The following is a 144,179-nucleotide window of genomic DNA, read 5'->3' on the forward strand; positions in this document are numbered from 1 at the left end:
ACCACGAGGTCCTGTTCATCCACCCCCACCGGGAACTGTTCATCCACCCCCCCCCCCAACACTCACTGTTCATCCAGAGGTAGCATCGATCGGCTTCAGTTAGCAGCAGTAGCGAAGGAATTGCTCGATCGGGTTCACTTAACAGCCATCGATCGATCGCCGGGTTCAGTAACGCGTAGCCAGCAGTGTAATCGCTCGGGTTCAGTTAGAGCCCAACGCCTCACTCGGGTTCAGTTAGAGCCCAATGCCTCGCACCCACGCGCGTGCGTCTACAAGAGAAATGTGCATAGCTCGGCCCCGACCACCCACCGTAACTGGGAACACCCTGATATTTTCCTCGCCCTCGCTTCTACCACGGTTTTTTCTGTCATGGATGGCCCAAAGAATGTCATGCAGCTGCGTCTTCGGCCCGCCCATGACAAAAAGCCCATTTTTTGTCATGATTTTTTGTCATAGAAGTAGGACCCCACCAAATCTATGATGATACCGGGTTTTGTCACAATTATCGTCATAGAAGTGTCATAAGTATGACAGGAAAAATTTCGTTCGGCCCAAAATGTCACGGATGTGTCTTTTTTTGTAGTGTCCTTCGCTGTCCAAGAAGAGACTAATATTTTGCAGGAGTCTATGGAATAAGAAATTAATGACATTGTGAGCTCATTGGATGAAAAAGATGATGAGGAGAGCGAAGAACAAAAGGAGGAAGAGTGGATTAGCTACCCGTGCCCACCTTCTAATGAGAGTAACTCTTCAACTCATACAATGTTTAATTTCCCTTCGTGCTTACCGAAGGATGATTGCTATGATGAATGATCCCGTTGATTCTTTTGAAATATCCCTTTTTGATGATGCTTGTTATGCTTGTGGCCAAGATGCCAATATGAATTATGCTTATAGATCTGCTATAGTTCCTTATGTTAAACATGAAATTGTTGCTATTGCACTCACGCATGATAGTCCTATTATCTTTTTGAATTCTCCTGACTACACTGTATTGGAGAAGTTTGCCCTTATTAAGGATTATATTGATGGGTTGCATTTTAATACTACACATGATGATTTTGATAGATATAATATGCATTTTCTTGCTTCTCCTACTTGCAATTATTATGAGAGAGGAACTACATCGCCGCCTCTCCATGTTTCCAATATGATAAAATTGCAAGAAACTGTTTATACTATGCATTGGCCTTTACTATGTGTGCATGAATTGCTCTTTTATGACATGCTAATGCATAGGAAGAGAGTTAGACTTCGTTATTACATGATATATGTTACTTTGTGCTCACTACTAAATCACAAATCATTGTTAATTAAAATTGGCTTTGATATACCTTGGGATCAGGGTGGATCCATTACTTGAGCACTATATGCCTAGCTTAATGGCTTTAAAGAAAGCGCTGCCAGGGAGATAACCCGGAAGTTTTAGAGAGTCATTTATTTCTGTTGTGTGCTTTTATAAAGTTTAAAAACAAGAATAATGTGCCAAGATTTGCCTTTAGGATATTTACATTGCTTGTTGGTTTGTGCGGTGCAAAACAGAAACTTTGGTTGTAGTGCGTGATTTGACATTTTTTTACTGGAACGTCAAACGGTTCTGGAACTTTTTGCATTGTCTTCATATACAAATTGTTTATTTTTCCTAATTGTTTCAGAATTTTTGGACTACCAGAAGTATGGTGAATATTCAGATTACTACAGACTGTACTATTTAAGACACATTCTGTTTTTGATGCATAGTTTGCTTATTTTGATGAAACTATCGATTTCTATCAGTGGATTAAGCCATGGAAAAGTTATAATACATTAGCTACAATGCAAAAACAAAATATGAATTGGTTTGCAACAGTACTTAGAGTAGTTATTTGCTTTATTATACTAACGGATCTTACTGAGCTTTCTGTTGAGTTTTGTGTGGATAAAGTGTTCGAAGATCGAGGATGTCTCGATGTGAGGAGAAGGAGGAGAGACAAGAGCTCAAGCTTGGGGATTCCCAAGGGACCCCAAGTAAATATTCAAGGATACTCAAGCGTCTAAGCTTGGGGATGCCCCGGAAGGCATCCCATCTTTCTTCAACAAGTATTGGTATGTTTTCGGATTCGTTTCGTTCATGATATGTGCAAATTTTGGAGCGTCTTTTGCATTTAGTTTTCACTTTTCTTTGATGCACCATGCTGGTATGAGATAGTCCATGGTTGATCTATAGAATGCTCTTTGCACTTCACTTATACCTATTGTGTATGGCTTTATAGAATGGTTCATGTGCTTCACTTATATCATTTGAAGTTTGGATTGTTTGTTTCTCTTCACATAGAAAACTGCCATTTGTAGAATGCTCTTTTGCTTCACTTATATTTATTAGAGAGTGGGCATATCTTTTGTAGAGAGAATTAAAACTCTCTTGCTTCACTTATATCTATTTATAGAGTTGACAGGAACTGTTCATTCACATGGTTAGTCATAAAATCCTACATAAAACTTGTAGATCACTAAATATGATATGTTTGATTCCTTGCAATAGTTTTGTTTTATAAAGGTGGTGATATTAGAGTCGTGCTAGTGAGTAGTTGTGGATTTTAGAAATACTTGTGTTGAAGTTTGTGATTCCCGTAGCATGCACATATGGTGAACCGTTATGTAACGAAGTTGGAGCATGAAGTATTTATTGATTGTCTTCCTTATGAGTGGCGGTCGGGGACGAGCTATGGTCTTTTCCTACCAATCTATCCCCCTAGGAGCATGCGCGTAGTACTTTGTTTCGATGACTAATAGATTTTTGCAATAATTATGTGATTTCTTTATGACTAATGTTGAGTCCATGGATTATACGCACTCTCACCCTTCCATCATTGCTAGCCTCTTCGGTACCGTGCATTGCCCTTTCTCACCTTGAGAGTCGGTGCAAACTTCGCCGGTGCATCCAAACCCCGTGATATGATACGCTCTATCACACATAAGCCTCCTTATATCTTCCTCAAAACAGCCACCATACCTACCTATCATGTCATTTCCATAGCCATTCCGAGATATATTGCCATGCAACTTCCATCATATTCATATACATGACTTGAGCATCATTGTCATATTGTTTTGCATGATCGTAAGATAGCTAGCATGATGTTTTCATGGCTTGTCCGTTTTTTGATGTCATTGCTACGCTAGATCATTGCACATCCCGGTACACCGCCGGAGGCATTCATATAGTCATATTTTGTTCTAGTATCGAGTTGTAATATTGAGTTGTAAGTAAATAGAAGTGTGATGATCATCATTATTAGAACATTGTCCCATGTGAGGTTATCAAAATAAAAGTGGCCAAAGAAGCCCCCCCCCCCAAAAAAAATAGAGAGGCCAAAGAAGCCTAAAAAAGAGAAAAAGAGAAAAAAAATAAAAAATGAGAGAAAAGAGAGAAGCGACAATGTTACTATCCTTTTACCACACTTGTGCTTCAGAGTAGCACCATGTTCTTCATATAGAGAGTCTATTGAGTTATCACTTTCATATACTAGTGGAAATTTTCATTATAGAACTTTGCTTGTATATTCCAACGATGGGTTTCCTCAAATGCCCTAGGTCTTCATGAGCAAGCAAGTTGGATGCACACCCACTTAGTTTTCGTTTGAGCTTTCATACACTTGTAGCTCTTAGTGCATTCGTTGCATGGAAATCCCTACTCCTCGCATTGACATCAATTGATGGGCATCTCCATAGCCCGTTGGTTAGCCACGTAGATGTGAGACTTTCTCCTTTTTGTCTTCTCCACACAACCTCCACCATCATATTCTATTCCACCTATAGTGCTATATCCATGGCTCACGCTCATGTATTGCATGAAAGTTGAAAAGGTTTGAGAACATCAAAAGTATGAAACAATTGCTTGGCTTGTCATCGGGGTTGTGCATGATTTGAATGCTTTGTGTGGTGAAGATGGAGCATAGCCAGACCATATGATTTTGTAGGGATAACTTTCTTTGGCCATGTTATTTTGAAAAGACATGATTTCTTTATTAGTATGCTTGAAGTATTATTGTCTTAATGTCAAATGATAGACTATTTCTTTGAATCACTCGTGTCTTAATATTCATGCCATGATTAGATTACATGATCAAGATTATGCTAGGTAGCATTCCACATCAAAAATTGTCTTTTTATCATTTACCTACTCGAGGACGAGCAGGAATTAAGCTTGGGGATGCTGATACGTCTCCATCGTATCTATAATTTTTGATAGTTCCATGCCAATATTATAAAACTTTCATATACTTTTGGCAACCTTCTATACTATTTTGGGGGACTAACATATTGATCCAGTGCCTAGTACTAGTTCTTGTTTGTTGCGTGTTTTTTGTTTCGCAGAAAATCCATATCAAATGGAGTCCAAACGGGGTAAAAACCGACAGAGATTTTTTTGGAATATATGTGATTTTGGGAAGAAGATTCAATGCGAGACGATGCCCGATGGGGCCACGAGGCAGGGGGCGCGCCCCAGGGGGTCAGGCACGCCCTGGGCCCTCGTGACCACCCCGTAAGGTGGTTGGTGCCCTTCTTTCGCCGCAAGAAAGCCAATATCTGGATAGAAATCGTGTTAAAGTTCAGCCCAATCGGAGTTACGGATCTTCGGGAATATAAGAAACGGTGAAAGGCCAGAATCTAAAATGCAGAAACAGAGAGAAATAGAGAGGCAGATCCAATATCAGAGGGGCTCTCGCCCCTCCTCTGCCATGGAGGCCATGGACCAGAGGGGAAACCCTTCTCCCATCTAGGGAGAAGGTCAAGGAAGAAGAAGAAGAAGAAGAAGAAGAAGAAGGGGGGCTCTCTCCCCCTCTCTTTTGGTGGCGCCGGAACGCCGCCTGGGCCATCATCATCACCGCAATCTACACCAACACCTCCATCATCTTCACCAACATCTTCATCACCTTCCCCCATCTATCTACAGCGGTCCACTCTCCCGCAACCCGCTGTACCCTCTACTTGAACATGGTGCTTTATGCTTCATATTATTATCCAATGATGTTTTGCCATCCTATGATGTCTGAGTAGATTTTTGTTGTCCTATCGGTAATTGGTAGATTGCTATGATTGGTTTAATTTGCTTTTGGTTATGTTGCTGTCCTTTGGTGCCCATCATATGAGCGTGCGCGTGGATCACACCATAGGTTAATTGTATGTTGATAGGACTATGTATTGGAGGGCAAGAGTGACATAAGCTTCAACCTAGCATAGAAATTGATGCATACGGGATTGAAGGGGGACCAATATATCTTACTGCTATGGTTGGGTTTTACCTTAATGAACGTTAGTAGTTGCGGATGGTTGCTAATAGTTCCAATCATAAGTGCATAGAATTCCAAGTCAGGGATGACATGCTAGCAGTGGCCTCTCCCACATAAAACTTGCTATCAGTCTAGTAAAGTAGTCAATTGCTTAGGGACAATTTCGCAACTCCTACCACCACTTTTCCACACTCGCTATACTAACTTTATTGATTCTTTACCTAAAACAGCCCCTATTTTTTATTTGTGTGCTCTTTATATTCTTGCAAACCTATCCTGTTACACCTACAAAGTACTTCTAGTTTTATACTTGTTCTAGGTAAAGCGAATGTTAAGCGTGCGTAGAGTTGTATCGGTGGTCGAGAGAACTTGAGGGAATATTTGTTCTACCTTTAGATCCTCGTTGGGTTCGACACTCTTACTTATCGAAAGAGGCTACAATTGATCCCCTATACTTGTGGGTTATCACACCCCCAAACCAAGTGAAGAAAGACCTCAGCCAAAGGATGGTGAGGTCATTGTTTTTACTGATCACATGAATCGGGGCTTCTCACCGCCCGGTTCCAAATTTTTCCAAGACGTTCTGCACTTCTTTTAACTCCATCCTCAAGACATCGGACCCAATTCCGTGTCAAGCATCTGCAATTTTCAAGTTTTCTGTGAAGTGTACCTTCAAGAAGAACCTAGTGTTGAACTCTTCATGGAATATTTTTATCTGAACCGGCAAAACGAGTTTACTAACGGACCCGACTTAGAACTTGGCAGGGTCTCAATTCAACAAAGAACAGATGATGTCGCCCCCTATGATCGCCTACCGAGTCACCCCAAAGATTGGAACCAAACATGGTTCTATTGTAAAGATACATCTCCGGCTGATGAAAATCCACTACGGGGTTATCATGTCCAGCGGCTCGACCCAAAGCATCATCTTCCCGAAAAGCTTACCACTGCTGAACATGCCAAGCTTGCTCCCACTATTGCAAAGGTCAAGGCCCTGCTGGGAAATGGGTTAACCGGTATTGACTTGGTTCGGTGCTAGGTTTCTTGGCAAATCATACCCTTGAGCCGCCGATCCGGCTTAATGTGCACTTACACTGGTGGTGCAAAAGATCCACTGCGCCATAGCTCCGTGTGCCTCACTAATGATGCAGTCAATGAAATGACCAAGACCCTTCTGAACGAGAGCCTGGGGAGCTGCAACAAAGTGGGGCTGAAGCCTTTCTGCAAACTTAACCCGCCACCAGATGTGAGTCTCTAAATCACTTACTTCACCTTATTACTCCAATGTTCCATTAACTCAACTTTGATGATTTTCACAGGTTGAATCCGATTTTTGGAACAAGGAGTATGACCATGAAGCTGCCAAGAAAGCCAGGGCCAAGACGAAAGCCACCAAGAAGAATACGAAGAAATTAACTGCTTCTAAGATGCTTGGACTGGACGACAGTTCTGAGTCGGAGGTAGCCCATGATTCCCTTGGCTCCTTTTTCAACAATCTTATTGACACTAATTATCATCAGGATGACACAGGGGCCAGTCAAGTGGTCGAAGAATAGGTAACTATTATTTCCTCCGACTCGGAGCCTTTGCCAAGACAGAAAATTCGATGGGTAACCCGGAAAGTAAGCTTTTCACACCCCTTAGCTCATTTGGATCGTCACTTTCTTTTGAAGCAACAGTAGCACAAGAACCGGCGACAAACTCAGACAACCGAAAGTGAAGAGTTATCCTCCGGCTTACCATATACTCCAGCTCTGCGTAAACGTCGAAACAAGGTCCTTGCAAATTTAAACTCTTTTTATCCACTGGCTGGTCTCATTCGCCAGCCACTTAATTCTTCCGATTCAAACTATCAAGAGGCTTCTCGCTCTTCCTCCGGCAACTCATCACAGACACAGCTGTCGGCTTTCAAAACCGCCCCTGGGTAACAACAATTACTTTTTATTCTCTACCTCCTTATGCTCTTATACTTTTACTGACCTCTCATAACCCGTGTAGTGGACAAGCAAAGCCTAGCAAGAAGGCAAAGGTGATCAAGCCAGCTGAAGACCCCAAGGTCAATGAACCGGAACAGCAAATTCTAGCATCTGACACCTCCGTGCCGCAAGCCCAAGAGCTTGTCCATGATGATCCACCAGAAATTCCTGACCTCTCCAGTGACCATACAAACCTCAATCCTTTGAACACTGAATCATCAAGCCCAATTAAACCTTCAGGAACACATGCCGACGATGTTGTGACCACTGGCACTGGCTTCAAAGAACCGGGACAACCTACTGTCTTGGCCAAGCACTCCACCAAAGAGGAGTTCATTGAAAGGAGGAAAGTGAGATTTGACATTGTTGATTACTCTCAACTAAGCGTTAGTGAAGTACTCTCTGGTTATCTCAACCAAGTTCATACCAGCCACGATCTTGAGATTAACATGGTGAAACAGATGCACCAGAAATATGAGGTATGAATTTTGGCTTAATAAATTACGCATATCCTGTTAGCTCCCAAGTCTACTGTGTATAATAGAATAGAAAATGCTGTAGACTTAGAATAGTGATGAGTAAAAAGCATCATTGATAAAAAATCCTTCAAAAGCCCGTCTTTCACCTTCAGAGTTAAACCGGATCTTAATGATCAACATTGCATTCGTAGCCCCCAAGGGCCGGTTTAATCAGCATGAATGAATCGGTACTTGTTCATCATTGTTTATAAATCAAAACTTACTTGTGTAGCCCCCATGAGCCGGCTGTAATCGTTTGTGGTACAACCGGGTCATCATAAAGTAGTAATGAAACACGAGAAATATGCATTAGCCCCCAAGTGCCAAGTACTTTTGCTTGCAAAGTGCTTGGGACTTATTCATTATAAGCCGTTGTATGAAGAATTTTTCGATACACATTAGCCTCCAAGTGCCAAGTGTTGTTGCTTGCAAAAGGCTTGGGACTTTTATTACTGTAACCTGAATATGAAATATAGTTACAAATCTTTGAATATACAAGACGCCACTACTCAACTTCAATCGCACTTGGCTGACACAAAAACCCGGCTGGAGCATTAAGAATCTGAGACCCGAAAGGCCGACTCAAAATTCCAATTCAGTTTGGCTAAAACAGAAAAACTGAACCAACTTTAATACTGAAAGAACCGCCTGAGCTGAGGAGAGAACTGCTCTGATACAGCGGGCTGAAAAGGCGGAATCTGCTCTTCAAGAGGTGACCACTGAGCTTACCGGTTTAAAACACCCTATACCCCAGATTGTTTCTGCTATCTTTGGTGAGTAGCTTTGCCAGCGTCAAAATTGAGTCTTATCTTGAATGTTACAAACCGTCTCTGATTAATCCATAATTATTACACAGGTCCCAGGAGTAGCAATCTTGGTCAAGAAATGGTGGTGAAGCTTAAAGCCGTATATACGCTTGTTGAACAGCTATATACCGGAACTCAGTGCACAATGGCCACGATATCTCCAACCAATCAGGCCCCCACTCTATTGAGTGGCGTCTTGAAAAAACTATCTGTTCTGCCCGCGAGAATTGAAGAGATAAGGCGGTCATCTGCAAGAGCCAGTGCCATGACAGCCTTAAGCCGGGCTAAAGCATGGGTACCAGAATTAGACATGGCCGAGGTAGCTATGGGATATCCAATCTTGAAAGAAGATGGCACTCCGTTTGACCAAAAAGACTTTGCTACCTGTGTGAAGGAAATACGTCCTCTGGCGACTCTGATTGCTGATGAAACGAATCTATCAAAATATCAGTCGGCTTATGATACGGAGAATGAGAAGATGCCCACGCCGGCTTATAAAGTGATGGATCTGATTCCCCTAATCCGCAAGCATATTTCGCCCCTGAAGTTGATCCGTCCGACCTTATAGATGATGAAGCTGAATTCCAAGCCTTGTGTGGCATTGATTGGTCATCACCAAACTTCCAGACGACAGAGGAGGACGAAGAACCGGAGAAGGATGATCCAGAAGCTTCAAGTCGTCAAGGCCAAGAAGATTGATCCGTTGGGCGGTTCAAATATTTGATCTTCTGAAAAACACTTGATCTTTTTGGCTCACTGAGTCATGTAATAGGCTAGTGAAACTTTGATCTCCGTGCCATCGTGCACGTTTTGTTTTGTGCAAACTGATGATCTGCCAGTTGAAAAACCACCACTTTATGCTTATGATAGCATCGATTTATACAGATCAGATTTAGCAATACCCTGCACACAAACAGATCACAAGTGCCCTGGTGGTTTACCACGGGGCGGGTCACAATACCCCGTATTAAACCACTGGGGACAAATAGTCCATAACCAGGGCTGGTAGAACCGCAATCTTTATATAATTGTTAATAAAATATCGTACATGTGGAACTTGATCACACTGCCGGCTTATCATACCAATGCAGTAAGGGTGACAACCAAAAAATTGAACATATAATGCCCTGTTTAATTGTCATATACTACCGGCTTACAACGCCGGATGTAGAAAGGGGTAATATCCAAAGACTTAGAATACAATGCTTCCCAGCATTTAATATCATTATATACTGGCGACTTATGTCTGCCATCATGGCGGGTTAATAAACTCCGGACATGCTCAAATACGAGCCATAGAGATGAAGGCTACATAGCCTGAATTGTCTCAAGCCATATTTAATATGGCGTAAATATATGAATCCTAAAAATGCTCTGAAAAAGATAATGAATCAAAATTGAGAAAACAAGGCTTTCATAGGTGTGATGCCCCCGATTCAATCATACACTAATCATACATGCAAACGTGTACGATCAAGATTAGGGACTCACGGGAAGATATCACAACACAACTCTAAACACAAATAAGTCATACAAGCATCATATTACAAGCCAGTGGCCTCGAGGGCTCGAATACAAGTTCTCGATCACAGACGAGTCAGCGGAAGCAACAATATCTAAGTACAGACATAAGGTTAAACAAGATGCCATAAGATGGCTAGCACAAACTGGGATACAGATCGAAAGAGGTGCATGCCTCCTGCCTGGGATCCTCCTAACTACTCCTGGTCGTCAGCGGACTGCACGTAGAAGTAGGCACCCTCGGTGTAGAAGGGGTCGTCGAAGGTGGCGTCTGACTCCTGGGCTCCAACATCTGGTTGTGACAACCGAGAAGAATGGAAAGGGGGAAAAGAGGGAGCAAAGCAACCATCAGTACTCATCCAAAGTACTTGCAAGCAAGGATCTACACTACATATGCAATGATTTCAATGAAATGGATAGTATCTGTGGACTGAACTGCTGAATGCCAAAATAAGAGGGGGATAGCAAGTCCTATCAAAGACTACACTTCTGGCAGCCTCCATCTTGAAGCATCTAGAAGAGAGTAGATGGTAAGTTCAACAAGTATCATCGCATAGCATAATCCTACCCGGCGATCCTCCCCTCGTCGCCATGTGAAAGAGCGATCACCCGGTTGTAGGCACTTGAAAGGGTGTGTTTTATTAAGTATTCGGTTCTAGTTGTCATAAGGTCAAGGTACAACTCTGGGTCATCCTTTCATCGAGGGACACGGCTATTCGAATAGATAAACTTCCCTGCAGGGGTGCACCACATTTCCCAACACGCTCGATCCCCTTTGGCCGGACACACTTTCCTAGGTCATGCCCGGCCTTGAAAGATCAACACGTCGCAACCTAGGCACAACAAAGAGGTCAGCACGCTGGTCTAAATCCTATGCGTGCAGGGGTCTGGGCCCATCGCCCATTGCACACCTGCACGTTGCATATGCGGCCGGTGAGCAGACCTAGCAACCTCCATTATAAAGGAAGTTGCGTTACGCAGTCCAACCCAGCGTGCGCCGCTCAGTCGCTGATGTCAAGAAGGCTTCGGCTGATACCACGACGTCGAGTGCCCATAACTGTTCCCACGTAGTTGGTTAGTGTGTATAGGCTAGTGGACAGACTCAGATCAAATACCAAGATCCCGTTAAGCGTGTTAATTGATGTAACCATGGACGCCGACCAGGGCCAGGCCCACCTCTCTCCTAGGCGGTCTCAGCCTGCCCTGTTGCTCGGTCGCAAAGTAATAGTCGGGGGCCGTCGGGAACCCAGGCCTACCACTACCTGGATGGAACCACCTGCCCCTTCAGCCCCCACATCGGAATCACTTGCGGGTACTCTATGAGCCGACCCGACTCTAGCAGGATCATGCCCACCCTGGCCACCTTTGGGCCCTGGGCACATGGTTATGGTATTAAACCTAGAAGTCTGAATATTGAATTAGTGGTGACCAATACTGAAGATGGACAGTTAGATGCTTCTGCTACTGTCACCTCCTTTGATGCTGCAGTTACTTACAACACTTCCACGCATCTTTGGTCTCTTGCTGATACTGAAGCACCAAATGTTCAAGCCAGCACTATCACTATTACTGAGCTCAATGATGATCTGGTGGCACCTTCTGATGAATTAGCGCTGATTGGTTCAGATTCTGTGCCTGGGGCCTCCTCTGCTGGAATGTCTAAGGGCAAGCGTGGTAAAAACAAAGCCCCAATCTCTGTCATGCAGGTTCGCCACAGCAATCGCTCGAATAAGTACGACGGCTTCAAGGTGCCTCTCATCTCTGACAGCAAGGCCAAGACCTCTAAAGTTAAACCAAGAGTGATCCCAAATATGGCCTCTGCAGTTGTCATAACTGAATTATCTAACGACCACGATGCTGAAGTGCCCCCACCACTGTCAATCCATGAGATACATCAGATTGGATCCACACGGTGTGCCATTCCTCCTGAAGAACTCACTGAAGAGGTGCTTCTCGCTGATCAGGAGGGTGGCCCATCCAATGCTTAATTTCGTATTGTTTCTTATCTAGCTTTCAAATGGTACTTCTCTCGAACTGGAACGTGCTTTGTTGGAACGTCAGGGGCCTGAAATCAGACCCTAAGCTTTTGGCTTTATCGAATGTTGTTTCCTCTAGTGGCTGTGCCGTGATTTGCTTGCAAGAAACCAAAAAGCCCTCTTTTGATAATGTGTTCATTAAGTCTTGCTGTCCTAAAAGATTTGATAAATATGCCTATATGCCCTCTCAAGGAGCCTCTGGAGGTATTGCAACCATTTGGAACAGCTCTATTTTCACAGGTACGTACTTATGGAGGAAGAATTCGCTTTAGTAATTAAATTCAAATCCACACAATCGGCCCAAGAATGGACCCTAGTAAACATTTATGGACCCTGTCAAGGCGATCTCAGAGTGGATTACACAAATTGGCTTTTGAACTTAAACATTCCTGCTACTGAAGATTGGTTACTAATTGGTGATTTTAATTACATCTGAAGTCCTTCTAATCGCAATAAACCAGGTGGCAACATTAATGACATGATCACATTCAATGACTTTATCCGATCTCAGGGGCTCACTGAACTACCAATTAAGGGCAGGGCATATACATGGAGTAACATGCAACAACAACCTTTACTTGAACAATTGGATTGGTTTCTAACTTCCACTAATTGGACTATCACATATCCAAAGACTTTGGTAAAACCCCTTGGGAAGCCAGTCTCTGATCACATTCCCTGTGTAGTGACCATTGAAACTACTATTCCAAAAAGTAACATATTCAGGTTCGAATCCTTCTGGGTGCAACACCCAGGGTTTATGGAGCTGGTCTCAAAGGTGTGGAATAGACCAGTTAATTATACAAATAATGCCACTGTGCTTTGCCGCAAATTTAAAATGCTAAGATATGAACTCAAGCACTGGAGTAAAAGGATATCTAAACTTCGCATTGCAATTGAAAATTCAAACTCCACTCTGGCAGATCTAGATGCTCGAGAAAATAAAAGGGTTTTGACACTTCCAGAATGAAACTTTAGGACAATCCTTAAAAAACACATTCTTCGTCTGTTAAATTATCAGCAGTAGTACTGGAAAAAAAGATGCACAATTCGATGGGTTCAATTTGGAGATGAGGACCCTAAATTTCTTAAAGCCCTTGCTTCTGAAAGATATAGAAGGAATAATATAACCAATCTTCGCCTCGATGATGGCACATCTGTGGAAGACCATGCTGGAAAAGAGGCTCTTATTTACCATACATACAAGAACAGGCTGGGCTCCTCTCGTGGCTACTCTATGAAATTTGATCTTCCTAATATCATCAAAAGATCAGATGACTTGGACCTACTTACTGCTACTTTCTCCAAACAAGAAATCGATGATGTTGTCAAAGAAATGCCGGCTGATAGAGCTCCAGGCCCCGATGGATTCACGGGTCACTTCATTAAATCTTGCTGGCACATAATCAAAGAAGATTTCTACAAACTTTGTGAGCAGTTTCATGAAGGGACCATAAACCTGGAAAGTATAAATGAGGGTTTCATCACACTAATTCCAAAAGTCCCTTCGCCTGAGACCCTCAATGACTTTCGGCCTATCACACTACTAAATTGTTGTCTCAAAATAATCACTAAGCTTTTGGCCAATCGCCTGCAGAAGATCATCCTCAAGCTGGTTCATCGCAATCAATACGGTTTCATCAAACGAAGAACTATACAAGACTGCCTTGCGTGGGCCTTCGAGTGCATCCATCAATGCCAAGTGTCCAAGAAGAAAATAGTTCTACTCAAACTTGATTTCGCAAGGCATTCGACACAATTGAACATGGTGCTGTGCTTGAGATTATGAAGCATATGGGATTCAATGACAAGTGGCTTTCATGGATCAATTCTATCTTTTCTTCTGGTAATTCTTCTGTGCTTCTAAACGGTGTTCCAGGCAGACAATTCCACTGCAAAAGTGGTGTTCGGCAAGGAGACCCCTTGTCCCCCCTCCTATTTGTTATCACAGCCGATCTCCTTCAAGCTGCCATTAATGACGCCTTCTGACAAGGGAAGATCCGCCTGCCCTTTGAAAGACATCGACAGTTTGATTACCCTGTTATTCAATATGCGGATGACACAATAATTATCATGCCAGCATGTCCAGCTCAAGCACATACTATGAAAGGGATCCTTAATGACTTCGCCACTTCCATTGGTCTTAAGATAAATTTCCATAAGTCCACACTCATACCGATGAATTGTGATGATGCCCTTACAAATGAACTTGCTGACATCTTTGAATGGAAAGTTGGCACTATGCCCTTCACTTAACTAAGCCTTCCCTTGGGGACTGGTAAACCCTCTGTCCAAGACCTAATGCCGATGGTATGCTCTGTGGAAAGAAGGTTATCCTCTACTCTATCTATGACGTCGTATGGGGCCAAACTTTCACTGCTAAACACTGTCATCACCTCGCTCATCATCTTTGCTCTATGCACACTCAAATTTCCTCCAAAAATCTTGGAATTACTGGATAAGCTTCGGCGGAAATGTCTTTGGACAAAAAAGACGGAGCAGGGGGAGAAATGCAACTCTTTGGTTGCCTGGGATAGGATTTGTCGCCCAAAAGAAAGTGGAGGCCTCGGGATCATCAATTTAAAAATTCAAAGTGATGCTCTTCTCCTTAAATATTTGCACAAATTCTATAATCAGCATGACCTCCCCTGGGTTGATCTCATTTGGTCTACATACTACACAGACAAGATTCCGCATGCTTCTGATCCATGTGGCTCTTTTTGGTGGAGGGATGTCCTCAAACTAACTCCAATCTATCGTGGCATCTCCAAAGTTGAGGTTAACTGTGGTGATAAAGTGCTCATGTGGAAAGACCTCTGGCTTGATTAGCCCCTAGCAGACTCACACCCGCGGGCCTTTTCGTTTGCCAAGAATGAGGATGTCTCAATTCAAAAATTTCTGCGTATCTCTTCCTTAGATGAGGCGTTTCAACTACCCCTCTCCATTGAGGCCCATGCAGAAGTTCGCGACATCCAGCGCCTTGTGGCACATATTGTCTTAAATGATGACCCGACCACTAGAGACTTCTGGTCTTATTCCTGGGGCTCTACAGAATATACTGCACGAAGGTTTTATAAGTTCTGCTTCAGGGATGTCAAAGCACACAAGACATACCATTGGCTGTGGAAATCCAAGGTTACAATCAAGATAAAAGTTTTCGGTTGGCTTCTCCTCTCAGATCGCCTCAATACAAGAGAAATGCTCAAGACAAGACACTATAATGTGGGAGATGATCTAACCTGCCTCCTTTGCGGGCAAACAGAAGAAGATGTGGACCACATGATCCTGAACTGCCCGTTCAGCAGGTACTGTTGGTCAAAACTTGGGATGAACCCTGAACATCATCCCACACGGCTGACTTGGTTGGAAACATCCAAACGCAATTGGCACAAACCCATGTTCATGGAGGCCTTTCTACAAGCATCTTGGAGTATATGGAAGGAGAGGAATGACAAGCTTTTCAGAAATATCAGCCCCTCCTACAATTCCTGGCTAGCTAGATTCAAAACAGATTTTGGCTTACTTCAGTATAGAGTGAAAGATAACATGAAGGATTTCATCTTCCTACTCCTAGACTCCCTACCTTCTAATTAGTCTTGCTTTCTAGTCTTTTCTCCCCCCAAAACCACAAAGTGGTAAGGGGTGCCCTATGTATACCTCTTGTACAATGTACTATGTAAATTTTGAAAAGTAATATATCACAGTGGGAGCCTCTCCCACTGTCACAGGTTTCAAAAAAATAGTGTAATATGTATATACCCATGATCACTTCCCGAAGTGACCATGACCCGATAATATAGCATAGCAGACGAACAAGAATGTAGGGCCACTGATGGAATACTAGCATCCTATACTAAGCATTTAGGATTGCAGGTAAAGGTAACAACAGTAATAGCAAAGACAGGTTATGCAGCAGAATAGGATTAACCGAAAGCAGTAACATGTTACACTACTCTAATGCAAGCAGTAGAGAGAAGGAATAGGTGATATCGGGTTGATCAAAGGGGGCTTGCCTGGAAGCTCTGTAGATGAAAACGGATCTTCAACGAAGTAGACGATCACCAGATCATTAGCGGTCCCGGGGTTTACCGGAAAGAAGTAACGGAGGGGGAACACAATAAATAATAGAGCAATCAAAGCATCACAAAGCATAACATGGCAATACGCGGTGCTAGCGATGACCTAACGCGGTACTAGGCGATGCCAGCAAAGGGGGGAAACATCCGGGAAAGTATTCCCGGTGTTTGATGTTTTTGGACAGATGAACTAAAGGGGGATTGTTGCATGTTCTCTATGCTAGGGACGTGTGGCGGATGAATGGACTGCGTATTCGGATTCGTCTCACCGTTCTGAGCAACTTTCATATATAAATTATTTTCATTTGACTTACGATTTATTTTATATAAATTTCTCAAAGTTTAGTGCATTTTTTAATTTTCAGGAATATTATTAATCCGAATTTAAAAGGCATAATTGCTATGGGTACACAGGGGTTGCCTAGCCTAGTGTATGACAGTGGGGTCAGGGGGTTTGGTTGAATGTTGACGAAGTCAATGGTTAATCAGTCAACAGGGTCAGTGGACCGACATGTAAGCGTAACCTGTGTTAAAATTATTTTAGTTAAACAATTTACCTAGTGGGGGCCACATGTAATAGACTCAAAGTGTGTTAGTACTACTAGAGGGAATTAGTCCCTAATCTAGTTAGGGTCGGCCACCATTGGCAATTGGCCAGCCGGCCACCCACACATAGCACGCACATGGTGCACTTGGCCATGGCCATGTCCATGGCATGCAAAGCCGTGAGCAACAGCAACTAGCAACCAGAGCTACAGTACCTAACGGCAATAGCAAAGAGCAGTAGCTGCGGCAAAAGTAGCAGCAGCAAAGACCAAGGCAGCAGCGGCACCAGAACAACAAAGCAGCAGCGGCAGGTAGCAGGCAGTACTAAGCGCAGCTAGCAGAGCAACATCAACAACTAGAGCAGCTATGGGCAGCGCGGCAACCATGCAACATCAGGCGGCAGGGCAGGGGGTGTGGGTTGAGGCGTGGCGGGGTGTGTACGGGTCGGGCGGCAGCGAGGCGACGAAGGGCTGCAGTAGCATAGCAGCAGGAAGCAAGCAACAGCAGCAGCCAAGCAAGTGCACGTACAGCCCGACACGCCCATGGACGAGCTCGAGGGTGGCGGCTACAACAATGGATCGAGGTGGTGAAAAGGGGGAATCGGCAAAGGATCTCACTGCGAGCTCGATGGCGCTGTCGGGGAGGCCGGAGGTTGAACAGAGCTGCGGCATCGACGACGGACACCGGCGATGTACACGATGAAGACGGGCTTGATGGCGAGCGTACGGGCCGTCCCGGCTCACTTAACATAGGCGAAGGAGGCGACGAAAGCGAAGCTCCTAAATGTGATCTCAGGCGACGGGGAGGCCGTTGGCCGCGATGACGGCGATGGTCATGGCGGCTACATTTACAGGTGGATGCGAGGAAGAAGAAAGCGACGCGAGGGAGAAGGGGGGATGGCTAGGGTTGTCGGGGGCGTCGCGGGCGACGTCTAACACCCAGGGAGGGCCGCGGGATGGCCGACACGCATCCAACGGCGACCATGGCGGCCGGATGCACGCCACGCCCTCCCTGCTCCTGTAGAGGGACGAAGGGGGGAGATACGTGGGCTGGCCTGGTGGTTGGGCCGGGGCACTGTGCAACTGGAGCCCAGTTGCACAGTAGCTTCAGGACTTTTCCTTTTTTATTTTTTTGTTTTAACCTTTGTTTCTTTTTATTAGCCAAAGCAAATGAATTTAGTTAGACTTGAAGTTTGGCACATAATTCAAGCACAATATTTTGGAGTGGCACATAAAGTTTGGAGGCAATTGGAGTTAAATAAATAACTAATTATTTTTGCAAAGGTCATTTTATTTATTGTTGCAGCACTTATTAATTTCCTAGGGTTTTATCTGTGACTCAAATGACGTTGGTTTCTACATGGTAATTCCATAGTGAATATTTGAAACCTAATGAACATTTTTAATTCACTGTTTTATGAAACTATACTTTGACTTGTTATTTGAATTTGTATTTGAACTAATTTTGAAACGAGTGAGGTTTAGCCAAATTTTAATTACGATGACCTGGCATCATTAATAGGGGTTTACCGTAGCTTAACTATTGGGGTGTCACAAGTCTCCTCCACTACAAGATAACTTGTCCTGAGATTTAAAATGTGGAGTAAGGGGGAAAGTTCTGGTTACGAAATTCTAATGGATCTTCTTGTACTTACGAAAAGGATAAGGGGTAGCTTCGAAGGATGGACCTCTACAAGGTTGCTTATCTGGTAGATAATATCGGGGAAGGTGGCGGAAAGTAACTCTCGAATTGAAACTTAAGAAATTATCGAGAGCAAAGTTAGAAGGTGAAAAATAGAAGTTTCAACCGCATAGGCAATCGTTTGACGCATGTAACAGGGCATGAAAAGGGGTTCAAAGCAGCGGGAATAAGTATTGTGTCTGATATTAGAATAGGTCATCTCTAGGAAGGTGACCCGTGTATTACATACGGTGTCAAACACGAGGAATAACTTTGGAAAACAGGGGTGTACAGGAGAGTCGGGTTTCGATCCTGTGGAATTGTGGGTTATGGGCCCACCAGGTGGGTTAAAAGAAGGAAGGGCGTTGACATCTTGCCCGGTCATAATAGCAAGGTATGTTAGAGAATAACCGGTCAGATATGTTGGCAGCATCGTTGGTACCAAGGGCGAGGGACGAAGAGAACCATTTTCCTACTCGTTGAACGAGGCGGACCAATAGGCAAAGTTCTCATCCATCGGTGGTTACCGGAATGCCATCAACAAATGCAACAGGGTCTTACTGACACGGTTGTACACCAAGGTGTTTACTTAAGCAGAAGAATATTACTACTTAGATCATATAGATCACAAGAAAGGTTATGCAAATCAATGGAAAGGAAAATGTGTTTAAACTCTTATTTCAAGGGGTATATCATTCCAAAGGACAAGCAAAGCATATCCATGACATGATATAAAGCAGAAAACCCTTTAGGTAAGGAGAGAGAAATTTCATGACATTACCTATACAACAGTGTTTGGATAATTGATAAGGAAAATTTAGCATTGCTTGAAATGCTCCTATTGAAAAATCAGAGTAGCACAGACATGCTTTGATATAGCATTTACATGGTCACTGTGTAAAGATCTGACTTTGGATACACAAACGATACATCAGGAACAACTTATAGAATAAGTCTTCCAATTTTCTCATGGAAGAATGGATAACCTTGCAGAAAAGGAAACTATAACAATAGGTCCTCCGGCCAGGTGTGCTAGGCATGACATCACCTTACCGGCTCATGTAAAGATGTTATAACTCCTGGAAATATGTTTCAACCATCATATCTGACCGAGATTCAGATCTCATTGGTGTCAGGATACCTCAGACTCAGGATGTCTGAGAAGAAAAAGTGCAACAAAAATTGATGGGATGACATTGTAAGATTCTCGGGAAATGTACTATGGAAGCGAGTTCTGAAACAAGAGTTCATCATTATACCAAAGAGAGGATGAGGAGGTGGCTGATGGACTCAGCAACAATTCATCGAGATTAAAAAAAGATGGATTTCCATAATTATGTGAACAAGGAGGTAACACTTGTCAGATCAAATGATATAATGATGTATGCTTGAGGAAAACATACACAATTAAACATTGGTTGAAAGGTGCACCCAAAATATGGGCTTATGTAGCATGATCAATGTTAGAATGGTGATTCAAGAACCAAAAGACGTAGAATTAAACCATCGACCATTCACTTCAAGGCAATAGGGTTGCTAGAAGTTTTGAATTCACACATTGTAGTCTAATTGTCGATATTCCGGTTAGAAACAACATGGGGACCAAGATAAGAATGGGGATGGCGAGAAGTAATACTATATCAAGAATTCTTAAGAGGTGGAGCAATACCCACAACATCCTTGACATAAAAGATAGTAATACTCCAAGGTAGAACATAACATAAGTTGGATAGCAAGGAACTCAAGTTACTCCACAAAACAAGAACAAGTTTTGTGTTGGGGGGGAGAAAGAATGTTGTCGATGTTAACACAAATCATCGAGGGGGAAAGGATGGTGTTTCTCATCATGATTTTGATTGATATCCTGGAAGAGCTCGGAATGTTGATGATGATCACAACACATCTGTCAAGAGATTTCATGAAGATGTAATCGATCGATGATGACATCTAGTCAAAGGAATGATGAAGCGAAAGGTTATTGGAACCACAGGTACGACACAAACTCGAAATCAAGCTTGTTGTTCAAGGCGAAATGATATGACGAGGAAGAGCGACGTAAGCTTAGCTCATCATTGAAAATTGCACTCCGGGAAGAAGGACCGGGTAGCCCAGTTAAAATTTAGCACGATAATGATATAGCCGATCAGGCTAGGAATGACTTAAAGGATTATTAAACTCGTAAGCAACAAAAATTACTTAGAGTTATTGAATCAGATTGCGGAATTGATTCACTTATCAGAGTCCTCGAGTGTTAATAACTCAGAACCCGGGGGAAATCTGAAATCGATGACAAGGAATACTAGATGAAGACTCATTAGGAAGCAACACAATTCTTTGGTATTCTCGAGATACTAGAGGGTAATACTCGAAGGAAGATCAAAATAGGGGTTGCAGAGATGTATTGATTTGCAGAAGACAAGTGCTTTAACTTGTCTGAGAAATGGAATCAAGGAGAAAATATGGTCAAAACCATGATGGAAAATGATCAATTCACAGATACCAGATGATATTATATCAAGAAAATAGTTATTATTACAAGAAGCTTCCATGATAGGATCTACATCGTGTCCATGGGCATGAACACAAAGTTCAAGGTCGACTCCCACTCCAATGCATAACCTTTCATTCACTTCTCACTTTCGATGAAGCTGTAGTGTTGAAATTTTATCTGGCATAACACCAGTAAATTATGACCCATAGAAGTTTTCGGGTTCACACAGATTAGAAAAAGGCTTAGGTTCAACCCATCGGGGCATCTTAGGAACATATACCACAAGCTTGAAGAGTAAATATCACCAGCTCGAAAGCAGAGCATGGTTGGCCAAATCAAAGAATAGGATTTACCAATGGCATTATGTATCATGGAAAGAACTTCCAAAGTGATTGAATATGAAGGACGTTGTCGGATAAAATCCAACAAATGATATGATGGTCCTCAAGGGATCTGATGTGAGCATCAGTACTCAACCAGAGGAAGAAAGAATGTAAGGATATCATATTGTAGAAACAACTAACTCACTCAAAGCTCAAATGCAAAAAGAATTATGATTTCCAAATCAAGGGATCAGAGGCAATCACTCTGATTAAGGATGGATAAGATGAGTAGGCTTAGGGGTACAATCGACGACAACTTGATTGGTCGAGAAGCAGCTCATGTTTAAAATGACGTCTGAGTCGGAAGGATGAATTATAGCATCCAATTGAGGATTGCGAGCATTCGCAACTTATTGAATCAACGGACTCAAAATGATAGTGACAAAGGATGCCAATAAGGTTGATGTACGTATGGCATTAACCAAAATGCAAACAAGCAAGAATTTCAAGAACGATAAGCTGTTGAGGATTTTCGGGAGATCGAATAGTATTTTTTTGAAGATCCTTGTGAAACACCTGAATAACTAGTGATGAGCGGATACTAGTTATGTGCGAGGAACTATCTGTAACGCCCTCGATGCGGCTATAGCTCCCACGTGTCGAGGCACGACTTAGAGACATAACCGCATTGAAAGCAATGTCGCAAGTTAGGCGATCTTCACAACATCCCATGTAATATAAATAATAAAGGGGAGATACATAGTTGGCTTACACTCGCCACGTCAATCAAGAACATAAATAGCATTACAACATTCAAACACTCATGGCCCAACTACGGCGCCAAAATAAAAGATAACCCAACATGCGACACGGTCCCGATCACCCCAACTGGGCATCACTACTGATCATCAGGGAAAGACACGTAGTATCGTTGAGAGTCCTCGTCGAACTCCCACTTGAGCTCAAGCGCGTCATCTAGAGCGGAATCATCAGGCCCTGCATCTGGTTTGGAAGTAATCTGTGAGCCACAGGGACTCAGCAATCTCGCACCCTCGCGATCAAGACTATTTAAGCTGATTAGGTAAGGCAAGGTAATATGTGGAGCTGCAGCAAGCGACTAGCATATATGGTGGCTATCCTGTTCGCAAAAGAGAGCGAGAAGAGGAGGCAAAGCGCGAGCGGGTAACTAGAGGACAAGCTGCGCAAGCATTACTCCAACACCGCGTTCACTTCCCGGATTCCGCCGAGAAGAGACCATCACGGTAACTCACACTGTTGATTCATTTTAATTAAGTTAAGGTTCAAGTTATCTACAACCGGACATTAACAAATTCCCATCTGCCCATAACCGCGGGCACGGCTTTCGAAAGTTCAAATCCCTGTAGGGGAGTCCCAACTTAGCCCACGACAAGCTCTCACGGTCAACGAAGGAATAGACCTCCTCCCGAGACGTTCCGATCAGACTCGGTATCTCGGTTCTTCAAGACACTTCGACAGGTTAAAACAAATCCAGCAACACCACCCAGATGTGCCGACAAATCCCGATAGGAGCTGCACATATCTCGTTCTCAGGGCACACCGGATGAGCAAGACGTCGGCTAGGCCAGCCCAGAGTTGCCCCTGGTAGCCCCGGATATCGCTCGGTTGGACCAACACTCAGAGGAGCACTGGCCCGGGGGGCTTAAATAAGATGACCCTCGGGCTCCGGAAACCTAAGGGAAAAAGAGGCTAGGTGGCAAATGGTAAAACCAAGGTTGGGCATTGCTGGAAAAGCTTTAATCAAGGCGAACTATCAAGGGGTTCCCATTATCACCCAACCGCGTAAGGAACGCAAAATCCGGGAACATAACACCGATATGACGGAAACTAGGGCGGCAAGAGTGGAACAAAACACTAGGCGAGAGGCCGAGCCTTCCACCCTTTACCAAGTATATAGATGCATTAAGATAACATGGCAATATAATGTTATCCCAACAAGTAAATAGTGTTCCAACAAGGAACGGTCTCCAATCTTCACCTGCAACTAGCAACGCTATAAGAGGGGCTGAGCAAAGCGGTAACATAGCCAATCAAGGGTTTGCTAGGACATGGTGGGTTAGAGGTTTGACATGGCAATTTGGGAGGCATGATAAGCAAGTGGTAGGTATCGTAGCATCGGCATAGCAAAAGAGCGAGCATCTAGCATAGCAAAGATAGTAGTGATTTCGAGGGTATGATCATCTTGCCTGCAAAGTTGTCAGAGTTGACTGGATCCTCGAAAGCAAACTCAACGGGCTCCTCGTTAGCGAACTCGTCTCCCGGCTCTACCCAAACAAGACAAACAAGCAACAAGGACACAATCAACCACGTGCAAAGCTCAAACAATATGATGCAAAGATGGTATGCTATGCGGGATGCAAAATGTGATGCATATGCAAGATTTGACAAGGAATGCATGAACTTGGCCTCAACTTGGAAATCCAAGTGTTCCACTAGAAAGATGAGATGAAATCGCTTGAAAATGATATAAAGAACGCCGGAATCGGAGTTACGGTTTGGAAATGGCAAGCAATTCAAATATGACCACGTTCTGCGATTTACAGCAAGTAGCCATCTAAATGCAATACGATGAACATGCTACAGCACTCAAACATGGCATCAAAATACATGGCAGGGATCCATTCATGATGCTTAACAAAAGACTAGCACTGAGCTACGGCCAATTCATCCATTAACAGGTTCAAACAAGCATGACAAAAATGCATTTGGTAAACAGATCTCAGACTTAGTGAAATTAACACTTGTCTGGAATTTCAGATCAGATAGCACACTTTGGAGCAACAAAACTACATGCTACAGGACCTGAACATGGCAAAGTAAAGCATGGCATGGAGCTACTCAAAGATCTTAACAAAAGTCCCTTAGTGACCTTGAGCCAAAAGGGATCAGAAAATACATTTGCAAGCATGTGAACATGACAAAAACATAATCAGTCCTCAGACTTAGTGAAAACTGGAGCATGCTGAAACAGATATCAAGTAGGCATGTTTACGAGCTCGATGCACTCGCTACAGAGCAAGTCATGACAAACTAAGCATACACCCGTCAAGAATACACAAAATACAAGCTAGACATGGCAAGAAAAATGACATAGCATGCACGGATCAACTACAACATCCTCGGCAAAATTGCTAACAAGTAGACAATCTGCCCAGATTCACGAAATGACAAAAGTAGAGCTCGATTGACTCAAGCTAGGGTGCTCCATAATTGCAAACAAAGACATGGATGGATAGAGCACTACAAGATTAACAAAACATCCTTACTGATCATCCTCAAAAGAGGCACGGATCACTAGGAAACAACATGAACATATGACCATATGAGATAAACAGTCCAAGGACTTAGTGGAAATGCTAAGTCCCTGAAATCAGCATTAACGAATGCTCCACTTTGCAAGCTTGTGCTAGTCACCACACACATCACAAAAGTACATGGGTTGCACCTCTGGATAGATGGAAAAACATATAACAAAACACATGAAGAGCTCAGGGGCATATCATGCACACAATAATCATGGCAAAAATGACAAATATCTAATTGGAGCAGCAGATCTGACAATTATCTCAAATAGCATTCTTCTAACAGCATTTCGGGCATCAAGATGAACTCAAATGAAAATGATGCAATGAGATGAAATGATGTGCTCTCTGAGACGAACATTTCGATATGCTATATGCCCAAAACGGACCTACGGATGCAAAGTTATAGCACGATGAACATGGGCATATGGATCTGAGAATTTGAGGACTTAGAAGAAAATTCCACCTCGCGGGTTAGGGTTTACTGTAGCTGGCGTACACCCGACCCGATGCGGCGGCGGATCTCGCCAGAGGAGCTGCGCGAGGTCACCGGATGGGTTGTGATGGCCGGATCCGGGCAGGGGAAGGCGAGGGCGAGGCGGCGGAGATTGGCGCCGGCGACGGCGTGGCTTGGCTGCGGCATGCGGCGCGGGATCCGGTGCGGCGGGCGGTGGCTTGAGCTGGTGGTGCGGCGGCCGGAGGTGGCCGGAGCCGAGCAAGGCGGCGACGGGAGGTTCCGGGCGGCGGCACGCGGCGCGCGGGCCTCGGGGGCCAGAGTAGGGCCCGGCGGGCCTCGGCGAAGTGGGGCGGCGGGGCGCCACATGGCGGGTGGCGACTGGTCGGAGGCGGTGGGCGGACGTGTCCGGCCCGATTCGGACACGTCCGGCGGCGAGGGGAGCTGATTTTAGGGTTTCGGGGGAGAAGGAGATCCGGATTCGAAGGGGGTCTTTATATAGGCATAGGAGGAGCTAGGAGAGTCCAAATGAGGTGCGGTTTTCGGCCACGCGATCGTGATCGAACGCTCTAGATGATGGAGAAGGTTTTGGTGGGTTTTGGGCCAAAATGGAGGGGTGTTGGGATGCAACACACACGAGGCCTTTTCGGTCCCTCGGTTAACCGTTGGAGCATCAAACGAAGTCCAAATGGTACGAAACTGGACAGGCGGTCTACCGGTAGTAAACCAAGGATGCTTGGCAAGTCTCGGTCCAATCCGAAAATGTTTAATCCCCACACACGAAAGAAAAGTAGAAATGACCACCGGAGGAGAACGAAGCGCCGGAATGCAAAACGGACAACGGGGAAAATGCTCGAATGCATGAGATGAACACGTATGCAAATGCAATGCACATGATGACATGATATGAGATGCATGACAACGACAACAACACACGGAGGCAAAGACCCGAACCCGAGAAAATAAAATAACTCAAGGCCGGAAACGGCAAGAGTTGGAGTACATATTGGGTAAATCATATCCGGGGTGTTACACTATCCGTAGTGGTATTAATGCGGAAAAGAGCTGCAAAGCGGTGGGCACAAAGGATTCTCGAAATATCAGAGAATTTTTCAGTGTATCAAGTAATAATAGGGGCAACTAGGAACGAAGGTATGGCGACAAGTGTAAGTAGTTATCCATAAGGATTTATCAGTGGTCAAGAATAGCAAAAGTGGTGGGCACAAAGTCTCGAGAGAATATCGGAGAGTATCTTCGGAATCTTCTGGTGAAGCAGGCCATCATCTGGAATGAAGGGGCTCTCCGGGAGAAAGTATTTATGAGAACGTAGAGTTAGAGTTAGCAAAACCATTTAACCCGAATAGAAGAGAGATCAAAATCCCAGAGTATAGACGAGGAGTAAAAGATCCTAATACCACCCAAAGGCGACGTGGGCCCGTAAGCCACACATCCATGTTAGTAAAAGTTTTGTAATGTCTAGACTCGACTTCGGCCAATGAGTGTGGAAGGGGGATTCCTACAGGCAGTCGGCTCTGATACCAACTTGTGACGCCCCCGATTCAATTGTACACTAATCATACACGCAAACGTGTATGATCAAGATCGGTGACTCACGGGAAGATATCACAACGCAACTCTAAACACAAATAAGTCATACAAGCATCATATTACAAGCCTGTGGCCTCGAGGGCTCGGATACAAGTGCTCAATCACACATGAGTCGGCGGAAGCAACAATATCTAAGTACAGACATAAGGCTAAACAAGTTGCCATAAGATGGCTAGCACAAACTGGGATACAGATCGAAAGAGGCGCATGCCTCCTGTCTGGGAGCCTCCTAACTACTCCTCGTCGTCAGCGGACTGCACGTAGAAGTAGGCACCCTCGGTCTAGAAGGGGTCGCCGAAGGTGGCATCTGACTCCTCGACTCCAACATATGGTTGCGACAACCGAGAAGAATGGAAAGGGGGGAAAGACGGAGCAAAGCAACCGTGAGTACTCATCCAAAGTACTCGCAAGCAAGGATCTACACTACATATGCAATGGTATCAATGAAATGGATAGTATCTGTGGACTGAACTGCAGAATGCTAGAATAAGAGGGGGATAGCTAGTCCTATCGAAGACTACGCTTCTAGCAGCCTCCATCTTGAAGCATATAGAAGAGAGTAGATGGTAAGTTCAACAAGTATCATCGCATAGCATAATCCTACCCGGCAATCCTCCCCTCGTCGCCCTGTGAGAGAGCGATCACCCGGTTGTATCTGGCACTTGAAAGGGTGTGTTTTATTAAGTATCCGGTTCTAGTTGTCATAAGGTCAAGGTACAACCCTGGGTCGTCCTTTTACCGAGGAACATGGCTATTCGAATAGATAAACTTCCCTCCAAGGGTGCATCACATTTCCCAACACACTCGATCCCCTTTGGCCGGACACACTTTTCTGGGTCATGCCCGACCTCGGAAGATCAACACGTTGCAGCCCTACCTGGGCACAACAGAGAGGTCAGCACACCAGTCTAAATCCTATGCGCACAGGGGTCTGGGCCCATTGCCCATTGCACACCTGCACATTGTGTACGCGGCTGGTGAGCAGACCTAGCAACCTCCATTACAAGGGAAGTTGCGTTATGCGGTCCAACCCGGCGCGCGCCGCTCAGTCGCTGACGTCAAGAAGGCTTCGACTGATACCACGATGTCGAGTGCCCATAACTGTTCCCGCATAGTTGGTTAGTGCATATAGGCCAGTGGCCAGACTCAAATCAAATACCAAGATCTCGTTAAGCGTGTTAATTGATGTAACCGCGGACGCCGACCAGGGCCAGGCCCACCTCTCTCCTAGGCGGTCTCAACCTGCCCTGTTGCTCCGTCGCAAAGTAACAGTCGGGGGACGTCGGGAACCCAGGCCCACCACTACCTAGATGGAACCACATGCCCCTTCAGCCCCACACCAGAATCACTTGCGGGTACTCTATGAGCCGACCCAACAATAGTCACCACCATGTATCATGTATAATAGTGTATTATGTATATACCCGTGATCATTTCCCGAAGTGACCATGGCCCGATAATATAGCATAGCAGACGGACAAGAATCTAGGGCCACTGATGGAATACTAGCATCCTATACTAAGCATTTAGGATTGCAGGTAAAGATAACAACAGTAATAGCAAAGACAGGCTATGCAGCAGAATAGGATTAACCGAAAGCAGTAACATGCTACACTACTATAATGCAAGCAGTAGAGAGAAGGAATAGGCGATATCGGGTTGATCAAAGGGGGGCTTGCCTGGAAGCTCTGCAGATGAAAACGGATCTTCAACGAAGTAGACGATCACCAGATCTGTCGAAGTAAATAGCCATGGGTAGCCTAGCCGGCTTCCCCTGGCCCTTCTGAAAAAATTACGAGCCCGTCCGGCTCTCAAGAATCCAAGACATGGGGCCGCCTTCCCCTTGCTGGCTGTCACCCAGGCCGGCTTTCGGAAGGCGGCCTGACTTTAGCCCTCGCAAAAGAAGCCACGGGAGGGCCGGCTTCGAGAAGCCGGCCGCGAGAAGGCCGACTCCAAGAAGCCGGCTCCCACAAAGCGGTCGAGACCGTACCCTCAAAGTTTGCATCCACCTAGCGGCAATGTGACGGGGCGTGGCTACAGTGAGGCCTGCCACCCCCGAATCCCGGAGCACGCCTGGCACAGTGCGCCGTACGGAGTGGGCATGACCCGTCCGGCGCGGCACTGTTGCCATGTTGACCCTGATGTCACCCACGACGGGCCGCCAGCGCGGCCCACGGGCGGTGGGCCCCTTCGGGCAGAGAGACGCCCGAAGGCGGCCAGGCCTCCCCCAGTCGGCCCGAGACGGGGCCGGCTCCCCGCAGCCGGCTCGCTTCCCCCCTCGAAGGAGACGCCCCATTAAGGAGACAAGACGCGGTAAGGCTACAGCGATCGCCCGCCGGACGGCGGCACTGTAGCCACGCTTACCTCGACGAAGCCCTCGTCATCAGGTTGAGGCAACAGTAACCAGCCACCGACAAGACCCTCGGCAGTGGGGCCTGCCTATTGCCAAGGAGTTGGCAGCCGGCGGGACCCACCAGCCGGCGGGCCCCAGCAATCGGCGCAGAAGCCGGCGAGCGTAGTCACAGACGGCTGGGCCCCGCGCCCAGTCGGATTACCATTGTACCCCGGGGGGTAGGCCTATATAAACCCCCCAGGGCGCCCATGCAAAGGGTTGGACCCCCAGCTAGTTTTAGATACCACACAAGGAGAAGAAGCAAGCTAGCCGTGCCCTTCTTCCTCCTCCCACCGAACAGCTCAAGGAGCATTGTGTAGCTACTCGTCCATTTAGTGATCATGCGGAGACCCCGCAGAGCAGCAGTAGGGGTGTTATCTCCACGGAGAGCCCCAAAGCTGGGTAAGATTCGCCGGCGTGCATGTCTTCGCCTCATCCCGTTTCCAGGCACCGGCGACGTCTTACTGGCTCCCACAATGATAAGCCACCCGTTGGCATATGTCGCACCTACCACCCGACATTTGGCGCCCACCGTGGGGCCAGGTGCACCATCGTCCGGAGACATGTTCTGGACGGGAACCCTCTTCCTCCCCAGCGAGCGTCGCCAGCCCGGCACGCCCGATAGCGCTTGCCACGACGCGCTGCAAGGCGTCACCAGCATCTGCGCGGCGAGCAGCCTCGCCGATCTCCTCGATGAAACCCTCATCCTCGACGAGCTCGCCTCCGATGCGGGCACCGACCACCTCGCCAACCTCCTCGGCCAGCTACATGTCTCCAGCGAGCCCGCTGTGGATCTGGAGTCGGTTGGCTCCACCGACCCGATGCCTGTCGACTCCGACGCGGCCTCCTTCGACACCTTCCCCACCAACGTCGCGATCTACAACGACCCGCTTCCTCGGGCCGACGGCCGCGATACTGTCACCACCGAAGTGATGGTCGTCGGCGACGGCGGCCCGGCCGACGAGAGCGCCCACGACGCCCCGCACGCGGCGGCCCACGACTTGTCCACCCCCCTCCCGGCTGATGCCGACGACGAAGCACTGGAGGCGCGCCGCCTCACCCTCCTCGCAAAGGGCCGGAGGCTGGCTTCCGTGAGACGCCTCACTGAGGCCTACCAGCGCGAAGCTGACCGCGCCGCCTTCGGCACGCCGGCCCCGGGCGGGCCAAGCCGGGCCGGCATTGTCAAGCAACGCGGCGCCGTCATCGCCGACATGCTGGGAGTCGACCGCCCGGTCTATGCCACTCCGCTCGAGAACTTGCGTGCCGCCCAGGCGGCCGTGGACGAGTTGGACGGCTTGGAGGCCGAAGAACTCCCCCACATGACCCGACACATCCAGCAACTGATTGACGCGGCCGCGCGGCGGCACGAAGCCGACGCCCGCGCGGGAAGCCCTCCCCCGCGCCAAGATCACGGTGCGACGTCCAGGACACCGACTACGAGCAACGCCCGCGCACGGCGCGAGAAAGAGCCGGCGGCCAGCCGAAGCCGGACCCGAATCTCCATCGAGCGAGACGCGGACGGCCGTCCCCGAGCCATGGAATGGCGGGGCAACCCGCCTCCGCCTCGACCCCGTGGAGAGAGATATCCCACCCCGCCGCCAGTGGCGCACCCGACTCTCAGCGGCCGGCTAGGTCGCCACGAAGGAGTCGGCGAGAACGACGCCCGCCATCGGATCGACCGCCTGGCGCGATCCCTGGCGCTGGAAGAAGAAGACGATGTCGGCCCGCCTTGTTTCGGCCCCGCATCCATGACGAGCCTTTCCCCAAAGGGTTCTCGCTCCCAAGAGACACGCCCAAGTACAACGGCTCCGTGAAGCCGGAAGATTGGTTGATCGACTACTCCACGGTGGTCAGCATAGCCAACGGCAACCGGCGCGTTGCCGTGAAGTACGTGCCCCTCATGCTGCAAGGCATGGCGCGGACCTGGCTCAACAGCCTCAAGCCTCTCAGCATCAACAGCTGGCTAGATTTCACCGAAGCTTTCATCCGCAACTTCACCAGCACCTACAAGCGGGCCCCCAAGCCCAGGCAGCTCTCCCTGTGCGTACAGGGCCCAGCCGAGTCCACTCGCGACTACCTCATGCGTTGGGCCGAGCTCCGCAATTCTTGCGAGGGGGTGCACGAGGTGCAAGCCATCGAATACTTCACTACCGGGTGCAGAGAAGGTACCCTCCTCAAGCACAAGCTCCTCTGCGACGAGCCGACTACCCTCGACGAGCTTCTGGACATAGCAGACAAATACGCCACCGCCGACTCTTCGATGAAGACCGAGCTCCGGGTAGACGCGTCCGGGAAAGTACTCAACCCGGCGCCCAAGACGCCGGCAGGGGATTCCGGCCGACGCCCACACCCGAACGACCACAAGCGCAAGGGCCCTGCGCCGCCTCCCGCCAGTCGGCAGGTGGCCACGGTCGAAGATGCGCCGCCTGAAGGGCGACCCACGCCCAAGAAGCCCAAGGGCGGCCGGCCGGCTTGGCAGCCGGCTTTCTCCTACGAGCAAACTCTCGACGCCCCGTGCAAATTCCATAGCGGCGCGAAGCCGTCCAACCACACAACCCGGAAGTGCCATTGGCTCACCCGAATCTCTAAAGGCGAGGGGCTCGCGCCACCTCCGCCTGCCGGCCCGCCGCCTCCGGCCGCCGGGCCCGCAGTCGGAGCCGTGCACGACGAATTCCCGATGAGCAAGCAACCTACATCGTCTTTACAAGCCAGCTCGAAGACCGGCGGCACAAACGCCAAGAGCACCAGGAAGTCAGCATGGTCGCTGCCAACCCCGCCGGACACATGCATTGGTTAGAAAAACCCATCAGCTGGAGCCGGGCCGACCATCCAGAGGTGATGCCGTCTCCCGGCTCTTATGCGTTGGTCCTGGAAGCCACCCTCGCGACGGACAGACGCGCTGCCTGCTTCTCCCGCGTGCTGATAGACGGCGGGAGCAGCATCAACATCCTGTACCGTGACATCTTGGAGAAGCTAAATGTCAAGATGAAGCAGCTCATGCCTACTCGGACAGTGTTTCATGGCATCGTACCCGGCTTGTCCTGCGCCCCCATTGGCAAGATCAAGATTGATGTACTCTTTGGGGACAAGGAGCATTTTCGCCGGGAAGCAATCTGGTTTGAAGTGGTGGACCTGGAGAGCCCCTACCACGCATTGCTTGGCCGACCTGCCTTGGCCAGGTTCATGGTAGTTCCCCACTATGCATACCTCAAGATGAAGATACCAAGTTCCAAGGGCGTCATCACCGTAGCCGGCGATTACAAGAAGTCTTCCGAGTGCGTTGCCGCCAGCAACCGGCTGGCCGAGTCCCTTGTGATTGCCGAAGAGAAAAAGATGTTGGACCGGGTCGTGGCCATGGCCAGCAAGCAGCCGAACCAGTCCCCCGACCCCAAGGAGTATGATGCCCAAGGATCTTTCCAGCCGGCCAAAGAAACCAAGAAGATACCCCTTGACCCCGAGCACCCCGAGAGGTTTGCCGTCATCGGGGCAAGCCTGAACAGCAAATAGGAAGGCGAGCTCGCCGATTTCCTCCGTGAGAATCGGGACATCTTTGCATGGTCCCCCAAGGACATGCCGGGTGTTCCGAAGGAATTCGCCGAGCACAAACTACACGTCCGAAAAGACGCGAAACCAGTCAAGAAGCCCCTCCGCCAACTATCAGAGGAAAAGAGAAGGATTGTAGGGGAGGAGATAGCCCGGCTTCTGGCAGCCGGCTTCATTATGGAAGTCTTCTTTCCAGAGTGGCTTGCCAACCCGGTCCTCGTGTTAAAGAAGAACAACAAGTGGCGCATGTGTATAGACTACACAAGCCTCAACAAGGCCTGCCCTAAAGATCCCTTTGCCTTGCCGAGGATTGACCAAGTGATAGACTCCACGGCCGGATGCGAGCTGTTGAGTTTCTTGGATGCTTACTCAGGATATCACCAGATAAAGCTAGATCCGGACGACCGCCTGAAGACCGCCTTCATCACGCCATTTGGAGCCTTCTGCTACCTGACTATGACATTCGGCTTAAGAAATGCCGGTGCCACTTTTCAGCGTTGCATGCAGAAGTGCCTCCTCAAGCAACTCGGCAGAAACGCTCACGTCTACGTGGACGACATTGTGGTGAAGACGGAGAAGCGCGGCACCTTGCTGGAAGACCTCAAAGAAACATTTGAGAACCTACGCCGGTTCCAAATCAAGCTCAACCCCGAGAAATGCGTGTTCGGAGTGCCAGCCGGCCAGCTCCTAGGCTTCCTGGTCTCCAAATGCGACATCAAATGCAACCCGGTGAAGATCAAGGCCATCGAGAGAATGGCGATCCCCACCAAGCTTCGAGACATCCAAAAGTTCACCGGATGCTTGGCCTCCCTGAACCGCTTCATCAGCCGGCTCGGAGAGAAAGCTCTCCCCCTCTACCGCCTCATGAAGAAGAGCACTCACTTCGAGTGGAATGACCAGGCCGACCAAGCTTTTCACGAGCTGAAGAAGATGCTGGCCACGCCGCCCGTCCTAGCGGCACCGACTGAAAAAGAGCCCATGCTCCTTTACATTGCCGCAACCAGCCGGGTGGTCAGCACCGTCATCGTAGTACAATGCCCAGAAGAAGGCCGAGCCCAGCCGGTCCAGAGGCCGGTGTATTATTTAAGCGAGGTGCTGTCCGCTTCAAAGCAGAACTACCCGCACTACCAGAAGATGTGTTACGGCGTGTACTTCACCGCCAAGAAGCTGAAGCCCTAATTTCAAGAGCATCCCGTCACGGTCGTATGCACAGCCCCGCTGGCCGAGATCATAGGCAGCCGGGACGCATCCGGCTGGGTGGCGAAATGGGCCATCGAGCTAGCCTCTTACACAATCTTCTACCAGCCCCGCACCGCCATCAAGTCCCAAGCACTGGCCGACTTCCTCGTCGATTGGGCCGAGACCCAGTACCTGCCGCCGGCTCCCGACTCCACCCAGTGGCGCATGCACTTTGACGGGTCCAAGATGCGCACCGGCTTGGGAGCCGGCGTCGTCCTTACCTCTCCCAAAGGCGACAAGCTCAGATACACGCTGCAGATTCACTTTGCCGCCTCCAACAATGTAGCTGAGTACGAGGCACTCATACACGGGCTCTGGCTTGCCAAGGAACTCGGCATCCGCCGGATCCTATGTTATGGCGACTCAAACTTGGTGGTTCAGCAATCATCCGGCGACTGGGACACCAAGGACGCAAATATGGCAAGCTACCGCTTCCTGGTTCAACAACTCAGTGGATACTTTGAAGGATGCGAGTTCCTCCACGTACCGCGAGCCGACAACGAGCTAGCCGATGCCCTGGCTCGAATAGGCTCCACTCGGCAAGCAATACCAACCGGCGTCGCTCTACAACGCCTCCTCAAGCCGTCCATCAAGCCGTCTCCAGAGTCCGATTCCATCTTCGTACCGCCTGACCCCGACGCGGTCGGTTCCGGCTCAAAGAACCAAGCAGGCAACCCCGGGACTTCAGTAGTCGGCCCGGGGACTTCGGCAACCGGCTCGGGGACTGCCACACCCGGCTCGGGGACTGCAGTAACCGGCCCGGGGACTGCACCAACACAACAGCTGGCGGCCGACTCCAGCATTTCACCACCCAGCCTGCCCACCCTGGTGGTAGTAGCCACATTGGCAGTAGGAGAAGTCGCGGCTCCGTCATGGGCTCAGTCCATCCTCAACTTCCTAGTAAACCAAGATCTGCCGGCTGACGAAACAGAGGCAAGACAAGTCCAACGTCGAGCCGGAGCATACACAATCGTCAACAGAGAACTCGTCAAGCGCAGTGTCACTGGAGTCCTCCAACAGTGCGTCGAGCAAGAGAAGGGCATTGCAATCCTCAGAGATATTCACCAAGGAGAATGCGGCCACCATGCGGTTTCAAGATCACTCGTCGCCAAAGCTTTCCGCCATGGTTTCTTCTGGCCGACTGCTTTGGATGACGCCAAAGAATTAGTTAAATATTGCAAAGGGTGCCAACTCTTCAGCTCCAAGCAACACATGCCGGCTTCGGCACTCAAGACCATTCCCCTCACCTGGCCCTTCACCGTTTGGGGACTAGACATGGTGGGCCCATTCAAGACGGCGCGCGGCGGCATGACGCATTTGCTCGTCGCCGTGGACAAATTCACCAAGTGGATTGAGGCAAAGCCGATCAAGAAGCTGAATGGGCCGACTGCTGTGACATTCATCGCAGACATAACAATTCGGTACGGCATGCCACACAGCATCATCACCGACAATGGCACGAATTTTGCCAAAGGAGCCTTGGCACGTTTCTGCGCAGCCCAAGGTATCCGGCTGGACTTAGCGTCCGTCGCCCACCCGCAGTCAAACAGCCAGGTCGAGCGAGCCAACGGCCTCATCCTCTCCGGCATCAAGCCCCGACTGGTCGTACCACTAGAGCGTTCAGCCGGCTGTTGGCTCGATGAGCTGCCGGCTGTCCTCTGGAGTCTGCGCACTACCCCAAACAAGTCAACCGGCTTCACTCCTTTCTTCCTCGTGTACGGTGCCGAGGCGATCATCCCAACCGACATCGAGTTCGACTCGCCCCGGGTAACCATGTACACGGAGGCGGAGGCCAAGGAAGCACGAGAAGACGACGTCGACCTGCTGGAAGAAGGCCGGCTGTTAGCCCTCAGCCGGTCTGCCATCTACCAGCAGGGTTTGCGCCGCTACCACAGTCGGAAGGTCAAGCCAAGATCCTTCCAAGAGGGCGATCTTGTGCTCCGGCTGATCCAACGAACAGCCGGCCAGCACAAGCTCTCGGCCCCTTGGGAGGGCCCCTTCGTCATCAGCAGAGCCTTAGGCAACGACTCCTACTACCTAATTGACGCGCAGAAGCCGAAGGCACGAAAGAGAGACGACTCCGGCAAGGAGTCGGAACGACCATGGAACGCCAACCTCCTTCGAAGAATTTACAGTTGAAATGCAGTATGTATCACGCTAACTTTTGTACTAAATACGAGACAATAGGCCCCCCGAGGAGGGCTCGGGGACTGCCATCTTTTATCTATGAATGAAAAGTATCATGCTTATGACCTTGTCATTTCATTCACTTGTTCCGTCCGGCACCGGGTTCGACTAGTCGGCCCGGGGACTGGCCGACTGGAGTTATATTAGAAGTCCTACCCGCGGTCAGACAAGTAGTGTGCCGACACCCAGGCTTAGCTCTTGCCAAAGTCGCAGTTCGAAGAACCGGCTGTCCGGCTGGCAAGAGTCAAAAGCAGGAAAGGATGCCCACACAAAAAATGGCCAGGGACCAACGGACTAATATAACGAAAGCCGGTTTGCCGCCTACCACCGACCGACTACCAGAGTAGCCGGCCGGCCGGTTTCCATTCACTTCACTTCAATCCAAGAAAGCTCGAGTACTTGCCTCCCCAAAGAGGGAAGGCGGCAAAGGAAAAAGCCTAAGGATAAAAAGCATACGCGAATGGAAACCAAACATGCACATAATAATATTTACATAAAAGACCTCCAAGAGGCCAGCATTCAACATAGTTTGGATACATCCCCGGTGGGTGGAACTGCGAAAGCTTAATAAAGATTGTTCAAAAGGCAACAAGCAGGAAAAATAAGGACGGCAGGTCAAGCTGGCGGAGCGACCGACGAGCCGGGCTGGTCGGTGGAGACGGTTGTGCCGGCTGAAGGAGTTGCCGGCTGGCGAACCTCGGCTTGATCACCGCCTCCCACAGAGGGCGCGCTTCCACGCGCCTCGTTGCTGGAGGCACAGTCAGCCTGAGGCCGGCCGGTTGTTCCACTAACCGGCTCGACGTCTTCACCGTCCTCTTCTTCGTCATCCTCGCCCTCGTCGCTGGAGGCGATCTCCTCTGCCGAGTCCTCGCCCACCGCCGGGTTCAGCCCGAACCACTCCTTCGGCTGGGCAACGCCGTCATCATTGATTTCAGGTGCAAAAACGCTGATGTCGGTGCAGTCGGCGATCATCGAAGCACGCTGGGCGATAGCCGGCCGCACCTCCTCCAGCTCCGCGTCGGCCTCCAGCCGCCAAGTGCGCAGCTGGTCCAGGTTCAGCCCTGGGTACCAAGCTCGAACGAACTCCAACGCCCGCCCGGCTCCAAGACGGGCCGCCGACGCCTTCCAAGCTTCAAAGCGACCGACTGCGACCTCCAGCCAGTCGGCGGTCCGGCTTGGGGTGCGGGGGATCGTCTCGCCGGGCCAGAGGGCGGCCAACACCTGCGCCCCGGCACGTTGGAGCCGGCGAAGCATCCGGTGAGCCGGCTGCAGCCGCGCTTGGACAGCCAAGAGCTGCTCCTCAAGCGTCCGATTCGCGTCCGGCGCGATGTTGACCCCTGCCTGACGGCGCGCCTCGCGATGGGCCTCGATGGTTTGGGCGGCGAAGGCGGAGTAGCCAGGAAAGTAGTCTGCACAAGAAAATAGGCATCAGCACAAGTCAAGCCAAAAACCAGGCGGCAAGGGGCAGGAGAGGAGCGAGGAAGGCAGCTTACCATCGATCAAGTCCTCGATGCGGCCGAAGCCTTCATCCAGCGCTCGCCGGGTCTCAGCCCAGCTCGCCGCCTCGGTCTCAAACTCTGCCTTCAGGGCGGCCTCGCTATCCTGCGCTTTCTGCAGGGCCACCTTGTGGCTCTCCTCCTGGTCAGCCAGCTTCTTGGCCAGGCGGTCATGCTCCTGGACCAAGGCGGCGTGCTCAGCATCCTTGGTACGAAGGGCGGCCTGCGCTTCGCTGAGCTCCCTCCTCAAGTCGGCGTTGGCCCCTGAAAGCACGAAGGAAAAAAGTCGTCAAGGAAGATCCGACCCGACCGCTCAGCAGTCAGCCCGAATCTCGGGGACTACACCCAGTGGGTGCGCTGACGCGCCCCCACAGGAGACAGACAAGATCAAGCACTTACTTCGGCTGTTGACCAGGTCGTCGGTCTTCCGACCCAACTCCTGAGCCTGGGAGTTGAAGGCGGCAGCACGGGAGTTATGATATTCCTGAAAGTTCAGATAGGAAGCAAAAATAAGGTAGTCGTCAAGAAAGATCCGACCCGACTGCTCAGCAGTCGGCCCGAATCTCGGGGACTACACCCAGTGGGTGCGCTGACGCGCCCCCACGGAAGAAATCAAGAGACCAAAGCGGCCAAGAATGAAAGACTCACCCGGATGGCGGCCCGCGTCAACAGAAACTCCTGGGTGTACTGCTGCAGCAGGGCGGCCTGAGCTTGAAGCCGGCTCCGGACCTCTTGAGCCGCCACATTCAGCTCGCCAGTCCCCCTGCTGGGAGTCCACTCGGACGTGGCGGTGCTGGCCGCCTCTAGAGCCTCCGCCGACTGGCCGGCGCCCGCAACTCGGCGCAACTCCGGCGGAGCGGCGCCTCCCCCTGCGCGCCGACGCGTCACCGGCTGCACCTCGAAGCCGGCTCCGTCCTCCGGCTCACCCCCTGCCGGCTCCTCTGGCGCCGCTGACGATTGGCCGCCTTGGCCCGCTCCGGTTGGCGCTGCCGGCGGCGCTCTTCTCGCGAAGTCCACGAGGTCCTCCCTCCTCTCCATCAGCGACGGGTCTTGGACGATTTCCTCCGCCAGGGGCAATGGGGTGTCGGGGGCAACGGCTCGGAGGGGAATGGCGAGCAGCGGAGGCTGGTTACGCAAACCCTCCGCCTCCGTTTTCGCAGTCGCCGCCTCCGCCTGGGCCTTGGCTGCCGCGTCGGCCTGCTCCCTCGCCGCCTGGGCGGCCGCTTTTTCCGCCGCCTCACGCTCCTCCCGCGCCTCACGGGCGTTCCGCTCCGTGGCCTCCCTGAGGTCGGCGCGGGGGTCCACGCGGCGGGAGCCCGAAGACCCTCCAGTCGGCCCAACTACGGAGCCGCCCGGACCCCGCTCAAGGGAAAGCGGCGCCCTGTCCAACGAGCGGGAAAAGGTTAGGAAGAATGTTCGAACAGGAGAGAATGATGAAAAGCATGCGACCAGGCAATCGACGACTTACGCTGAGACCGCCTGAGGCTGCTTCACCGCCTTGCGGAAGCGGGCCGCTTTCGCGGCCGCCTCATCTCGTTTGGTCACCGCGGTGGAAGCTTTGGACTTTTTCGGCCGACTGCCGAAGAGGATCGACGCGGCCCGGCGCTTCTGTACGCCGCCGCTGGCAGCCGGCGCGGTGGACAAGCCCGCGCCCTGATGGTCGGCTGCCGGCTGGCGACGCGGGGCGACTTCGGCTTCGGCATCATCCGGCCAGTCCTCGAAGCTGGCGGTAAGCCCTGTGCCTCCGGGCTCGGCGTCATCCCCCAAGACGGCGTCTTCCATGGCGGCCGCCCCCAAATCCGGGTCGTCGACGTCGTCCACCGCGCGGTCGGGGACGTACTGGCGTTCTATCCCTGCTGCCCCGGTCGTCGGTGGAAGAAGGGGGCTCTGCTAAGAAGAACCGACCGATCAGAAGCCGGCCATCATAAAGCCGGCTACCAACCAAAAGAAGAAAGGGAGGAAAGCTTACCACGGGCGGAGGGTTAGCGCGAGAATACGGCACCTTGCCGTATCGCCAGTCCTCGGCGAGCTTGCAATTGGAGATATGATTTACCATGTACGACACCTCCGCATGAGGCATCTCCCTGGTGCTCAGCCGGTTTGGGTCGAAGCGGCTGCTCATCTGACACATCATGTGGGGCCAGCTTTGGAGAGGAAGTATCCGGCGCTCCACGAAGGCGGCCACCAAGTCGTCCCCGCACAGGCCTTCCGACTGGATCATCACCCGAAGCCGGGAGACGGCAGCGTTCCCGGCCTGAGACAGCGACCTGGACTGGAAACTCCACGAGGGCTGCCTCCCAGCCGGCGGGCCGTCTACATAAGCCGGCAGGTTGACATGGTCTCCTTGCTGGGCGACGTTCTTCACGTAGAAGTACGACTTCTGCCGGGTCTTCACCGACTGGATCAGGGGGATTGACGGGAACGGGTTGTTCTCGCCCGACCTCCTCATGGCGATGAAGGCCCCACAGGGGGCGGGCACGCCTGCGACGACGGTGCCAAGTTTGCTCTGCAAGAATTCCCCCCAGAGCTCCAGCATGGGGAGCAGCCCCAAGAAACCTTCACAGAGAGAGACGAAGGCCGACAGCAGCATCACCGCGTTGGGCGTGAGGTGATGCGGCTGAAGATTGTAGAACTCGAGGAAGGAGCGCAGGAATCCGCTCGCCGGAAGGCCGAAGCCGCGCAGGAAGTGCGAGCGGAAGATGACCCGCTCGCCCTCCTTCGGTGCCGGCGAGATCTCCGTCTCTGGCGCCAGGCGGACCCGCACGAGGTTGGCGTCAGGCAGGCGCCGACTCTGGCGGAGGAACTCAACATGGTCCTCATGGACGTTGGAGCCATCCCACGAGCTCGACAGCGCCATGGGAGCAAGACGATGTGGCGGCGCGGCGGCACTGAGACGGGAGGCTGCGGCGGCAATGAGAGGAAGAAAGGAGGACGAGAAGGGGCGGAGCGAGAGAGAGCGTGCGAACCTCTGTCTCTCCCCCTCCTCCCCCTACTTATAGGGTCGCGTGGCGGAGCCGAGGAGGCGCGGCGTGGGGAAACGTGGGGATCGATCGTGCCCACTCCCCCACGTCCCGCGTTTATTGTGCCCTAACGGCGAAATAAAATCGCCACGGGAAGGCGAGCGGTCCACCTGGGCCGCAGAAGATCAGCGTTCGGGCCGAGGCCTAGGAGTGGCGGGCCCGGGCCTGCGGCGGCGTCCTGTCGCTCTCGTGCGCTGGCAGGGTCTCGCTGCCACGTGGCCCGCGGGAGGGCCCGCGGTCAGCACGCGGGTCGACCACTTTCCCGCCTGCAAGACGCAGGGCTCCCCGAGCTCGGCATACACCAGCAAAGCCGGCTCTTCAGGGTAGGAAGCTGACCAAGCTTCTCGTCCCTTTGTCCTCCTCGAAGCTCGATCAGCTTCGGGGACTACTGTCGGAGTAAATAGCCATGGGTAGCCTAGCCGGCTTTCCCTAGCCCTTCTGAAAAAATTACGAGCCCGTCCGGCTCTCAAGAATCCAAGACATGGGGCCGCCTTCTCCTTGCTGGCTGTCACCCAGGCCGGCTTTCGGAAGGCGGCCCGACTTTAGCCCTCGCAAAAGAAGCCACGGGAGGGCCGGCTTCGAGAAGCCGGCCGCGAGAAGGCCGACTCCAAGAAGCCGGCTCCCACAAAGCGGTCGAGACCGTACCCTCAAAGTTTGCATCCACCTAGCGGCGATGTGACGGGGCGTGGCTACAGTGAAGCCTGCCACCCCCGAATCCCGGAGCACGCCTGGCATAATGCGCCGTACGGAGTGGGCATGACCCGTCCGGCGCGGCACTGTTGCCGTGTTGACCCTGATGACACCCACGACGGGCCGCCAGCGCGGCCCACGGGCGGTGGGCCCCTTCGGGCAGAGAGACGCCCGAAGGCGGCCAGGCCTCCCCCAGTCGGCCCGAGACGGGGCCGGCTCCCCGCAGCCGGCTCGCTTCCCCCCTCGAAGGAGACGCCCCATTAAGGAGACAAGACGCGGTAAGGCTACAGCGATCGCCCGCCGGACGGCGGCACTGTAGCCACGCTTACCTCGACGAAGCCCTCGTCATCAGGTTGAGGCAACAGTAACCAGCCACCGACAAGACCCTTGGCAGTGGGGCCTGCCTGTTGCCAAGGAGTTGGCAGCCGGCGGGCCCCAGCAATCGGCGCAGAAGCCGGCGAGCGTAGTCACAGACGGCTGGGCCCCGCGCCCAGTCGGATTACCATTGTACCCCCGGGGGGTAGGCCTATATAAACCCCCCGGGGCGCCCATGCAAAGGGTTGGACCCCCAGCTAGTTTTAGATACCACACAAGGAGAAGAAGCAAGCTAGCCGTGCCCTTCTTCCTCCTCCCACCGAACAGCTCAAGGAGCATTGTGTAGCTACTCGTCCATCTAGTGATCATGCGGAGACCCCGTAGAGCAGCAGTAGGGGTGTTATCTCCACGGAGAGCCCCGAAGCTGGGTAAGATTCGCCGGCGTGCATGTCTTCGCCTCATCCCGTTTCCAGGCACCGGCGACGTCTTACTGGCTGCCACAATGATAAGCCACCCGTTGGCATATGTCGCACCTACCACCCACAAGATTATTAGCGGTCTCGGGGTCTACCGGAAAGAAGTAACGGAGGGGGAACATAATAAATAATAGAGCAATCAAAGCATCACAAAGCATAACATGGTAATACGCGCTACTAGGGGTGAACTAACGCGGTACTAGGCGATGCCGGCGAAGGGGGGAAACATCCGGGAAAGTATTCCCGGTGTTTGACGTTTTTGGACAAATGAACTAGAGGGGGATTGTTGCATATTCGCTATGCTAGGGACGTGTGGTGGATGAACGTCCTGCGTATTCGAATTCGTCTCGCCGTTCTGAGCAACTTTCATATATAAATTATTTTCATCTGACTTACGGTTTATTTTATATGAATTTCTCAAAGTTTAGTGCATTTTTTAATTTTCAGGAATATTATTAATCCGAATTTAAAAGGCATAATTACTATGTGTACACAGGGGTTGACTAGCCTAGTGTATGACAGTGGGGTCAAGGGGTTTGGTTGACTGTTGACGAGGTCAATGGTTGACCAGTCAACAGGGTCAGTGGACTCACATGTAAGCGTAACATGTGTTAAAATTATTTTAGTTAAACAATTTACCTAGTGGGGGCCACATGTAACAGACTCAAAGTGTGTTAGTACTACTAGAGGGGGATTAGTCCCTAATCTAATTAGGGCCGGCCACCATTGGCAATTGGCCAGCCGGCCACCCACACATAGCACGCACATGGTGCACTTGGCCATGGCCATGGCCATGGCATGCAAAGCCGTGAGCAACGGCAGCTAGCAACCGAATCTATACCTAGCGGCAATAGCAAAGAGCAGTAGCTGCGGCAAAAGTAGCAGTAGCAAAGAGCAAGGCAGCAACGGCAGCAGAACAACAAAGCAGTAGCGGCAGGTAGCAGGCAGTAGTAAGCGCAGCTAGCAGAGCAACAGCAATGACTAGAGCAGCTGTGGGCAGCGCGGCAACAGTGCAACATCAGGCGGCAGGGCAGGGGGCGTGGGTTGAGGCTTGGCGGGGCGTGCACGGGTCGGGCGGCAGCAAGGCGACGAAGGGCTGCAGTAGCATAGCAGCAGGAAGCAAGCAACAACAATAGCCGAGCAGGTGCTCGTATAGCCCGGCGCGGCCATGGACGAGCTCGGGGGTGGCGGCTACAACAATGGATCGAGGTGGTGAAAAGGGGGAATCGGCAAAGGATCTCACTTCGAGCTCGATGGCGCTGTCGGGGAGGCCGGAGATTGAACGGAGCTGCGGCATCAACGACGGACACCGGCGATATACACGATGAAGACGGGCATGATGGCGAGCGTACGGGCCGTACCGGCTCACTTCAGAGAACGTAGGCGAAGGAGACGACGAAGGCGAAGCTCCTGAACGTGATCTCAGGCGACGGGGAGGCTGGTGCCTGCGACGACGGCGATGGTCATGGCGGCTGCATTTACGGGTGGGTGCGGGGAAGAAGAAAGCGACGCGAGGGAGAAGGTGGGAAATGGCTAGGGTTGCTGGGGGCATCGTGGGAGGGCGGCGGGATGGCCGACACGCGTCCAACGGCGACCATGGCGGCCGGATGCACGCCACGCCCTCCCTGCTCCTGTAGCGGGAGGAAGGGGGGAGATACGTGGGCTGGCCTGGTGGTTGGGCCGGGGCACTGTGTAACTAGAGCCCAGTTGCACAGTAGCTTCAGGACTTTTCCTTTTCTATTTTTTTATTTTAACCTTTGTTTTTTTATTAGCCAAAGCAAATGAATTTAGTTAAACTTCAAATTTGGCACATAATTCAAGCCCAATATTTTGGAGTGGCACATAAAGTTTGGAGGCAATTGTAGTTAAATAAATAATTAATTATTTTGCAAAGGCCATTTTATTTATTGTTGCAGCACTTATTAATTTCCTGGGGTTTTATCTGTGACTCAAAAGACGTTGGTTTCTACATGGTAATTCCATAGTGAATATTTGAAACCTAATGAACATTTTTAATTCACTATTTTATGAAACTGTACTTTGACTTGTTATTTGAATTTGTATTTGAACTAATTTTGAAACGAGTGAGGTTTAGCAAAATTTTAATTACAATGACCTGGCGTCATTAACAGGGGTTTACTGTAGCTTAACTATCGGGGTGTCACAATAGGCCCCCAAGCCTAAAGCTCCAAGGCTTTCATGGGCCGCCAAGCCACTGAGTTAACCTTTTACACTTTGTGAATCCGGCCTCACATGACCGCCGGTTTAACGTTGACAAGTTCAGGGTCTATGTAAGATTGACTGTCAAGAGTTCGGCTTGTCATTCAGGGATTACCCGGGCGGAGTGGCAGATTCTACAAAGCAGGATAACCCTGAAGGTGTTGGTGAATACACCTGGTGTTCCAAGCTAGTTCACGAGGGTAGTAACGCTATGTTCTGTTTGTTGAATACACCTATGTTTGAACAGGAAGCCCCCAAGTGCTTTGTAAGCATGGCATATAAGCCGGACCAAGAGGGATATTCACAGCTATGCTCAATGAGCAGGAAGCCCCCAAGTAGTTTGTAAGTGTGGCGTATTGGCCGGATCAAGAGGGATATTCACAACTATGCTCAATAAGCAGGAAGCCCCCAAGTGACCATCTATAAGAGTGGCGTATAAGCCGGATCAATAGGGATATTCACAGTTATGCTCCATGAGCAGGAAGCCCCCAAATGACCATCTGCAGTGATAAAGACTCATTATTCTTAGAAATGAAACGACAGAAGCCCTGATTTATCAGGGATGCCGACTTTATTATACTACTTATAATATATACATCGTCAAAATATGTACATTACAAGAGCCAATGGCTTCAGGTGTAGTAAGGCCGAAGATGAGCAATATTCCATGGCCGGCGGGTCTCCTCATCCGACATGCGTGAGTCCTTGTGGTCTCGAACGTCGATAAGGTAGTATGATCCGTTGTTCAGATTTTTGCTGACCACAAATGGTCCTTCTCAAGGTGGGGATAACTTGTGCATATCAGTTTGATCCTGGATAAGCCGGAGCACCAAGTCGCCTTCTTGAAAGGTCCTGGTTTTGACCCGACAGTTGTGATAACGGCGCAGATCTTGTTGGTAAATCGCCGAACGAGCCGCCGCAAGGTCACGCTCCACATCCAACAAGTCAAGTGCATCCTGATGTGCTCTTTCATTATCAGCTTTAACATAAGCCGCCAAACGAGGCAATTCATGACGGATGTCACTGGGGAGAACCACCTCTGCTCCATAAACCATGAAGAAAAGCGTGTAACCCATAGATCTGTTGGGGGTAGTATTGATACTCCATAACACTGAGGGTAACTCTTCCACCCAACAACCCTGCGTCCTCTGCAAAGGAACCATAAGACGGGGCTTGATGCCCCTCAGGATCTCTTGATTGGCTCTCTCAGCTTGACCATTAGACTGGCGGTGAGCCACTGATTATACGTCAAGCCGGATATGCTCACGTTGACAAAATTCTTTCATAGCACCTTTGGATAAATTAGTGCTATTATCAGTGATAATGCTACGATGATGTAGGGTAGAACCCTAGACGCCCGATCTTTCACGATTGGAGGGGATCCTACGAAGAACACGAAGAACACGAGGGGAGACACGAGGGAAATCACGAGGGGAAACGAGAGGAAACACTCAAATAGACAAGAAGCGATCACACATGTGCTAGATCCTCGAAACACAAAGAGATACATGATCCAAATCCAACAAAGGACGATACATAGGGTAACTAGTTCATCTCCGTGAGGAGGTCTTGAATCCACGAGGGGATCTTCCCGTGAGGGGTCTTGAATCCAAGGTGGATCTTCTCAGTAGAGGCTGCGGTCTCTCTCGTGGAGTAGATCCGTATGGATGAGCAAAGCTCTATCTCTAAATGAGCTAATTCTTTGCTAACCCTAACTAGGAGGAGGGGGAGTAGTATATATAGTCTAAGCCGCAAAGGGGTAAGTGGGAAAGGGATACCTGGGCCTCTAGCCCGACTCTGCATGTAGGCAGGCGCCGGAAGTCCGGGCTGGGGGCCGGATGTCCGGCTGTTCGCGGGAGGCCGGATGTCCGGGGCACGGGCCGGATGTCCGGGTTGAAGTGGCAGTTCCAGTCCTTCTCTGGATAGGGGATGCAGGATTTCCAGGAGGGATGCCGGATGTCCAGGCGTTGCCGAGGCACCGGATGTCCGGGCACATGGGCCAGATGTCCGGCCGCTGTAGCTTCAGCAGCTCCGTCTTCTTCCGTCGTCGCTTCCAGGCTTCCCTCGCAGATGGTGTAGCTATTCCTTGGCGCTTGCACTCCTCCTCAACATCCGTGAAGCTCCGACAATATCTATGCATGCACATGGGAGAAGTTTCAAGTAGTATACCATCCTTGAAGGGGTCAAGTGAGCACGTGTAAAGGAGATGATTCACCTTTGTGTATGTGAAGTAGATGTCACACGTGTCACTTGCCGAACGGACTCTTGACATGGTGATGTCCATAGGATGCTCTGCATCATCTCCCCCCCGGAAAGATCCGACCTCGGATCTAAAACCAAATCACCATGGGAAAGAGATGGCTTTGCCGTGTAGAAGTGGACGTTCACCAGGTACTTGTCATCTTGAAGCTCGAAATGGGCACTCTCCAATGTCGCATCGTCTTGTGGTTCCTTCAAAAGGAGTAAGGACAACAAACACTTGGAAAAACAAATGTGGTTAGCGTTAGTGCAAAACCAAGCATTCAAGAGGTGAGTCACCAAACAAGTGTCGTCATCATGCAAAGCATATGGTGTGACAAAGGATTGTGACATGACATGTAAGCATATCAATCGAGCACAAGCAAAGATATCATGGGGACAAGCATGCAATTGTGAGGTAGAGATGTAAATATGTGTAACAAGAGAATAAGCATCTACCTCAAAGTCATAGCAAGCATGGGCAAAGCGCTCACTGAAAGGTCTATGGTAGGCATAAGAAGCATTCACAACACCAAATAAGATGAGATGTCTAAACACATGGGTCAAGTGCAAGACAATCCAAGCATAACATGCATAGGGTGTAGTGAATATCGTGTGGCATTCAACACAATGGAAAGAGGAATAGTTCATCATGTGTGAGGCAATCAAGGCAAGCATGTAGCAATCAATGGGACTTGGCATATGTGAAGTGATGACATTGTTGCAACCAAACATATGAGAGGAGCAAGTAATCCAAGAATTGTATGCAACACACAAGGCATATATATCATGATGCATGGAGTGGTGAAAATGACATGTCAAAGCAAGATCTCTAACATGTGTGCAATCAAGTGATCCAAGATGAACAATAAGTCTCATGGTGCAAGCAACACAAGTAGTATGATCTGTCATATCCATGCTCAAGAAAGATGTCACCTTGAAGGCGTGTCCTTGTGCGTCCTTCACAATGCCGAAGTACAAGAAAGTGCGATGTAGAATCGTCGTGGTAGAAGGTGGTTCACTCTCAAGAGCTCGAATGGTCAACTCACGTGAAGTGGAAGTCGACACAAAGTCCAAGTATCCTACACATGCACACAACAAAAGAAAGAACGTATGCGCATGGTAGATAAACACATCATCTATCATGATGGTTCTCTTCTCTTGCACATAACCATTAGAAGCACAAGTGCATGAATAATATGATGCAACAATGGCAATATTCATGGCACTAGGCATATGGTGCAAAGAGGTAAGACAAGCATGCTTCACAAGAAATATGTCAAAATCTTCAACTTTATGCGAGAATGCTATGGGGGCAAACTCATTATCAAGACTAAAGGCATAGTTGCACTCAATACATGGCAAATCATCTAGCATGAGAGAGGCAACACATGGAGATATATGACAATAAACAATAACAATCATGTGCAAAGCATGTAGGTGGTTGTCATCAACCGCATGAAAGGAGCAAGTGTGAATCATCGATGATGCAACAAGGCAAGCAATCATAGTAATCAAGTCGTGCAAGCTAGTAGTGAGAAGATGCAACATACTAGAGGAAATCATGGCAATCACGTCATGTGAGCAAATAATAGGCATAGGCAATGCACATGACATATCGCAAGCACGAACACAAAGCAAGATCATAGTATCATCATAGGCATGGGGCACAAAGCAAACATGGCAATAACAAGCAATATCTCCACCAAGCTTGCAAATACACATACAAGTACTAGAATAAATCATCATGTGTAATGCAAAGCATGGGTCACAAATGCATGGTAAAGGCATATGAATGAGCATATCATGCAAAGTGAACATGGCAAGATGGGCATAGAGTATGTAATGGACAATAACCCATAGCCAAGTTAGGGCCATGTATAAGAAATGCACGAAGTCTTTGCGCGAAGAGAGCGGTGGGAAAGACAATCCATGGGATCCCAAGTCATCGTTGCTCTCTAGAGCTCGTTTTGTCAACTCATGGGATTGTGAGGTTGACAAGTGTTCATGGGTACCTACACAACAAATACACAAGCGAAAGAAATTGTGTGTGTGGTAAATGTACACATCATCCATCATGATGTGTATGTGCACGTGAGAGTTAGCACAAGATAAGCATCGCTCAAAGAAATTTGATGCATGGTATAGGAACATGTCATCCATCATGAAAGAATAGTTGTCATGTATAACACGATGGGGACACAAATTGAGAATGCAAGTATATGGCACATCAATAGCATGTTTATTCATGGGGAGCATATCATGAACACAAGTATTGGGATCATGCAATGGATGGGATGGATCAAAATATCCTAAAATGCATGAGGAAACTATGGGGGTCTCCTCGTGAGCAATAGCAGAAACATCATATGGAGAAAATGGACAACATCCAAAACAATGCATATCCGAAGCTAGGTGGTCATGGCATGGCATATGAGATAAATGATGCAAAGGGAGCATATCAATATCATCACAAGAAAAACAAATTCCAATAACCATGGGCTTGTCATCTATGCCATATGTGCAAATTGGGTTTATTTTAATGGCATATGCATAGTCGCTATGAAGAGATTGCAAATATGACATATGGTTGATTGTCATGCTCGTTCTCATGGAGCTTGGTCGTCGCGAAGTGAGCTTGGGGTGGAGAAGCCTTGGCCTTCATGAGTTCTTGTTCCGCCTTGAGAGCACCAATGTAGTTGTCATCGAGGGACTTGTAGTTCTCAAGGAAGATCGTCTTAGAGATGTCGTTGTGTAATCCCATCATGAAGTGGAACTTCATCGAAATGGGGTCGTCCACGCCGGCTCGTCACAAGGCTTTCTTCATCTCCTTGAAGTACTCGTTGATGGACTTGGATCCTTGGGTGGTGTTCTCCAATTGGCGTAGAAGTTGTTCCGTGTAGGTTGGAGGCACGAACTCTTGCCGCAAAGCTCTCTTCGTCTTGGGCCAACTCATGTCATAGGTCTCCGAAGGTGCGTGGAGCCACCATGTGGATGCGTAGTTGTGGAAGTTTCTTGTGGCGCACTTCACTTGATCTTTGGGAGGAACTTGATGTAGCTTGAGGTAGTCGTCCATCAAACGCTCCCACTCGAGATACTCCTTGGGTTCTAGAGTCCCATAGAAAGGAATCTCATGGTCGGTGACGAGGTCATAGTAGCTCATGGAAGTCGCGGACTTGAGCTTGGGGAGCTTCTCTTGAGCGTAGTCTTGAGGTGCTTGTTGGCGAAGATGCCGTATATCCGAAGGGAAGATGCCTTGAAGTCGCTTGGCAAAGATGCCAAGTGTCAGTGTCAAAACCGGTGGATCTCGGGTAGGGGGTCCCGAACTGTGCATCTAAGGTCGATGGTAATAGGAGACAGGGGACACGATGTTTACCCAGGTTCGGGCCCTCTCTATGGAGGTAATATGCTACGTCATGCTTGATTGATCTTGATGAACATGAGTATTACAAGAGTTGATCTACCACGAGATCGTAATGGCTAAACCCTAGAAGTCTAGCCTGTATGACTATAATAATGAGGATTCGATCTATCTATGGACCTTGCCCTCCGGTTTATATAGACATGGGAGGGATCTAGGGTTACACAAGGTCGGTTACAGAGAAAGAAATATACATAGTTGGCCGCCAAGCTTGCTTTCCACGTCAAGGAAAGTCCCATCCAGACACGGGTGCAGTCTACGGTCTTCGTATCTTCACAGCCCATCAGTCCGGCCCATGGCTAACAGGCCGGACGCCCGGAGACCCCTTAGTCCAGGACTCCCTCAGTAGCCCCCGAACCAGTCTTCAATGACGAGGTGTTCAGCACATAGATTATCTCCGGCATTGCAAGGTGGGTTCCTCAACCGATGACTTCCGAGTAGTGTGTTCGGCCTTCCATTTAATGTTGTACCCCTCGGCTTCTGGGCATCAACAACTTCAGTTTCCACGGGTCGAGCGAATGCGAGAGGTCAGGGTATTTTTTGCATATACCACCTCGACCGTACCACAAAGGTGCCTATTTAAAGAGAATAGATCTCAGATCCATTCCACACCCCGCGAAAAATCCTCAGAGCTTGCTAAGAAAAAACCACCCCAACATGACTAGCGCTCCCAGCTCTTCCTCTCGTCCCCACGGCTCCAAAAAGGGTGATTGGGAGAGATGTTCTGTATCCCACAGTCAGCTGGCGAAGCTGCAAACACAGGGCTTTCTTCCCCCCGCGGACTTGGTCCCCGTATGAGCAGGGATGACGTCCTTCAAGGGCGGGGCTCAAACGGAGAACTTCCCCAATCCGTCCAGGGGAGAACGAGTATGCTTCGTCCTCTTCTTGTTAAGAGGTGTCGGATTTCCGATCCATCCCTTCCTCCGAGGTCTGCTGGAGTATTACGGCCTCCAACTGCACAGTCTCACTCCCGCCTCTATCCTTCATATTGCGGGTTGCGAGCTATTCCTGGGCTGTGAGGCCCATTTCGATTTATGGAGAAGACTGTTCTGCCTCGTCCCTCGTAATCAAGGTGGGTCAATTTTTAAAGTGGGAGGAGCCGAAGTGTAGCGCATCGCCGGGACCAGATACCTGTCCGGCACGCCGAAGAAAGCTTCCGAAGAGTGGCCTTCTGAATGGTTCTTCATCGACGACATCGCTCTACCCGACCACGTCTGTATGGGCCTCCCCGAGTTTTCAAGTGCTCCGCTGAAGAAACGCCATAGCTGGCGTCCTCGGAGCCTCGAGGAAGAGGATAGTGCAGAGATCAGCCTGCTGCTGGGCAAGATTAAGAGCTTGCCCAGTCCGGATTGTCAATAGCCGAGGTTATGGCGATCTCTATAGCGCGGGGGGTCCAGCCACTCCAATACAGAGGGCTACCCATGTGGCATTATAACGAGGAAGATGACGCCTCACGCTATGGTCGGAAGGGCCCGAAGACCCCCACCGCCCTGGCCAAAATACTGGCCGAGCTGTATAAAGGGGAGAAGGAGGAGTTCACCCGTTTCCAATATCGAGACAGATTTTCCATGTATAATCCTCCCAGCTGGGTAAGCTTCAGCTCCACTATTTTACTCCTGTCCCTGAATCATTCTTGACAGGGAGTATCTTATCCTCTTATAACAGGAATGGCGAAAGGCTATCGAGGGGATCCATGACCCTGCTCCTCAGCCCGAGAATCGCAACCGGGATCTTGACCCCGGATATGAAGAGGATCCGGACATATTTGTGGAGCTCGAGGATGGAATATTCTATCAGATGAGCTATGACGGTACAGATGTACCCATCATCTCCGATTACCCCGGTCTCCTTCCTGCTTCACATGTAAGTAATCCGGAGATACCTTGTCCAAGAGAGTTTTCTCATTCCTCCTCACCCACCGCACTGTCATGTGCTCAAAAGGGGAGGCGTTCGGCACGCCATGCTACCCCGGGGGCATCTCCGAAGAGAGCATCCCCCACACCCGGCAAGCCTTCGAAGAGGAAGGCAAACGAAGATACAACCGAGCCTTCATCAAAGAGGTATGAATTTGTAAATATGCACCTTGGCAGTCACATCCAACTGTGACCTTTCCGTTTACCATGTATCAGGAAAAAGGTGTGCTGGACTATATCCGGTGGTCCGGTCGGTCATACTTCCCGCAGCCAGGATCCAGATCCTGCCGTGAAGACAGGGGCTGATGCAGGGTGACGCCGGACTGTCCTCCAGCCGAGGATTCAGATGATGTATCCGTCACCAACTCATAAGTGGAGAGCGCTATGAATCATCGGCGCCGTAGGGCCGTTTTTACAAGACCCTGGTTTTTCAGAAGAGGAATTTAACGTCTTCAGCTTGGCTGATGTATATATCCGAGCTACTCGAGATGGGCTTAACAGAGCCACAAAGCAGCATTTAAAAGATGTGCAGGTAAGTTTACTTTGTCTGACTATGATAACCATATGCTAGTAGCCCCCGAGACTTGAAGCAGTTGGTACAACTGATTTAAGTATCGTTGTATAACCAGGTTCTTACGAAGAAGAACGACCTGTTAGCCCAAGAGGTAGAAAAGTGCTAGACGCAGCTAACTGCTGCCCGTGCCGAACTGGAGAAATCCAAGAAGGCGTCTCCTGGTAATATTCCCCTCCATCGAGAAAATAGAATGGTATACCAATAATGTTAAACACGGTTGCTTACCTCCTATCAGGATCACTAAGTCAACTACAAGAACAGCAGAAAGCTGCCCAGGATGGAGAACGAGAAGCCAAGAAGCTGCTAGCCACGGGCGAGCGTGTGCTCACAAAAGTCGTACTAGAGAAGAACAAGCTCCAGGATTCGAATACCCGATTGGGCGAGGATCTGAAAGATGTACGGGCCCAACTGGCCGACTCCGTGAAGGAGAATAAAAGGCTGCGTGGTGGCATGTTCAGTATGTGGCCGACTTTACTTTATAATATTTCGGAGATATCAGGAATTGACAGAGTTATATCTGTAGGTATGCTGACCGGCCATCCCGAAGAAGAGATGTCCGGATTCTCAGGAGATCTGCTACAAGAGCTGTCGCGTATTCATGAGCAAGTTCAGCAGGTGATGCGAAGCATTGCCAAAGCTTTGTGGCCAGCTGCCTCCCCTCCAGGAAAGATGGAGGAGCTCCTAGAGCTATTCAAGGGGGCGTGGCGGCGCTTTCGATTGTGGAAAATATCGGCCTGCCGGGAAGGGGCTCGAGAAGCCTGGGCCATGGTGAAGACACGGTACACCAAGCTTGACCCGAATCATATGGCTCGGGTCGGACCTCTAGGGTCAGACGGGAAGGAAGTTCCCGTTAATTTGGTGTATGACCAAGTAGCAGTAGCTGCCAAATATTCCCAGCAGGATTGTAAGTTAGATAGCCTGCTGGAGGGTATAGAGGAGGAAATTTTTGAGTTGAAATGACTGTGTATTTTCCGTCTAGCTGAATTGTAAAATAATTGTCATGGCATACCTTTTCGCTTTGCCCTCTGGATCCGAAGGCGCGGAGTGTTTCCGAATACCCGTGCGTAGGGGTCATAGGGGTCATAGTTGCTTGAACAGACAAGTTGTATCCGGCTAGTTATGTTATATTACATTGTGTAAGAAACATCTTCTAGAGAGAATAGTTCCGTTAAGGTTCCTTTCCCTGGGTGTGCATGCGTTAGAGCGCATGTCCGAACTATGATTGAAAAAAATGCAGTATATATCTTCTGGGGGTTTGCAAATGGAGCGAATGCAAAAAACATCTTTAATTCACCGACCGAATATTCCCTTAAGAACGCTAGCTTTCGGCTTCACCTAGTTTGAGGTACACATCCGGATGACCTGGCAGTAACAATCGCAGAGGTGCTCTCTTTATGCCCTAGGTGAACTAACGGGAACATAGGGCACAAGCACAGGAGCCAGGCAACCCAGCTTGGCCAAAACTTAAGTCATATCGATGGATATAATGGCGAAGAAAAAGGTACATATGGGGAAAAACGCATATGTGATGAGCTTGATGCCCGGAGAATAATAGCAAGCTTCTGTACAAGAAGCCCCCAGGTATAATGGACGTACATATTTGAAGGCATATGTGTGCGTCTGAGGTGCGCGTGTTGGGGAACGTAGTAATTTCAAAAAAATTCCTACGCACACACAAGATCATGGTGATGCATAGCAACAAGAGGGGAGAGTGTAATCTACGTACTCTCGTAGACCAACAGCGGAAGCGTTATGATAACGCGGTTGATGTAGTCGTACGTCTTCACAGCCCGATCGATCAAGCACCGAAACTATGGCACCTCCGAGTTCTAGCACACGTTCAACTCGATGACGATCCCCGGACTCCGATCCAGCAAAGTGTCGGGGAAGAGTTCTGTCAGCACAACGGCGTGGTGACGATCTTGATGTTCTACTGTCGCAGGGCTTCGCCTAAGCACCACTACAATATATCAAGGACTATGGTGGAAGGGGGCACCGCACACGGCTAAGAGAACGATCTTGGAGATCAACTTGTGTGTCTAGGGGTGCCCCCTGCCCCGTATATAAAGGAGCAAGGGGGGGTGTGGCCGGCCCTAGGAGGAGGCGCGCCGGAGGAGTCCTACTCCTACCGGGAGTAGGACTCCCCCCCCCTTTCCCTAGTTGGATTAGGACTTGGGGGGAAGGAGGAGAGGGAAGAAAGGAAAGGGGGCGGGGCCCGCCCCCCTCCTTGTCCAATTCGGACTTGGGGGGGAGGGGCGCACGGCAGCCCCTAGGCCTCCTCTCCTCTTCCTCCACTAGGCCCATTAGGTTACCGGGGGGTTCCGGTAACCTCCCGGTACTCCGGTAAAATGCCGATTTCATCCTGAACACTTCCGATGTCCAAACATAGGCTTCCAATATATCAATCTTTATGTCTCAAACATTTTGAGACTCCTCGTCATGTCCGTGATCACATCCGGGACTCCGAACAAACTTCGGTACATCAAAATATATAAACTCATAATGAAACTATCATCGTAACGTTAAGCGTGCGGACCCTACGGGTTCGAGAACAATGTAGACATGACCGAGACATGTCTTCGGTCAATAATCAATAGAAGAACCTGGATGCTCATATTGGCTCCCACATATTCTACGAAGATCTTTTATCGGTCAGACCGCATAACAACATACTTTGTTCCCTTTGTCATCGGAATGTTACTTGCCCGAGATTCGATCATCGGTATCTCAATACCTAGTTCAATCTCATTACCGGCAAGTCTCTTTACTCGTTTCGTAATACATCATCTCGCAACTAACTCATTAGTTGCAATGCTTGCAAGCCTTATGTGATGTGCATTATCGAGAGGGCCCAGAGATACATCTCCGACAATCGGACTGACAAATCCTAATCTCGAAATACGCCAACCCAACATGTAGCTTTGGAGACACCTTTAGAGCTCCTTTATAATCACCCAGTTACGTTGTGACGTTTGGTAGCACACAAAGTGTTCCTCCGGCAAACGGGAGTTGCATAATCTCATAGTCATAGGAACATGTATAAGTCATGAAGAAAGCAATAGCAACATACTAAACGATCGGGTGCTAAGCTAATGGAATGGGTCATGTCAATCACATCATTCTCCTAATGATGTGATCCCGTTAATCAAATGACAATACATGTCTATCATTAGGAAACATAACCATCTTTGATTAACGAGCTAGTCAAGTAGAGGCACACTAGTGACGTTTTAGTTTGTCCATGTATTCACACAAGTATTATGTTTCCGGATAATACAATTCTAGCATGAATAATAAATATTTATCATGATATAAGGAAATAAAATAATAACTTTATTATTGCCTCTAGGGCATATTTCCTTCAGTCTCCCACTTGCACTAGAGTCAATAATCTAGATTACACAGTAATGATTCTAACACCCATGGAGCTTTGGTGCTGATCATGTTTTGCTCGTGGAAGAGGCTTAGTCAACGGGTCTGCAACATTCAGATCCGTATGTATCTTGCAAATCTCTATGTCTCCCACCTGGACTAGATCCCCAATGGAATTGAAGCGTCTCTTGATGTGCTTGGTTCTCTTGTGAAATCTGGATTCCTTTGCCAAGGCAATTGCACCAGTATTGTCACAAAAGATTTTCATTGGACCCGATGCACTAGGTATGACACCTAGATCGGATATGAACTCCTTCATCCAGACTTCTTCGTTTGCTGCTTCCGAAGTAGCTATGTACTCCGCTTCACATGTAGATCCCGCCACAACACTTTGTTTAGAACTGCACCAACTAACAGCTCCACCATTTAATGTAAACACGTATCCGGTTTGCGATTTAGAATCGTCCGGATCAGTGTCAAAGCTTGCATCAACTTAACCATTTACGATGAGCTCTTTGTCACCTCCATATACGAGAAACATATCCTTAGTCCTTTTCAGGTATTTCAGGATGTTTTTGACCGCTGTCCAGTGATCCATTCCTGGATTACTTTGGTACCTCCTTGCTAGACTTATAGCAAGACACACATCAGGTCTGGTACACAGCATTGCATACATGATAGAGCCTATGGCTAAAGCATAGGGAACATCTTTCATTTTCTCTCTATCTTCTGCATTGGTCAGGCATTGAGTCGTACTCAATTTCACACCTTGTAACACAGGCAAGAATCCTTTCTTTGCTTGATCCATTTTGAACTTCTTCAAAATTTTGTCAAGGTATGTGCTTTGTGAAAGTCCAATTAAGCGTCTTGATCTATCTCTATAGATCTTAATGCCCAATATGTAAGCAGCTTCACCGAGGTCTTTCATTGAAAAACTCTTATTCAAGTATCCCTTTATGCTATCCAGAAATTCTATATCATTTCCGATTAGTAATATGTCATCTACATATAATATCAAAAATGCTATAGAGCTCTCACTCACTTTCTTGTAAATACAGGCTTCTCCAAAAGTCTGTACAAAACCAAATGCTTTGATCACACTATCAAAGCGTTTATTCCAACTCCAAGAGGCTTGCACCAGTCCATAAATGGATCGCTGGAGCTTGCACACTTTGTTAGCTCCCTTTGGATCGAAAAAACCTTCCGGCTGCATCATACACAACTCTTCTTCCAGAAATCCATCAGGAATGCAGTTTTGACATCCATCTGCCAAATTTCATAATCATAAAACGCGGCAATTGCTAACATGATTCGGACAGACTTAAGCATCGCTACGAGTGAGAAGGTCTCATCGTAGTCAATCCCTTGAACTTGTCGAAAACCTTTTGCGACAAGTCGAGCTTTGTAGACAGTAACATTACCGTCAGCGTCAGTCTTCTTCTTGAAGATCCATTTATTTTCAGTTGCTTGCCAATCATTGGGCAAGTCAACCAAAGTCCACACTTTGTTCTCATACATGGATCCCATCTCAGATTTCATGGCTTCAAGCCATTTTGCGGAATCTGGGCTCACCATCGCTTCTTCATAGTTCGTAGGTTCATCATGATCTAGTAGCGTGACTTCCAGAACAGGATTACCGTACCACTCTGGTGCGGCTCTTACTCTGGTTGATGTAGGAGGTTCAGTAGTATCTTGTTCTGAAGTTTCATGATCATCATCATTAGCTTCCTCACTAATTGGTGTAGGTGTCACAGAAACTGGTTTCTGTGATGTACTACTTTCCAATAAGGGAGCAAGTACAGTTACCTCATCAAGTTCTACTTTCCTCCCACTCACTTCTTTCGAGAGAAACTCCTTCTCTAGAAAGTTTCCGAGTTTAGCAACAAAAGTCTTGCCTTCGGATCTGTGATAGAAGGTGTATCCAATAGTTTCCTTTGGATATCCTATGAAGACACATTTCTCCGATTTGGGTTCGAGCTTATCAGGTTGAAGCTTTTTCACATAAGCATCGCAGCCCCAAACTTTCAGAAACAACAACTTTGGTTTCTTGCCAAACCACAGTTCATAAGGCGTCGTCTCAACAGATTTTGATGGTGCCCTATTTAACGTGAATGCGGCCGTCTCTAAAGCATAACCCCAAAACGATAGCGGTAAATCAGTAAGAGACATCATAGATCGCACCATATCTAGTAAAGTACAATTACGACGTTCGGACACACCATTACGCTATGGTGTTCCGGGTGGCGAGAGTTGCGAAACTATTCCGCATTGTTTCAAATGTACACCAAACTCATAACTCAAATATTCTCCTCCATGATCATATCGTAGGAATTTTATTTTCTTGTTATGATGATTTTCAACTTCACTCTGAAATTCTTTGAACTTTTCAAATGTTTCAGACTTATGTTTCATTAAGTAGATATACCCATATCTGCTTAAGTCATCTGTGAAGGTGAGAAAATAACGATATCCGCCACGAGCCTCAACATTCATCGGACCACATACATCTGTATGTATGATTTCCAACAAATCTGTTGCTCTCTCCATAGTACCGGAGAATGGTGTTTTTGTCATCTTGCCCATAAGGCACGGTTCGCAAGTACCAAGTGATTCATAATCAAGTGGTTCCAAAAGTCCATCAGTATGGAGTTTCTTCATGCGCTTTACACCGATATGACCTAAACGGCAGTACCACAAATAAGTTGCACTATCATTATCAACTCTGCATCTTTTGGCTTCAACATTATGAATATGTGTGTCACTACTATCGAGATTTAATAAGAATAGACCACTCTTCAAGGATGCATGACCATAAAAGATATTACTCATATAAATAGAACAACCATTATACTCTGATTTAAATGAATAACCGTCTCGCATCAAACGAGATCCAGATATAATGTTCATGCTCAACGCTGGCACCAAATAACAATTATTTAGGTCTAATACTAATCCCGAAGGTAGATGTAGAGGTAGCGTGCCGACCGCGATCACATCGACTTTGGAACCATTTCCCACGCGCATCGTCACCTCGTCCTTAGCCAATCTTCGCTTAATCCGTAGTCCCTATTTCAAGTTGCAAATATTAGCAACAGAACCAGTATCAAATACCCAGGTGCTACTGCGAGCATTAGTAAGGTACACATCAATAACATGTATATCGTATATACCTTTGCTCACCTCGCCATCCTTCTTATCCGCCAAATACTTGGGGCAGTTCCGCTTCCAGTGACCAGTCTGCTTGCAGTAGAAGCACTCAGTTTCAGGCTTAGGTCCAGATTTGGGTTTCTTCTCCTGAGTAGCAACTTGTTTGCTGTTCTTTTTGAAGTTCCCCTTCTTCTTCCCTTTGCCCTTTTTCTTGAAACTAGTGGTCTTGTTGACCATCAACACTTGATGCTCCTTCTTGATTTCTACCTCCGCAGCTTTCAGCATTGCGAAGAGCTCGGGAATTGTCTTATTCATCCCTTGCATATTATAGTTCATCACGAAGCTCTTGTAGCTAGGTGGAAGTGATTGGAGAAATCTGTCAATGACGCAATCATCTGGAAGATTAACTCCCAATTGAATCAAGTGATTATTATACCCAGACATTTTGAGAATATGCTCACTGACAGAACTGTTCTCCTCCATCTTGCAGCTATAGAACTTATTGGAGACTTCATATCTCTCAATACGGGCATTTGCTTGAAATATTAACTTCAACCCTGGAACATCTCATATGCTCCATGACGTTCAAAACGTCGTTGAAGTCCCGATTCTAAGCCGTAAAGCATGGCACACTGAACTATCGATATTCATCAGCTTTGCTCTACCAGACGTTCATAACATCTGGTGTTGCTCCAACAGCAGGCCTGGCACCCAGCGGTGCTTCCAGGACGTAATTCTTCTGTGCAGCAATGAGGATAATCCTCAAGTTACGGACCCAGTCCGTGTAATTGCTACCATCATCTTTCAACTTTGCTTTCTCAAGGAACACATTAAAATTCAACGGAACAACAACATGGGCCATCTATCTACAATCAAACATAAACAAGCAAGATACTATCAGGTACTAAGTTCATGATAAATTTAAGTTCAATTAATCATATTACTAAAGAACTCCCACTTAGATAGACATCCCTCTAATCCTCTAAGTGATCATGTGATCCAAATCAACTAAACCATGTCCGATCATCACGTGAGATGGAGTAGTTTCATTGGTGAACATCACTATGTTGATCATATCTACTATATGATTCACGCTCGACCTTTCGGTCTCTGTGTTCCGAGGCCATATCTGTATATGCTTGGCTCATCAAGTATAACCTGAGTATTCCGCGTGTGCAATTGTTTTGCACCCGTTGTATTTGAACATAGAGCCTATCACACCCGATCATCACGTGGTGTCTCAGCACGAAGAACTTTCGCAACGGTGCATACTCAGGGAGAACACTTCTTGATAATTAGCGAGAGATCATCTTAGAATGCTACCGTCAATCAAAGAAAGATAAGATGTATAAAAGATAAACATCACATGCAATCAATATAAGTGATATGATATGGCCATCATCATCTTGTGCTTGTGATCTCCATCTTTGAAGCACCGTCATGATCACCATCATCATCGGCGCGACACCTTGATCATCATCGTAGCATCGTTGTCGTCTCGCCAATCTTATGCTTCCACGACTATCGCTATCGCTTAGTGATAAAGTAAAGCATTACAGCGCAATTGCATTGCATACAATAAAGCGACAACCATATGGCTCCTGCCAGTTGCCGATAACTTGGTTACAAAACATGATCATCTCATACAATAAAATTTAGCATCATGTCTTGACCATATCACATCACAACATACCCTGCAAAAACAAGTTAGACGTCATCTACTTTGTTGTTGCAAGTTTTACGTGGCTGCTACGGGCTTAAGCAAGAACCAATCTTACCTACGCATCAAAACCACAACGATAGTTTGTCAAGTTGGTGCTGTTTTAACCTTCGCAAGGACCGGGCGTAGCCATACTCGGTTCAACTAAAGTTGGAGAAACTGACACCCGCCAGCCACCTATGTGCAAAGCACGTCGGTAGAACCAGTCTTGCGTAAGCGTACGCGTAATGTCGGTCCGGGGCGCTTCATCCAACAATACCACCGAACCAAAGTATGACATGCTGGTAAGCAGTATGACTTATATCGCCCACAACTCGCTTGTGTTCTACTCGTGCATATAACATCAACACATAAAACCTGGCTCGGATGCCACTATTGGGGAACGTAGTAATTTCAAAAAAATTCCTACGCACACGCAAGATCATGGTGATGCATAGCAACGAGAGGGGAGAGTGTAATCTACGTACTCTCGTAGACCGACAACGGAAGCATTATGATAACGCGGTTGATGTAGTCGTATGTCTTCACGGCCCAATCGATCAAGCACCGAAACTACGGCACCTCCGAGTTCTAGCACACGTTTAGCTCGATGACGATCCCCGGACTCCGATCCAGCAAAGTGTCGGGGAAGAGTTCTATCAACACGACGGCGTGGTGACGATCTTGATGTTCTACTGTCGCAGGGCTTCACCTAAGCACCACTACAATATTATCGAGGACTATGGTGGAAGGGGGCACCGCACACAGCTAAGAGAATGATCTTGGAGATCAACTTGTGTGTCTAGGGGTGCCCCCTGCCCCCGTATATAAAGGAGCAAGGGGGGGTGCGGCCGGCCCTAGGAGGAGGCGCGCTGGAGGAGTCCTACTCCTACCGGGAGTAGGACCCCCCCTTTCCCTAGTTGGATTAGGACTTGGGGGGAAGGAGGAGAGGGAAGAAAGGAAAGGGGGGGCGCCGCCCCCCTCCTTGTCCAATTCGGACTTGGGGGGGGGGGGGGCGGAGGGGCGCGCGGCAGCCCCTAGGCCTCCTCTCCTCTTCCTCCACTAGGCCCATTAAGGCCCATTAGGTTACCGGGGGGTTCCGGTAACCTCCCGGTACTCCAGTAAAATGCCGATTTCACTCGGAACACTTCCGATGTCCAAACATAGGCTACCAATATATCAATCTTTATGTCTCGAACATTTCGAGACTCCTCTTCATGTCCGTGATCACATCCGGGACTCCGAACAAACTTCGGTACATCAAAATATATAAACTCATAATGAAACTATCATCGTAACGTTAAGCATGCGGACCCTACAGGTTCGAGAACAATGTAGACATGACCGAGACATGTCTTCGGTCAATAACCAATAGCAGAACCTGGATGCTCATATTGGCTCCCACATATTCTACGAAGATCTTTTATCGGTCAGACCGCATAACAACATACTTTGTTCCCTTTGTCATCGGTATGTTACTTGCCCGAGATTCGATCGTCGGTATCTCAACACCTAGTTCAATCTCGTTACCGGCAAGTCTCTTTACTCGTTTCGTAATACATCATCTCGCAACTAACTCATTAGTTGCAGTGCTTGCAAGGCTTATGTGATGTGCATTACGGAGAGGGCCCAGAGATACCTCTCAGACAATCAGAGTGACAAATCCTAATCTCGAAATACGCCAACCCAACATGTACCTTTGGAGACACCTGTAGAGCTCCTTTATAATCACCCAGTTACGTTGTGATGTTTGGTAGCACACAAAGTGTTCCTCCGGCAAACGGGAGTTGCATAATCTCATAGTCATAGGAACATGTATAAGTCATGAAGAAAGCAATAGCAACATACTAAACGATCGGGTGCTAAGCTAATGGAATGGGTCATGTCAATCACATCATTCTCCTAATGATGTGATCCCGTTAATCAAATGACAACACATGTCTATGGTTAGGAAACATAACCATCTTTGATTAATGAGCTAGTCAAGTAGAGGCACACTAGTGACGTTTTAGTTTGTCTATGTATTCACACAAGTATTATGTTTCCGGATAATACAATTCTAGCATGAATAATAAACATTTATCATGATATAAGGAAATAAAATAATAACTTTATTATTGCCTCTAGGGCATATTTCCTTCAGTCTCCCACTTGCACTAGAGTCAATAATCTAGATTACACGGCAGTAACAATCACAGAGGTGCTCTCTTTATTCCCTAGCTGAACTAACGGGAACATAGGGCATAAGCACAGGAGCCAGGCAACCCAGCTTGGCCAAAACTTAAGTCATATCGATGGATATAATGGCGAAGAAAAGGTACATATGGGGAAAATGCATATGTGATGAGCTTGATGCCCGGAGAATAATAGCAAGCTTCTATACAAGAAGCCCCCAGGTATAATGGACGTACATATTTGAAGGCATATGTGTGCGTCTGAGGTGCGCGGTCTAACCGCACGAAAGCTTTAAGGCTAAAGAGAAAAACTAAAAGAGAGAGAAGAAAAGAAAAAAAGTATTATGGAAACAGCAGGGAGAAGGAGACGAACAAAGAGTTCGGCGCTTAGGCATAGAATCTTCGGAGTCTGGCCGCGTTCCAGGGGTTCGGCTCGAGGTGATTGTCTGAGGCATCACGCGGGTGGTACGCTCCTCCGGTGAGGACTTCGTCAATGATGAAGGGACCCTCCCATTTGGGCTTGAGTTTATCCTTTTTATTCTCCGACAAGCATAGAACGAGTTCGCTAACGTTATAAGTCTTGGCCCGTACTTATCTGCTTTGATATCTGCGGACTTGTTGTTGATAAAATGCAGAACGGGCTTTTGCGACGTCACGCTCCTCCTCCAGGGCATCTAGGTTGTCCTACTGATCGAGCTCAGCCTCTCTCTCTTCGTACATGCGCACCCGAGGTGAGTCATGTATAATGTCGCAGGGTAGCACAACCTCTGCGCCGTACACCATGAAAAAATGTGTGTATCCGGTAGTTCGGTTGGGCGTGGTCCGTAGCCCCCAGAGTACGGATTCAAGCTCCTAGACCCAGTGTGCATCTGATTCCTTCAAAGACCGCACTAGCCTGGGTTTGATGCCGCTCATTATAAGACCGTTGGCCCGTTCGACTTGACCGTTTGTCTGCGGATGATAGACATAGGCGTAATTGAGCTTGATGCCCAGATTAGCGCACCAGGTTTTCACTTTGTTGGCTGTGAAATTAGAGCCGTTATCATTGATGATGATGTGTGGGACACCATAACAGTGTACGTGTCGGCCTTCTGGGAGCGGGGGTCCCCAGACTTACCTGCCTGCGGCCCACGGCGTGGCTAAGCCAGCGGGCTATACAACCCATCTTCATCAACAAGGCATCCCAGACCCTCGCGAGGGTCCAAGCCTCGCGAGGCGTACGACGCAAGGCCTCCTCTGGAGCGCCCTATCTAGGCAGGCTCACGAGGAGCGGAGATATCAAGGAGGGGCAAACCTCACAAGGCCATCGTGACGTGAGCCATGACGCACGACACCAGGCGGGCACCAGCGCGCATAGCGTCCTTATTTCCTCTTTGGTGCTAAGGAGGCTAGCGCAGACGAAGAGTACCGAGGCATCAGGAAAAGGTTGCTATATTGGTGCAACGAGACCAAGACCAGGAGGGCGGCAAGATGGAGGTCATCCTGGAGCCCAAGACGGCATCACCACCAGAGCTTTTCGCAGGCGAAGACCACTTTTGTCAGGATAGCTTGTAGTAGTTGTCCCCCTTCAAATTTGCCCGCCGTTGTTGGCTCCCTTCCCGCTCGATATTTGGGAAGAGGACCAGGGCCTATATAAGTAGAGCTAGCCACCATAGTAGAGGCATCTCATCTTAGCTTGATCCAACCCGATCAAGAGCCTACTCACAAGAACACCTCAACCTTAGGAGGTTGTTCTTCCCTTGTATTGTTCATCATCAGCCCTAGAGGCAATCCACCACCACCACACTAGAGTAGGGTATTACACCACGACGATGGCCCGAACCAGTATAAACCTCGTGTATTTCCACGTTGCGAGTTCGTCGAGTTCGTTCGCGAGATCTTAGCGAGCTTGGGCGTAGATTGGTTTGAAGGAAAGACTTCGCGTGCACCCCAGTGTTTGAACCTTAAGGGTTTGCCGGAACCCCACATCCCACATTTGGTGCGCCAGGTAGGGGTGCGTCGTAGCTTCCCTTCCATCAGTTCGTCACTCCGTCGCTCCGTCGTCTCCATGGCGGATGCTCGCCGTGCTCGAGCTAAGCATCGGGCGGCCCTCACCGCCCGCGTCGCTCAGACGGCTCCCGTCGGTGGGCCACATCGCCGTTCTCCATCTCCCGCCGCCAACGCTGCCACCGGCCCGACGGGGAATGATACATCTCCAACGTATCTATAATTTTTGATTGATCAATGCTATATTATCTACTGTTCTGAATGTTTATGGGCTTTATTATACATTTTTATATCATTTTTGGGACTAACCTATTAACCCACTGCCCAGTGCCAGTTTCTGTTTTTACCCTGTTTTAGGGTTTCGAAGAAAAGGAGAACCAAACGGAGTCCAATTGACCTGAAACTTCACGGAACTCATTTTTGGAAGGAAAGAAGCCCAGAAGACTTGGAGTGCATGTCGGGGGATCTGCGAGGAGGTCACGAGGTAGGGGGGCGCGCCCTCCACCCTCGTGAGCCCCTCGTGGCCCCCCTGACGTACTTCTTCCGCCTATATATCTCCATATACCCTAAAAACATCCGTGAGCAAGATAGATTGGGAGTTCCGCTGCCAAAAGCCTCCGTAGACACCAAAAACCAACCTAGACCCGTTCCAGCACCCTGCCGAAGGGGGCAATCCTTCTCCGGTGGCCATCTTCACCATCTCGGTGCTCTCCATGACGAGGAGGGAGTAGTTCTCCCTCGGGGCTGAGGGTATGTACCAGTAGCTATGTGTTTGATCTCTCTCTCTCTCGTGTTCTTGAGATGATATGATCTTGATGTATCGCGAGCTTTGCTATTATATTTGGATCCTATGATGTTTCTTTCCCCCTCTTCTCTCTTGTAATGAATCGAGTTTCCCCTTTGAAGTAATCTTATCGGATTGAGTCTTTAAAGACTTGAGAACACTTGATGTATGTCTTGCCATGGATATCTGTGGTGACAATGGGATACCACGTGCCACTTGATGTATGTTAAGGTGACCAACTTGCGGGTTCCGCCCATGAACCTATGCATAGGGGTTGGCACACGTTTTCGTCATGATTCTCCGGTAGAACTTTGGGGCACTCTTTGAGGTCCTTTGTGTTGGTTGAATAGATGAATCTGAGATTGTGTGACGCATATCGTATAATCATACCCACGGATACTTGAGGTGACATTGGAGTATCTAGGTGACATTAAGATTTTGGTTGATTTGTGTCTTAAGGTGTTATTCTAGTACGAACTCTAGGGCTGTTTGTGACACTTATAGGAATAGCCCAACGGATTGATTGGAAAGAATAACTTTGAGGTGGTTTCGTACCCTACCATAATCTCTTCGTTTGTTCTCCGCTACTAGTGACTTTAGAGTGACTCTTTGTTGCATGTTGAGGGATAGTTATGTGATCCAATTATGTTATCATTGTTGAGGGAACTTACACTAGTGAAAGTATGAACCCTAGGCCTTGTTTCAACACATTGCAATACTGTTTACGCTCACTTTTATCACTTGCTACCTTGCTGTTTTTATTATTTCAGATTACAAAAACTATTATCTACTATCCATATTGCACTTGTATCACCATCTCTTCGCCGAACTAGTGCACCTATACAATTTACCATTGTATTGGGTGTGTTGGGGACACAAGAGACTCTTTGTTATTTGGTTGAAGGGTTGCTTGAGAGAGGCCATCTTCATCCTACGCCTCCTATGGATTGATAAACCTTAGGTCATCCACTTGAGGGAAATTTGCTACTGTCCTACAAACCTTTGCACTTGGAGGCCCAACAACGTCTACAAGAAGAAGGTTGTGTAGTAGACATCAAGCTCTTTTCTGGTGCTGTTGCCGGGGTGGTTAGCGCTTGAAGGTATATCTTTAGATCTTGCAATCTAGTCTTTTAGTTTCTTGTTTTATCACTAGTTTAGTTTATAAAAGAAAAGTACAAAAAATGGAATTGAGTTTGTCTCATACGCTTCACCTTTTTAATATCTTTCGTGAGTATGATGGAAAGGATAATTGTGCTCAAGTGCTAGAAGAAGAAATCTATAAAATGTTTGGCACTAAGTATTTGAATGATGAGCATGATTGCAATGTTGTTAGTATGAATTCCTTGAACATCGATGATGCTAATGATATGCAAAGCCACAAGCTTGGGGAAGCTATGTATGATGAAGATGATATTTTTTGTCCCCCAAGTTTTGATGAGCAAATTTATTATGATGAAAGCATGCCTCCTATCTATGATGATTATTGTGATGACACGTATGCTTTAAAGAATAATGATAACAATGAAACTTGTCATCTTGATTTCAATTTTCAATCCCATGATAGTTATTTCGTTGAGTTTGCTCCCACTACTATTGATGAGAAGAATTTTGCTTATGTGGAGAGTAGTAAATTTTCTATGCTTGTAGACCATGAAAAGAATGCTTTAGGTGCTGGTTATATTGTAGAATTTATTCATGATACTACTGAAAATTATTATGGGGGAGGAATATATGCTTGTAGGAATTGCAATAATATCGAGTTTCCTCTCTATATGCTTAAAATTTTGAAGTTATGCTTGTTTTACCTTCCTATGCAAGTAGATTCTTGTTCCCATAAGTTGTTTTCTCATAAAATCCCTATGCATAGGAAGTGGGTTAGACTTAAATGTGTTAGTCATATTCTTCATGATGCTCTCTTTATGTTTCAATTCTTATCTTGTATGTGAGCATCGTTGAAATCATCATGCCTAGCTAGGGGCGTTAAACGATAGCGCTTGTTGGGAGGAAACCCAATTTTATTTTAGTTCCTTGCTTTTTGCTCCTGTTTAGTAATAAATAATTCATCTAGCATCTGTTTAGATGTAGTTTTATGCTTTTAATTAGTGTTTGTGCCAAGTAGAACCTTTGTGAAGACTTGGGGGAAGTCTTGTTGATCATGCTGTCAAAAACAGAAACTTTAGCGCTCACGAGAACTGCTGTCATTTTTATTTGAAGAGTGATATTTAGTTAATTATTTTTGAAGATGATTAATATATAAATTCCTCAGGTCCAGCAATTTATTTGAGAATTTTATGAGTTCCAGAAGTATATGTTTGATCCAGATTACTACAGACTGTTCTGTTTTTGACAGATTCTGTTTTTCGTGTGTTGTTTGCTTATTTTGATGAATCTATGGCTAGTAAAATAGTTTATAAACCATAGAGAAGTTGGAATACAATAGGTTTAACACAAATATAAATAAAGAATGAGTTCATTATAGTACCTTGAAGTGGTGATTTATTTTCTTATACTAACGGAGCATACGAGTTTTCTTTTAAGTTTTGTGTTGTGAAGTTTTCAAGTTTTGGGTAAGGATTCGATGTACTATGGAATAAGGAGTGGCAAGAGACTAAGCTTGGGGATGCCCAAGGCACCCCAAGGTAATATTCAAGGATAGCCAAGAGCCTAATCTTGGGGATGCCCCAGAAGGCATCCCCTCTTTCGTCTTCGTTCATCGGTAACTTTACTTGGAGCTATATTTTTATTCGCCACATGATATGTGTTTTGCTTGGAGCGTCAATTTATTTTTTTAGGATTTGCTTTCTGTTATTTAGAATAATGTTTTGCATCTTTCATTTCAATAAAAGTGGCATTGATAGCCTTTACTATGCCTATGTTACAAGTGTACATGTTGCTGTTTGAAAACAGAAAGTTTACCGCTGTTGCAATAATTCCCTAGAAAAGTCAGAATGTGAGAAAATGTTGAAACCTTTTGCATATTAATCTCTGATAAATTTACTACAGTGGGAATTTTATTTCATAATTTTTGGAGCTAGGGAAGTATGGATGTTGCAGCATTCTTTACAGACTATCCTGTTTAGGCAGATTGCTGTTATGTTTGCATTGTTTGCATATGTTTGCTTCTTTAATGATTCTATTTGAGGATGGGACTATTAAATTTGAAGAGACATTTAGTATTCAATGTTGAATAATAATTTTAGTGATTTGCTACAGTAGAGTATGATAAGGTTTTGCAATGGTTTATACTAACTTATCTCACGAGTCCTTGTTGAGTTTTGTGTGGATGAAGCTTTTGAGATTTAGGGAGACCGTGATATGAGAGGAATTAAGGAGACACAAAATCTCAAGCTTGGGGATGCCCAAGGCACCCCAAGATAATATTTCAAGAAGTCTCAAGCATCTAAGCTAGGGGATGCCCCGGTTGGCATCCCACCTTTCTTCTTCAACAACTATCGGTTAGTATCGGTTGATCCTAAGTTTTTGCTTCTTCACATGATGTTTTCTATTCTTAGAATGTCATTTTCTTTTGCTTTGCTTGCTGTTTGAATAAAATACCAAGATCTGAAATTATTAAATGTTAGAGAGTCTTCATGTAGTTGCATAATTATTCGACTACGCATTGATCTTCACTTATATCTTTCAGAGTAGTTTGTCATCTGCTCTAGTGCTTCACTTATATCTTTTAGAGCATGGTGGTAGTTTTATTTTGAAGAAATAGATGAACTCTCATGCTTCACTTAGATTATTTTGAGAGTCTTAAACAGCATGGTAATTTTCTTAAAATCCTAATATGCTAGGTATTCAAGAATAATAAAATTCTCTTATGAGTGTGTTGAATACTATGAGAAGTTTAATGCTTGATGATTGTTTTGAGATATGGAGATGGTGATATTAGAGTCGTGCTAGTTGAGTAGTTGTGAATTTGAGAGATACTTGTGTTGAAGTTTGTGATTCCCGTAGCATGCACGTATGGTGAACCGTTATGTAATGAAGTCGGAGCATCAGGTGTTTATTGATTGTCTTCCTTATGAATGGCGGTCGGGGATGAGCGATGGTCTTTTCCTACCAATCTATCCCCCTAGGAGCGTGCGCGTAGTACTTTGTTTCGATAACTAATAGATTTTTGCAATAAGTATGTGAGTTCTTTATGACTAATGTTGAGTCCATGGATTATACGCACTCTCACCCTTCCACCATTGCTAGCCTCTCTAGTACCGCGCAACTTTCGCCGGTACCACAAACCCACCATATACCTTCCTCAAAACAGCCACCATACCTACCTATTATGGCATTTCCATAGCCATTCCGAGATATACTGCCATGCAACTTTCCACCGTTCCGGTTATTATGACACACTCCATCATTGTCATATTTCTTAGCATGATCATGTAGTTGACATTGTATTTGTGGCAAAGCCACCGTTCATAATTCTTTCATACTTGTCACTCTTGATTCATTGCACATCCCGGTACACCGTCGGAGGCATTCATATAGAGTCATATCTTTGTTCTAGCATCGAGTTGTATCATTGAGTTGTAAATAAATAGAAGTGTGATGATCATCATTCAATAGAGCATTGTCCCAAAAAAAGAAAAAAAAAAGAGAAAGGCCATAAAAAGAAAGGCCAAATAAAAAATAAAGGCCAAATAAAAAAAGAAAGGCCAAAAAAGGGACAATGCTACCATCCTTTTCCACACTTGTGCTTCAAAGTAGCACCATGATATAGCGAGTCTCATATATTGTGCTTCAAAGTAGCACCATGTTCTTCATATAGAGAGTCTCATATGTTGTCACTTTCATATACTAGTGGGAATTTTTCCTTATAGAACTTGCCTTGTATATTCCAATGATGGGCTTCCTCAAAATGCCCTAGGTCTTCGTGAGCAAGTGAGTTGGATGCACACCCACTAGTTTCTTTTGTTGAGCTTTCATATACTTATAGCTCTAGTGCATCCGTTGCATGGCAATCCCTACTCACTCACATTGATATCTATTGATGGGCATCTCCATAGCCCGTTGATACGCCTAGTTGATGTGAGACTATCTTCTCCCTTTTTGTCTTCTCCACAACCACCATTCTATTCCACCTATAGTGCTATGTCCATGGCTCACGCTCATGTATTGCGTGAAGATTGAAAAAGTTTGAGAACATCAAAAGTATGAAACAATTGCTTGGCTTGTCATCGGGGTTGTGCATGATTTAAATATTTTGTGTGGTGAAGATGGAGCATAGCCAGACTATATGATTTTGTAGGGATAGCTCTCTTTGGCCATGTTATTTTGAGAAGACATAATTGCTTAGTTAGTATGCTTGAAGTATTATTATTTCTATGTCAATATGAACTTTTGTCTTGAATCTTATGGATCTGAATATTCTTGCCACAATTAAGAAGAATCACATTGAAATTATGCCAACTAGCATTCCACATCAAAAATTATCTTTTTATCATTTACCTACTCGAGGTCGAGCAGGAATTAAGGTGGGGGATGCTGATACGTCTCCAACATATCTATAAATTTTTATTGCTCCATGCTATATTATCTACTGTTTTGAATGTTTATGGGCTTTATTATACATTTTTATATCATTTTTGGGACTAACCTATTAACCCAGAGCCCAGTGCCAGTTTCTGTTTTTACCCTGTTTTAGGGTTTCGAAGAAAAGGAGAACCAAACGGAGTCCAATTGACCTGAAACTTCACGGAACTCATTTTTGGAAGGAAAGAAGCCCAGAAGACTTGGAGTGCACGTCGGGGGATCTGCGAGGAGGTCACGAGGCAGGGGACGTGCCCACCCCCCTGGGCGCGCCCTCCACCCTCGTGAGCCCCTCGTGGCCCCCCTGACGTACTTCTTCCGCCTATATATTTCCATATACCCTAAAAACATCCGTGAGCAAGATAGATCAGGAGTTCCGCCGCCAAAAGCCTCCGTAGCCACCAAAAACCAATCTAGACCCGTTCCGGCACCCTGCCGGAGGGGGCAATCCTTCTCTGGTGGCCATCTTCATCATCCCGGTGCTCTCCATGACGAGGAGGGAGTAGTTCTCCCTCGGGGCTGAGGGTATGTACCAGTAGCTATGTGTTTGCTCTCTCTCTCTCTCTCGTGTTCTTGAGATGGTACGATCTTGATGTATCGCGAGCTTTGCTATTATATTTGAATCCTATGATGTTTCTTCCCCCCTCTTCTCTCTTGTAATGAATCGAGTTTCCCCTTTGAAGTAATCTTATCAGATTGAGTCTTTAAAGACTTGAGAACACTTGATGTATGTCTTGTCGTGGATATCTGTGGTGACAATGGGATACCACGTGCCACTTGATGTATGTTAAGGTGACCAACTTGCGGCTTCCTCCCATGAACCTATGCATAGGGGTTGGCACACGTTTTCGTCGTGATTCTCCGGTAGAACTTTGGGGCACTCTTTGAGGTCCTTTGTGTTGGTTGAATAGATGAATCTGAGATTGTGTGACGCATATCGTATAATCATACCCACGGATACTTGAGGTGACATTGGAGTATCTAGGTGACATTAGGGTTTTGGTTGATTTGTGTCTTAAGGTGTTATTCTAGTACGAACTCTAGGGCTGTTTGTGACACTTATAGGAATAGCCCAACGGATTGATTGGAAAGAATAACTTTGAGGTGGTTTCGTACCCTACCATAATCTCTTCGTTCGTTCTCTGCTATTAGTGACTTTAGAGTGACTCTTTGTTGCATGTTGAGGGATAGTTATGTGATCCAATTATGTTATCATTGTTGAGGGAACTTACACTAGTGAAAGTATGAACCCTAGGCCTTGTTTCAACACATTGCAATACTGTTTACGCTCACTTTTATCACTTGCTACCTTGCTGTTTTTATTATTTCAGATTACAAAAACTATTATCTACTATCCATATTGCACTTGTATCACCATCTCTTCGCCGAACTAGTGCACCTATACAATTTACCATTGTATTGGGTGTGTTGGGGACACAAGAGACTCTTTGTTATTTGGTTGCAGGGTTGCTTGAGAGAGACCATCTTCATCCTACGCCTCCTACGGATTGATAAACCTTAGGTCATCCACTTGAGGGAAATTTGCTACTGTCCTACAAACCTCTGCACTTGGAGGCCCAATAACGTCTACAAGAAGAAGGTTGTGTAGTAGACATTAGGGAACGAGCAGCAGGCGTCCTCACTGCATACTTCGGTGCAGTAGGACGACCGCACCACCACTCCATCGCTGACCCCTGCCGGTTTTTCGTCTCACGCGCACCACGCTCCCATGGAGGCACGGGCCGTGCTCCTCATGGCAAACGAGCTCCTGCGCTACCGCACCATCGACGACCTCTACAAGGAGTGGCTCGACCGCGTTGTCGAGCTCGTCCGCACCGCAGGGGGCTCTCCGGCGCCGTCCCACTCTCTGCCTCCCCCTCAACCAGCCGCGGGCGACGGGGCTCATGGCGTGCCTCCACCACCTCAGACCCAAGACAGCGCCTTGGCACCAAGGCGCGCGGCTCCGTGGCGTGATCCGCCGCGCCCGGCGCCCGCACGCGAAGAGAGAAGCTGCCAAGAAATTCCTCGGCCGCGAGAAGCTGCACCTGCGCTCCCCGCGCCACCTTGTCAAGACCGCGCACTGCCCGTAGTGTGCAGTGCGGACCTCGTCAAGACCAAGCTCCACCTCTGAAGCGGGCCCTGGAAACCATGGCTGGCTGTAGCGCCTTCACCCCTGAGCTGCGTAGCATCGCTTGGCCGGGCAAGTTCAAGCCGGATCTGCCTCCTCGCTATGACGGTACCGCTGATCCCGCAGAGTTCCTACAGCTCTATGAGCTGAGCATCGAAGCGGCCAACGGCGACGAAAAGGTCATGGCGAACTGGTTTCCCATGGCTCTCAAGGATGGAGCTCGCTCTTGGCTCCTAAATCTGCAGCACAGCTCGATCTCCTCCTGGGACGAGATGCACGACCGCTTCGTCGCCAACTTCCAGGGCACTCGCGACCGCCCACCGGCCACGGGTGATCTACGCCGCATCAAGCAACAACCAGGAGAGACCCTCCAGAAGTACATCCAGCGCTTCAACAACACCCGCCTCAAGATCCCCAAGGTCACTGACGAGGCCATCATCTTCGTGTTTTCCGACGGCGTCTGTGACGTCAAGATGAAGGAAGAGCTCACCATCCACGAGGAGCTCTGCACATCTCAGGAGCTGTTCACCATGGTGACCAAGTGCGCAAGAGCTGAGGAGGGGCGCCTCCCTCTCCTTGAGCTGCCAGCCATGGGCGCGGAGGAGAAGAATGCCAAGGCCAAGGACGTGAAGCGCAAGGAGGCAGCTGTGCTCACAGCGGAGCCCGACATCAAGCGGGGCAGAGATCAGCCCGAGTCATCCAAGAACGGCCGACCGTTCTGCGCCTTCCACAACCTGAACAACCACAACACCAGCGACTGTCAAGAGCTCAGAGCCATACGGGAAGGGCGCTATGGTCGACGCCCCGAGCGCAACGACCAGGGCTATGGCCGCAGAGGAGGACGTGGAGGCGGACACTGGGACGACCATGGCCTGTGCCAGGAGTGGCGCGACCAGCCTCGTGAGGACCGCTGGCAGGACCAACCTCACGAGGGCGCCTGGAGGGACCCGCCGCATGAAGATCGCCCCCAGGGCAACACCAGTCTTCCCCCGCTGCCGCCAACAAGAAGGAACAACGACCACCACCAGGATGAGGGGGTTGGGGGCTTCTAGGAGCCGCGTGCGATCGCCTGCATCTTGGGCGGCACCCAGGCCCCAGCCTCTCAGTGCATCTTCAAACAGTTCGCTTGCGAGGTGAACGCGGTGCTCCCCAAACTCGAGGACACACACCCGCTCAGGTGGTCCCAATGCGCCATCACTTTCAACTCGGTGGATCAGCTCAAGTGCGCAGCTGCCGTCGGCGTCCTCCTGATGTTGTATTCCCTAGTCATCAGCAATGTGCAGGTTACCAAGAGTCTCATCGACGGCGGTGCAGGGCTCAACGTCCTGTCCGTCAACACGTTCGACAACCCCCAAGTGCCATATGAACAGCTCCAGCCCACCAAGCCTTTCTCAGGAGTGACCAACGGCTCCACCACACCGATAGGGCAGGTCCGCCTGCCCATCACCTTCGGGGAGCGCAAGAACTACCGCACCGAGCTCATCGACTTCGACGTCTGATACGTCTCCGTCGTATCTACTTTTCCAAACACTTTTGCCCTTGTTTTGGACTCTAACTTGTATGATTTGAATGGAACTAACCCGGACTGACGCTGTTTTCAGCAGAATTGCCATGGTGTTGGTTTATGTGCAGAAAACAAATATTCTCGGAATGACCTGAAACTCCACGGAACATCTTAGAAAAAATAATAAAAAATCCTCACCAAAGATGAAGACCAGGGGCCCACACCCTTCTCACGAGGGTGGGGGGCGCCCCCCCTAGGGCGCGCCCCTACCTCGTGGGCCCCCTGGAAACCCTCCGATGCCAACTCCAACTCTATATATTTGCTTTCGGAGAGAAAAATCAGAGATAAGAAATCATCACGTTTTACGATACGGAGCCGCCACCAAGCCCTAAAACCTCTCGGGAGGGCTGATCTGGAGTCCGTTCGGGGCTCCGGAGAGGGGGATTCATCGCCGTCGTCATCATCAACCATCCTCCATCACCAATTTCATGATGCTCACCGCCATGCGTGAGTAATTCCATCGTAGGTTTGCTGGACGGTGATGGGTTGGACGAGATTTATCATGTAATCAAGTTAGTTTTGTTAGGGTTTGATCCCTAGTATCCATTATGTTCTGAGATTGATGTTGCTATGACTTTGCTATGCTTAATGCTTGTCACTAGGGCCCGAGTGCCATGATTTCAGATCTGAACCTGTTATGTTTTCATGAATATATGTGAGTTCTTGTTCCTATCTTGCAAGTCTATAGTCACCTACTATGTGTTATGATCCGGCAACCCCGAAGTGACAATAATCGGGACCACTCCCGGTGATGACCATAGTTTGAGGAGTTCATGTATTCACTATGTGCTAATGCTTTGTTCTGGTTCTCTATTAAAAGGAGGCCTTAATATCCCTTAGTTTCCAATAGGACCCCGCTGCCACGGGAGGGTAGGACGAAAGATGTCATGCAAGTTCTTTTCCACAAGCACGTATGACTATATACGGAATACATGCCTACATTACATTGATGAATTGGAGCTAGTTCTGTGTCACCCTATGTTATGACTGTTACATGATGAACCGCATCCGGCATAATTATCCATCACTGATCCGGTGCCTACGAGTTTTCCATATACTAGTTTATGCTTATTTACTTTCCCGCTGCTACTATTACAATCACTACAAAATACCAAAAACATTACTTTTGCTGTCTTTACTTTTGTTGCCACTACCACCACTATCATATTACTTGGCTACTAAACACTTTGCTGCAGATACTAAGTTTCCAGGTGTGGTTGAATTGACAACTCAGCTGCTAATACTTGAGAATATTCTTTGGCTCCCCTTGTGTCGAATCAATAAATTTGGGTTGAATACTCTACCCTCGAAAGCTGTTGCGATCCCCTATACTTGTGGGTTATCAACGTCGTGCACATCCGCCTGCCGTACAATGCCATCCTCGGGTATCCAGCCCTAGCCAAGTTCATGGCAGTCACTCATCATGGCTACAATGTTCTCAAGATTCTAGGAAGCGGAGGAATCATCACGGTCCCGTGTGAAGAGAGGGATGCGGTGTGCTCCCTCAAGCGCGCCTTTCAAGCCACAGCAATCGACGACCCCGACAGCAGAAATGAAGGCCTTCTGGAGGCCATCCCCAAGAAGAAGCAGCCGCGCTGTGCAGGACCTCAGGAGGATGGCGTTGCGGCAGGAGCCACGTCAAGACCAGCGCCTGCTCCAGGGGCGCCTCCCTCCATCGCATAGGAAGGCGCGCCTGGCACCCTCCTCAGGCAGGGCTCGGGGGCTCTCTTCTGGAGGGCCTCAGACCTTGCCAACCTCATGAGGGAGGCACTTGGGCACCACTTGGAGGCGTGCTTTTGCGGCACGTGACCCTCAGGAGAGCACAGGGCAAGGAGTGCCCACCATTCAGGAGTTCATCACCAAGACCACCCAGGAACTGCAAGAAGCAAGAGCCATGCGCGGCGACAGCCGCCCATGAGGCGCAGCTCCGCATCCTAGCGAGGATGCTGGGCTGTGTGTTTGCATCAACGTCCCAGGGCTCAACAGGGTCGCATCTCAGGAGCGTTTCTGGCCTTCGCGTGTGGGCCGCTGTGAGGGCCCGTCGCACAGCTACGTTCGTATGCCCTTTGGCTTGCCTAGCGCGATGTCGGCCTATCAGCGCAACATGCCACGTGTCCTGGCGGCTCAGGAAGCCAGGTACCACGACGTTCTGGAGGAGATGGAGACGGTCTTCAGGGAACCTCCCGAGCCCCCATAGCCTCCCGAGGCTCAGGGTTCTGGCGGCTCGTGAGGAGTCATTTCTTCAACGCACGCCTTCAGCTGCATCAACTCTACTTCGTCTACAGAACTAGGTGACATCTTCCAAGCTCGTTTAGCTGGGAGCGCCCCTCGGGCTGCATTATTCCCAGGTCGCGTGGGTCCGTCCCTGTGGCATGTATCCCTTTTGCTTATGTCCTTAGCTTACCTTGTTGGGGGCGCCCCTCGGGCTGCATCATCCCCAAGCCGCTCGGGCCGGACCCGGTGGCACGCATCTTCCTGCATTTATCCAAGTTGATCTGCTCTCCATGCTTAACCTGCCAACTGCTATCACCTGCTCGATCATCGCCTCCCCCGGGGCCTCCACACAGGCACGTCGTAGGTGCATGGGTCCGTCCCTGCCATGCCGACAAATCTGAGCGGTCGAGCTCTGGCTCGCGGCACGCCCTGCGCACGTCACCTCACCAGGCCCTCAGTGCCTTCACCTCATCCAGAGCAACCAACGGTAGGCTGACAGCTGTAACGGAAAACCGTGTTTCTTCTTGTGCCTGTTCACAGGGATCCTGTGGGAAGGATAGCAGGCAGCGTCGCGAGTCTCCTTTTCTCTCGTGCAATTCGCTTGCGCGTTAAAAGGGGGGCTCCTGAGCATCGCGACTCAGGAGCTCTTGCTGGCTCTCCAGCCCTCACCCCCTGGCCTTGACCATGGCATCGTGACCTGGCATACCAGCGGCGGCTGAGCTCACTCAAGGGCCGGGACCTGAGGACGTAGAGCACTAAGGAGAACATGAGGGGAGAGAAACTCGTATGGGCCAGCCTAGCTATGCCACACGAGTAGGCGCGCAACCCTAGCGCAACGTCAGGAGTCGCCACGAGATCAACAAGATAAGTCCCGCACTCGGATCGGCTAAATGTTTGGGCCTAATGGTCACTCACGCCTTGCCGCAACCCCGTTGCGGCCACGTCAACTCCCTTTCTCGCCTTACCATGGCTGCTTGAGCGCTAAGGGGGACCTCCTGAGCATCGCGCCTCAGGGGCTCTTACTGGACCTCGGGCCGCACACCTCCTGGCCTTGACCACGGCACGCGACCTGGCATACCAGCGACGGCTGTAGCCTGCTTGGGGACCGGGACCTGTCAGTATAGAGCAACAAGCTATCGCAAGGAAAGAAAGGGGGACCGAGCCTTAACGGAACATGCGTTCACCAAATTCTCATAATAGGGAAGATAAGCACAAAAGACATTACAGGCCCTTACATGCCCCCACGGGGTAATTCATGATCCTTCGCAGGAAACAAAAGCTGATACTAAGGGGAATCCTATCTACATCCTTCCGCGGTGGACACCATCATCAACAGTGGGCCACGGGACGTCGGCGCCAACCCCATCCAGATCAGCGGCAGCGACGGCCAGACGCCGCAGCTCTGCTCCGAGCGCGGCGAGAGCTGGGGGGCACGTAGCTGTCATCGCTCGTCTCTGGAGTCTCATGGAGCTCAGGAGAGTTGCTGGACTCCCAAGGGCTGCTGCTGCTGGAGTGGCCGCGAGCGGGATGCGCGTCAGCCTCACGCTCCTCTCTAGAGAAGCACTCCAGGCGGTGTCCCTCATCATCGAAGACCTTGAAGAAGAGCATGGAGACACTGTCGTACTCAAAGTGGATCACGAGGGTGCCCCTCGCACGGCAGACCCGCGCGATCTCGCCCTAGCCGCGAGTCATGAAGATCTTGCCGGTGGGGACCGCTTCGATCTTCGCTCCGGTCGCCGGAGCGCTGCAGTCGGCATGTTGTAGCCAGAGCTCGAGAGGCCCCCTCGGCGGCATCATGTTGGAGAAGAACCGCGGGAAGCGGATCTAGGAGCTTGGAGGCATCGGCACCCACAGCACCAACTCGCGTGATGAGTCCGCGGCTTGAACCCCAGGGGCGAAGGTATGCGTCACCGTGGCGCGGCGACCCGTACCAAGGCCTCAACAGCACCTGCATCGCCGCTTCATCACAGTGATGGATCAACCTTTTCTTCGGCGGAAGAGGCCCCGGATCATCACGGGGAGCCTTTCCTTTCTCTTCAGTAGAAAACTTTCTGATGGGCGCCATTATTGTCAGAAGTGGAGCAAGGAGGAAGGAGCAAGAAAGCAAGGAAGAGATGGGCAATGGGGGCTCTGCCCCCTCCCCATTTATAGCAAGAGAAGGCCAACCGGTGTCTCCCACGATCACAGGTAATGATGGTTTTCCTTGCATGTCGCAGGGACTTGTCAAGTCGTGCAGTTGCTGAGGCAACATGGGGAAGCGGAGACGCCCACGTCCAATCAACCGCCACACGTCAACCGAGGCTGCAGGCTTTTGGGGGCCCATGGTGCTCTGAACTTGACCCTTGGCTTTGCCGTGAAGCCAAGCCCGGGCGCACCTTGGGCCTGGGGGCTACTGTCAGCGTTCTGGGAATGGGGGTCCCCAGACTTGTCTGCCTGCGGCCCACAGCGTGGCTAAGCCAGTGGGCCCTATGGCCCATCTTCATCAACAAGGCATCCAAGACCCTCGCGAGGGTCCAAGCCTCGCGAGGCGGACGACGCAAGGCCTCCTCTGGAGCGACCTAGCTAGGCAGGCTCACGAGGAGTGGAGATGTCAAGGCGGGGCAAACCTCACGAGGCCCTCGTGACGTGAGCCATGACGCACGACACCAGGCGGGTTCCAGGCAGGCGCCAGCGCGCACAGCGTCCTTATTTCCTCTTTGGTTCTAAGGAGGCTAGCGCAGACGAAGAGTACCGAGGCATCAGGCAAAGGTTGCTATATTGGTGCAACAAGACCAAGACCAGGAGGACGTCAAGACGGAGGTCATCGTGGAGCCCAAGATGGCGTCACCGCCAGAGCTTTTCGCAGGCGAAGACCACTTTTGTCAGGATAGCTTGTACTAGCTGTCCCCCTTCAAATTTGCCCGCCGTTGTTGGCTCCCTTCACGCTCGATATTTGGGAAGAGGACCAGGGCCTATATCAGAAGAGCTAGCCACCATAGTAGAGGCATCTCATCTTAGCTTGATCCAACCCGATCGAGAGCCTACTCACAAGAACACCTCAACCTCAGGAGGCCGTTCTTCCCTTGTACTGTTCATCATCAGCCCTAGAGGCAATCCACCACCACAACACTGGAGTAGGGTATTACACCACAACGGTGGCCCGAACTAGTATAAACCTCATGTATTTCCGTGTTGCGAGTTCGTCAAGTTCGTCCGCGAGATCTTAGCGAGCCAGGGCATAGATTGGTGAGAAGGAAAGACTTCGCGCGCACCCCAGTGTTCGAACCTTAAGGGTTTGCCAGAACCCCACATCCGACAGTACGAGGCCGGATATAAATTCCATCACTGGCCCGGACTCGGCCGTTAACTGGTTTGGCCTCTATCCACTTAGTGAATTTATCCACCATGACCAGCAGATATTTTTTCTTATGGCTTCCTCCTTTAAGGGGTCCAACCATGTCCAATCCCCAGACCGCAAAAGGCCAAGTGATGGGGATTGTTTGTAGGGCAGTGGGGGGCATGTGGCTTTGATTGGCGAAGAGTTGGCATTCGACGCAACGTCGGACAAGGTCTTGTGCATCTGCTCGGGCCGTCGGCCAATAAAACCCTGTACAGAAGGCCTTGCTAACAAGGGTCCGAGCTGCGGCGTGGTGCCCGCCGAGACCGTCATGAATCTCAGCCAGGAGCTGCCGCCCCTCCTCCTCGAAGATGCATCTTTGAAGGAATCCGGTAGCGCTTTTCTTATAGAGTTCTCCGTCGTGAACCTTGTAGGCCTTCGAACGCCGGACAATGCGGCAGGCCTCATTCTGATCCTCAGGAAGTTCCTTCCTATTAAGGTAGGCCAAGAAGGGTTCGGTCCATGGGGCAATGACACCATAATGAGATGGGTCGACGGTGTTATTTTGGTGGCTGAGCCTCCGATGATATCGGTGTGTTCGGAATCTGGGGTTGTGTTCGAATCCAGACTAGTGTTGCCGCTTTCCCCCTGCCACACCACGGATGGCTTGAAAAGCCTTTCCAGAAAGATGTTAGGTGGGACTGGGTCGTGCTTGGCGCCGATACGAGCAAGAACGTCCGCCGCTTGATTACTTTCTCGGGCCACGTGATGAAACTCGAGTCCCTCGAACCGAGCCGACATTTTTAGGATGGCATTACGATAAGTCACCATCTTTGGATCTTTGGCATCGAAGTCTCCATTTATTTGAGATATTGCAAGGTTTGAGTCCCCACGCACTTCGAGGCGCTGCATACCCATGGAGACAGCCATCCGGAGACCATGCAATAAGGCCTTGTATTCGGCTACATTATTGGAGTCTGTGCATAGTATTTGGAGTGCATACTGAACGACGTCTCCCGTGGGGGACGTCAAAACGACGCCTGCTGATACGTCTCCAACGTATCTATAATTTTTGATTGCTCCATGCTATATTATCTACTGTTTTGGACTATATTGGGCTTTATTTTCCACTTTTATATTATTTTTGGGACTAACCTATTAACCGGAGGCCCAGCCCAGAATTGTTGTTTTTTTGCCTATTTTAGTGTTTCGGAGAAACAGAATATCAAACGGAATAAAATCTTCGGGAACGTGATTTTCTCATCGAACGTGATCCAGGAGACTTGGACCCTACTCCAAGGAGTCAAAGAGGAGGTCACGAGGGCGGGGGGCGCGCCCCCTGCCTCGTGGGACCCTCGGTGCTCCACCGATGTACTTCTTCCTCCTATATATACCTACGTACCCCCAAACGATCAGAACAGGAGCCAAAAACCTAATTCCACCGCTGCAACTTTCTGTATCCACGAGATCCCATCTTGGGGCCTGTTCTGGAGCTCCGCCGGAAGAGGGCCGTCATCACGGAGGGCTTCTACATCATCCTAGCCCCTCCGATGAAGTGTGAGTAGTTTACCTTAGACCTTCGGGTCCATAGTTAGTAGCTAGATGGCTTCTTCTCTCTTTTTGGATCTCAATACAAAGTTCCCCCCTCTCTTGTGGAGATCTATTCGATGTAATCTTCTTTTTGCGGTGTGTTTGTTGAGACCGATGAATTGTGGGTTTATGATCAAGTCTATCTATGAATAATATTTGAATCTTCTCTGAATTCTTTTATGTATGATTGGTTATATTTGCAAGTCTCTTCGAATTATCTGTTTGGTTTGGACAACTAGATTGGTAGTTCTTGCCATTGGAGAAGTGCTTAGCTTTGGGTTCGATCTTGCGGTGTCCTTTCCCAGTGACAGAAGGGGCAGCAAGGCACGTATTGCATCGTTGCCATCGAGGATAACAAGATGGGGTTTATTTCATATTGCATGAATTTATCTCTCTACATCATGTCATCTTGCTTAAGGCATTACTCTGTTTTTAACTTAATACTCTAGATGCATGCTGGATAGCGGTCGATGAGTGGAGTAATAGTAGTAGATGCAGAATCATTTCGGTCTACTTGTCACGGATGTGATGCCTATATACATGATCATGCCTACATATTCTCATAACTACGCTCAATTCTGTCAATTGCTGAACAATAATTTGTTCACCCACCATAGAATACTTATGCTCTTGAGAGAAGCCACTAGTGAAACCTATGGCCCCCGGGTCTATTCTCATCATATCAATCTCCATCACTTTAATATTGCTTTGCTTTTTACTTTGCCTTTACTTTTTACTTTGCGTCTTTATAGCAAAAATACCAATAATATTATATCTATCAGATCTCACTCTCGTAAGTGACCGTGAAGGTATTGACAACCCCTAATCGTGTTGGTTGCGAGTAGCTATCGTTTTGTGCAGGTACGAGGGACTTGAGCGTGGCCTCCTACTGGATTGATACCTTGGTTCTCAAAAACTGAGGGAAATACTTACGCTACTCTGCTCCATCATCCCTTCCTCTTCGGGGAAAACCAACGCAAGCTCCAGACGTAGCAAGAAGGATTTCTGGCGCCGTTGCCGGGGAGTCTACACAAAAAGTCAACATACCAAGTACCCATCACAATCCCTATCTCTCGCATTACATTATTTGCCATTTGCTCTCGTTTTCCTCTCCCCCACTTCACCCTTGCCGTTTTATTCGCCCTATCTCTCTCTATCCTCCCTCTCTATTTGCCTCTTTTGCCCGTTTGCTCTTGTTTGCTGGTGTTCTAGTTTGCTTGTTTGTCGCGATGGCTCAACCGAGATTTGGTGATCTTCACCTTAAAAGGTTAGAGGAGATCGAAACCAACGTTAGGAAGTTTATGGTTTTGCAATTTGAGCATAATAATTTCTTTAGAAACGAGCTTAAGGAACAAAAAGTTTTATGAGTTATATGAATAAAGAGCTTGATGATATGTCTAAAGAATTTGAGGGTATAAGATCCCAAATTGCTCGTCTAGAAAAGATGACTGCTAAAATTTCGGATATGCAAGCCACCTTAGTCAATAAGATGGCCGCTAAAATGAATTCCTATGAAAATCAAGATGAAGATCTAAAAGTTATTGATGTGTCACCTATTAAATCTTTATTTTGCAATATGAATCTTGATGAAACTGAATATGATCTTCCTTTACCTAGAAGGCGTTCTAAAAATTCGGAGTATTTAGATCTTAATGATGAAATTGATGAAAGTGGGATTGAAAGAAATAAAAATCTAGATGTTGCTAAACCCACTATATTGGATTTCAAGGAATTTAATTATGAAAGTTGCTCTTTAATTGATTGTATTTCCTTGTTGCAATCCGTGCTAAATTCTCCACATGCTTATAGTCAAAATAAAGCCTTCACCGAACATATTGTTGATGCCTTGATGCAATCTTTTGAAGAAAAACTTGAGTTGAAAGTTTCTATCGCTAGAAAACTCTATGATGAGTGGGAACCAACTATTAAAATTAAAATTAAATATCATGAGTTTTATGCTTTGTGTGATTTGGGTGCTAGTGTCTCCACTATTCCCAAAACTTTGTGTGATTTGCTAGATTTCCGCAATTTTGATGATTGCTCTCTAAACTTGCATCTCGTGGATTCTACTATTAAGAGACCTATGGGAAGGATTAATTATGTTCTTATTATTGCAAATAGGAATTATGTGCCCGTAGATTTCATTGTTCTTGATATAGATTGCAATCCTTCTTGCCCTATTATTTTTGGTAGACCTTTCCTTAGAACGGTTGGTGCGACTATTGATATGAAGGAAGGGAATATTAGATTTCAATTTCCATTAAAAAAGGGCATGGAACACTTTCCAAGAAAGAACATAAAATTTCCATATGAAACTATCATGAGAGCCACTTATGGATTGCCTACCAAAGATGGCAATACCTAGATCTATCCTCGCTTTTATGCCTAGCTAGGGGCGTTAAACGATAGCGCTTGTTGGGAGGCAACCCAATTTTATTTTATTCCTTGCTTTTTGCTCCTGTTTAGTAATAAATAAATTATTTAGCCTCTGTTTTGGTTGTGTTTTTTGTGTTTACTTAGTGTTTGTGCCAAGTAGAACCGTTGGGAAGACTTGGGGAAAGTCTTGTTGAACTTGCTGTAAAAAACAGAAAATTTAGCTATCACAAGAACTGCTGTCATTTTTATTTGGAGAGCGCTATTTAGTTAATTATTTTTTCAGATGATTAATAGATAAATTACTCACTTCCATCAATTTATTTTAGAATTTTTGGGGTTCCAGATCTTGCGCTAGCTACAGATTACTACAGACTGTTCTGTTTTTGACAGATTCTGTTTTTCGTGTGTTGTTTGCTTATTTTGATGAATCTATGGCTAGTAAAATAGTTTATAATCCATAGAGAATTTGGAATACAGTAGGTTTAACACCAATATAAATAAATAATGAGTTCATTACAGTACCTTGAAGTGGTCTTTTGTTTTCTTTCGCTAACGGAGCTCACGAGTTTTCTATTTTGAGTTTTGTGTTGTGAAGTTTTCAAGTTTTGGGTGAATTCTTTTGATGGATTATGGAACAAGGAGTGGTAAGAGCCTAAGATTGGGGATGCCCATGGAACCCCCAAGATAATCCAAGGACACCAAAAAGTCAAAGCTTGGGGATGCCCCGGAAGGCATCCCCTCTTTCGTCCACTTCCATCGGTAATTTACTTGGAGCTATATTTTTATTCACCAACATGATATGTGTTTTGCTTGGAGCATCTTGTATTATTTGTGTCTTTGTGTCTTAGTATGCCACAATCATCCTTGCTGTACACACCTTTTGAGAGAGCCATACATGAATTAAAATTTGATAGAATACTCTATGTGCTTCACTTATATCTTTTGAGCGTTATAATTTTGCTCTATGTGCTTCACTTATATCTTTTGAGCTATGTAGTTTTGCTCTATGTGCTTCACTTAGATCTTTTAGAGCACGGTGGTGGATTTGTTTTAAAGAAACTATTGATCTCTCATGCTTCACTTAAATTATTTTGAGACTCTTAATAGCATGGTAATTTGCTTAATAATAATATGCTTGGTATTCAAGATTTGTGAAACTTTCTTTTGAGTGTGTTGAATACTAAGAAAAGATTGAAGCATGATAATTGTTTTGAGATATGGAGGTGATAATATTAAAGTCATGCTAGTTGAGTAGTTGTGAATTTAAAGAATACTTGTGTTAAAGTTTGCGATTCTTGTAGCATGCATGTATGGTGAACCGTTATGTGATGAAGTCGGAGCATGATTTATTTATTGATTGTCTTCCTTATGAGTGGCGGTCGGGGACGAGCGATGGTATTTTCCTACCAATCTATCCCCCTAGGAGCATGCGCGTAATACTTTGCTTTGATAACTTCTAGATTTTTGCAATAAGTATATGAGTTCTTTATGACTAATGTTGAGTCCATGGATCATATGCACTCTCACCCTTCCACCTTTGCTAGCCTCTCTAATACCGCGCACCTTTCGTCGGTATCATACACCTACCATATACCTTCCTAAAAACAGCCACCATACCTACCTATTATGGCATTTCCATAACCATTCCGAGATATATTGCCATGCAACTTTCCACCGTTCCGTTTATTATGACACACTCCATCATTGTCATATTGCATATTCTGGTACACCGCCGGAGGCATTCATATAGAGTCATATTTTGTTCTAAGTATTGAGTTGTAATTGTTGAGTTGTAAGAAAAATAAAAGTGTGATGATCATCATTATTAGAGCATTGTCCCAGTGAGGAAAGAATGATGGAGGCTATGATTCCCCCATAAGTCGGGATGAGACTCCGGACGAAAAATAAAATAAAAAAAGAGGCCAAAGAAGCCCAAATAAAAAGAGGCCATAAAAAAGAGAAAAGGCCCAAATAAAAAAATGAGAGAAAAAGAGAGAAGGGACAATGTTACTATCCTTTTACCACACTTGTGCTTCAAAGTAGCACCATGATCTTCATAGTAGAGAGTCTCTCATGTTATCACTTTCATATACTAGTGGGAATTTTACATTATAGAACTTGGCATGTATATTCCAATGATGGGCTTCCTCAAATTGCCCTAGGTCTTCATGAGCAAGCAAGTTGGATGCACACCCACTTAGTTTCTTTTTGAGCTTTCATATACTTATAGCTCTAGTGCATCCGTTGCATGGCAATCCCTACTCACTCACATTGATATCTATTGATGGGCATCTCCATAGCCCGGTGATACGCCTAGTTGATGTGAGACTATCTTCTCCTTTTTGTCTTCTCCACAACCACCATTCTATTCCACCTATAGTGCTATATCCATGGCTCACGCTCATGTATTGCATGAAGATTGAAAAAGTTTTGAAAAAGTTAGAGTATGAAACAATTGCTTGGCTTGTCATCGGGGTTGTGCATGATTTAAATACTTTGTGTGGTGAAGATGGAGCATAGCCAGACTATATGATTTTGTAGGGATAACTTTCTTTGGCCATGTTATTTTGAGAAGACATAATTGCTTTATTAGTATGCTTGAAGTATTATTATTTTTATGTCAATATAAACTTTTGTCTTGAATCTTTCGAATCTGAATATTCATATCACAATTAAGAAGATTTGCATTGAAATTATGCCAAGTAGCAGTCCGCATCAAAAATTCTCTTTTTATCATTTACCTACTCGAGGACGAGCAGGAATTAAGCTTGGGGATGCCTGATACGTCTCCAACGTATCTATAATTTTTGATTGCTCCATGCTATATTATCTACTGTTTTGGACTATATTGGGCTTTATTTTCCACTTTTATATTATTTTTGGGACTAACCTATTAACCGGAGGCCCAGCCTAGAATTGCTGTTTTTTGCCTATTTCAGTGTTTCAGAGAAACAGAATATCAAACGGAGTCCAAACGGAATAAAATCTTCGGGAACGTGATTTTCTCACCAAACGTGATCCAGGAGACTTAGACCCTACTACAAGGAGTCAAAGAGGAGGTCATGAGGGTGGGGGTCGCCCCCCCTAGGGTGCGCCCCCCTGCCTCGTGGGCCCCTCGGTGCTCCACCGACGTACTTCTTCCTCCTATATATACCTATGTACCCCCAAACAATCAGAACAGGAGCCAAAAACCTAATTCCACAGCCGCAACTTTCTGTATCCACGAGATCCCATCTTGGGGCCTGTTCCGGAGCTCCACCGGAAGAGGGCCGTCATCACGGAGGGCTTCTACATCATCCTAGCCCCTCTGATGAAGTGTGAGTAGTTTACCTCAGACCTTCGGGTCCATAGTTAGTAGCTAGATGGCTTCTTCTCTCTTTTTGGATCTCAATACAAAGTTCTCCCCCTCTCTTGTGGAGATCTATTCGATGTAATCTTCTTTTTGTGGTGTGTTTGTTGAGACCGATGAATTGTGGGTTTATGATCAAGTCTATCTATGAATAATATTTGAATCTTCTCTGAATTCTTTATGTATGATTGGTTATCTTTGCAAGTCTCTTCGAATTATCTGTTTGGTTTGGCCAACTAGATTGGTAGTTCTTGCCATGGGAGAAGTGCTTAGCTTTAGGTTCGATCTTGCGGTGTCCTTTCCCAGTGACAGAAGGGGCAACAAGGCACGTATTGCATCGTTGCCATCGAGGATAACAAGATGGGGTTTATTTCATATGGCATGAATTTATCTCTCTACATCATGTCATCTTTCTTAAGGCGTTACTCTATTTTTAACTTAATACTCTAGATGCATGCTGGATAGCGGTCGATAAGTGGAGTAATAGTAGTAGATGCAGAATCGTTTTGGTCTACTTGTCACGGATGTGATGCCTATATACATGATCATGCCTAGATATTCTCATAACTATGCTCAATTCTATCAATTGCTCGACAGTAATTTGTTCACCCACCGTAGAATACTTATGCTCTTGAGAGAAGCCACTAGTGAAAACTATGGCCCCGGGGTCTATTCTCATCATATCAATCTCCATCACGTTAATCTTGGTTTGATTTTTTACTTTGCCTTTACTTTTACTTTGCATCTTTATACCAAAAATACCAAAAATATTATATCTATCAGATCTCACTCTCGTAAGTGACCGTGAAGGGATTGACAACCCCTAATCGTGTTGGTTGCGAGTAGCTATCGTTTTGTGCAGGTACGAGGGACTTGAGCGTGGCCTCCTACTGGATTGATACCTTGGTTCTCAAAAACTGAGGGAAATACTTACGCTACTCTGCTGCATCATCCCTTCCTCTTCGGAGAAAACCAACGCAAGCTCAAGACGTAGCACCCGCTCCTAGCCCTGCCAACATTTTGAAGCCATCGAAGTACATAACCCAGTTGGAATATGTGCCGTACTCTTTAGGGAGTTCGACCTCTGTCCATTCGGCGACGAAGTCAGCCAGTACTTGGGATTTAATAGCTCGACGTGGTTTGTATGTAATATCAAATGGAAGGAGCTCAATGGCCCATTTGGCAATCCGGCCCATGGCACCGCGGTTGTTTATTATGTCATTGAGTGGTACTTCGGAAGCCACCGTGATCGAACACTCCTGGAAGTAGTGCCGTAGCTTTCGGGATGCCATGAAGACTGAAAGTGCAACTATCCCTAGGTGGTTTTGGTAATTCATAACAACATATAGCTCATTGAACTAATGCTATTCCAAGATGACTATTTCAGGAAAGCTCAATGATTGGCATGGCATGGATGTGAAAGTGGAACCCTCAAAATGCTAAGGACAAAGGATTGGCTCAAGCTCAAAAGCTCAAGACTCTTCATTTTATATTTTAGTGATCCAAGATCACATTGAGTCTTTAGGAAAAGCCAATACTATCAAGGAGGGATGAGGTGTTGCTTAATGAGCCTCTTGCTTCATGTGCTTAGTGATATGCTCCAAAACCCTCAACTACTTTCCCATATCCACATATGACCTAAACCCAAAGCCAAATTCGGTCCTACCGATTCTTTCTATCCGGCGCCACCGAGTTTCACTTGTCATAAGCCACTGCCAAACCCTAGCAAATCAGTTCTACCGATAGGGATCTCGGTCTCACTGAGATGGGATTGCAAACTCTCTGTTTCCCTTTCGTAACTTTTCGGTCTCACCGAAAGAGCGAATCGGTCCCACCGAGATTGCAATGTAAATTCAGTGTTTCCTTTTTGTAACTTTTCGGTCTCATCGAAAGAGCAAATCGGTCCCACCGAGTTTGCCTGACCAACTCTCTGGTTAGCTAATTACCAAAATCGGTCTCACCGAGTTTGTGTAATCGGTCTCACCGAGATTACGTTATGCCCAAACCCTAACCATATCGGTCCTACCGAGTTGCATGTCAGTCCCACCGAAAATCTCTAACGGTCACTAGGTTTACATTTTCGGTCCGACCGAGTTTGTTGATTCGGTCCCACCGAGATTGGAAAACTGTGTGTAACAGTTGGATTTTGTGTGGAGGCTATATATACCCCTCCACCTCCTCTTCATTCGTTGAGAGAGCCATCAGAACACATACACAATTCCAACTCATATGTTCTGAGAGAGAACCACCTACTCATGTGTTGAGACCAAGATATTCCATTCCTACCATATGAATCTTGATCTATAGCCTTCCCCAAGTTGCTTTCCACTCAAATCTTTTTTCCACAAAATCCAAATCCTATGAGAGAGAGTTGAGTGTTGGGGAGACTATCATTTGAAGCACAAGAGCAAGGAGTTCATTACCTACACACCATTTGTTACTTCTTGGAGAGTGGTGTCTCCTAGATTGGCTAGGTGTCACTTGGGAGCCTCCGACAAGATTGTGGAGTTGAACCAAGGAGTTTGTAAGGGCAAGGAGATCGCCTACTTCGTGAAGATCTACCGCTAGTGAGGCAAGTCCTTTGTGGGCGATGGCCATGGTGGGATAGACAAGGTTGCTTCTTCGTGGACCCTTTGTGGGTGGTTGCTTCTTCGTGGACCCTTCGTGGGTGGAGCCCTCCGTGGACTCGCGCAACCGTTACCCTTTGTGGGTGGAGCCCTCCGTGGACTCACGCAACCATTACCCTTTGTGGGTTGAAGTCTCCATCAACGTGGATGTAGGATAGCACTACCTATCCGAACCACGGGAAAAACATCCGTGTCTCCAATTGCGTTTGAATTCTTCAAACCCTTCCCTTTACATTCTTGCAAGTTGCATGCTTTACTTTCCGCTGCCAATATACTCTTTGCATGCTTGCTTGAATTGTGTGATGATTGCTTGACTTGTCCTACAATAGCTAAAATCTGCCAAGAACTAAAATTGGGAAAAGGTTAAGTTTTTATTTGGTCAAGTAGTCTAATCACCCCCCTCTAGACATACTTTCGATCCTACAAGTGGTATCAGAGCTTTGGTCTCCATTTGCTTTGATCTCCATAGCTTTTGGTGGTCATAACCTTGGTTTCACAACTTAGGAGAGTATGGCGTCTAGCGAGGGAAATTATCACCGTAGAGGTCCTTACTTTGATGGTACTAATTTTGCTAGTTGGAAGCATAAAATGAAAATGCATATTCTTGGACATAACCCCGCCGTTTGGGCTATTGTGTGTGTTGGTTTGCAAGGTGACTTCTTTGATGGGAAAGAACCAAACCGTGAAGCTACCGCGGATGAGTTGAAGATGTTGCAATACAATGCTCAAGCTTGTGATATTCTCTTCAACGGATTATGCCCCGAAGAATTCAACAAAATCAGCCGTCTTGAGAATGTAAAGGAAATTTGGGACACTTTGATTGATATGCACGAAGGTACCGACTCCGTCAAGGAATCCAAGTTGGATGTGCTTCAAAGTCAACTTGACAAGTTCAAAATGAAGGATGGTGAAGGTGTCGCTGAAATGTACTCTAGGCTTGCTCTCATCACAAATGAGATTGCCGGCTTAGGAAGTGAAGAGATGACCAATAGATTCATCATCAAGAAGATTCTAAGAGCCTTGGATGGAAAATATGATACCGTGTGCACATTGATCCAAATGATGCCCAATTACAAAGATCTCAAGCCAACGGAGGTGATTGGAAGAATTGTTGCTCATGAGATGTCACTTAAGGATAAAGAGGAACTTCACAACAAATCAAGTGGTGCCTACAAAGCCTCATGTGAAGCCCCTACATCATCAAGTGAGAAACAAAACTTCAATGAAGAACTGAGCTTAATGGTGAAGAACTTCAACAAGTTCTACAAGAATAGAAGCAAAGATAGAAGCTTCAAGTCAAGGTCCTACAATGACAAAAGATCTTCTAGTCGAGAGAGAAACTGCTACAGTTGTGGAAGACCCGGACACTATTCCAATGAGTGTACGGCTCCCTACAAGAGAAGAGAAGATTCTCCAAAAAGAAGAAGCAAAGAATCACCACCAAGAGAGAGAAGGAGTAGAGATGATCGTTATGAACAAAGATACTCACGGAGAAGCAAGGATTCGGAAAGGAAGGAAAATCATCAAGGAGCTACACAAGACGAAGACATCAAGCTCATGTTGGTGAATGGGTATCCGGCTCCGACTCCGACAGCCACTCTGAGAGAAGTTATCACTCCGACTCCGAAGATACTCAAGATGAAGGTGTTGCCGGTCTAGCACTTGTGTCAACCAACTCCTACGACATATTTGACTCACCAAATGAAGGAATTGGAAGATGCTTCATGACCAAAGGTCCTAAGGTAACACACCCCGAGTATGTTGATTTCAATAGTGATGAAGATGACTTGTTAGGTGATGATTTGCTTGTTGACAACTCTAGTGATGAATACTATGATGAAACGTCAATTAATCATGCTAATCAAGATAAAACGAATGACAATGATAAGGAGAAGATTGAGGCTCTAACTAAAGAACTAAACACTCTTAAGTTAGCTCATGAAACTATCTTCGAAGATCATCGAGAACTTTTAAGAGCTCATGAGAAATTACGCTTTGAAAAGCTCAATCTTGAGCAAGAGCATGAGTTCTTAAAAGCAATCAATGATGATCTCCGCAAGAAAAGTTCTTCTTACATTGCCAAGCGTTTACTCTTATCCACTTACATGCCTCAAGTCAAGTCTAGTAACAAGAACAAGAAAGATTCTTCCTCTAGCAGTAACAATGATCATGCTAAATCCAATATTGTTGCTTCTAGTAGTTCTCTTGATTCCACTAATGATTCTCTTAGCCAAGTTACACTTGAGCAAGAAAATAGCTTATTGAAGGGAATTATAGAGAAAGGAGTGTACAAAAGCCTTGCCGGGAGTAAGCAATTCGAGGAAATTGTGCGCAAGCAAGGAATGCACCGGAAGAATCAAGGTGTTGGCTTTGAACAAAAGTTCAATGCCAATGGAGTTGAGTGGGAAGAAGATCAATACCCCAAGACAAAGTTTGTTCCTCAACAAGAGAAGTATGATACTTCTTTCAAGGGGACACAAGCTCAAGATGATCTTCCACCACAAGACTACAAGCAAAAAGGCAAGGACAAGCTTCAAGAGGAAATTGACGCATTTGAAGAAGCTCCTAAGACCTTAGTCAAGTGGATTCCCAAGACTACTTCAAGTTCCACTTCATCAAGTATGACTACAACTCCAAGGATTCCCATCAAGATGGTGTGGATCCAAAAGAAGAAGAACTAGAGAGTTCTTGAGGGTGACTCCGCCAACATACTTCACTCTTATCATTTTGGAAAGAACAAGTGCAATCAACTTCCACATCTTGCACTAGTTCAAGGAGTCACAAACCCTCTTGTTGGTAAGACAAGGGACAGGGTAACCTAAAAGTTTTCATGGACATCATCTTGTGTGTGCATCACTCTATGTCTATGGATATCCTTGTTTGTTCCTTGTGGGACTAACCCATGTAGGCATTGAAAGTGCAATTCACTCAAATGGATAGCTCCAAGTGATCTACATCAACATTGAGCATCCACATCTTCAACATCTACATGAAGTCATCATCGACAAAACTCAAGGTTAGTTCATCCCTCTAAGGGGGGATATCACATCTAGGGGGAGCTTTACTCTAAGACTTGAGCTAAAGCAAGTCTAAAGATGTGAACACAACAATGCTTTATGTAAAAGTGGTAACCCCACTTGAGCTTAAACGATGAGTATGACCTATGATCAAGTGTTCTCACTTGACTCCTAAGTCAATATACTCATATATAGATGACCTTGTCATCGCAAATTGCTCGGTAGATGCTAGAATTGGTTGTGCATGCCTTGTCACATATTTCATTTGCCATCTTATTGTGTGAGCATGCTGGTTGCATATTTTACTCATTCGAGGACATCCACTTGTTGTTTTGATTGTTCGGTTTTATTTCCTTTTGCCAAGTGGATGGACAAGAATGCCTAAGAACCTCCTCTAGCTATCTATGCTTTTCTCATCTCAAACTCTATTCATGCTACATCACAAAATTTGATCAAGTCAGGTTCGAACCACTCTGTGTGAGGAGCGCTCGGAGTCCCCGATTCGTCATAGACTTAAACTTCCAAAACCTCTTTATGATTCTCGGTCTGACCGATACCCCACTTTCGGTCCTACCGAGATCATTAAGTTGATCTAGGTTTTTGATCTCGGTGCAACCGATTTGAACCTTTCGGTCACACCGAGTTGCAACAACTGTATACAGTTTTGCATCTCGGTGCCACCGAGTTGTTCCACTCGGTCACACCGACAGGGTCGGGCTATATATAGTCACGGGCAAAAATTTGGAAATTTCTCCGAACCCCTTCGCCCACGCGATAGCCTGCTCTGCCAACGTGGTCTCCGGATCGTCTCCTCGCCGCCAGCCGCCTCCAGTCACTGGTCTCCATCGCCGTCAACGGATTTCTACCCCGCCGTTGCTGTCGTAGCGAGTCTCCGCCGAACTAGGGTATGGACTCGATCTTTGTGCTATTCCCCAATCCGATTCTTAGCACATTGTGATCATCATGATTCTTGCCACGATTGAAACACTCCTGTCCAGTCAATGCGTTCGTAGATTAGGTTTGATTCGAAAATTTTAGGGTTAGGTTTCCGCCAAAACCATCTCGGACCCACTGAGTTGAAAAACTCGGTCCCACCGATTTGGCTTATGCCATTGCACAAGTGAGACTCGGTCTGGCCGAGAATTACTTATTGGTGTGACCGATTTTGGAACTCTGTGAAACCCTAGCAGCCTCGGTGCCACCGAACTATGACTCAGTCCAACCGAGTTCACTAGTTTAGGTTCCAAAACTGCTTCGGTATCACCGAGTTTGAAAATCGGTAGATCCGAGATGATTTCAGTGGGAAACTAAAACTAAGTTTTTGGGTCATTCTTTTGCAAAAATCTCTGCATTTTGTGATGCTCATCTATTCTACCTCATCTATAACCTATTCACAGGGTCAGCAGTCAGAGTTTGCAACATGTCTGATCAGAGTGATAGCCAGAACTTGTCAGAGCAGCAAGTGCAGATGAGTGAGGGCACTAGTCCCTCCAGCTCTTCAAATGATGGCAGCAGAAGTACTCCTAGCAATCTGCCAAAAGCTGCCACCAGACAAAGGAAGAAAAGAACTTCAGATTCTCAGGATGAAGATTATGTGGCAGAAGAGGAAGCCACATCAAAAAGAGTTGAGCCAGCTCAAGGCATAAAGCCAGGGATGAAAATCAAAAGGCCGGCAGGCAGGCAGCCTATGTCAAAGGCCAGAGCTTCAACTAAGAAGCCCACTCCCATAGAGCCAGTTGCTGCTGAAGGCAAGAAAAGAAAGGAAAGGGTCAAGAAGACCGTAGCCAGAGTGCTTGCAAAGGCTTCCATCATGGAAGAGGAAGAGGAAGAAGAGGTTGTTGCACCAGCACCTAAGGCACCTAAGCTTATGGGTGATGCTATAAGATCAGGGGCTGCTGCATCCAAGCCCAAAGAAGCACCCAAAGCTGCATCCAAGCCCAAGCCAAAACCAAAGAGAAATACAAGAAGCATCCCAGCTGCTGAGAAGAACAAGGCCCCAGTGCCTGAAGCTGCAGAAGAAGATGATGAAGAGCAAGTACTCAGAAAACTCAAGCCCAAGATCCCAGACCACAACGATGGTCATCTTGTGGCTGAGGATATGAAGCTCAGGAGAGACTCAGGGCTGAGGAAGTGGAGAGAAGCAGATCCATATGCTTCAAGGAGGAGGACTGTTGTTGACTACAGGTTCCACACTAAGGAACAACAGGACTTCTATGAGACAGTTTTGTTGGATAAGAAGCCCATAGTTTGTGACATGAGATGGGTTGATTGGGAGTACATCAAGGACAATGAAGAGCACTATCCTAGAGTGCAAGACAGCTTTAGTGCTTGTGGAGTTGCAGACTTTGTTGGGCAGAAGCTCACAAAGTGGAATGAGGAGCTTATCATGCAATTCTACTCCACAGCACACTTTTATCCAGATGGTAGGATAACTCAATGTCCAATATGTACAAAGAAATTCCAAATGAAGCTCTTGAAACTTTCAAATTTGGCTCAGTGCATTATCTTCTGTCAGGGCTGCCAACTATCAATTGGATCTTGAGGCACACCTTATTGCCCAAATCTGGAGATCACAAGATGATCCGAGGCCATGCAATCAATTTGCTTCATGTATTTGATGTACCTCAGAAATTGAAGGTCATGAGCCTCATAGTAGAGACAATCAAGAGGACAGCAGCAGACCAGAAGAGGAGCTGTGGATATGCCCCACAGATTCAGGAGCTCATCAACTCAAAGATGGGCACAGGCATATACTCATTGGACAAGGAACACCTGCCGTTCCATCCAGATTTTGAGGATAATCAAGTGGTTATGACTGAGAATGAACCATCATCAGCACAAGCACTAGCAAAGAAGGAGAAGGCAAGGAAGGAGAAAGCTGCCAAGATGCCAACTCAAGAGGAGGCATCTGAATATTTCTTGAAAACTAAACAAGAGCAGCTTGGTTACCTAATTGCATCCACCCTGCAGATTGAGAAAGGACTAGCCACCCTAACTCAGAACCAGGCAAGCCTAGAGAGAATTATGGAACAGAAGTTCTATGACTTGGATGTCAAGGTGACAGATATTCAGACTGCAGTGGAGCAGCTCCAGGATGACATGCAGGAGAGGAGAGGCAGGACTACAACTGATGCCTTTGCCAGAGTGCCACGAGGTCCAAGGTCGTCTGCAGTGCCAGTTGCCGACACCAGAGCCACCACTTCTGCACCAGCTACAGCCTCAGTTCCACCAGCTCCAGCATCTACTTCAGCCCCAACTCCAGCGTCTACTTCAGCGTCTACAGAAGCCTTCGTCCTTGGAGTGATCCGGACTCCACCACCACCTAAAGATCAAGCCTGAGCGTCGATCTAGCACTATGCATTTTCTAGGAACTTTTTGGTAACCTGTTGCCAAAGGGGGAGAAAAATGTATAGATCATAGGCTTCGAGAGAGAGAGTGTTGCTTTTTTCTCTCTTGCTTTATTTGGTGGTTTTTCGAACTTTGTTTGCTTTTGAGTGCTTGAGATACTATGTCATTGCTTGTGAGACATTGATGATCATGTGTTTGATCATAAGCTACACTTAATGTTTGCTTAATGCTATTATCTTATCTATCTTATGTGATCATTCACTATTCTTGGTGATGAGTGCATGTATTTCATTCTTATCATTTTAAGCGCTCCACCAAGATGTATGTGACATGGAAGAGTAACCCATGACTCTAACTCTTTGTGCATTTGCAGTCCAAAGCAAATTTTAAATATGCACAAATTTAGGGGGAGCTCTTACTTGTCACATACTTCTCAAAGCGACGATATATTTCATGCTTATTATCATTTGTCGAAGCTTTGATCTATATGTTGTCATCAATTACCAAAAAGGGGGAGATTGAAAGTGCAACTATACCGAGGTGGTTTTGGTAATTCATAACAACATATAGCTCATTGAGCTAATGCTATTCCAAGATGACTATTTCAGGAAAGCTCAATGATTGGCATGGCATGGATGTGAAAGTGGAACCCTCAAAATGCTAAGGACAAAGGATTGGCTCAAGCTCAAAATCTCAAGACTCTTCATTTTATATTTTAGTGATCCAAGATCACATTGAGTCTTTAGGAAAAGCCAATACTATCAAGGAGGGATGAGGTGTTGCTTAATGAGCCTCTTGCTTCATGTGCTTAGTGATATGCTCCAAAACCCTCAACTACTTTCCCATATCCACATATGACCTAAACCCAAAGCCAAATTCGGTCCTATCGATTCTTTCTATTCGGCGCCACCGAGTTTCACTTGTCATAAGCCACTGCCAAACCCTAGCAAATCGGTTCTACCGATAGGGATCTCGGTCTCACCGAGATGGGATTGCAAACTCTCTGTTTCCCTTTTGTAACTTTTCGGTCTCACCGAAAGAGCGAATCGGTCCCACCGAGATTGCAATGTAAATTCAGTGTTTCCTTTTTGTAACTTTTCGGTCTCACCAAAAGAGCAAATCGGTCCCACCGAGTTTGCCTGACCAACTCTCTAGTTAGCTAATTACCAAAATCGGTCTCACCGAGTTTGTGTAATCGGTCTCACCGAGATTACATTATGCCCAAACCCTAACCATATCGGTCCTACCGAGTTGCATGTCAGTCCCACCGAAAATCTCTAACGGTCACTAGGTTTACATTTTTGGTCCGACCGAGTTTGTTGATTCGGTCCCAGCGAGATTGGAAAACTATGTGTAACGGTTGGATTTTGTGTGGAGGCTATATATACCCCTCCACCTCCTCTTCATTAGTTGAGAGAGCCATCAGAACACATACACAATTCCAACTCATATGTTCTGAGAGAGAACCACCTACTCATGTGTTGAGACCAAGATATTCCATTCCTACCATATGAATCTTGATCTATAGCCTTCCCCAAGTTGCTTTCCACTCAAATCTTCTTTCCACAAATTCCAAATCCTATGAGAGAGAGTTGAGTGTTGGGGAGACTATCATTTGAAGCACAAGAGCAAGGAGTTCATTACCTACACACCATTTGTTACTTCTTGGAGAGTGGTGTCTCCTAGATTGGCTAGGTGTCACTTGGGAGCCTCCGACAAGATTGTGGAGTTGAACCAAGGAGTTTGTAAGGGCAAGGAGATCGCCTACTTCGTGAAGATCTACCGCTAGTGAGGCAAGTCCTTTGTGGGCGATGGCCATGGTGGGATAGACAAGGTTGCTTCTTCGTGGACCCTTTGTGGGTGGTTGCTTCTTCGTGGACCCTTCGTGGGTGGAGCCCTCCGTGGACTCGCGCAACCGTTACCCTTTGTGGGTTGAAGTCTCCATCAACGTGGATGTAGGATAGCACCACCTATCCAAACCACGGGAAAAACATCCGTGTCTCTAATTGTGTTTGAATTCTTCAAACCCTTCCCTTTACATTCTTGCAAGTTGCATGCTTTACTTTCCGCTGCTAATATACTCTTTGCATGCTTGCTTGAATTGTGTGATGATTGCTTGACTTGTCCTATAATAGCTAAAATCTGCCAAGAACTAAAATTGGGAAAAGGTTAAGTTTTTATTTGGTCAAGTAGTCTAATCACCCCCCCCCTCTAGACATACTTTCGATCCTACAAAGACCGCGTATGCTATCTTTTGATAATGGAGGTACCGGGATTTGCATGGTGTAAGGACAGTGGATACGTAGTATACTGGCTTCTGAAGCGGGAATTACGTCTGTCCTGTTCTCGTTCAATGACGAGCACGGCGCCCACCAGTTGATGTGTTGCCGATATGTATAGAAGCATGGGTTCGCCGATGTTTGGCGCAGCCAGGATTGGGTTGCTCGCTAGGAGTGTTTTTATTTCTTCCAGTCCGACTGTTGCCACGTCCGTCCACTCGAAGTGATAGGTTCGCCGTAGAAGGCGATAGAGTGGCAGTGCCTTTTCTCCCAATCTGGAGATAAAGCGGCTTAGAGCTGCCACGCAACCCGCGAGTTTTTGACTTGTTTAAGGTCTGTTGGCGTAGCCAACTGTGATAGGGCTCGGATTTTGGCTGGATTTGCTTCAATTCCTCTATTGGAGACGATGAAGCCCAGCAGCTTTCCTGCGGGTACGCCAAAAACACATTTTTCCGGATTGAGCTTAATGTCATATGCACGGAGGTTGTCAAATGTGAGGCGTAGGTCATCTATTAGTGTTTCGATGTGCCTTGTCTTGATTACGACGTCGTCCACATAGGCTTCAACTATCTTTCCGATTTTTTCTCCAGGCATGTTTGGATCATGCGTTGGTAGGTGGCGCCGGCGTTCTTGAGCCCAAAGGGCATGGTGTTCAAGTAGAATGGCCCATATGGGGTGATGAATGCTGTTGCAGCTTGGTCGGACTCCTTCATTTTGTGGAGTGTATCTTCGTAGATGAGGCTTAGTATGCTTCCATCGTCCATGAGGACCTTGGTGAGCCAAAAGCCATCCACCATTGTACTGAGGACCAAGGCGGCGGGTGCTCGGACTGTCCTGTATTTTGGTTCATCACCGGCATTAAAAGTTATAGCCGTGTCATTCCAAGGGTTTATTGCTGCTATTTGATAGACTTCGGCGAGTCCGCGTAGTGCTCTTTTGCGCCTATTGTTTGAGGAAAATGTCTTGAAGACCGTCAGTACTTTGGGGTCGTTGTCCTCTGGGGGTGTTGTTCTGGGTTATTCTTGGTGAGGATATCCTCGCCGCTCTTGGCCATTTGCCGAAATATCCAACATGCTCTAAGGCTATGTGTTGGTATGTTATCTGGTGTTGCATGTATTTTGCATGGCCCATCGAGCCATCCTTCCAGAACGGTTCCGCGCCCCGTACTGGACTTATATTTCTTTACTATGGAACCGGGCGTGTTGCAAGGGTGCGCCCTTTTCGCCTGAATGAGGGGTTGAGTGGGGACCGATGATTCCCAATGGGCTGCTTGAGTTTTCCAGGCGCTTTCCATTGCGCTATACTTCTATACAATAGTTGCCAAGTTAGAAAAGTGTAGGATGCGATGGCGGTTGATGGCGTTGAGGATTCCTTCGTCACTGCAATTGTTGCGGAACACTGAGCTCGCTTCCTCATCGTGGCAATCTTTAATCTTGTTTTTGACAAGAAGGAATCTGGCCCAAAAGTGGTGGACCGTTTCCTGAGATTGATGTTGTATGCTCATGAGAGTGCTTGTATTCGGGTGGGTGGGTGGATTTAAATCTGAACCCTGACCCAGTTTTGGATCCGGAGTCTGAAGGTCTTCCCAACTTAACAGATCGGGCTCCGGGATATCCACTGATTTCTTAGGCCCGTCATCCGACTCTATGTTTGGAGGGCAGGATGCATCTCCTCGCAGGTAGGTGTCCGGCTCTTCGAGACCGGAGATCCGTACATAGTCCGTCCTTAGTATGGAGGAAGAGTTGTCGACTCGCTCCTCAACTACCGCTATCTGGTGGGTGATCGGTGGAGATTTGATTTCTCTCTGATCTGGTTTAAGCCCAATTCGATCGTAGTCTGTAGCGACCCCCAGGGCGGCGATGCGATCTAGGAGCTCGTTTAAGGACGAAAGCTCCACTGGATCCATCTGCTTGGAGTGTTCGGAGTCGATACGAAGGGGGTTTTCGATGACCCGAGAGGTCATCGTCGGCTTAACGACCGAACGGGCGGTCATGGTAAAGCCGCCCAGCCGGAGGGTTTGGCCTGGAGCCAGCGTTCCTCCGGTGGTGATATTATCCTTGAGAACAAGGCGAGACATCGATCCTGTCGTCGACGTCACAGTGGAACTCTCAATGAAAGCACCAATTTCGGTGTCAAAACCAGCGGATCTCGGGTAGGGGGTCCCGAACTGTGCGTCTAAGGTCGATGGTAACAGGAGACAAGGGACGTGATGTTTACCCAGGTTCGGGCCCTCTCTATGGAGGTAATACCCTACGTCATGCTTGATTGATCTTGATGAATATGAGTATTACAAGAGTTGATCTACCATGAGATCGTAATGGCTAAACCCTAGAAGTCTAGCCTATATGACCATGATAATGAGCATTCGTCCTATCTACGGACCTAGCCCTCTGGTTTATATAGACACGGGAGGGATCTAGGGTTACACAAGGTCGGTTACAGGGAAAGGAATCTACATAGTTGGCTGCCAAGCTTGCTTTCCACGTCAAGGAAAGTCCCATCCGGACGCGGGTGCAGTCTACGGTCTGTGTATCTTCACAGCCCATCAGTCCGGCCCATGGCTAACAGGCCGGACGCCCGAGGACCCCTTAGTCCAGGACTCCCTCCCCAAGGGAGATGGTGAAGTCGTTGAGCGGTTGTTGGTGTTGATCTCTTGACCTTCACGTTCGTGGTGGTGCTGGTGTCGATGCAGATGTGACCTTGCCGGAGATGGTAGCTTGGAAGCATGTGTACTTGAGTGTCTTCTCGAAGATAAGGATGATCGCTTGTAGGACTTGATGAGGGCTTTGATCTCCTCCATTTGAGCTTGCATCTTGGCGTCAGTGGGGTTTTTCTTGGCATCGAACTAGTCGTTGTTGGTGTAGACCAAAGGTGAAATGCCTTGCCTATCCATCACAAGACTCGAGAAAATGTGAGTGGGAGAAAGAGAAGAACTAGACCAAATGTACCTTAACCAATGTTGAAAATGGATCAATTATCACTCAATAATGTAACAAGGAAATAGCACAATTGGTACCAGATCTTGTCAATTCTCACACCTACACAAGTAAGGCTTATGGGGTAGCTTGGTGAGGATAGTGGCACAAAAATTTGATGCAAATGTTAGCAAGAGTCAATAATGTTGAAAAAGATTCAAAAATTCGCAAGTGAAACAAGTAGACCAATAGCAATATGTGGAACACGGAAACACACACACAGATAGATAAATGGGGTCGTGCAACCAAGGAATGAGCACAAATGTGGAATCCACGGAAAACACTCGTGTTGCACAACTCAAGAGAGACGCTAGCACGATTGCTCAATAGGCGGATACGACACTCGTGCACAACCTATAAGATGCAAAGTGGATAAACTTTCTATCCCAAGTATGCTATGTATGTATGTTCTGGTGCTTTAGCACAAGATGATCCAAAATGATCAAGTATGATGTATTGTAATGCACTATGATACGATGCTACGGCTCTTGCTTACAAGCTCTTTTGTTTCTCACTCTTTTGCTTAAAAGCTTATTCTCTTTTTTTGTATGCACTACAAAAAAATACACTTCCGTGATGATACGTGTTTGTCACAGTAGGTCACGTTTTTTGTCATGCATGTACATCCATGACAAATTTATGATAGAATCAAGATAGTCATACCTGTGCTGTCGTAGAAGTGTTCCATGACATTACCAAAATTATCATCACGGAAGTGTCCACTTCCATGACGATAAATCGCGCGTCACAGAAGTGCTTTCATCAAGGGTGACCGACATGTGGCATCCACCGTAACGGAACGCCGTTAAGCTATCGGGTCGGGTTTTGGATCCGATAACCCGTTAACAGCCCCGACCAATGGGAAATTTCCATGTGTAAAATTCTTATTGGCCAGACGAAACACGTGTCAGCTCGTCAGTGGGTCAGATAGGCGCCTATGATATGTCGACACGTGCCACGGTCCACCACTGGCCCATTTAACTTACAAAGCTGGCCCGTTTGACTTGGTCAAAAGTTAACGGGCTGGACCATGAAAAGCCTGTTAATGGTCTCTTCGCAAATAGCCCATTTCACGGCCCGTTAGGCCCTAAAGGAAATCCGCCCAACAACGTCATGTGGGTCGTCGAATATAACACCAGCCGATTTCACTTTCAGCCCATGTATGTCCCACGACGTCTTTCGGCCCATATGAGGCCTTCGTATCTTTCGGCCCTTTACAGGCCCACGATGACTCTAGCCCAGAATGAACAGTAATTTTCTTTATACCCGTTAACGGCCCGTGATTTACATGGGCCGTTTCCAGCCCGTGTTAGCTTTCGGCCTATTGAGGGGCCATACGTTCTTGGGCTCCTTTTCGGCCCTCGATTACTTCCAGCCCATTACTGGCATGTTCCCCTAATGGGCCAAATTCGACCCATGGCAAGAGTCGGCCCGTTACTGGCCTGTTACCCTAATGGGCCAAATTCGGCCCATGGCAAGAGTCGGCCCGTTTCTGGCCTATTAACCCGTTGCGTCGTTTCCAGCCCGTCCTATATTCTGGCCCATTAACGACCCGTTATGCCTATGACAGAATTAAGCCTTTGTTGTCCTACGGCCTGTTAACGGCCTGTTACCGTGCCGGGCTGATACCAATTACTCCCGATTACGGCCCATGTAGACCCATTTATCCGACGGCCCGAGGTCCACCGATTACAGGCCCATTTATCAATGGCCCGTAGGAGACCCATGGATCCTACGGCCCGTATATGGCCCATGGATGTTGCGGCCACTAGCAAACCAGGGAAAAAGAAGACTAGGAAATAAATAAGGCCAAAACTAATGCTAGGCTATTAAGGCGATTGCATAGATTACATCCACTCGGCATCAAAGATCGCCACCAGTGCAAATATAGGGAACACCCTACACTATACAAAAATGGCTTGCTGTTTTCTTCAACCGGTGGCTGCATGTTAAGAATAAATTTTGTATCACACCAAAACAAATTACAACTATATAACAAAAGGAAGGTTGGCATAAAACTTAACAGTCTAGCAGATAAATGCACCACCAGAAGTTCAGAAGCTTAGTTCATTTGACCTGACTATTACGTTTTCATGTTGTATTATCCGATGGAGCACCATAACCCTCGCCTTCATTTCCCCTAGGCTCCTGAACAACGTAGCAAATGTCTGATGGTCTGGTTTCAAAACCATGCATATCTTGACGACATTGAGCAATGTTTCTCCTTGTTTCACAAAGGGTCTCTGTTAGGGAATGGACTTGTGTCTGGAGCGCAGATACAACATTGCTTTGAGCTTGCATATCTTGATCATGAGGCAGTTTGGACGATATTGCCATAACAACCAACCCAGTATTATGCAGGAACGTGCTTTTGGCACTGTTAGTGGACAGGTACTGACCCACTGCAGCAAGAGCTGACATTGCGGTTATAGTTGCCTCGCCACCTTCAGAAGGTGGTGGTTCCACCATTTTTTCCATAGCTCACTGAAAAGTTGATGTTTTACATTAGTAGTACCAGAACAGAAGATATTAAGGAGGCAGCAAAACCAAACAAAATAGCTTTGGTCTATATACAGAACTTATTCTGGTGAACCCATGTAAAATATTAGTTGTATTTCATTGCAAAGTACATACTAAAACTAGGTTCCAAACATATGACCATGTACCATCGCTAATGTATTGTCTATTTCTTCACATTGTATTGGGGGCTAAGGATAAAGAGACGAAGTTTATAATACGGTAAGCATAGCATGACATCATTCATATCACAAAACAACTGAGAACAGACAAACAGGCAATTGCAATGTTGTGTGGGCAAGTCCAGCACGGAACTAGATTACGGGTCAAGATCAAAGGAACATCACTCCTCTCTTTTAAACCATGTAAGGTGCAATGATACGCTAAGACAATTGTGTATAAACTTGAAAAGAGTAATAGACATTGGCTGCAAACCATGCAGTTCAAGGCACAAGTCAGAGTAAGTAGTAGTTAAAAGGCATGAGGATTAAGGACTTACAACAGTGGCTTTGACTAGTGTAGTCATGCCCTTCTTCTTGCTAGTGTGACAGTCCTTGAAGATTTCCACATCATTTGGTTCAGGAACTTTTTGGTCCTTGCGGGCTTTCCTCTGCATTTCGAACAAGTCAATATAGATCTGATAATATGGTACATCGAAAAGAGTGAAATAGCAGCTAATTACAAGAGCCTCGTAGTGTGCAATATAGCTACGAGATCATGTCATCTGTTGGAATTTCACTTACGTACGGTTGGCCTTGTTCTTTGAACAGTTCACCTACAAGAAGATAGATTTGTGTGGCACATGCGTAAATAGGACTTCAACATGTGATCTGATCACATATATATAATGTACCTGATACTTCGGATCAGACCAGTGTTTAACAAGGCCCCTCCAGTCTTCATCCGATATATTTTCCACTGGAGATGTTTGGGAAGGTTCACTATTAGCCTTGCCTTCAAAGTGAGTTTTCCTCAAGTTATACCGATACTGTCACAGAGCAGACTTGAAAACATGGGCGCAAGCTTGTCTGGTTGCATCATCTTGGCTATCCAACTTGAACCTCAACTGTTGAAAATTATGGGAGTCTCATTATCAGCAACCTAGAAAGTATGGGACAGAGCAAGACGATATTACTAGTTTCCATACATAACCATACTTACAGATAAATGGTCGAGGAAGGTGTTGAACTGGGTTTCGTCTTTGTCATTCCTGTACCGAATCCATGTTGGGAGGATACGTACATGACACCTAACGGCAACCGCTGCCTCTGATACTAACTTGGCTAACTCTGTAGCATCACGTGGCCTTTTTAAACCTGCCTCAAAACGGATCTCCATTCTTCCTCCTCTAGATTTAGTTAACCTATCGAGCATTATCCCTGATGTTTGTTTCCTCTGGCGCCTAGGTGCTAGTCCAACAACGAACATAGGAAGTGTTAGTGTACATCAAACTGTGAGACTACATATAAAGAAGCATGCAACTGTAACTTGACTCCAACAACTACCTTCTTGTTATTGAAGCTCACAAGGTTCATCTGATATTGCCAACTCGTCTTGTGTCAAGAGTGCTTGGGAAGTAGTGTCATGTGGCAAGGGAGCTTGGGAACGTGCTGCTAGCTTAGTTGACGCACGAGTAAGTCGTGCAACTGGTAGTACTGTGGCAGGTGTTGCAAGAACTAGGGCTGTCTCTGCTTGTTTAGTGGCAGCTATTTGTTTCTGTTTGGCTTTTTTTGCAACTCGTGTAGCATGTGATGCCGTGTTTGTAGAATTTTCCGCTGGACTTTGACCTTCTATTGCACCATCAGTACCAGCAGAATCTACAGGATTCATCCGCTTCTCATTCCCTGCCATTCTGTGTTTCTTCCTCTTGCTCTGTGCATGTTAAGTCAAGCCGACAAGAAAAACGAATAACAATTTAGTTCTTCAGAACAAATTGATGCATGATGTAGACGAACTAAACTTTGATGTTAGACAATCACATGATAGGAGGATGTAATATGTATGAAAATAAGGACGGAAGAGATAACGAGAACTATGATGTGTAAACTAAGAAGAAGACATTTCACCAAATTAGAAGCAATGCAATGGAAGGTAGACACCATATGAAAGATGCTACAAATATCGCTCTGCCAAGTTAACAGTGTCTCATCATAAATGGCGTTTAAAAAAATGTGAAGCAGTACAAGAAATAAATCGTATGCAAGATGCAAACAACATCACACTACCATGTTAGAGGTCTCTCGTCATTAGTGCCATTGCATATTCACAGCATTGCATATTCACAACTTATGATGTGTAAACTAAGGAGAAGGCATTTCAACAAATTAGAAGCAATGAAAGCTGGACACCATATGAAAGATGCAACAAATATCACGCTACCAAGTTAAAATTGTCTCATCATAAGTGCCATTTCAACAAATTAGTAGTACAAGCTAGAAAAGAATGTGAGATGTAACCTATATCACACTCCAAAGTCAAACGTGTCTTATGATAAGTGATTGTTGCAGGTACACAACAGTAGTAATTTGATGTAAGAACATGGTGTGATAGACAGATATTGTATGTTCTAGAAACAGGAACACGTGTCTTATTCAAGTATAATGTGTAAAGTAAGCAGATGGAATTCAACAAAATTAGAAGCAATACAAGCTAGACATCACACATAACATGCAACAACATATAACAGTGCCAAGTTAGAGGGAGCACCGGTGATGCTGTACTAGGGGAAACGTGTTCATCATAAACACAGCTTTGTTGAGTGTCTATGCATGTGTTGTCCTGGAAATCATCTTGGGGGTGTAGAGGAGTAGAAACTATAGAGGCTCTCCGTTCGGAAGGAGCACCTTTATCCGCTGCCTTGCTAACTTCCTTCCGCTTTATTGATTTTGAATGGTCAAGTAAAACCGACAAGAAAAAGCAATAAAATTTTCTCTTCAGAACTCATTCATGCATGATACTGACAATCACTACTTTGATGTAAGGCAAACACATGATACCAGGATGGAATATGTACGAAAAACAAGACGGCATGGCATGTTCACAACTGTTTATGTAAACTAAGCAGAAACCATTCCAGCAAATAAGAAGCAATGCAAGCTAGACACCACATGAAAGATGCAACCAATATGACTCTGCCAAGTTAAAAGCGTCCCATCATAAATGGAATTTCAACAAATTAGAAGCGGCGCATGCTATAAATCATGTGAAAGATGCAACTAATATCGCACTACATATACTAAAGGTGTCTCGTCATGTTGATTGATGTGGGATACAAAAAAACAATAGTTTTATGTAAGGACATGCTTAATAGACAGATGTACTATGTACTAAATACAGGAAGGCATGCCACATGTGAATATGCAGACTAGCACATGCAGTTTAACTAGATTGGAAAAATTACAATCTAGACACCATATGCAACATGCAACCACATATCACGCTGCCAAGTTAGAGCAAGCACCTGCGATGCTAATGTAGGGGAAATGATGTAATCAACTACAGAGCTACGTTCACTATCTTCATCTAGCATTTCTGTTTCTTGAGAATCATGTCGGGAGGCCTGCCTCGTCATAAGTGATTGATGAGGGATACACAAGAACATTAGTTTGATGTAAGAACATGGTTAATACACAGATGTACTAGTATGTACCAAAAACAGAAAGGCATGTCATATTCAAAGGTATAATGTGTAAGCTAAGCAGATGCAATTTAACCAAATTGGAAGCAATACAAGCTAGACATCCGGCTGGAGTGGTGAGCATGATCATCTAGGACCTGAGAGCATGGTGGGAGGCGGGCTGCTTCGCCGCCATCGTAGCTTTTTAGTTGGCTTCCAGGTGATGCCGATCTTTGCTGGGCTTGTCACTGGCTCGGCCAGTACCCTGACTAGCTATTTGTCTTCTGGTGCTCCGGGGATGGTGGTTCATGTAAAAATATAATTCCTTATCTTAATAAAGACCGACCTCGGCCTTTTGAATACAAGATAGACACCATATGTAACATGCAACCACATATGACACCGCGAAGTCAAAGCAAGCACCTGGGATGGTGGTTCATGGTGAGCGAGGTCATCAACTCCAGAGCTACGTTTACCGTCTCCATCTGCTGAGACTGCACCCCTTATAAGGTTGAAACGTGTCTTGCCTAAGCCCGAAAAAATCTGGAGATGCTTCTCTCTTTTATTTTGTGCTTCTATCAACCGGTTGGTAGAGTCTGAAATACTGATGCATAAAAAACAATAGTGAGAGTATGGGTGAAGTCTGTGCAGAACTAGTGCACTGTAAAAGTAGCAGATAGCAGGTGGCTGGAAAATAAATGATAGGAGACATATGATAGCTCTACAACATTGCATGGCAAACAAAATTAGATTCTACTCCGTATGATTTTGTAATATATGAGCACAGGATGGCTGGAAAATGCAGGTACTCCTGCAGCACCCCACCACATGTGGTCCTATCAAAATAACAGTCGACTGAAAATAAATAGGTCAGTTGATTATTTTATGAACCATCCGATCTATAAGGAATGGGTAGATGGCCTTCGTCTACCTCCCGCCAGTCACTGTTGACGATCTTTCTCGAACCGTCAGCGACCACCGGCCTAGACCCCTGCCTCCGCCTCCCCGCCCTCCCCTCAACCTCACACCACCGCTGTGCTTGGCAGCGCCCCTGGCCATCCCTTTAATCTTGGATGACCTCCAAATCGGGATCCAACAGCTCCTAGGTCCCACACACCCCTAAGATAAACACCGAGGCGCTGCTTCCCTGGTGTAATAGGCATACTAGCGCGTATTACGCCGGGAAATGCTTCCTTTAATTAGGAATCAACTAACCAGGAATTCAAATCTAGGGGGCCGGCGGACCTCTAGCTAAGGTGAAATAGTATATGAGGAGAAACCTTGTGCATCGCGAGTTACAAGGAACATCTAGTATCAGGAAGAAGCGGTCAACTAGTGTCTTCTATGGGATGAATACCGTGCAAGTAGACACATAAGATTTGCATGAATAAGGGAAGAGGAGTACCATTGTGTCCTCCAGATGTCACGGCAATCTTCTTGTTTTTACCGGGGAACCAATGTTTTGGAGGAGGGTGGAGCCTTGGAAGAACCCATGGCCAAATTGTTGACTGTGTTGCGGTGGCCATCTATCGGTGGAGGGGAAGCAGATCCGACGCGGCAAAGGACAGCATAGTGGGAACAACTCCGGTGCGGTGGATGGTGGCGAAGTTGGAGCGACATCAGTGAGGCACAGGACATCATGGTTGAATTGGCTCGGGTACGGACAACGGTGACTAGCTATTTGTGTTCTGGTGCTCATGGGATGGTGGTTCATGTAAAAAAATCTTTCCTTATCTTACCGACTTCGGCCTTTCGAATACAAGCTAGACATCATATGGAACATGCAACCACATATGACACTGCGAAGTTAAAGCAAGCACCTGGGATGGTGGTTCATTGCGAGCGAGGTCATCAACTCCAGAGCTACGTTTACCGTCTCCATCTGCTGACATTGCACCCTTTATAGCGTTGTAACGTGTCTTGCCTACCCGCATATGAAGCTAGAGCGACTTCTCTCTTTTCTTTTTGGCTTCTCTCATGGCAGCAGAGTCTGAAATACCCTTGCATAAAAACACAATAGTGATAGTAAGGGTGAAGTGTGTGCAGAACTAGTGCACTGTAAAAGTAGCAGATAGCAGGTGGCTGAAAAATAAATGACAGGAGACATATGATAGCTCTACAACATTGCATGGCAAACCAAATTAGACTCTACTTCGTATGATTTTGTAATATATGAGCACAAGAAATGCAGGTACTCCTCCAGCACACCACCACATGTGGTCATATCTAAGATAACAGTCGACTGAAAATAAATAGGTCAGTCGATTTTTTTAATGAACCGTCCGATCTATAAGGAACGGGCAGATGGCTTTCGTCTACCTCCCGCCAGTCACTATTGACGATCTTTCTCGAACCACCAGCGACCACCGGCCCAGACCCCTGCCTCCGCTGCCCCGCCCTCCCATTGACCTCACACCACTGCCATGCTTGGTAGTGCCCCCAGGCCATCCCTTTAATCCCGGCCGATCTCCAGATCGGGCGCCAGTAGCTCTAGGCTGCACACGCCCCTAAGATAAACACCAAGGCGCTGCTTCCCCGGCATAATAGGCGTACTAGCGCCTGTTACACCGGGGAATGCTTCCATTAATTGGGAATCAACTGGACAGAAATTGAAATTCAGGGGGCGACGGACCTCTAGCTAAGGTGAAATAGTATATGAGGAGAAACCTTGTGCGTCGCGAGTTACTAGGAACATCTAGTATCAAGAAGAAGTGGTCAACTAGTGTCTTCTATTGGATGAATACCATGCAAGCAGAGACGTAAGATTTGCATGAATAAGGGAAGAGGAGTACCTTTTTCGGTTGCCGGTGTGGTCACCTCCACATGTCGCGCCGATCTTCTTCTTTTTATCGGGGAAACTGATGTTCTGGAGGGTGCAGGCTTGGACAAACCCATGGCCAAATTGTTGACTATGTTGCCGTGGCCGTATGTCGGCGGAGGGGAAGCAGATCCGAGGCAGCGAAGGACGGCGTAGCAGGAACAGCTCCGGTGCGGTGGAGGGTGGCGAAGTTGGAGCGGCAGCCGTGAGGCGCAGGACGGTGTGGTTGAACTGGTTTGGGTACGGACGGCTCGGCCTCGGCTTCAACTACTAGCCGTGGAGGGCGTTGCGGTTGAGGTTGCGGTGGACGACGACGTCGGGGTATCGGCTCCGCCGTGATGGAGGAGGGCGGCGGTTGATGGGTGGGATGGGGTGGCGGACGGAGGACGCCGGGTTTTCGCGGCTGGTGGAGAGGTAGTTTTGGCGCCCACGGAGTACGAATGGGGAATCAGACGGGTGGGGGAACCATGTTTCGGTCTGGGACGCGCTTGTTTTTGGCTTTTTTGAACAGAAGATGGGACGCGCTTGTTTGAAATTTGGGGAAAGTACAAACTTTGCCCCCCTCTTAAATTCCGGACCTACTGCAGGTCGGGGGTAGGATGGTAATCCCAGGTGTCCCAAATAGTGGGCAGGAGTGATATGGGTTGCGTGCATGCGTGCTTAGGCGGCCATTGTGTATGAATGTTTTTCGGATGCGGTTGTGTGGCGGCTAGATGAAGCTACAAACCTACCCCGGTTTAGACCTTTGGACGTCGGGCCGGTAGGTTTCACGGGTCGGAGTCATTAGAAGAGTAATTTCCTTGTACTACCAAACATTGGTCTCACGCGGTTTCAGGCGAGTAGAGGCTCTTTTGGCGCTTCGTTCAAAATTTTGAAACACAAGCATTCACGTTTAGAGTACTCTTGAACTATTAGGATTGACCTACATAGACAACGTTATATTTGACCTTGTATGTTTGAAAACCTCATTAAATTATCCGCTTCTTTTTGAAATTTTGACACTTGAAAATCCTATAACTACGATTATTTTGGAATGGAGGAGCTAAATTTGAATCTATTTTGTACACGACTACATATGCTATTATGTACAAAATCAGAGCAAAGATTGGTGCCCCCATAATTTAGGTATGGTTTACAAATGCCATGATATCAAATGGACTTCATGTTGAATTCGATTTTTTTAAACCACCTTAAGTTGAATTCAAATGTATGCTAGTTCATAGGTAGCTATTTATAATGTCCATTGTGTAACTTTCGTATGTATAATGTGCTTTACACACACAACATGAACTATACTCACGTTTATATTCGATTGCTAAAGCGATGCATTGTCTGGACTTCAAAATACTAACTATGTGGATCAATTATGTCGAATAATAACATAGACATGCTCAAATTCGATAGAATATAGATGTCTGATGGATCAATGACCGCTCCTTATGCGAATTGCAAATATCATGATCCCATCCTAATATTTGGATACAATTTATATATTTAATCAATGTGTAGAGCAGTCTTTTACGTGTAGTTTCACTCTCCATCGGTGGTCTCTCACACATGCTCACACACTCTCTCTCGAGGTGTCTTTCTCGCACACATGCTCTAGATATAACCCTCCCTCCCTCTCGTAACCATTTACAACTGTTTCCACTAACCTTTATCACAAGCACTCTTCCTCTCGCAAACATACACACGCACAATCCTCATCGACCCTTTCTATATACATGGACCTGCCTACGTGTCTCATGTATGCACATTATCTTTACGTCTGTCTCTCACGCATCGTCTCACACCTCTCTTCCTAATCGACGAGTATGATTCTAGCAGAGCATTCTGTAGGATTCCCCTTAAAGTTAGGTTGGATGAATAGTAATATCAGAGATAAAGGGGTTACCTTAGTCCGAGAACCTAGGGTTGCAAATCCTAGCCGGCTTTGTCAGTGGACACAGAGTCCTTCACAATTCTGCTATCTTTGTCTTGTACGACTAGTCATCCATGGGTCTTCCTAAATGCGTCACGGGCCGACCAATGTGGCGCAGGACGGAACCGAATGAAGGGCCTCACCTCGACCCACCAGACCTCACGCGGTGACACACCCTCTGCCCCCACGTCTCATTATCTTCTCACACCCACACATACCAACACAAACACCACACACAGAGAAAATTTTTCCTAGTGCCTCTATTCCCTCCCCCCTTGCATATACACACTCAAGGGAATGGAATCTCTTGTCGTGACATCATATTCATCTCTCTCTCTAGACCACTCTCATTTCTCGTGCTATCTCTCCCCCCCCCCCCGTCGGCCCTCTATCCATGCCCCTCTCGAATACGTAATACACACACATACCTCTCTAGGCCCCGCCAAATGCATCAACTACACATTCACACATGTTACATCACGTACCCCATTGATCTAAAAAGCCCTCTCTTCATGTTTATTTCGCATACAACATTCCTTTTGAATAAAGTGTGGCCAAAAAATTATTTTGGAGTTTCTACATATATACAACATTACAAAGTTATATGGAGGAGTACGAACGCTAATTTGCATTGCATGGTGCTCACAATGATATTTATTCCGCACTGTGAATTTGTATATTTTTATACTATATACAAAGTTAGTCATAATAAAGAGAAACGAAGAGCATCTCTCTCTCCATCGCATACCCCCCTTGTATGCCCCTTTCACGTATGCACACAAAACTATCTCCAGGTCCTCTAAAAGTAAGCCCCCAGAAAATTCACGCATGTTTCATCTTTCTCTCGCGATATATGCAATGACGATCATTGTATTTGAAGCGAAAGCACGATACGTGCATTGGACTTCAGAATCCACTCATTACGGTCACCATTTATGTTTAGTGGTTATTATACAGTTACGGGCTCACCGTACAACTCTGTATTTGCTCATGACATGACTAGTTGACCAGTTAAATGCTCCACGTGGCACCTCTAGTGTTGCATCACATTATATCACTACCATCGTGCCCACCTGTCGACTTGTATCTACTCTACATCTACACTGTTATAAAATACATAAAATACACTCTTATAAAAATAGAGTTGGTGATGATGGTGTGCCTGCCATCCTGCAATATAGGCGGTCCAATTTATATCCGACGGATAGGAAAGAAACTATGGCAATTTTGCAAAAAGGTACCCACACACCTCTCCACATTTGCAAATAAGGCCTTCCCTCATTCATCCTTTTCTCTCACAAGATAAACAAGTCAGACAAATGCATCTTGATGTTACGTGCAACGCACGGGCATCTTGCTAGTAAGAATGAAAACAAACGACAAAAAATATTTGGACGGTGGTTCGAAGTCATGACCGCGGGCACAGCGGACAAGGTGGCCTTGTATTGGTACGCTGAGCCGTTTGTTTTAACACACAGGAGCTGGTGTGGTGATTATACACACACGCACGCATGCACACGAACTGCATCCACGCAACACATGCACCCATGCACGCACGCAACACTCACACGTACAGACACAGCCACGCATGCACGCACGCATGCATGCACACACCAGTACACCACACGACCAACACACACTCTCACACTCAAGTGCTCAACCTACACGTGCATGTGCACACATCAGGCCCTGACAGACACATACACAACCAGGTGATTCCCGCACACGGGTTGGAGCCTTGTCGCGCCTGCGTAAATTTGTGTTTATCTGACCTTTTGCCTATGTGAACTGACAGGTGGGACCCACAAGGAACATGTTCAATTTAACTAGTCAACATGGCGCCACACAAACTATTTGTCCGGTCAACAGAGTGCAATCTGATGCTGAACTGTGAGCAAGTGACTGTATAATCACCGCAAAACGTATATAGTGACCGTAATCAGCTTATTCTAAAGTTCGGTGACCGTATTACGCTTTTCTCTCTGTAGGCCCTCCAAAACTACATCTCTACACGTTCTCGCAAGTTACATCTAACAACTATGCAATACAGCACTACTACTACACTCTAACACAATAAATCATATGTGTTTTTAGTTTTACTAGATATCATATTGTTACTTATAATTATTCAGTTTGCATACATTAAAATTGCCTTTGAAATGTATGGCCAGTATCATCTACCGCGCGGGGAAAATCCCGCCCTTTCCTGTTTAATCGGGTTTGTATCGATGGATTGTGCGAAACAGCAAAACTATAGTACTATACAGTACAAGTGACAATTCACTGGGCCGTCATATCGTCTACTCCTCCGTCGTAAGAGTGGAGCGCTCGCTTTCATAAATCTTCTAGTCCCTTTCGCCGACATGTGGGACATCAAGCTACCGGGTCCACGTGCCATACCGGAATACAGTGCAGAGCAGCCGGGGTGAAGCACCCCAGTCATGGCGCCGGCGTAGTAATGAGCAATGAGGCGTCAAATCACAAAGATGCACCTTTCCCGCAGTTAAGATGGAGGGACAAAGCAACCATCATTTCACTTGTTGCTGAATCCACTTCTCCCTCATCTTCTTCAACTTAACCACGTGTTGCTTCTGCCGTTGTTCTGCCTCATGTGGGACGCGGATCGGCTTGGTAAAGCACTGACACATGGGACCGCATGTTAGCAAACCGCGAGGACAACGTCCTCCGAAAATAAGAAGCCTAATCCTAGACTTACAAAGGGCTACATAGCTTCTACGTATACTTTCCATCTAATCTATATATGCCCCCCCCCCGATTTCCAGGTGGGGTGGGCCTAATCATCTCCTTTAATCCAATCAAATAGTCCCACATCACATCAGTTAGTAACTTTATGTAAACCATTACATGGATGTAGCATTGCTCAAATAAGAAACCTCCCCCGCCATCCGCGCGGCAAAATCACCTCCTTTTTACTAATCTTGATTCTATAATTTTTTAGATCAATATAATTGAGATTTGTATAGATAGCACACAGGAGCAAAACCAAGTGGTACGGTTAAGGGCATCCACAATGTGTAGCCAAATGTGAAAATAGCTTTTGGCATCGTGGGAACCATTGTGGACGGTGTTGCCAAAGCCAAAAAGATGGAACCGAAGCTCCCTGATTGATTGATTGAAGGAATAGAAAAATGCAACGTCTCTCCTCTTTCTTCCATGCTTGGACGCATGTAGTACAGTATAGAGCACAGAGCCTACTCCCATGTCCCTTCTATCACAAATCACAAAGCAGTGAGGCGTCAAATCACAAAAGCACGGACGAAGCAACCATCATTTCACTCTTCGCTGACTCCGCGTCTCCATCGTCTTCTTTGAGAAACCATCTCACCGCACTAGTACTCCTAGTAGTACTCCCTTCGGTCCTTTTTTGTCTGCATCTAAGAAAATTTAATTTTCCCCACAATGCTCTGCGCATTGGCATTTTTTCGCTGCTCTTTCCAACCGGGCCCTCCATCCCTTTCCACCGCATGCGTGCCTGCAGTAATCCCATCTCTCTTTCCCATGTGCTTCACATCTTCCCAAGGCAGAGAGAGCTGCTTGCATGCAGAAACAGGAGAGAGAGCGAGAGGCGCGTGCGTGCAGAGAGATGGACAGGGGAGAGAGAGAGACGACATGCATGCATGCGGAAGTGAGAAGGTTGGTTTGCATGGCGCTACATTAATCAAGCGATGAGGAGTGAGATGGTTAGCTCTTTGGTCTTTGGAGAAAAAATATGCATTAATTGACACGTGAAACGAGGATTTGTATCGATTAAATCCCACGAAGGAAAACCCCGCCTTTCTTTTTTAACACTAGTACTCCTAGTATGTACGTACTTATCCTGTTTGGGTCTAGGCCTTGCATTGCCAAACTTCGCCACACATTTTTGCCAAGCTTGCCTAAAGTTTTCAAAATGAGAAGGAAACCCAACCAAGGGAACGCACCCTCACTGACACGTGCTGTCGCATGTGAACAAACCAAACTCAGCCATCCTATCGCTGACACATAATTTTCGTTCATAGAGTATGTTTATCCAACCGCATGTTGGGGAGTATCCGTACGGCCCGTGCGGTGGTCTGTTGGGGAAGAAGAAGAGGTGAGGAAGAAGCAAAGAAGGGTTAGGAGATGTAGGATATTCATCCAACCGCCTGAAATGGTAGACTGACCCAAGTCAGGTGAATTGCATAACAAATATATATTTTTACACAGCAAAAGATCCATAAAAATAACAACATACAGAAAAAATATCACTGCTCGCGGAAAGAGATGGCCTCGTCGTCTTTGGCTGTCGGCGCGAACCAGCCGTCGCTGCCGACGTGTGTCTCCGCACCGTGGTTGTCCTCGGCCTCCAGCTACTCATTCAAGCGGAGCGTGCGGGCGCTCTGCACGGACGAGAGAATAGCCTGGTTCAAGTCGACGATGTTCGGTTCCGCCTGCAGGAGGGCCTCGATGGCAGCGGCATCTGCGCGCTCCGCGTCGAGTCGAGCCTCCGCCGCCCGGTTCAAGTCCAGGACGTCCGGTTCCGCCTACAGGAGGGCGTCGATGAGAGCGGCATCCGCGCGCTTTGCGTCGAGTCGAGCCTCTACCGCCCGGTTCAAGTCCAGGACGTCCGGTTCCGCCTGCAGGAGGGCCTCGATGGCAGCGGCATCCGCGCGCTCCGCCTCAAGTTGAGCCTCCGCCGCCCGGTTCACATCCACGACATCCGGTTCCGCCTGCAGGAGAGCCTCAATGGCAGCGGCATGCGCGCACTCCGCGTCGAGTTGAGCCTCTGCCTCCCGGTCCTCCTTTAGTACCGCCATGTTGAACCGCTAGTCCGCCTACACCATGGGGGACTCGGACGCCGGCACGAAGTCGACGTCCATCGTCTCATACCCATCGGGGGCCTTCTGCGCCGTGACCTCCGCCATGAACATTGGATCGGCTTCCTCCTCCTCGTAGCTTGGCTCCAGAGAACTCAGGGATTGGCCCGCCGCAAAGCGAGCTTGGGAACGGAGGTCTGTGGCGCCGACCGCCGCCGCGATTTCTGCATGGTGCTCCGACGTCAGCATCTTGTAGTAAGTGATCTTGCGGCGCACCATGGCTTTCCGGCGAACTAGGGGACGCTTGATGTGGGCTATGGGATGGAAAGGTGGGGGAATGGGCTGGAGATTTGGTGTGGTTTTAGGGCAGTGGCTGGCGTAGGCCGAGCAGCGAAGGTTCTGGTGTGAATAGTGGTTCCGATGACGACCGGTCAATCGGTTTTGACTGTACATCGCTCTTGTCGCGTTCACGTTGTAGCCCGGCACGCTAGACCCTCCACGTCGCTCACCGAATGGAACGCGCTTCGTCTTGCGTTTTCGCTCGCTTGTGGGACCGCAGTTGAGAGCAAACTGATGTCCCTCCCCCTCCCCCGCCCGCGTCATTTATTATACCACCACTCCCTCCGTTTTATGCGGAGTAAATAAAAACAGAGGGAGTATACTATGGATGAGGATCCCCTGACGTGGCTGAACCCATTGAGTAACTGACATGCGGGGCCTAGCAAGCAAGGGGTCCGCCAGTAAGTGACCAAAAGGGAGGGTAAGGCAGGGATACCTACGTCATAGGATCCACTTCCACTATACTACTTTGACCAAATGTTAGAGTAATAATATATGACATGCAACTTACACAAATGTTAGAGTGATAATATATGACATGCAACTTACACAAAGCATACAGGGTCTAATGCGTTTTTTTAGGCTAACTTTGACCAAATGTTAGAGTAATAATATATGACATGCAACTTACACAAAGCATACAGTCAAATTCGTATGTGAAAGGAGTTTCCAATGATATAATTTTCACATTATACATCTCATGTACTATTAATCTTGTCAATAGTCAAATTGGAAACCATCTCGAGTACAAATCTAGGAGTACGTACGAATCTAACAATATTGATTGGGCGTTGTTGAATGTTGATACCTTTTTGATCAAAGTAGAGATACTTTGACTACACATAAAACTTATATGTAAACTAGAAAGGATAGGAGGGAGTATATTGTATGTTCAAAAACGAAACGAACATTGAATACCCTTTATATATGATTTGCGGATGCTATGATCACCGGTTCAAAATTTTGAATCCGCCTTAGGTATCATGTGCCCCCACTCGTTCCCTCTCGATTTCATCTTGGGGTCCGAAGATCTATTGAAAGAGGACTAGGGTGGGTACATGCGAATGATACTCGGTGGAATGTTCAAATGAGGCATGCGGGAGGATGGACTCGACTGGAGGCGACATGATCGATGGAGAAGAGGGTTGGAGAGGAATGAGAAATAAGCAAACGCCACATGATTATACTTGAACGGCTCAAATAAACAACAAGTTGTCTCGCTTGGCCTACATAGTGAAAGGCCTAATGCGCAACACGGAGCACTGGCGCTCGAATATGGCCGAGAAAACAGGGAAACCGACATGTGGGGCAGACTAGTCCAATGGAGGAGCTGGCCCACGACCTCCTCACCACCGACAACAGTTCATGTGGGTCGATGGGGCCAACAACGGGGCGCAGCTCCAGCACCGCCTCTGGACACGGCGACCGCGGTGAGTGACACGCGCTCATATCATAGCTAGACACGGTCGGTTTCAGTGTGCCGAGGGTGGCATTAGTGTTGTGGCATGACCAACGGTATGTTTGCCCAAGGTTGCCCCATCAAAGCATTGGGTAGCCAAAATTTTGGCTGAGGTATTGGTTGCCCATGATTTGGCAGACATTGGCAAGAAAAATGAACTAGAGTTGGCTAGAGTTCATTGGCATGCCAAAGAAATGGCAACCATCCAAACAAATACCAATCTTTGGGTCATGACCAAAATTTTGGTTGAGGTATTGGTTGCCGATGATTTGGACGACATTGGCAAGAAAAATGAACTAGAGTTGGCTATAGTTCATTAGCATGCCAAAAAAATGGCAACCATCCAAACAAAGACCAATCTTTTGGTCATGACCAAAATTTTGGTAAGGTGCACTTTGGCCACAATCCAAACACACCCCAACACCCGGCTCGTCGAGGATGCACGGGGCGCCGCGACGCGTCCGCGGAGTGGTGTAGCACGGCCAACTGCATCCTCTGGACCTGAGACCATGCCGGGTCGTCTTGCTTTTTCAATGACATGCGGGGATCGCATGTGAGCAAAGGGAATCTCCAACGTTGCCACGATCGCAGCTGACTACCCTGGCACACCAAAACCCTCGTCCCTCGCACCATCACACGGTGCGTTCCCAGCCAGTGCTAGCTGCCCACATTCATGTCGTCCATTCGTATGTCGTCGTTAAGAGGCTCGGTGCCCGAGGAACCAACTCCGGTGACTTAATGACGCACCCGGACGCTTGGCCTCACCGGAATGCACTACTTAAAGCGGCAACGCCCAGCTAACCTCCACACCATAGCGCATCGTCCTCCTACCTGGCACCACATCCGCCATGACCGCAAGTGTGAATGCTCTGCGGGAGAGCTTGTCTTTACGGATGAAGCTCGAGGTCGCCGTCCTCGCTCAAGTCGCCTCCTGCGACGCAATAGCGGCGTAGCCAGACGCGGACGCGACTGCACAAGCGGTGGCCACGCTGGCGGCCGACGACGGGAGCACCGTCAGCCACGCGTCCTACTTGTCGCCGTCCAACGTCCGGCACCGCCGAGGTCGGGGACTCCTCCGAGGATGAGTAGGGCATGGGAGGCGGCAGGGCATGGTGTGCCAACTGGCCTGTCCGCATCTCATGTTCTACTCTTCCTCGCCGGAGACCGCAACTTCACTTCACGGGTCTTGAACCCCGCCCCCGTACATAGAGATCGCAGATGGAGGACGTCGGTCGCCGCCGTAGAATAGGTTTAGGGTCGGGTTTCTTTTATTTTTCTGTCCTATAAAAGTTCGAAATGGAATGAAAATCTGTCAAGTTTGCATTAATCTCGGACGGTGTATATGAACTTTCACAATAATGTACATATTGTAGGAGTACTAGCAAGATGCTCGTGCATTGCATGGAAGATCAAGATCTTGTGGGAGAAAAGGATGAACAAGGGAAAGCCTTATCTGCAAATGTGGAGAGGAGTGCGGGTAAATTGTCATAGTTTCCTTCCTATCTGTTAGATATAGACCGGACGGCCTATATTGCAGGATGACAGGCACACCATCATCACCAACTCTGCTTTTTATTGAACCGAGACAAATCTAACATGCGAAGTAAAATAAACACATATGGTCTATACATACACAAATTATCTTAGGCACTCCAATAGTACGTCCACTACGGGAACCTACGAAAGGGTTAACGTAAATTGCCTCTCTCTCTCTCTCCTCCCCTGATTTTCATGGTGGTGGGCCCCTCCCTCCCCCAAATCTACAATAAACAGCTCACACGTTTCACATTACGTTAATTACGTAACTGGGATTGCGTAGGTGTAGCATTACTCGTCCTAAAAAACCCAACTAAGCCAACCTCCCAGCATATCGCGCAGGAAAAGACCCGGTCGCGCCGTTTTAGTCGGGATTACCGGATTACTAGTAGTAGTATCGATGGATCGCGTGAAGCAACAAAAAAATTTTTTGAGGGGGCGAAGCACCTAGTTTAAAAGGAAAAAAGGTGGTACACTCACAGCACTCCTGTCACGGTCGCACTGCACCCCACACACGTTAGGTCCTGCACACGACTCACGCAAACGGAACGCGCTTCGGCTTGCCTCTTCACTGACACGTGGGGCTGCACTTGGAGAAACCGACCATGCGCCAAACTCCCCCCGCCCACCGCGCGAAAATCCTTCCCCCCCACACACCCCAAAATTCCCCCCAAATCCGATTCAACCGCCCTTCGGCCAACTAGCCAATAATATTCCCAAAACCCCCCCTCCCCCCTGTCCCCCTCCACTCCATTCGCTCTGCCAAAGCCGCCCTCCCCGCCGTACCGATATGTCGGCGCCACGGTTCGGCGATCCTCTTGCTCCCACAGTACGCTCTCGTAGACTATCGTCCTCTAGCCGTGCCACCACCTCTGGCTACGTTCTTGTGGAGGCACAGGGCGGCCAGCGCCGCCACCGCTAGCGACGTTTGTGTGGAGACGCACGGTGGTCAGCTTCTCCCACGGTACGCGCATTCTAGACTGAGGCCCCGTTCATGTCGGTGTAGCACTGAATGTTAGCTGATAGACGTTGTTAATCTCACTGTTTGCCGAAGAAGTTTATTGTCAATATGCTCTGCTTAAGAAGCTTCCTTGCCCTGTTCTGCACTCAATCTGCTTAGCTGAGATGGCATGCCAAGGCCAATTAGTTGCTAAAATATCCTGCCATATATTTATTGTGACGTAGATTGCCATGGTCTAGTAGCCAATCTGTTAGGTGAAATAGCTCTACACCGTTTTATACTTGATCTTTGTTGCTGCGATGGCCTTCGATAGTTCGATGGTTGTGTGCTCAACCTCATTGACTGCTAAAACAGCCTGCCATAATTTGGCACTCAAATATGTTTGCTGAATTAGCTTTACATATATTTCGTTACTTAGATCTGCTCGTCCAAATATCTTGCCATAGCTTTAGACATCGACCTAGGTATTTTTTTTCTAGACTTCATAAAAAAGCATATATGTTTTTCCTGTAATATCTAGTAGAAGAACTAATTTGTATGTCTAACAGATGGACAGGACTTGGATAACTTCTGCTCGAAGATTCTCCGCTGCATATGTCGAGGGGGTTGAAAACTTCATGAACTTTATCAGAGCTGAGTACGGTGGTCCGAAATCAGATGTGCTCTGCCCGTGTAGCAGTTGTATGAATTCAGTTACAAGACCCCAGTCAACTATGCAAAATCATCTACACTTGTATGGGATGTCGGTCACATATACTAGGTGGGTTCATCATGGTGAAGCTGTGAACGTCAATGTTATTGACTATGTGGAAGCAGCAGATCACCATCTTGATCTGCCTGATGCTCAGGTGGAAGAGGAGGTGGAGGTGGTGGTGGCGGAGCCAGTGAGTTTGACCAACATTGAAACAATGCTATGAAATGCTCGTGCATTCCGTGAACTTTCACCTGTAGAAGAAAAACGGTGGGCCCGCATGTTGGAATAATCCAACGTTGCTGTCACCCCAGGAAATAAGCTGTCAGTATTCTCAGCTATGGTCACCTTTCTTCAGGTGAAGACATCTGAGTGGATGACCAACAAATCATTCGATGCGATGTTGGCTGCTTTCCACAAATCTTTCCCAGATGTGTCTGAGCTGCCACACACCTACAGTAAAATGAAGAATTTCCTTCATGCAGTTGGAATTGGATATGATATGATCCATGTTTGTAAGAATAATTGTGTTCTGTTCCGGAAGGATTATGCCAACTTAAGTGAATGCCCGAAATGCAAATCATCAAGATGGAAAGATGGCGATGCTGTGAAGAGGATTCCTCATAATGTTCTAAGACATTTTCCAATTACACCAAGATTGCAGAGGTTGTTTCATGATGCTGAAACAAGAGAGGATGTACTGTGGCATTCTAGTAACCAGGAGTGCAGAGATCAGAATGTAATGAGCCATCCATCTCATGGTAGTGAGTGGAAAAGCTTCAATGATAAACACAAAGAGTTTGCTGCTGACCCGAGAAACATTAGACTTGGCTTAGCTTCAGATGGATTTAACCCATTTGGCCACCAGAACGCGACATGTAGCATATGGCCAGTGCTTGTTATCCCTTACAACAAGCCTCCAAATGTCTGCACCAAAGAATCAAACTACATGATGGCCTTGCTCATCCCAGGTCCAAAAAGTCCTGGAAAGGATTTTGATTTGTTCATGGAGCCTCTTGTGGAGGAACTTCAATAGCTATGGAAGGGTGTTCTCACTCGAGACCTATATAGCAGCCCACCAGCTGATTTCTTTCTGCGTGCTGTTATAATTTGGTGCATCCATGATTATCCGGCTTTGGGCACTATGTCAGGGAGAACGACACATTGTTACAATGCATGTGTTCGCTGTGACAGGAATTCGCTGTCATACGCAATACTTAGCAAGATCTGTTACATTGGACACCGCCGTTTCCTTGCCAAGGACAAGCCGCATCCTGGAAAATACCGAAGACATGTGTTCAATGAAAAGCATGAAAACCGTGATGCGCCAAAGAGGCTCACCGCCGATGAGTTGCAAGTGGAATTAGAGAAGGTCAGGCATATTACACCAGGAAACCATCCTGGTAATGGTAGCGGGAAAAGGAAGTGTGGCAGGGTAGAAGAGATATTATTGTTTACCCGCAGGTCCACTTTGTGGGACTTGGAGTATTGGAAAGATTTGGATCTGCGGCATAATCTTGATGTGATGCATATCGAGAAAAATATATGTGACAGCATTATCGGCACACTTCTTAATATTGAAGGCAAGATGAAAGATATCTTAAAGTCTAGGATTGATTTGACACATCTGGGTATCAGAAAGGATTTGCAGGTGCAAGATGAAGGTAAACCACGGGATATGGCACCAGCTGTGTACGTCTTGGACAAGGTAAAAAGAAAAGAATTCTGCGAGATCCTGTCACGTGTGAGATTCCCACATGGATTTGCTTCCAACCCTGAAAGGAGAGTCAGTGCAGATGGAAAAAAGGTACAAGGGTTGAAAACTAATGACTGTTGTGTCCTACTTCAAAGGGTTTCACCTGTTATCCTCAGAGGATTGGGCCGCCCTGACTTATACAGAGCAGTTGCAGAGTTGGGACAATTCTTCAAGGAACTCTACAGTAGGAATATCAGGATAGATGCTTTGGAGCATCTTAGAGACAAGATACCAACTATCCTATGCGACCTAGAGAAGATATATCCTCCAGCCTTCTTTGATGTGATGGTGCATTTGGCTGTTCATCTACCTGATGAGGCACTACTTAGAGGTCCAGTGCAGTATGGCTGGATGTACCCTATTGAAAGTCGGCTAGGCACTTTCAAGGGCTATGTTAGGAACAAAGCTATACCCGAGGGTTCCATTGCAGAGGCACACATTGCTACAGAAGCGTTGACATTCTGCTCAAAATACATTGAAACAGCTGATCAGCTTAGCAAAGAGGTGGGTGAAGACAATCCCGGGCTCAATGTTTTCGATTATTCTGTTCGAGTTACAGGGAAGAGTCGACAAGAGGACAAACCTAAAGATTTGGACAAAATTGTTTGCTATGTGTTGAATAACTGTCCTAAGATACCACCTTATATCAAGTAAGTGCAGTACTGCAGCTTATACATCATAATATACTAAACTTGCAGCACATTCTTATATATTTAGATGTTTGACGCGATCACTATGTTGTGCAGCATCTACAAAGAGGAGTTACTGCCACAAAATCCAAGAAACATTGACAAACTGGTTATGGCAGGATTTGCAAAATGGTTCAAGAACCATGTAAGCTTTTGAAGTGCACTGTCAGTTTTTTTTAATATATTGAGTACATAAGATGATCAGCTTGTCTATTTTCTAACCATAGGTTAAGAAGATGCGGGAGGATGGGCAGGCAGTTGATGATGCCCTTTACTCACTAGCAATGGGTCCTAATACTCGGGTAAGACATTATGAATCTTGCGTTGTTGGAGATGTGCACTACAACACCCTTGCACGAGACGAAGGTAGGAAGACACAAAATAGTGCCATCATGAGCACGGATACGTATGACAAAGAGATAACTGAAATGTATGCTAACATAACAGACATTGTTCAGTTGCAGTATATCTCCAATTTCAAGGATCATCGGTGTGTGGTTCTGTTGTGCTGTCGTTGGTATAACCTGTTTTCCAGGATCGCAAAACCCAGAGCTGATGATTATTTCAAATCCATCAATGTCAAGGCGGCGTACCAGACCAACGAGCCTTTTATTTTGGCAAATCAAGCAACACAGATATTTTTCTTGGAAGACACATTTGCACGTAGCGATGACTGGAGAGTATTGCAAAGGTTTGAGCAGAGGAATTCGTTTAATGAAGTTGCACAACAAGATGATGCTTACACTGCTCCTGATGTACAAGATAACACGGATGTTCCTAATATCTTTGAGAACCATCACGTCAATGACACCGGTGAAAAGATTGCCTGTCGTGCTGTGGACATACAAGAGTTGATCAAGAAGAAGCCAATGTTCGAGGACGTTGAGGACGAAGAAGAAGATGACACCGTGGGGAATTAAGATTCAGATTGATACACATGGCAAAGATGTTGACCTGCTGCTGCGGATGATGATTACATTGCTTTTGTCGTATTTGCCTGTTAGAAGATGTTTTTTATCTACTATGTGAAATTGTGTTTGCTATGACAACTGAAACCTGATGAACATGTTGTTTAGTATTTTGCTGTGAGAACATCACTTGTTATGTATGCTGATTTGTGTTTGGTGATTGTATGACAACTAAAACATGATGACATTGTTGTTTAGTTGTACTCATATTTGCCTATGAAACTTGAATTTGATGACATAGTTTGTTGTTGGACTGCAATTTGCTCGACGTCTTCGAATGAGAACAAAGCTGACCCGATAGGGCCTCTGCTATTTATTTATTTATATGAGCAAAACGGGATACCCCCTGATTTCCGTTAATAGAAATCATTAGATGTTCACAACACTACGCCCAGCCTGCTACATAGGTTTCATTCATTACTAGTTTCAGCAAAGTGCTCATGTCGTAGCCACTGAATACATCACGAGTGCTACATACACTGCAAATAAAGAGACAATCATCCTACAGAGCACATCAATTTTTCCCATTATCTTCACAAGCTCTTTCATCTCCTCATTGTTGTCAAGGCCGTTTAGCAGCTATTGCTTGGCCATGATCAGAGGAACTGCATCTTTAACCTTCTGCTCTCCATCTTCCTCTTCTGTCGTTCCTTCAGTTACTTGTCCAACACCCCAACCTGCTGGTATTGGGATTCCTCGGCTAACCAAATAATCAGCGTAGTTGCATTCCCCCACATCGGCAACTTCCCAGAAATACAAATCACATGAATCTTTCCTTTTCTACACGAATCAAATTGGAAGATCATCAACCAAACTATTAAAAAATCAGCAACTGAAAGCAGCAAAACAACACTTAAACATATTATTACCCCATGATTCGGGCATTTGTAGAAGACTCGGCCAGGGTTGCGGATTCTGGTTGAGACGCGACGGATGACTCTGCATGATTTGCAGCAGTGGCACCACACCAACGGCAGCGGGTTGTGATGAGCAATCGGCTGCGGTGCGCGTGCTGGCGGGGGTGTGATGAGACCCACAGGCGATGGTATGGGTGGCGACTTGGCGCATATCTGGTTGTTGCCTGCTAAAGAGCAGGTGGACGAGCAGCCAGCGGACATGGTTGCTGCGGCCAGAGCTTCTAATGCTAGGCAGAGTAAGTAGAGAAGAGGAGAAGTGAATGTTGGATATGCCAGTTTCATTACTTGCAGAGTAGCATAGATAGTCATTGTCTAGGTTTGGATTCGAACCAGCTACAGGAGCACGTCTTTCTTTTTTCTAAAACTCGGCAACGTCTCTTTACTGGTACACTAGCTTGTTTTGTACGCCTTCCCAAGTCTTTGATTTTCTTTCTATATATAAAAAAGTATGCTACTTGGTGTTCGCTTAGTCAACAAACGATTGTGACAACCTTGACCGTTGGATTGACATTCAATGTCTATCGCATTGCTTCAGTCTCTTCTTCCTCGAGCCGCCAAAGCCAAACCAGCGCCGGCGGGACCGCCTGCTCCCGCCTCCCACGGCTGGCTGTGATCTTCCTCGGCTCCTGTTCGTTCCCATCTGAGGCCTCACCATCATCCTCTGCCTTGGTTCGCTCGCCGCGGCGCCGCCCTCCGGTGTTGTCAACATGGTCAACAACCGAGAGGAATAAGGAGATGATTGTACATGGTGAGGATGACAGTAGGGACCCAGCAGCGTGCACAGTAATTTTGTTTTTTCGGGATGGAGAAGGGTATCAACTGGGTTGTGCAGGACCCGTGGCCCATCTAGCCCAGGCTTTTATTTCACATGTTTAGCACATGACCAACCCAGTTTGTTTTTTTCCTTTCCAAAAATGGCTAGCCGGCTATTTTGTTTTTTTTGCAGAATAACCAACATAGGCCTACTTGTTTTTCTACGCCCTGTTGGGCCAGAAATCTTTCAAGACGAGGAGGGATGCATTTTGCCCAGAAAATGAGCTATAAGTAATAAGAAATGGGCTATAAGTAATAATAAATGGGCTGTAAAATGAAAAAATACAGCAAACAGGCAATTAGTTCCAAAATAATGTTTTCTTTCGGATTTTGATATTTTAAATTTCATTGTTTTTGTGCGGGTAAAATTTCATTGAATTTAAATTAAGGTATATTTAGATTTAAAATTAATTTGAATCTGGCTAGAAATTTTGGGTTGTATGCTGTTTGGGACAGATTTGGACGCTGACTTGTGGGTCTACTAGGTTGACGTGTACTTTGGCTTTGTCAACTTAGTCCACAAATGATTCTAGCAGCAGTGACCATTGGATGTTAATCCAACGGTCGTGCTGCTTCTTCAATATCTGATCTTCTTGCTCCAGCTGCCCAAACCAGCTCCGGTGGGACTGCCTGCTCCCACCTCCCGTGGCTGGCTGTGCTGCCACATAGGCCGCACCGCCCCACCCTACTTCATTGTTGGTCAGGCCATTCCTCTACTCACCCACACCTCCTTTTATTTTCCGACGACGGCAGCCAGACCAGTAAACCCTCGTACTCCCCACCGCGTGGGCAACCATTGCCGAGTCTTTCCCGGCTCCGTGTCGTTCCCTTCCTAGGCCTCGTCGTCGTCCACCGCCATGGTGCTCTCGGCGCGGCCTAGTCAACGTGGTCAACGAACGACATCCACCGGCCGTGGACTGTATGCTCAAAATAATGATTCCTCCACCTGGCAGCTGGGGCCCACTGGAAGGGCCTCTGTATTTCGCAAAAAAACGTCCCCCCCCCGCTGACATGTCGGACCCACCAGCTATATCTTCGCACGCAAGGAAGTGCCTCCTTATTATGCACAAAAAATGAATACCCCCCTGCTAGTTGGGACCCACCATTGTGGGAGGCTGACTTGTGGGCCTACTAAGTTGACGGGGACGGAGGGCTTTGTCAACTTAGTCAATATGAACGATTGTAGCTCCAGTGACCGTACAATGTCCATCCAACGGCCGTAGTGCTTCTTCAACCTCTGGTCTTTTTGCTCCAGCCGCCCAAAGCAGCGCCGGTCGTGCCGCATGCTCCTGCCTCCCGTGATCGGCTGTGCTGCCGCGGAGGCCTCACCGCCCCTACTATTCCCACCGCTGGCCAGGCCCTGTGGCGACGGTAGCTTCACACCACAGCCGAACCAGTGAACCCTCATACTCCTCTCCGCGCGGGCTTCCACTGCCGCGTCTTCCCCGGCTCCGTGTCGTCCCTTTCCTAGGCCTCGTCATCGTCCACCGCCGTGGTGCTCTCCGCGCGGCATGGTCAACGTGGTCAAGGAACGACTTCCATCGGAAGAGTACTGTACGTGGAGAGGCTGACAGCTGGGTCCATGGCCACAGCCCAGTTTTTTTGTGCTTTGCCAAGTAAGTCGCTTTGTCAGGCCTGTTGGGCTACAAATCTTTCAAGACGAGGAGAGCTTTCATTCGACTGGCTGAGAAAATTGCCCATTAGTAATGAGAAATGGGTTGTACATTTTTGAAACACATCAAACCGGCAATTAGTTTCAAATATCTTTTTTTTCATTTCGAGATTTTAAATTACATTAATTTTTATGCGTGGAGAATTTGTTGGATTTTATATTGATATACATTTATTTTTAAAATCAGTTTGAATGTGAGTCGAAATTTCATGATTAAAAACAGTTCGGACCGCACCGAAATATGCAAAATTTCGTATATTTTTTTAACCGTGGCCACAATATGGGTTGTAATGCTAACAAAAAGAATATGGGCTCCAAAAAAACCTTAAGAATTAGCAAATGGGTTGTATGTTGTTTTCCACAGATTACAGGCTTTCCTAAAAAAAGGTTGACGTACAAGCAGTGACTGTTGGATGTCCATCGAACGGCCGTCGTGCTTCTTCAATCTCTGCTCTTCCTGCTCCATCCGCTCAAACAAGCGCCGGTGGGAGGACTGCCTGCTCCCTCCTCCCCGCGGCTGGCTGTGCTGCCGCGTAGGCCTCACCGCCCCACCGTACTCCCATCGCTGGCCTAGCCATCCCTCTACTCACCCACACCTGTTGTTATTCTCCGGTGACGGTAGACGAACCAGTAAACCCTCGTACAGTCGTACTCCCCTCCACGTGGGAAACAACTGTCGAGTCTTCCCTGCCTCTATGTCGTTCCCTTCCTAGGCCTCGCCGTCGTCCACCGCCCTGGTGCTCTCGGCGTGGCCTGGTCAACGTGGTCAACGACCGACATGCATCTGAAGTGGACTGTACGTGGAGAGGCCGACAGCTGGGTCCACGACCGCACGCAAGGAAATGCCTCCTTATTACGCGCAAAATAATGATTCCTCCACCTGACATCAGGGACCCACTGAAAGGCCCTCTGTATTTCGCAAAAAAAACGTTACCACCGCTGACAGCTCGGACCCACCAGCTATATCTTCGCACGCAAGGAAGTGCCTCCTTATTACGCACAAAAAAATGAATACTCTCCCTGTTTGCTGGGACCCAGTATAGTGGCAGGCTGACTTGTGGGCCTACTAAGTTGACGGGGACGGAGGGCTTTGTCAACTTAGTCAATATATGCACAATTCTAGCTCCAGTGACCGTACGATGTCCATCCAACAGCTGTAGTGCTTCTTCAACCTCTAGTCTTCTTGCTCCAGCCGCCCAAACCAGCGTCGGTCGTGCCTCGTGCTCCTGCCTCCCGTGGCCAGCTGTGATGCGGTGGAGGCCCCACCACCCCCTACTACTCCCACCGATGGCCAGGCCATCCCTCTACTCACCCACACACCTTGTTATTCTGCGGCGACGGCAACCTCACACCGCAGTGAACCAGTGAACCCTCGTACTCCTCTACGCGTGGGCATCCACTGCCGCATCTTCCCCGGCTCCGCGTCGTCTCCTTCCTAGGCCTCGCCGTCATCCACCGCCCTGGTTCTCTCGGCGCGGCGTGGTCAACGTGGTCAAGGAACGACTTCCATCGCACGTGGACTGTACGTGGAGAGGCTGACAGCTGGGTCCACGGCCGCAGCAAGGAAGTGCCTCCTTATTACATGCAAAATAATTATTCCTCCACCTGACAGCGGAGACCCACCGGACGGGCCACTGTATTTCGTGAAAAAACCATCTCCCCCCAGACTGCTGGGACCCACCAGCTACACCTTCGCACGCAAGGAAGTGCGTCCGGGCAAAAAAAACAAAACGATTCGCCCCCCTGACTGCTGGGACCCACCAGCTACATCTTTGCACGCAAGGAAGTTCCTGACAGTCGGGACCCACCTGGTCGAACCGTACGTAGCATTGTCATTCTGGTTGCGAACGTGTACGTACATATATACTGGTCGATGTAGAGGTGCGCACGTGTCTTAGTAGAGGTGTGCACGTGTCGTAGTAGAGGCGCGCACGTACCATGTACACTTACGTACAGTAGCCAAGGTGCAAGAAAGAAAATACGGCCACGTACGTACATACGGGCAGGGTCTCGAACGCCTACTCGCACATACGTACGGCCAGGGCTCGTGTACATGGTTGGGTCGGAACGGAGAAACAGCGTCGTCGTCGTGTTCATGGGGAGGCAGCATCGTCGTCGTGTTCATGGGGAGGCAATGAAATGCGTCGTGTTCATGGGGAGGCAACGGAATGCATCATGTTCATCGGGAGGCAACGGAACGCGTGGGAGCCAACCGGCTGGGTCGGAACGGAATGCGTGGTCGTGTTCATCGGGAGGGCTTGGACGGAACAGGCGATGGAAACGAGGCCTGAACGGGGTCTTGTTGATCGGGAGGGGTTTGGCGTACCGCAAAACGGAGGAAACAGACCTCCTACGGTCGAAACGGGGGTCCTGTTGATCGGGAGGGGTGTGGCGTACCGCAAAACGGACGAAACGGACCTCCTACGGTCGAAACGGGGGTCCTGTTGATCGGGAGGGGTGTGGCGTACCGCAAAACGGACGAAACAGGCCTCCTACGGTCGAAACGGGGGTCCTGTTCATCGAGAGGGGTGTGGCGTACCGCAAAACGGGACTCCACGGGATACTGTTCATCTCCACCGTCGACCTCCTCCAGCCTCCACGGGCTACCATCGACCTCCTCCAGCCTCCACGGGCTCCTGTTCATCCAGCCTCCACCGCGCGCTACTCCACCGGCTACTGTTCAACCACCCCTCCACCGTCTACTGTTCATCCAGCCCTCCACACCACGGGGTCCTGTTCAACCACCCCTCCACAGACACCCCTCCACCGTCTATTGTTCATCCAGCCCTCCACCACACCACGGGGTCCTGTTCATCCAGAAGCAACGCCATCTTGATAACCCACAAGTATAGGGGATCACAACAATTTTCGATAAGTAAGAGTGTCGAACCAAACAAGGAGCTAAAGGTAGAACAAATATTCCCTCAAGTTTTATCGACCACCGATACAACTCTACGCACGCTTGACGTTCGCTTTACCTAGAACAAGTATGAAACTAGAAGTACTTTGTAGGTGTTGTTGGATAGGTTTGCAAGATAATAAAGATTACATAAATAAAAAGTAGGGGCTGTTTAGATAAAGAAACAATAAAGTAAATATAGCGAGTGTGGAAAAGTGGTGGTAGGAGTTGCGAAATTGCCTGAGGGAGTCCTGGATTAGGGGGTCTCCGGACAGCCGAACTATCTCCATTGGCCGGACTGTTAGACTATGAAGATACAAGATTGAAGACTTCGTCTCGTGTCCAGATGGGACTCTACTTGGCGTGGAAGGCAAGCTAGGCAATACGTATATGGATATCTCCTCCTTTGTAACCGACCTTGTGTAACCCTAACCCTCTCCGGTGTCTATATAAACCAAAGGGTTTTAGTCCGTAGGACATCAACAACCATAACATACAATCATACCATAGGCTAGCTTCTAGGGTTTTAGCCTCTCTGATCTCGTGGTAGATCTACTCTTGTACTACCCATATCATCAATATTAATCAAGCAGGACGTAGGGTTTTACCTCCATCAAGAGGGCCCGAACCTGGGTAAAACATCGTGTCCCCTGCCTCCTGTAACCATCCGGCCTAGACGCACAGTTCGGGACCCCCTACCTGAGATCCGCCGGTTTTGACACCGACATTGGTGCTTTCATTGAGAGTTCCTATGTGTCGTCGCCGTTAGGCTTGATGGCTCCTACTATCATCAATAGCGATGCGGTCCAGGGTGAGACTTTTCTCCCCGGACAGATCTTCGTATTCGGCGGCTTTGCACTGCGGGCTAATTCGCTTGGCCATCTGGAGCAGATTGAAAGCTATGCCCCTGGCCATCAGGTCAGATTTGGAAGTTTGAACTACATGGTAGACATCCGCGGAGACTTGATCTTCGACGGATTCGAGCCACAGCCGAGCACGCCGCACTGTCCCGATGAGTATGACCTAGCTCTGCCGCCGAACAGTACCCCAGAGGCCGCGCCCGCATCAGCTCCGACCCTTAGTTCGGAGCCAACTGTGCCAATCGAGGACGGGTGGTTAGACACCGCCTCAGGGGCTGCAGTCTCAACGGCGATCGGGCCAAACACCAGCATAATCCTCTGCGCAGCCCGTGACTCCAAGGTGCCGGACTCTTTTTCTGACTCCGAACCATCCGCGCCCCTGCCAATCGAATTCGATTGGGCGCCGATCATGTAATTCACTGCGGCGGATATCTTTCAGCACTCGCCCTTCGGCGACATTCTGAATTCACTAAGGTCTCTCTCTTTGTCAGGAGAGCCCTGGCCGGATTATGGCCAACAGGATTGGGATGCGGACGACGAAGAAATTCGACGCCCACCCACCACCCACTTCGTAGCCACTGTCGATGATTTAACCGACATGCTCGACTTCGACTCCAAAGACATCGACGGTATGGACGATGATGTAGGAGACGAACATGAACCAGCACCTATAGGGCACTGGAAAGCCACCTCGTCATATGACATATACATGGTGGATACACCCAAAGAAGGCAATGGCGACGGGATAGCGGAGGATGACCCCTCCAAGAAGCAACCCAAACGCCGACGTCAGCGGCGCCGCTCTAAGTCCCGCCAAAGCAAAAGTGGTGATACCGGCACAGGAGATAATAACACTCCGGATAGTGCCGAAGAAAACAACAACCCCTCCAGCAAGATTTAGAGCAGGAGGATGGAGGAGCCAGCTCTCCTGAGAGAGCGGCAGATGGAGAGGAGGATGACAATCACATGCCCCCCTCCGAAGATGAGGCAAGCCTCGGCGACGATGAATTCGCCGTACCAGAGGATCCCGTCGAACAAGAGCGCTTCAAACGCCGGCTTATGGCCACGGCAAATAGCCTGAAGAAAAAGCAGCAGCAGCTTCAAGCTGGTCAAGATCTGCTAGCTGACAAATGGACTGAAGTCCTTGCGGCCGAGGAATATAAACTCGAGCATCCCTCTAAGAGTTACCCAAGGCGCAGGTTACTACCCCGACTGGAGGAAGAATCATATGATACGGCTGATCGGCCACCTCGTGGCCGCGATAGAGAGGCATTCCAGCCAAAAGCTCAGCCTCCACCCCAATGCCATTCAAATAAAAAGGCATGGGGAGATATGCCCGACCTGCGAGATATATTGGAGGACAAGGCAAAGCACTCAAGATCGATCTACGGATCACGAGGGCGCACCACTCTGCGAGACGACAAACGTCACGCCGGATACAGTAAAAGCAAATCCGGCTGGGCCGAACACAGCGGGCAAGACCCATTCGAGCTGCGTCGCGATATAGCCCAATACAGAGGCGCCGCACACCCCTTATGCTTCACAGACGAAGTAATGGAACATCAATTCCTAGAAGGTTTTAAACCTGTAAATATTGAATCATACGACGGCACAACATATCCCGCGGTATGGATTGAGGACTTCCTCCTCCACATCCACATGGCCCGCGGCGATGACTTAAACGCCATCAAATACCTCCCACTAAAGCTCAAAGGACCAGCGCGGCATTGGCTTAACAGCTTGCCAGCGGACTCCATTAGCTGTTGGGAAGATCTGGAAGCCGCATTCCTCGACAACTTTCAGGGCACTTATGTGCGACCACCAGACGCCGATGACTTGAGCCACATAATTCAGCAGCCAGAAGAGTCGGCCAGGCAATTCTGGACTCGGTTCCGTACAACAAAAAATCAAATCGTCGACTGTCCAGATGCGGAGGCCTTAGCGGCTTTCAAGCACAACATCCGAGACGAGTGGCTAGCCCGGCACCTTGGTCAGGAAAAGCCGAAATCTATGGCAGCTCTCACGACGCTCATGACCCGCTTTTGTGCGGGAGAAGACAGCTGGCTGGCTCGCAGTAATAACATATCAAAGAACCATGGTACCTCAGATACCAAGGACGGCAATAGCAGGTCACGTCGCAACAAGCATAAGCGCCGCATTAACAGCAAAAATACTGAGGATACGGCAGTCAATGCCGAATTCAAAGGCTCTAAACCCGGTCAGCGGAAAAAGCCATTCAAACAAAGTACGCCGGGTCCGTCCAGCTTGGACCGTATACTCGATCGCTCGTGTCAAATACACGGCACCCCAGACAAGCCAGCCAATCACACCAACAGGGATTGTTGGGTGTTCAAGCAGGCCGGCAAGTTAATTGCCAAAAACAAGGACAAGGGGCCGCATAGCGATGACGAGGAGGAGCCCCGGCAGCCGCACACTGGAGGACAGAAGAGGTTTCCCCCGCAAGTGCGGACAGTGAACATGATATACGCAACCCACATCCCCAAGAGGGAGCGGAAGCGTGCGCTCAGGGACGTATATGCGTTGGAGCCAGTCGCCCCAAAGTTCAACCCTTGGTCCTCCTGTCCGATCACCTTTCATCGCAGGGACCACCCCACTAGTATCCGTCATGGCCGATTCGCCGCACTGGTCCTAGAACCGATCATCGACGGATTTCACCTCACTCGAGTCCTTATGGACGGCGGCAGCAGCCTGAACCTGCTTTATCAGGACACAGTGCGCAAAATGGGTATAGACCCCTCAAGGATTAAACCTGCGAAAACGACCTTTAAGGGCGTCATTCCGGGTGTAGAGGCCCATTGCACAGGCTCAATTACACTGGAAGTGGTCTTCGGATCCTCGGATAATTTCCGAAGCGAAGAGTTAATATTCGATATAGTCTCGTTCCGCAGTGGTTATCACACGCTGCTCGGGCGAACCGCATTCGCTAGATTCAATGCGGTACCGCATTATGCATACCTCAAGCTCAAGATGCCAGGACCTCGCGGAGTTATTACAGTCAATGGAAACACAGAGCGCTCTCTCCGAATAGAGGAGCACACCGCGGCCCTCGCAGCAGAAGCGCAAAGCAGCCTCTCAAGGCAATCAACCAGTTCGGCGCTTCAAAGCCCGGACACCTTCAAGCACGCTCGGGGCAATCGGCAAATAGACCACCTGGCGCGTCTGAGCTCGCGTAGCAATATGGCGGCCACCCCAATCCCAGCTCAACGGCGATATTCGTCCCGCGCGTACATAATTACGCATTAAAAATACCATGGGCACAGGTGGGGAGGGGGGCACAACTGTGGCACGCCCTAAAAGGCGGCCTAAACCGCACTAGGGGCTCCCCGTTTGGTTATTTTTCTTTTTCTTTCAGGACCTTAATCTCTGGAAACACTGTCCGGCAGCACTATTGCCGAACACATGATGCAGCAACCAAGGAGGCAGACAGCTACGTTATACCATGGAATTCCCAGGTTGATTACAGTAACGAGCGAAATATTCGATTTCATATCATTCCTCAGCCTGCCCTTGGAAGGGACATAGTCCCACTCTTTGCTTATCGCACTACCTGTATTACTCTGCTTTAACGCAATTTTTCAATAAACAATGCATGACATTACGACTATTATCGCATTCTTGTTATATATATGTGTGTGTGTGTGTGTGTGTTCATTAATGACGCCTTGCAACCGTACACTCTGGTACGGCCAATACACCAGGGGCTTACGTACCCCACAATGCGGTTTGAAAAGTCCAAACACTTTCACAAGTGCGGCACCCCGAACTTATAGCATTATATGCATCAGCTCCGAATCATGTCTTTGGTCAAATGTTGGGTTTGCCCGGCTCCTATGTTTTGGTACCTTACGTTCCGCTCTATCGGCTAAGGTAGCGCTAGGAGAACTACTGCGATTGTGCCCCGGTTCTGCAGGGCTGAGCACCTCAGTAGAGAAAGCTAAAACTGACTGTCATGATAAGGCGAGAGACTGGTCGCTGTTCGGCGAGGTTTTTCGAGTCCCTAAAGACTTATGCTGCTTAGGGCGAGGGGCCGGCCCTGTCCGGCTTATAGGCGTGTATCACGCCCCGAATTCGGCCTTCCGAATACCAGGGGCTTCGCCGAAATTTAAAATTATAGAATTCTATGGCTAAGTGAGAGTGATAAAGCATTATTAGTCTGGTTGCTTGTTCGTTGTGCTGAGCACCTCCCTCGAAGGACCCAAACATGGGAACAAGAGTGCTCAGGTTTATCCCGAACACCCCAGCACTCGTGGCATGGGGGCAGAAGCCGAGGACTAGCCATCTCTCAGATTGGATAAACAGCCAAACAAAAGGTAATATTTTAAATTCCAACAAGCGTTGCATAGCGCATATGAAACAAGTTTTCATACATACAGGATAAAACGAGCAAGTCTCATTCAAATATTACATCTTTCGAACACTCATCTGCGATGAGACGGGCACCCGGCAGAACACCCTCGTAGTACATCTCGGGGTAGCGGTGCTCCTTGCCCTCTGGCGGCCCCTCCTTGATCAGCTTCACGGCGTCTAGCTTGACCCCCTGCAATTTCACACGGGCGAAAGCCCGGCGTGCACCTTCAATGTAGACAGATCGCTTGACGACCTCCAGCCGCGGGCAGGCATCCACAAGATGCCTCACCAGGCCGAAGAAGCTGTTTGGAAGAGCGTCGCCAGGCCACAGCCGGACTATAAAGCTCTTCATGGCCTGATCGGCCGCCTTATGTAGCTCGACCATCTGCTTCAGCTGGTCGCTCATTGGCACCGGATGTTTGGCCTCAGCATACTGAGACCAGAACAGCTTCTCTGTCGAGCTTCCGTCCTCGGCTTGGTAAAATTGTGTCGCATCGGACACACTGCGGGGCAGATCTGCGAATGCTCCTGGAGATCTCCGGATTCGGGTAAGTAATCGGTAATTAACTTTTACATGCTTGCTTTGCATATAGAAAGCCTTACCCGCCGCTATCTTCTTCATCGTGTCGATCTCTTAGAGGGCCTTTCGGGCTTCGGCCTTGGCACTCTTTGCGCTCCCAAGGGCCGCAGCAAGCTCAGACTCTCGCGTCTTTGAGTCAAGCTCCAACGCCTCGTGCTTTGTCACGAGAGCTTGGAGCTCTTGCTGAACCTCGCCCACCCGAGCCTCGTGCTTCTCTCGCTCGGTGCGCTCCTTGGCCGCTATATCTTCGGCCTTGGTTAGCACTTGCTTCAGGGTTGCCACCTCGGTCGTGGCCCCTGGCAAACATACAATGATCCTGTCATTTTGCAATCGCGTCCTTTTTTATATATACATATCTATAGACGGGGTATTACTTACCATTGTTCTCCTCGAGCTGCCTCTTGGCAAGGCCGAGCTCTTTCTTGGACCCCTCGAGGTCCTGCTTCAGTACGGCGACCTCCACAGTCAGTGCGGCGGACTCCAGTAGTGAAGCCTGCATACGCATATTGATAGACTTATATTAAACTCCTGCGATATTATTTGATCCTCTGTTCGGTTTTTCTTTGTGAACACCGAACAGAGCATCAGGGGCTACTGTCTCTGCGGTAATATTTCTACTACATTTTAAAACACTTACCTCGAAGCCTGTTAGAAGGCTGGCACAGGCTTCAGTCAATCCGCTCTTGGCGGACTGAACCTTCTGGATCACCGCACTCATGATGGTGCGGTGCTCCTCGTCGATGGAAGCGCTGCGAAGCGCTTCCAGCAGGTTGTCCGGCGCCTCTGGATGGACAGAGGTCACCGGCACAGGCGTTTTACCCCTCTTAGAAGGAGGCCGCCTGCCCGAGCCCGGAACCGCTGGAGGGTCCGGCGTGGTGTTCGACTGAGGGTCAAACTCGGAGCTCTGGGGGCCCCGTCCCCTCGGCTCCCGGAGGCCGGAAGGTCGCCTTGAGGTGCCTCCGTGACTGTCTCCCCTCGATCCGGTGCCCCTTGAGACAACACCTCGGCGTCGTCGGTAGGATGAGGGGAGGTGGCGGTCGGGACTGGATCGCTATCCATGTCCGACGAGCCCAGGGAGCCGTCCGATGATACCTCGATATTGGCTCGTGGTGGCCTGCGTAATTAGAATCGGCGATTAGGGAAAGCAGTGCAACAAAGGAATCCTATGGGTTACTTTGGTATCCGAATACTTACGATCTCCCCAGGGGCTTGACCCTGGGCAACCACTCGCCTTCGCCTTCGTCAGCGGCGGTGGAACTGTCCGGAAGGAGAGTCTTTCCCTTCTTGGACCCTCCGGCCTTCCCAGTTGGGGCAGCCTTCCTTTTCTTGTCTCCCCCAGTCGGTGGGGGAGCGTCTTATTCTTCCTCTTCCTCGTCTTTAGGGGAAGAGTGCGCCGCAGAGTCATCGGACGGTGAGTCTGACGACGCCTGGCATCAGGAACTCTTTCGGGTTCCCTTGGCCTTCTTGGTCTTCTCTGGCACCTTATAAGGGGCCGGAGTCAGCATCTTCGCCAGAAGAGCGTCTGCGGGGCCTTCGGGTAAAGGAGCCGGACAGTCGATCTGTCCGGCCATCTTCTGCCAGTCCTGTCAAAGGTACGGGAGTTTAGATCCCGCATAGAGTCAATCTATATAAAAAATAGTTATCCTGTGAAAGGTAAAACAGCTTACCGCACTGGCTTGGCGCTTCGCGCTGAATCCGCGATCCTCAGTAATAGGGGGGACCTCGGCGCTTTTGAACAGCACCCTCCAGGCGTCTTCATGAGTTGTGTCGAAGAGCCTGTTCAGAGTTCGGTGCTGCGCCGGATTGAACTCCCATAAATTGAACTCCCGTTGTTGGCACGGGAGTATCCGGCGGATGAGCATAACTTGGACTATGTTGACAAGCTTGAGCTTCTTGTCCACCATGTTTTGAATACATGTTTGGAGTCCGGTCAGCTCTTTCGAACTACCCTAGGACAGGCCCTTCTCTTTCCAGGAGGTGAGCCGCGTGGGGAAGCCAGATCGGAACTCGGGGGCCGCTGCCCATGTAGGGTCGCGCGGCTCGGTGATATAGAACCACCCCGATTGCCACCCCTTTATGGTTTCCACAAAGGAGCCCTCGGGCCATGTTATGTTGGGTATCTTGCCCACCATGGCGCCTCCGCACTCCGCCTGGCAGCCGCCCACCGCCTTCGGCTTGACATTGAAGGTCTTCAGCCATAAGCCGAAGTGGGGCTTGATGCGGAGGAAGGCCTCGCACACGACGATAAACGCCGAGATGTTGAGGATGAAGTTCGGGGACAAATCGTGGAAATCCAGGCCGTAATAAAACATGAGCCCCCGGACGAAGGGATGGAGAGGGAACCCCAGTCCGCGGAGGAAATGGGTGAGGAATACTACCCTCTCATGGGGCCTGGGGGTGGGGATGAGCTGCCCCTCATCTGGGAGCCGGTGCGCGATGTCGTCGGGCAGGTATCCGGCTCTCCTTAGCTTCTTGATGTCTCCCTGCGTGATGGAGGAGACCATCCACTTGCCTCCCGCTCCGGACATGATTGGAGAAGGTCGAAGTGGGAAGTGCGGACTTGGGCGCTGGAGCTCGAGTGTGCGAAAACGGATGGGTAAGGGAGGAAGAAGGCGTGGATAGAAAGGTGAATCCTTATCCCTTTATATGGGCGGACGAAACTAAGCGTCCCCACATGCCTGGTAAAACTCGCTTATCCCCCAAGCGCCGCAATTGATAGCGCGGTTGGGTTACCCACGCCCGTATTGATGAGAATCCCGTAATAAGGGGACACGATCTCTGCTTTGACAAGATGTGTCGAAAAACTGCCTCGCGTTATGTGCGGGGCTGGTTAAAAGAAACGGTTCGAATAATCACCGGGCCATGACGTAACGTCATGCTGCCAAAACAAGCCAGCAAATTAGATCTGCGAAAATATTATTCTCTCTATGGTGGAATGTGGAGCTTATTTTGCAGGGTCGGACACTATCCTTATATTCAAAATTCTTCTACGGTGTATTCGGAGAAGGAACCCGCCTTGCAATGCCGAAGACAATACTGCGCGCCGGACTCATCGTCATTGAAGCCTGGTTCAGGGGCTACTGAGGGAGTCCTGGATTAGGGGGTCTCCGGACAGCCGGACTATCTCCATTGGCCAGACTATTAGATTATGAAGATACAAGATTGAAGACTTCGTCTCGTGTCCGGATGGGACTCTACTTGGCGTGGAAGGCAAGCTAGGCAATACGTATATGGATATCTCCTCCTTTGTAACCGACCTTGTGTAACCCTAACCCTCTCCGGTGTCTATATAAACCGAAGGGTTTTAGTCCGTAGGACATCAACAACCATAACATACAATCATACCATAGGCTAGATTCTAGGGTTTAGCCTCTCTGATCTCGTGGTAGATCTACTCTTGTACTACCCATATCATCAACATTAATCAAGCAGGACGTAGGGTTTTACCTCCATCAACAGGGCCCAAACCTGGGTAAAACATCGTGTCCCCTGCCTCCTATAACCATCCGGCCTAGATGCACAGTTTGGGACCCCCTACCCGAGATACGCCGGTTTTGACACCGACATTACCCCTTAAGCAATTGACTGGTTTACTAGACCGATAGCAAGTATTATGTGGGAGAGGCCACTGCTAGCATGTCATCCCTGACTTGGAATTCTATGCACTTATGATTGGAACTATTAGCAACCATCCGCAACTACTAATGTTCATTAAGGTAAAACCCAACCATAGCATTAAGATATATTGGTCCCCCTTCAATCACATATGCATCAATTTCTATGCTAGGTTGAAGCTTCTGTCACTCTTGCCCTCCAATACATAGTCCTATCAACATACAATTAACCCTAGGGTGTGATCCACGCGCGCAATCATATGATGGGCACCAAAGGACAACAACATAACCACAAGCAAATTAAATCAATCATAGCGATTCATCAACCACCGATAGGACAACGAAAATCAACTCAGACATCATAGGATGGCAACACATCATTGGATAATAATATGAAGCATAAAGCACCATGTTCAAGTAGAGGGTACAGCGGGTTACGGGAGAGTGGACCGCTGTAGATAGAGGGGGGAACGTGATGGAGATGTTGGTGAAGATGGCGGAAGTGTTGGTGTAGATCGCGGTGATGATGATGGCCCCCGGTGGCACTCCGGAGCCACCAGAAGCGAGGGGGAGAGAGCCCCCCTCCTTCTTCTTCTTCCTTGACCTCCTCCCTAGATGGGAGAATGGTTTCCCCTCTGGTCCATGGCCTCCATGGCACGGGAGGGGCGAGAGCCCCTCCGAGATTGGATCTGTCTCTCTGTCTCTCTCTGTTTCTGCGTTCCCAGATCTTCCCTTTCACCGTTTCTTATATTCCCGGAGATCCGTAACTCCGATTGGGCTGAAATTTTAACACGATCTCTATCCGGATATTAGCTTTCTTGCGGCGAAAGAAGGGCATCAACCGCCTTACGGGTGGCCCACGAGGGTCTGGGGCGCGCCCAGGGGGGCAGGCACGCCCCCCTGCCTCGTGGCCACCTCGGGTACCGTCTCGCATGGATTTTTCTTCCCAAAAATCATATATATTCCAAAAAAAATCTCCATCAGTTTTTATCCCGTTTGGAATCCGTTTGATATGGATATTCTGCGAAACAAAAAACATGCAACAAACAGGAACTGGCATTGGGCACTGGATCAATATGTTAGTCCCAAAAATAGTATAAAAAGTTGCCAAAAGTATATGAAAGTTGTAGAATATTGGCATGGAACAATCAAAAATTATAGATACGACGAAGACGTATCAGCATCCCCAAGCTTAATTCCTGCTCGTCCTCCAGTAGGTAAATGATAAAAAAGATAATTTTTGATGTGGAATGCTACCTAGCATAATCTTGATCATGTAATCTAATCATGGCATGAATATTAAGATACGAGTGATTCAAAGCAATAGTCTATCATTTGACATAAAAACAATAATACTTCAAGCCTACTAATAAAGCAATCATGTCTTTTCAAAATAACATGGCCAAAGAAAGTTATCCCTACAAAATCATATAGTCTGGCTATGCTCCATCTTCACCACACAAAATATTCACATCATGCACAACCCCGATGACAAGCCAAGCAATTGTTTCATACTTTTGACGTTCTCAAACCTTTTCAACTTTCACGCAATACATGAGCGTGAGCCATGGACATAGCACTTATAGGTGGAATAGAATATGATGGTGGAGAAGACAAAAAGGAGAAGATAGTCTCACATCAACTAGGCGTATCAACGGGCTATGGAGATGCCCATCAATAGATATCAATGTGGGTGAGTAGGGATTTCCATGCAACGGATGCACTAGAGCTATAAGTGTAAGAAAGCTCCAACTGAAACTAAGTGGGTGTGCATCCAACTTGCTTGCTCATGAAGACCTCAGGCATTTGAGGAAGCCCATCATCGGAATATACAAGCCAAGTTCTATATTGAAAATTCCCACTAGTATATGAAAGTGATAACTCAAGAGACTCTCTATATGAAGAACATGGTGCTACTTTGAAGCACAAGTGTGGAAAATGGATAGTAGCACTTGCCCTTCTCTCTTTTTCTCTCATTTTTTTATTTTTTTTGGTGGGCTTCTTTGGCCTCTTTTTTTATTTGGGCTTCTTTGGCCTCTTTTTTTTGTGAAGTCTGGAGTCTCATCCCGACTTATGGGGGAATCATAGTCTCCATCATCCTTTCCTCACTGGGGCAATGCTCTAATAATGATGATCATCACACTTTTATTTACTTCCAACTCAATGTCTAGAACAAAGTATGACTCTATATGGATGCCTCCGGCGGTGTACCGGGATGTGCAATGATCTAGCGTAGCAATGACATCAAAAAACGGACAAGCCATGAAAACATCATGCTAGCTATCTTACGATCATGCAAAGCAATATGACCATGAATGCTCAAGTCATGTATATGATGATGATGGAAGTTGCATGGCAATATATCTCGGAATGGCTATGGAAATGCCATGATAGGTAGGTATGGTGGCTGTTTTGAGGAAGGTATATGGTGGGTTTATGGTACCAGCGAAAGTTGCGCGGTACTAGAGAGGCTAGCAATGGTGGAAGGGTGAGAGTGCGTATAATCCATGGACTCAACATTGGTCATAAAGAACTC

This window comes from Triticum urartu, chromosome 2A (genome assembly GCF_056163025.1).
Source record: "Triticum urartu cultivar PI428250 chromosome 2A, HENAU_Tu73, whole genome shotgun sequence".
Taxonomy (NCBI): Eukaryota; Viridiplantae; Streptophyta; class Magnoliopsida; order Poales; family Poaceae; genus Triticum; species Triticum urartu.